Source organism: Phaethon aethereus, assembly GCF_964289735.1.
Source record: "Phaethon aethereus genome assembly, chromosome: 26".
Taxonomy (NCBI): Eukaryota; Metazoa; Chordata; class Aves; order Phaethontiformes; family Phaethontidae; genus Phaethon; species Phaethon aethereus.
This window is the reverse complement of record NC_138602.1, coordinates 3,943,196-4,053,211: the sequence shown is the minus strand read 5'-3', so window position 1 is coordinate 4,053,211 and position 110,016 is coordinate 3,943,196. Positions and strand designations below refer to the sequence as shown.

The 110,016-nt window shown below is 42.1% G+C and overlaps 4 protein-coding genes across 4 annotated transcripts; 2 read left to right on the top strand and 2 right to left on the bottom strand.

Moving 5' to 3' along the window:
- Positions 1-6,510: 6,510 nt before the first annotated feature.
- Positions 6,511-14,186, top strand: HAUS8 (HAUS augmin like complex subunit 8; the record flags this gene model as incomplete). The annotated part of the gene is made up of 11 exons (XM_082010946.1): positions 6,511-6,533; positions 6,616-6,686; positions 6,847-6,902; positions 7,212-7,308; positions 7,943-8,056; positions 8,576-8,658; positions 9,312-9,383; positions 9,902-10,060; positions 11,021-11,162; positions 12,223-12,364; positions 13,101-14,186. The coding sequence occupies 11 exons, from the start codon at positions 6,511-6,513 to the stop codon at positions 13,219-13,221; spliced, it is 1,080 nt and encodes a 359-aa protein (XP_081867072.1). The 3' UTR covers positions 13,222-14,186.
- An 8,948-nt stretch (positions 14,187-23,134) lies between these two features.
- On the top strand, positions 23,135-77,389 carry CPAMD8 (C3 and PZP like alpha-2-macroglobulin domain containing 8; the record flags this gene model as incomplete). Its single annotated transcript, XM_082011086.1, has 42 exons — positions 23,135-23,653; positions 25,894-26,045; positions 27,331-27,353; positions 29,864-30,029; positions 30,213-30,265; positions 30,748-30,765; positions 31,748-31,802; positions 31,937-32,050; positions 32,872-32,956; positions 33,257-33,365; positions 33,830-34,057; positions 34,226-34,396; positions 34,775-34,903; positions 37,174-37,363; positions 38,652-38,824; positions 38,925-39,074; positions 39,188-39,349; positions 40,757-40,899; positions 41,910-41,972; positions 45,296-45,527; positions 46,139-46,292; positions 46,902-47,044; positions 47,522-47,573; positions 48,263-48,561; positions 48,995-49,220; positions 49,767-49,943; positions 52,728-52,809; positions 54,357-54,513; positions 54,971-55,045; positions 57,083-57,248; positions 57,801-57,887; positions 58,780-58,916; positions 59,294-59,449; positions 59,853-59,915; positions 60,300-60,538; positions 63,783-63,870; positions 69,317-69,391; positions 70,097-70,202; positions 70,293-70,403; positions 71,086-71,298; positions 71,994-72,068; positions 77,220-77,389. The coding sequence occupies exons 1-42, from the start codon at positions 23,571-23,573 to the stop codon at positions 77,387-77,389; spliced, it is 5,550 nt and encodes a 1,849-aa protein (XP_081867212.1). The 5' UTR covers positions 23,135-23,570.
- A 5,335-nt stretch (positions 77,390-82,724) lies between these two features.
- Positions 82,725-84,601, bottom strand: F2RL3 (F2R like thrombin or trypsin receptor 3; the record flags this gene model as incomplete). The annotated part of the gene is made up of 2 exons (XM_082010848.1): positions 84,455-84,601; positions 82,725-83,800 (listed from the first exon to the last, which is right to left on the bottom strand). The coding sequence occupies exons 1-2, from the start codon at positions 84,543-84,545 to the stop codon at positions 82,725-82,727; spliced, it is 1,167 nt and encodes a 388-aa protein (XP_081866974.1). The 5' UTR covers positions 84,546-84,601.
- Positions 84,602-91,691: 7,090 nt separating this feature from the next.
- On the bottom strand, positions 91,692-103,675 carry SIN3B (SIN3 transcription regulator family member B; the record flags this gene model as incomplete). Its single annotated transcript, XM_082011020.1, has 19 exons — positions 91,692-91,922; positions 92,310-92,514; positions 92,966-93,060; positions 93,353-93,445; positions 93,728-93,901; positions 94,434-94,603; positions 95,101-95,695; positions 95,921-96,104; positions 96,367-96,605; positions 96,975-97,091; positions 97,810-98,017; positions 98,738-98,856; positions 99,298-99,387; positions 99,883-100,005; positions 100,255-100,398; positions 100,809-101,072; positions 102,068-102,221; positions 102,766-102,872; positions 103,583-103,675. The coding sequence occupies 19 exons, from the start codon at positions 103,673-103,675 to the stop codon at positions 91,692-91,694; spliced, it is 3,405 nt and encodes a 1,134-aa protein (XP_081867146.1).
- Between the last annotated feature and the right edge of the window lie 6,341 nt (positions 103,676-110,016).

Below are 110,016 nucleotides of genomic sequence, written 5' to 3'. Positions count from 1 at the left end.
CCGTGGCTGGAATTCAAAACTAGACAAACTCAGGCTAACAGAAGGCATAAATGTCACCAGAAGGCTACCCTACACTGCAAAAACTTAATTGACACTAACAATGAGGCCCGATTGCTAAAGTGCTTTTTAGAAAAATCAGCCAGTCCCCAGCTACAGATGTGCCAAAAATTAGAAAAGTTAATTAGGTACCACCCTCTCATTTATGTCAAGAGTGGTCTGAACAGATGATTACAGTGATTCCTTCTAATTTTATGATCTCTAATTATTTAGAAAAGTTGTAAGCGATTGAAATATTTATTTAATGTAATTTGGCTCATGAAGCAAGCACAAGCCTGAATTCAGGTGCAGAGAATACTGGAAGAAAAAGGAGAAATACAACAGTAGAAGGTAATAATGAAACCGTATCAGTCAGCATGCAAAACAGCAAACTCGGGAAAACAGCAGCCTAACCACCACTGTTGAGTTCTTTCTGTAGATGGAAATTCTGCAGTTACCTAATTTTCTTTCAATATTCTTTCTTATAAGAAGCTCCCTTCTAATGCATGGGAAAAAAACCAAAGCTGTGTGTTAGAGAATTTAATAAGTGGGAGGCAGAAGCTGGGACTAAGTGCCCATCAACTAATTTTAGACTTCACATTCAGACTCCTTCCTGTTTTCCTTAAAATGTTTTACTTTTCCACAAGTCTTCTGTAACACAAGTATACACCTTCACAGCACTTAAAATTTACTAAGTACAGTCATCAGCATCTACAAAACACAGCAAAGTGTTATTTTCCACCATACTCCTGTTTTACAGATGCAAACACAGAGTTAGTCAAGCCGGGCAAGACAAAAAAGCTAGACATTCAAAGCTTTTGATTCTAACCTTTCATTCAAAACATTAGACTGTATTAATTCTGTGGGCATGAGTGGGGCAACAGCTGCATGGGATTAGTGTGTTAAAGGATATAGTGACATATGATTTGCACACATATATATGATTTGTGACAGTGGTTTCATTGTGCCAGTATAACATATGCAATCTAATGGTACTTATGTCAAGTGACATTGAAGTCAATCTGAAATAGTTCTACACAAATTTAAGCATAAGGTACCAGTCACAGGCCACCGTTACTCAACTATCCTAGAAGGATAGAACAGGTCGAGAAAAATGGAAGCAAGACTAACCAGTCTAAAATATCTTCTCGGGATTTTGTTACTTTTCCTTACCCCATCCTTTGCAAGTTCTACGAATGTTTTTTTTGTTAATAGCACTAACATTACAACCTTATACGGCAACAGTCTAATGCCATATTTATTTTTATATTACCTATCTATTAGTACTTTCATGTGCTTATAAAAAAATAAAACCCCACTGGTCTTATCAAACAATAATTTAAGTGAACATGGGGCTGTACTATTTAGTCCATCCCTGGAGGATTGCTTATACTTGCCACTTTAATTGCTGAGTAGGGCAACAATACTTTGTAGAAGAAATGCAGTAGGCTACATAATTTATCCTCAATCTGTAATTTTACTTTTTGCTCAGACAATGTTAATAGAAATATAAAACCAAAAATTCCAATTTTATATGGCAATTTTGATGGTATTTTCAGGTCTTCATTAAGCCAATAAATTTTTTTAATATGCATTAAAGCAAACATTGTCCACTTAATAATGTAGTAAAATTCTAGAAAAGAACTTCACCCCAATGAGCGCAGGGTATCTGTTTAGTTTAAATAAGGCTATAATTTGAAGCCACATATTTAGTCAATGAATCAGAGTGAAGCTAAAAAGGGAAAGCTGGAAAGCTACCATTACAGCAAAATTGTTGGGGATGAACTTTATAATATTCTAGTTCTTCACATTTTCATGCACATTTCCAGTGCTGCATTCCTCAAACTGAAAAAGATTCAAGCTTTTCCCATTGTTCGTCAAGTAAATTTCAACACAAAAGTAGAAACATATCACAAGTACTTGACCTTTAATGTTCTTGACTATCAGAATTGCCGGTGACCATCTGTAAAAGAGACCCCTCCATCTGACCAAACTGAAAACATTTAGCAATTTTAAAACTATTCAGCTATTACTTATCCTTGATTTCCAAAGCAAGAAATTTCCAGCAAGACAACAGGCTACAGAGACACCCGAAAATTTCCACAATTAACCGTGCACCACAGGTCAGGCAAAGGCCTCAACCCTTGCCTTACTTCACGTCATACGAACATACAGTTGCTGTTATTTTTTCCAGTATTCCAGACATTTGTAGATTACCTGAAAATTGCTTAGCATCCTAGTAACACTTCAATATTTTTCTTAGTCATCAAAAATTCTGCTGGACTAAACAACTTTAGATCCCTAGTGTTTTCTAACTAAAAGCTTTAACTTGGCTTTTTCTACTCCAAAAGGAGTAGTTCTGACTTGAGCACGCATATTTACAACACATTGGCTACTACCTTTGTAATCAACCCTGCCAGAGAAGTTACTGTCACAGACTGCCTAACAAAGGAGAAGCTGGACGGCAATGCAAGTAACACAACGTAATACAGGAAAAAACCAAAGCAATTACCTTCGTTACTGGCAGTTCCTTCTCAGTTATCTTCTCTCTACTCCCTATGGCCCTCAAGACCCTCCCAATCAATGCCCTCCAACCATCAAAGATGCAGATAGCTACTTTCTTGTAATGACTCACATGCACAATTTAACCTCAAGACAAGGACACCTTATCAGGCTTACAGTGACATTAAAGGTCTGTAGCATGTTATCACCTTACAAAAAGTGTCATGTCAGAGTTACAGATGTATGCTTGCTTATGATTCAGAGGAAGTGAAAATATGGCCCTGTTGACAAAAAAAGGAATGAAGGCAAAAAACCCGAGAGTGTTAGTGGCAAAGAATGTAAGCCAGAAGAACCTTGGAAACTATTCTGTCACCTTTTGTAGTTTTCTTAATTTTATCCCTAATAGCATTACAGCTGTCAACAAAGGAATTAAAAATCTCACTGGTCTAATGATGCATTTACACTGGTAAGAAATTTTCTTAAGAAACATCAGGTTGAACTTTTGTGTTATTTAGAGAAAAAAAATGAAAAGGGGGGTTAATCAGCAGAACATACACCTATCAAAAATATCTTTAAAAACAATGTTATTGTTAAACATTGTCTTTAAAGGAAGAGCACATTTTTCTGGGATCTGCATTGAGTTTCGTTTGGTAATCAGATACAAACAACACAATAAAGCCTAGATAAAAGCAACTCTACAATGCACACTTAAGTCACTTGATACATCAAGAAAATATAATATACCAGAGACAAAACGTCTGAATTCTTGCTTTCCAAAATAAAGACACTCTTAGCCCTTTCAGAAGGCAGATCATCTATTAAAAACTTTTATGAGGAAAAAAATAAAAATCCTTATCAGCATCTCAGGCTTTACTTCTCCTTGATATTAAAAAAAAGTAGGTCTTGTCTCTTAGAAATGTGATCAAGAAACACTTGCGGCCTTCAAATTCACAAAAGTACTGAACCACAAACTTTCTGTTGAATCATAATTTTTCACTCTTTTCCTTGACTGTTGAGATAGCTAATACTGTTGCATCTTTTAGGAATGTTTCTTTTTTAAATGCGTAAGATATGCGAATAATGGTATTTGACCATCTAGCTAGGAAAGGCCATATTTAGCCCAAGTAACATTCAACTATGTGCATGTGAGTCAAACAATTATTCATACACAGGATTATTCAAGAGGTCTAATGTTTGAATCATTATTTGTCAGAAAACTCAGTCTGTACAAAGCATTACTTTCTAGGTGAACCTCATTTAAATTCTTCATCAGCTGCATTTACTCTTCCTAAATTATTCAGTTTTGTAAGTGTTTTAGGTTCCACAGAAAAAGCACAAACCTATGAGTCTTCCCAATCTGATTGGACTACCCATTTACAGAGACAGCTGCCCTGTCACTGCAGAAACTACAACATTCAACTACTGAAAAAGTTTTTTGTTGAGACTAATGTTCAAGCATGGTGACAAAAAAAAACCAAACCCACAACCCCCACCAAACTCCAAACAACCTGGAGACATCAAATGAAGAGCAGGTAAAGAATCTCATTGTTAGTTCAAAGGCAAATATAACCAAGATTAAATCTTTTTAGAAAAGAGCCCCAATGAATCTTGAAGCTAATATGAATATACATATGCACTGAAAGTTCTCCATAGTGCTTTCCCTACATTAGAGTTTGTTCCTGACAAGATTCCGAGTTAAAGACACCAAAGGCAAAACTTGACGGGTGTGACACCAATATACTAAACCGGAATGCAGGGTTACCTCACACTGTTACTTTAGGGCAAGTACTTCAGTCATGTATTCCAGCTAACAGACCTGAAATCAGAGAGCTTCTAATTACCCATGACGAACTCTTAGTTGCAAACAGCTAGGTAGACAAACCGATACCAATCCACCTCTAGGAGTAACGTGGGAGGATGCTGATGACATCTTTGAAAGGCTAATTGCATTTGCCAGAAGCCTGAGATCATCTCCAGCCCTTTGCTGCAGTGCCATCCATTTCCAGAAGGTGAAATCAAAGAATACTGAACTTATTTACATCCAAAGTACTTCTCACTTTTCACAAACAGGACTTGCAAATAAAGCTGGGTAAGAATTTTGCCAAAATACTTACGGAGTAATAGAAAACAAGGCTAAAAATTATACTGGGAAGTCACCTTACATTAGGATCACGTATACGTATATCAACTGTCACAACAGTCATAAATCAGCACATTACTTTGATACTTTTAGAATACAAGCATGTAACACAAAGATATTCCCAGCTTGCAGAAGTCTTACTTCCCAGACATCGCAAATCCAAACTTACGAAAAAGACACAGCACTACCAAGATACAAACAGCTAGAGGCATATATCAATTCGGCAATGATGGTTACCACGACAAAGCACGACCTCAGCAGAGCAGCAGCGCTGATATCGTCAAGAGTTGCCCAAAAAGAAAGAAACAAAAGAACGCACGGAGTTTTAACGACTTTTCTGAAAGATGCCGAGATATTTGTACTAAAGTTTACAGGCTGTTCATACCGAGTTACAGACATCACGTGAAAAAGCAGAACGCTGCGCGGTTGTAAGATCAGTAAGCAGATGGAAGTTAACACCGTGCCCCGACCAACGGCAAGACCTTCCCCCTGCATCTCGCCTGAAACAGGAGGTACAGCCAGGCAGCGAGGCATGTGCCTTCCCTTAGGGCACGTCCAGCTCCTTGGGCTCATCTGATACAAAGCAACTCAGCGGCAACGCATCTGCCATCCCGCCCGTTACAAGCCCACGCAACCGCCCAGAAGCCAGGCACACCCCAGCCTCAGCCTGCTCCTCATCCCGGCCCCGGGCAGCACATCACCCCAGTGCCCGCCGCCCCGAGGCCCGGCTCCCGGGCCCCCAGGCTGCTGAGGGAAGCGGCGGAGCCCCACGACTCCCGCCCGCCAAACCCCCCGCCACACACCCAACACAGAGCTGCCCCCTCTACACACAACACAACACAACACAACACACACAGAGAGCTGCCCGCCGTCCCGACTCGGTGTGAGACCCGGTCCCTCCAAGGCACCGCCACCACAGAATTCGGCCACTCGTAGAGGAGAAAAGGGAAAGAAGGAAGGCAGGCAGGCGCACATCGGAGACACAGGGTCGTTCTATCGCCGCCGTTTACCTCAGCCGGTGCGTGAAGCGCTGACGACCCGCAACGCCGCCCGCCACAGGCCCCGCTCGCCACTTCCGGGTAGGGGGAGGCAGGGCGGCGCCCATTCAGCGCCGCGCGCGCACGGCGCATGCGCTCCACCCCGCGGCGGGGCCGTGCGACGCGCCGGGGCGGGAGGCGCGAAGAGTTACCCGGGGTTGTGGCGGCCAGTGCTCGGTTCGGCCGCCTCGCCTACGCCTGCGGCTCCCTGCACAGTTCGGGAACGGGTGCTCGTCGGGAGCCAGGTGTTTTCTGAGGCAGGGCCCTGCGGCGAGAAGCGGGAGTGGGTGGATTCCTGTCAAAACCAAAGAACCTCAGTGCCGTCCTCGGCTGGGTGCCTTGCCTCCCGGCGCTGTGAGGGCTCCTGCTGCGGAGGCGGCGGTGTTGCTGGTGCTCACCGCCCTTTTCCAGCGATTTGTTAGAGCACTGGCGCAGCGCAGAAGGTCCCTAGCGTCGTGTTCTTAGGTTCACCGGCTGAAGCTGTAGAAAGTGGCTACCTCCCACCTCTTCCGCCTCGGGAAGGAACAACGCTTGTGGTCTATCATGCTGTAGGCGTTGTCAGGCCCTCATTTCTTGCTTTACCCTGGTGTTGCGGGGAGTGCGGCAGTCCTCCGCAGGCGCAGCCCGGCTGGGAGGCACTCCCCTTGGGGAGGGCCCCGCGTCCCTGCGGTGTCTGTCCCGAATAGGCCGGCGGTGACGGATCGTTTCGTCCCTCCGCGCCGCCAGGGGGCGCGCGGCCTCTTCTTCCCCTAGAGCGCGGGGGCGGTGCTGCGCCTGCGCGGCGGTTCGAACGGAATGGCGGCTGAGGCGACGGGCGGGTGAGAGAGGCGGGAGCGTCTCGCTGTCTGTTTTCTCACTCGCCGCCTGCTGCTGTTGACATCTCCCGCTCTCCCTTTGCAGGATGTCCACGCTGGCGAGCGACTCCAGTACTACGGTGGCGGGCGGAGAGGCGTCTAAGAATAAGCGGAAAGGTAGCTGTTGGGGTGAGGGGGTAGCCCGCTCCGGCTGAGGCGCGGCGGGTCGCTGAGGCGCGGCGGGTCGCTGAGGCGCGGCGGGTCGCTGAGGCGCGGCGGGTCGCTGAGGCGGGAAGCGCGGCGACGGGCCCGGTTGAGCTCTTTGCTCCTTTTTCAGGAGGAAGAATCGTGAAGTCTCGCTACCTGCAGTACGATAAGAAAGACACCAAGAAGGTACTTGGACGCCTCGCTGCCGAGATTAGGCGTCGCTCAGCAAAGGATAGAAATGGTGTGAGGGGCGGCTTGGACGTGTGGCAGCGAGACCGAAGCAGAAAATGACTCTGCTGGGGTTATGGAGTAGTCGAGATGTGTTACTAGATGCAGACTGGAACGGGAATTTGGCGCTGTACTCGGGTGACTTGCAAAGCACCGAGACGCCCTGAGATTGTAGTTGTTTATTGTCAGCATTCGGGTTGGAAGTGAGATATATTCCTGATCACAATTACTACTTATGTTCAGTCTTACCTGTTTCTTGATTGTCAGGATACTTCAGCACATTCCTCTTCAACGTCTGCTGCTAAACCATCTTCTGGAGCTAAGCCAAGATCAGTTCTTCCTCAGAAATGTAAAACTTCTGCTGGTAGGTTTTACCAGAATTTAGAAGCCATTCTTATGTGAATTTGTATTTCCAACCTGTGGAGCTCTTAACAACTCTAAAATGTCGTTAAGAGACGATGTTTTGTATTACTTGCATCACTGCCAGTTACTATCTGTGTACAAAGGGAATTAAGAAACTTGATGTGGGATTAAGAAGCGTAAACCCAAGTGCATTAAACTGTTGTCTGGATGTTCCGATAGAAAACTAATCTGGAACTGAGTAATTATCTTGCCTTCTGCATAAGTCTTTGAACTATTCTTACCATGCCCTCACCATTGCTCTGCCTTTTTAATTGAATCTTTAATAAACCCAGTGCAAATGACTGAAAACTCCTGTCTGCAAAACAGTCCATTTTTATTTCTTTTGCAAGAAAATCCTGAGGAAATAACGTTATTCCCTTTTCACATCTGAATGTTATTGTTGAACTCTGAAATGTTTAAGAGGATAACGTTCTGAACTACCTTATTTCTAGGTAAGTTAGGGAGTATACAAATGATGTGTATAAAGTAAATGTGTAAAAGTTTGCATGAAATTGCCACATATTAGTGAAAACATATTATTGTGAACTTGTGCAGAATCTGTTCGAATTTAGTTTGATAACAGCTTCTTTCTACAGGTGTTGTCCCTAGCTCATTAAATAAGAGTAGTTTTGAGAAAGGTGACTTGCAGTCCACATTATTAGATGAAGATAAAATTAGTCGACCAGACCTTGATCTTTCAGCTATTAATGGTAAGCTTCCATTTATACTCCATTTCTTATTTTATTATTTTTAATGTATGTGCTGTAACTTGATAAGTAATCGTTGTATTCTTCTATAGTCAGAAAAGGATTTTGTTAAATAAGATGAATGTTATTTCAACTGTCTTTAAGCAGAGGTATTAAGACATTCAGGCTTTAAATTAATGTCTTGATTTTTAGTATCTTTTGGGTGCTCTGTTCTTCTTGTTTAAGATCAAATATTAAAGAACAAAGTATTCTCAAGTCATTCTTCTTCTAACAGCTGGGTGTTACAATTTTCAGAAGGGCTGATAACCTACCACATCTATTTGTAACTGTCACTTAAAGCTAAATGCTCATGTGATCCACATCTCATGAGTCTCATCAGAGCCAGAAATAGAGCACAAGTCGCCTTCACTGGTACACATGATAATTTTGAAATTATCTTTGCCTTTGAAGAACCTGGTGGTATGTTGACCTACCCTACATACTTTGGTAGAAAACAACAATAACTTTTCTGTTATGATACAGATAAAACTGTCTGCAAGAAGACTCCTCGTTCAAAATCTGCTTGCAAAGGAGATACAGGGGCAAGTCAAAAAACAAAAGCAGCGGTGAGTCTCACTGCTTTCATTTGTTAAGCATATTTATTTTGAAACGTGTGAAATGAAGATTTTCTGTTTGTCTTTAATCTTGATAACAACTATAACAACTTTGGGGTCCTGGGATGATCGAAAGCCGTCTGAGAGAAGTCAGAGGATAAGTCTGTTCTACTGCTAGAGATGTTTGTTTTATTTATCAGATGTCTCAACACTGACCAAAGTTTTGCTTCTGTTTCTTGTGGTAAAGAATCTGCTGCAATTGTAACATCCCCTCAAGTCAATTCTTTTTGTATTCCTGTCCGTGCTTTTTAATTATGTCATGTTATCTTTAAATATTTTCTAACCTTTTTTTGTACGAAAACTAATACTGATTCAACCTAATTTGAAGTACCTTATTTAGGGATCTCATTCGATGTAGCACTGAAACTTCAAGTTCTCTACTGGTATAATGAAAATCTGCTGAAAATGTTATAAAATGTGGTGGAACAAAGAAGTATACTTAGTTAACATGTACTGTTTAAAAACCCAAACTTTTTTAATCGAGCTCACTGTTGTTGATGATGATGGTTATTCTGGGCACAAATTGGACTTTCAGTGATTTATTCAAATATTGAAAAAATAATTGTTTAAATACCAAAATTGATCTAGTATATTCTTTTCTGAAGGGAAAGGGTTCTGATGATTTGATCGAAGAGCTGGAGTCGCAAACACTGCTTTTAACTTACCTAAGAGTAAAGGTGAGAGTCAGTCCAGTATTTGGATATCAAGAACTTGATACTGAGGAGATTTTTAATTTCTTGATTCTGGTTTCTGATCTGTAAAAGTTAGATTTTTGTGATTTTTATATACTTATGGTTGTAAAACTGTGTGACTTGCTTTGAAAACTCTCTTAGAGTGAATTCAGTGCCAGTTGATTAAGCTGGTGCTGGTTCTTTGTGAAGTAGGGGTATACAGAAGTTTTGGGAAAACCATGAGTAGGAGTGTTTGGAGTTCAAGGCCGTAGCAGTGACTCTGTTCTTGGTTCACTCAGTGTTGTATATGTATATTTTTCCTTCACAAAAAATATTAGTGGGGATCAGGGACAAAGATGGAGGAGGGGGCCTTTAATTATAATGTACTGTGCTTATTGCATGAGGTCTCTGATTCATTAGTTGAAGCTCTTTGACCTTGTCTGAGGCTTGCATTTGTTTCTTCAGAATATGTTCATAAAGATGTAGCATTACTTTAGTTGTGAATATCTTTTTGGATGTAATAGGCAGGAAAAAATCTTGCTGAGCTGGAGAAAAAAGCAGAAGAAAACTTGTTAATGTTGTGTGAAGAAAAGGAGAGACAACAGGAGAAGCTCTGTGAGTTGAAGCGTGAAATCCTACTCAAAGAGATCGAGCAGAAACTTGATGATGCGTTAGACAAACAGGTAGGCTTTATTACAATTTACGCTTCTCCTATATTTAAAGAAGCTCACTTATGAAGTCGTCCTTTATCCAGAGAGGATTTCTCTGCTTCTGTGGCCTGCTGGGGTACAATTTATGCATCTTAAAATAAATATCTACTTCCTGTTGTGGCATGTGATGCTCTCTAGTAACCTAAGCAAATGCCTTTGTCACGCTTTTGGTTGTCCCTTGTGGATAGGCAGGAAGGAGAAGTTAGAGCTATTAGGCAAGGGGCAGCAACAATGCCCCGGTTGCCAGAGCAGTTTACAGCTGATGCACAGGAGATGCAAGTATCTTAAAACCACGGGAACATCCTGCAGTTACACAACTACAGCTATGGCTAGAGCTGAGATGCTCACCCTTAGATGAGAAGTGAACATCTGTTCTTCATTTGTCTTACTTTTATATGTTAGACAGCAATAGTTCTGGCCTGGTTGTAAGAAGGCAAGTTTCTAATGAAGTTCTTCGTAACAGACAATCTTAGAAGCTGAAACCTCCCCTCTTTTTCAGTATTTTGTTGATTCTGTTGTGTCAAATGAAAAGGTAGTACTTTCTGAATAATTGATTTTCAAAACTGAACCTATGTTTGCTTTTAACAAATATGCATTGCAAAAATTAAACAAGACTTTTGTCTTTTGGTGAAAACACTGTTAACTACAGTCAATGTATCATGTCTAAAACACTTTGTCTGCTGTGTTGCTAATATCTCTGAGCTACATTAACAAGGAAACTGGTATTGACCTAGGCGTTTTGGGGTGTTAGAGGAAAACTTATTAAATAGCACGATAGGAGTATCATACCACAAACTTCTTGAATTCCTGTCAACGAGCATTTCAGAGTGGTACCTGGGGGTTTTTATAACACATTTTTTTGTATTGAGGCAGGTCTGTCTGAAAAAATGGCTGCTTTTGAAGAAGTGTTGGTTCATCATGTGTCTTTTTCAGATGGAAGTACTTTCTCCCCTTGTTCCTGTTTGTGAACAGTTTAAAGACCAATATAAAAGCTTTGCAGTTTCCCTGGATGCCACTAGACATGAATTACCCATAAAGAATATTCACATAGAAGGAGATGTGCTAACGTACCTTGGTATGAAAATTGGATTAATGGAATTTATTTTCAAAAATAGTGTGTTTTGGTATGCTAAAATTCTTACTTTGTTACTTCTAGATCTATCTGTGGCCACTGGAGGAATTTTGTGTGCTTTCAGAGCTTGTATGGACACTGGGCTGCAACATTAGTCATGTGTTTTGCTATGAATAATTCTTGTCTCTGTTTAACCATTAAACTGCACTTGAACAAGTTTTTTATCTTGCAGCAGGAAAAAAATTAACTTCCTAAGCTAGGGCACTCTTCATACGCACTTTCTTTAGCAAGTTTCGGTGTCTTTTATCTGTATTCATGACATTCATCCTCCTTTCTCATTCCTAATTGGGTGAGCAAGTTGTAGAAATACACTGATCTCTTCTTGTTTCCGTGTTTGAGGGATAAAGTCGTGTGAGTAGACTTGCTCATGTTTCCTGTAGAACTAGAGATTAAATATATCGTGTGATGTCTTGAATCAGGAAATGTTTAACAAATTAGTACTTGTGTTTTGTATTGAAGTCTGGACAAAAAGTTACATTTTTAAACTGGTGGTCTGCAAGAAGTGAGGCTCTTAAATAATGTGCAATATTCTTGCTTACACTTTAGAATAAATGGAAAAGGTTTATTGAAGAACTTAAAATTCTTGCAAGTAATTTTGAAAGGAAAAGATACGCATTTTTGGTTTGTGAATGCCAAAGGAAAGGACTGGATAAATTTTGTTTTGGGGGTACAAGCCAATAGCAATATATGTAACTGGCCAGGGAATTTTTTATGTTTAAAACTTGTCTTTTCTCTTGCATTTCTGTCTTGTAAAGATCTTTGACATACTATAAATGAGAGCTTGATTAGCAATTTTAACAGCGTGTTGCTGATGTTAGTCACAATAGCTACAAAATAATTTGGCTTTCCCAGTTTTCTCATGCTATGTTTGTAAAAGCTGAACGTAGTTTTCCATCATCAAGTTCACCTGTGTTTGTGGTTACTGCAGCTATCAAGTAATCTTGTATTAACTGATGCCACTGCATGCATGTTTGAATAATATTTTTAACGTCTCGTATTGTAGATGAACTGCGAAAGCAGTTAACTATCACACAGGAACTTCTGACAGAAGTTATGCCAAGCTACTCAGAAGGAAGTGAAAAAGCATTTAGTGTACTGAAAGAGCTTAAAGAAGTGTCTCAGAAACTGGATAAAGAGCTTCAAAGGTATTTGCAACAATCAGGTGGAAAGACTTTTTGGCTAAATATTCAGAGGAAAATCTATAGATCTTGCCAGAATATATCCAGAATGTACATCGGGGGAGGATTAATTGAGGGATAGTAGCACTAAGTTTAATTCCATTTGTAGCCTACCCTACCTACAATCAAAGTGAAGATGCTTGGGGGTTTTTTGTTTGTGTATTCTAAGTGAAGTACTCCAATGTGCCATTCGCTGACACTTTAGCTGAGAATTTCAGTGAGCAAGAATAGCCCTGGTGAAGTGCAAATATGTAGGAGAGTTAGAGAACTCCAGGAGACAGAAAAGTGAACTGGAAGCACTATGTCTTAAATAATAACCATACAAATATATCATCCTTTAGGAGGTACGAGGAGCACAGAAAAGGGGTTTTTTTTGTCAGCAAATAAAAAGCACTGCTGAGAGGCTGAGGAAGAAATGAAAAATGATAAATTTCCTTTCCTTTCTTAATTTACCTGGAAGAGATTGTAGCTAAAATTTTTGAAGACTGATAGACAATGAAGCCATGCATCTCCTGATCCTGTAAACTGCCCTTCCTCTCCTCCTATTTCTAGCCTTTGGGAAGAAAACTTAGATTTTACAATTTTTTTCTGGTGGCTGCATGGTAGGAGAATGATACAAATGTCTAGGCACATAGCCTTTGAGGTTAGGCAGAAGTTATTATCCTCCAGAGTAACTGATTTTAGCTTGCTTCATTTGTTCCAGGAGCTTCACACAAGTGCAGAACCTGTCATTTGAAGTTAGCAAAGAAGTTTCTCTGCATAACCAAAGCGTATGCGAAGAGAATCATGGACTAGATGTTGTGAAACACTGGTACTTCAACTAAATTTGTGTATTGTTTTACTAATGGGTGGGTACTAAATCAATGCCAGCAGACTTGTTATCTTTTTACTACTCGTATGAACATATAAGTTGTCCAAATTTTCAGTTATACCAGAATATGAAACCAGCAGCATGTATGCTTACTAATACAAGAAACGAAGTTTTCTTCTGCATGCTTGTTTGTAAGAGGACATTTTTTTTTTTTTTTTTTTTAAAACATGAATTTCTGTGACACCTTTCTCATTGCTTTCTGCCTTGACAATACTGGAAGGTAAATAATAAGAAATTCTTAGCAAATATGACCTATGTATTCTTAAATGTCTTGGTTTACTTTCTTGGAACTGGCTTCAAGTGCACTGATTTGCGTCTTTTTCCCCAGTAAAGTTCCTTTGAGGGCAGCATATCGGAATATAGATGTGGTACTGTGCATTTCCTGATCTCATGAGGAGGATATGTAGGAATGTACAATGTGATCGTGGGTCACTCGGTGAACAGCTTCTGGATGAACTCTTAATTGTCCTGTATTTCTGGATTTGCTGAGTGGAAAAGCTACGTGGGTAGCAAATAAATGAGGCTGATTTATTGGAAGGAGCCTGGTCACTTGTAACAAGTGAAAAGTTTTGGTAACTTGTTGCCTAATTGTCTTGGAAACAAATTATTAAAGTTATAAATAGTTTTGTATTGAACTGACACCTTCTCTTTAAGGACTTTTTTTTTTTTTCTCCATAATAAAGACTATTTCCACTGCTATATCAATAAGAGCCTTCATGTTTGGATACCTTCACTGATCTCCTACAGAAGCTTTTTTTTCTGTCTGGGCTTACATAGGGCTAATAGTACGCAATACAGGCAGTGATGGACTTACAGGCACTAACCAGTCCCAGTGGCAAGCCATGACCTACTGACAGTCAAAGTGCTGAGGCCAGAAGATTGTGAATGTGGAGAGAAAACTCAAACCTAACTACTGAGTAAGTGCCTGAGAAAGAGTGTGCTCTGTTACGAATGTACATGCCAGATGGTACAGGTTTTTTCAACGTATTTTCCATTTTTATACACAGCATGCATTTCTCTCTGAAAGACATGCTGTATCCTGTATTTTTCACCTGTGGAACCTCTTTCTGTGATGGTTTTTCAAAATTTTTGCTTTGTATTGTCTGCGTAGTGGTTTCTGGCTTAAACTGTGTCTATAAAGCTTTTTGGCCTGCTCAAAAAATATTTGGAGCATTCTCCTTAAAGTGCTATTCAGGCTTTCTCCCTGGTATTACTAAGGGTCAAACTAGATTCTTTCCTCCTTTTATGAAAAAATAGGAGTAAATTTAAGCTATGGTAACTGGATCAGGAAGATGTGCAGTGCACTGGATGAGACTTCAATATATAACAAACTATTAAGACCATCCTTGCATATAATATCAGCGTCATTTTTTTCACAGCAACTTATCCATGAGCCAGTGGGAGGGCAACGTGTTATTTTAAGATATTCATCTGTTACTACTTCTTCCTCAAAGGTGTTAGATGAACTGCACCTAATAGTTCACCTGTGTGTGCTGCCATTCAGTCCATGAGCCACAGATGCTGCACACAGCAGGATCACGCTCTGGGCCAGGAACGTGAGGTGCACCTACGAAGTTGGCCACTGGATGGGGAACTTTGCTAAGCAGTCGTCACAGGTTAGCTGCAAATTAGTGGTCATTTTTGGTGGATGGAGATCTCGGTAGAAAGGCTCCTAGATGATGAAGCTGCTGGTCAAACAACCGTTTTTCCTAAGTTTGGGTAATTGCTAGGATGTGTGTCCTCATGCCTTTAACCTGCTTACTGTGAGTCGTTCTGAGACTTGGAAAGTTAAGAGAGGTCCTTTTAAATATGAGGGCGAGGGATGAAATGAAAATCAAGTCTACGGTGTCTTGATAATTCTGTCTCTGCACAGACACAAGTCAGAATATCTTTCCTAGCGTTTCTTTATGGTAGAACTCATTGCTGGTCTAAAAAAAAATTATTTTTTTTTAAGAGATACTCTTAAATGAAACCCATTTTCTTCAGTCAAGTGACTTTCTATCACTGAGATACTATTGTGTGTGTATATATATACACACCCAAATGTTACTTAAGCAACAGACAGCAATACAAATTTTCACTATAAAGTTGAAGTGGAATGCTATTAGTTTGTATTAGTTCTCTTCCCTGAAGAAGGGTGGTGGAAAAACGTTCTGCTTGCTGTGATCTCAGTTAAAGACTAAATCTTTTGGGAAAGTAGTTTGTCCTTGCTTCTGCAGGTGGCAGTCATTATCTGTACAACAAACCTAAAGCAAAGTGGGAGTCCTGGAGCTAAGGGCCAACTGCATGTACAAAACAAAGTGCTTGAGGATGTGCACTCATTGTTTTGGAAGAATCATAGGCATTGATTTGAGCATTCTGGCCATGCTTTTCCTTAAATTGAACACTTGTGTAAGTCTTTGTAGAAATGGCAGAACAAGTGTTAGATAAAGCAGCTCAGCCTGTCCAGGAGAAGGTTTTAAACTATTTTGAACTCAGACTTCTCCATCTTGATTTTCCTGAATATTCTTTCGAAGTGGTTCTGTTTTGGCTCTTTGGAGGAGCCTAAAACACTTCTGCACCTTGAAATAGCCATAGAATTGGATGCTGTCTTATTTAACACTGTACAAACAACAACAACAACAAAGAACTGCAAAATCACTGGAGCAGGAGCTAAACAGATGTGACACCACTTATTTTGTATTTTCCATTTATTTTCTGACAGTGTCACATGTTCTCAATCTGTTTGGAGTCCTAAACAACATAAGAGCTCTTTTTATTCAGGTTATCAATCTATTCTTCGGTTGTTTTGTTTTTGACCTAGAATTAATACTGTCTCCCTTCTGTAACTTGTATCAACATATATTTATGTTCTATCTGAACTTGTGCAGTACTTATTACGTATGTATTCATCTTTTAGGTCAGAAGTTCTCGACTAATTGTTAACATTCATGTGTCCTAAGGTGCTATTCGTGGGGGTGGGAAGGCTGCTTTTTTTCTTCTTCTGAAAAATGAAGGCAATTGTGAAGCAAGTCGGATAGGTCTGAGAGCCTGGGTGGGAAGGGGGGAAGCACAGAAATTTAGATGTTTGTCCTCTGCAAAATTCTCATTGTTGTCTAAAAAGCGATTGGCAAAGATTTTAAACCAGGTTTGCACTGCACAGATTGCCCTGCCTGTGTTCTGGTATTACTTGGGGAGCTCTGACCACATTATTTTCCGTTACACTGAGGTTCCCTAACTGTTTTGACCACCAACTCGGGAGGGCTGAATCAAAGCATTTTTTGCTGTAATTCCTGTGCTCTCTGCGATAGGGTCACCAGGGGTCAACGTAAGGGAGCATCCTTCTTGCCTATGGAGGGCTATAGTGGAGCTGCAGCCCAGGAGATAATCGAGGCCCGTTTGTCTCTTCACCTCTGCCCCCCAACCCTACAATTCTTTGTTCACACTAGCTTCAAATGGTGCTGATTCTTTGCTCATCAACAGCAAGTAAGCAGCTCATGACCCCAGCAGATGTTTCTGCATTTTAGACTAATGAGAACTTACTGGATTACTGCAGTCTTCCCTGCCTCGGAGTAAATACCACTTTGTTGGAGATCCGGAAACTCATACTGAATATGATAAACAAACTGCTGGCTGGACTGTGATTGCCAGGACATGAAAAGAGTTCCACAGCGGCAGAGGATCTAACAGCTCTGAAATGCACCACTGAGCCACACCAATTAAGAGCATTTCCAGTGATTATGTGAGCATTCCTGTTCAACTCACAGAAATGATTTTAGGTTGTTTCTTCTGCTGCATTTGTGTGGTCTGTAAAGCGAGCACAAGGATGGAGGACTAGGTTTGCAGAGTGGTCTCAACTGGCTCTGATCGGTTTCTTTTAAAGTATTTCTGTGATAACTCAATAGATCTTGCATATATATTTCCTGCTGTTTTAACTTCTTAGATTTCATATGTGAGGGAAGCAAACACAATTTGCCTTTTAAGACACAAATAATTTTTTGTTTATATTGATAATGTATTTGGAGATGGCCTGTAGGATATCAAAACTTTATTCCTTCTTTTAATATCTACTGCATGTGGGGGTGGGAAGTTAAACAGCTGATGGAACAGTAGAGTTTTCAGGACTACTACCCAAAAAGAGATTCTGTCTGTGGTACTTAATCCTGTCAGCAGTCACACTTTGTTGTGTATTTCTTCAGAAGTTTTTAGACAGTATTTTGGTAAGTGAAATGGTCAAGAAGTAACTATAGGAGTCCAGCACTGATCCCCAGCTAAACCAGGATGTAGCTTATTAGCTTGACTCTAGGGCAATGTTAGTATACTTGTACAACTTCAGCTTATTGTGGACAGGGTAAGTATAGTATCTGTACAGGCAGTACCCAAAGATGTTGAGAGCCCTTAACCTTTTATTAGGACTTTTTTTTGTCTTGAGAAATTTGTCTTCACCTAACTGGACAAAATCAAATTTCTTAATTTAGTATGGTTTATATGATAAAAGGACACCTCTACCCATTGCTACTTATAAAGTTGTCCAGCTGAATTTTGAATAACTTAACAGGTGTGGAGTCTTCACAACCTCTCCAGATCCATCCCTTATTTACATATAAAACTTCCACCAGACACTAGACTGTGCGCAAACTTCTCTTACATCACTCATATGTAGAGGCTGAGAAGAAAACTGGGAGGTAAGTTCTTACTAGATCTCTTAATGACAGCCACTTCTGATTAAGCACAGTGATCTATTCCTGTTTTAAATCAGCATCTGTCCATATTAGTGATTTCTTAGTACTATTTCAGTCATTTTGTCAGGAATTAAAATGTTATACTGCTGTGAAAGATCAGCCTCTCCTGTTCTGGAGATGATTAATAAGCATTTTTGACAGAACTATTTAATAATTATGTTCTCAGTATCATTATTCTGTTGTTATATGCTACTCAAATTACATTCTTATTTTGAACGTGCTCTTTAATTATCCTTTCCTTGTAATTTTGTTCTAGAGATGCTTGTATTCCTGGGAGGCAGGATCAGTCTTGTTTCTACCACTCTGTATCTGGACTGATGTAGTTTCTGTAAAAAGACTATCCTCATTGCTGGTAAGCTTGCATTAGTATGGAAAAGCTAGTGGACGCTTGTTTCACAGTTATCAGTTTCTACATTAGATATCTATGTTTGGCTAACAGAAAGGAGGCTGTTGCAGAAACGCAAAGGGAGAACAAAACTGGGAGTTAAAGAAATGGGTGTGGGTTTTCTTGCCATGAATGCAGTGCTGTAAAAATTAACTAAGACCTTATTCTTGTCTGGCGGTGTGTAATGACTGACATGAATGTTTTTCCATTGGGAAAGGAGGACAAATGATTCTGGCTTGCCTGAAGCTGATGACTTGTCTGTTGTTATTTATTTTTTCACCCACCTTTTACTGAAACATAGTGTGTACAGGACCTAATGCAAAACTAAATCATTAATAGCTTCGTGTTTTACTCCAGCATCTTTTCTTATGTGCACAATTTATGCATGTATTTTCAAAATCTTGAAATAAGTGAATTATTACCTCCTGTGTCTTTCGGTCTGGTCATCTCTATGACAAGGTAGTGATAACACTCATGCTGAAGCAGTTAAAAAGGGCAAATTATTAAGAGTGTGAACCTAACACTATTCTTGTGAGTAGTCTTGCTGATTTGAATTTTGCAATTGAGGGGGAAAAAAGCAGAAGGAAGCACAGCTGAGAGTAGCAGTATTCAAGAATTAATATTATTCAGAGCTTAGTATTAACTTTACTTTTTTTTTGTTTCATGAATACCTGTCTGATAATTTTAACATTGCACATAGTTTATTTAGTAGGTAGATGGGACTTAGGAGGGGGAATTCTTAATTCTGCAGAGTAATGATGAGAATGTACAAGCATTCAGGATATAAATTAGATCACAACCAATATAGATTTATTCACACCTTCTATAAACTGCAGTACCTCCCTCACCTTTCTGACACAGCAGTATTAGCCATACCAATCCCCCACACAATTTCAACTTGGACAAGTGCCTGAGATTCCTAAAATTTCATGAGGAGCAGAATTATGTTTTTTGTAAATGAAACAAAAATCCAAACTATGCACAGTGCAAGCGGTGGGTGAATATGGCCCATAGATTTGACTGATGAATAGTATTTATACATAAGCAGTGCTTACAGAACTTCCTTTAAACTCCTAACTATTACCAGATGTGGGTTGCAGGCAGCTGCTGGAATTCTAACACCTGTTGCATCACACTGAATAGGATTCATTTTGGCAGGCACAGAAAATTCCATTTCAGTAACTAAATAGTTTGAAATTATATCTAAAGCCTTCTTTTTTTTTTTTTTTCAGACCAAGCTGATTCTAGCCTTATTTACAGGATTGCACATACTTTCATAATTAGAAGATGGTTTGCAGCCTTTAGAGACTGTAATTGCCTGATATTTCTTCTAGTCAGTAAATATCAAATAGAAAATCTTCAATTTGGTAGAAATATCTCCTTTTTTTGAAAAGTTAACAATGATTTAAAAGGACTATACTCCACATAATGGTAATTTATAGCAGTGATTTCTGAAAAGCAGGATTAGTATTTTGTGTTCAAGGATGTTATAGCATTATGCTGAAGATGATGGAGCTCCATTAGAAGTGTGCTCTGCTGCCTTCATCAATTCATTGCTGAATCACATTGCTGCTTTGAAGTCCATACCCAGACCTTTTTCAAAGGTAAAATGTGGATGACTGCAGAATGGATGTTTAGTGGCACTTTGTGGGTTTTTTTGGTACGTACCTCATAGACCTCGGGCATGAGTCTGTGAGGATCTGGTCTATAAAGAGATATGGATTAAGTGTAGAGATAATTATTTTTTGGAAAGCATGGGGCTGTTTCACCCAAAACATACCTGATCTCTGCAGTACTGTTATCAAAATCTTTGTCTTGATTTATGTGAGGTATTGTACATCAGTTATAGGCTTCTGTACCATGAGAACAGCAGAGGTGCTTCATTTTTGTTTTGCCTCCTTATTGTCTTTAATCAAAGGATTCCAACACTATTAAGTGTTAGCCTTAGGAAGGAGGCTAACATTAGTTTTGCTGCTGTGTAGACGGGAAAATACTGAGACATACAGGGTTCTGTGGATGTATCTAAGAAAATGACAAAGCTGAAAAAGAATTTGAGATTACCAGATTTTGCTTTACCTTTGCATGTTTCAGTTTGTCTTAATAAAACAAACAAAACATTCCTAGATTAAGGTACTTTCTAATAAGCTGCTTCTCATAAAGCCTAGCTGGTTTGCTTGGAATGATCTGTATGGTTCTAGAGTCTGAATGAGTTTCAGTAAACTGAAAGAGAATGCAATAGTAAGGCAGGATCCACTCTTCTTAAATTTAGACAATCCAGGTATTTCCATTCTAGGTGAGTTTCAAAGGCCAAACTGTGTTATAAAACAGAGTTATTTTATTAAGAGTATCATAAACTGAAGTGTGACTTAGGTTTGACAGGGTTGGTGCAAGTAGATGTTGATTTCAACTGTGCCATAGCTGCATTTGGTAAGAGAAAGAGAAAACTAATGTTCTAGCAAAACATTTGTAGAAAAATACAGCTCTTAAAAAATCTGAGTGGGAGGCATTATATTTAATTCCATGTAAAACCAGTGTAATGTCAACTGAACTGACATCACCCCAAAGAATACTAGTGCAAGGCTTGTGGAGGGTGTTAATGTCTTTAATTAACATAATCTAACAAAATACATTACCTGTTCTTAGGATAGTGCCTCACTTGTATCCTCGACCATTGTAGCTAGTACAAGTTAGTACACAGCTAATACAACTCCTAGTACAAGAAGAATAGTACCATTTGAGTACAGTTATACACTTCTGAGGAATGGGAGATCAGAGGAAAAACCCTGTATGTACTTTAAAGATGGAGAGAAAAGATGTGTTAGGAGGGCCTCTTTTTGAGTTCATGCTTTCTTGCACGTGTCTTCAATTTTGGGCAAACAAAAGAGTCCCTTGGTAGCTCTCGTAGCATTGTTTTGTCATGTGAAGATACATGAGCGATGAAGTGAGCAAGAGAGGAGCAGTTGTGCTTAAATAGCACATGAGCAAGCAAAATGGACTCGGCTTACATAATATTAAAAGCTGAAAGCTGCTCCAAGAGGTTCTGCAACTCCTCCCACAGATGAGCTATAGCTAGAAAAATCCCATTAAAAATAAATAAAAATAACCTTTCCCAAGGTGGTGAACAATGTTTAAAAACTTGTTCAGTAGTGAGAGCATAATTCTGATGTTCTTACTGTATTGAATAAAATTCCTTCAAATCTCCACCCTGATCTTGACAATTAGGGCAAGTCTTAAAACAGGATCTGTAGACAAACGTTAGTCAAGGATTGTTGGTGTAATAAGAGTGGTTTAAATTGGTGATTTCTTTAAAACCTTCTAAACTTGCTTGGCTATGATTTTAACTGTTGTGTCCAATCCTAGAAACTGCAATGAGCCTTGCAAAATACCTAGTCCTTTTCATTTGAGACCGTTGTTTAAGTTGTCTAGTATAAAGAATTTTCAGCTGAGGCATACTTTTTAAAGCCCTAGCTTAGCTTTTCTTTTAGTTTTTCTTTAATTTGACAAGATCTGTTCCCTCCTTTTCTAGACTTCTTATGCCTCTCCACAAAACTAAGGCAATGCTGGTTTAAGATAGGTTTAAGTAGGAAAATGTAGCCACATCTAGCAGTTATCCATTACTGAAGATAATCTTATCAAAATAACTTATCAAAAAGCTACTCAATTATTATTTTTTAAGAGAAGTCATATTAAAATTAGTGTAAGTTTTAAACAAGATAAAAATTTAGGCACCATTTTGTTGCTCTCCCGGCGATGATCAGCCTCTGAAGTCCTATTGCTAAAGTCGTCAGGGAAACTTCACTACTTTTGATGATTTTGTGGTTTTAGGGAATGGACTGACTTGCAGGAAATGTGTTGGCTAATAATGATACTGCTAAAATATATGGTGACTGAAATAATTTTAAGAAGGAGAAAAGTAATTTTAAAAATTTAGCAGCTTTGACAACTTGTTTTGCTGTTTTTCTTGTCAGAAGGTAGAAGAAAGGACTTTTGGTAAACTATCAAGTTGAATTTTGGGTACAAGCCTGTATTTTTGCTGAATAAAATCCTGGGCTCTGTATCAGTGATCTTTAGAAGAAATTGAACTGAGGTTCAAATAATGGAGCTAACCTAGAAAATCTCCAGTATTTTATAATTTTTTTTCTGTTTTCCTACCGGTTTGCCTTAAACCAGGTGTGTAGCGTTGGGGGGGAAAAGTATGATTCAGAGTACCTATGTTGAGGGTTTTCATTTATTCCTGGAGGTGGAGTTCAGATCCAAAGCACATCTGGGATCCTGGGTTGTCTCCAGCGAGGACTGGAGAAATCATTCCTTGATAGCAACATGCAGTACTTAATCCATCACTGTGAGACATGGCATTTATTCTGTCGCCTTGAGTCCCTGCTGTTGCTTTGGATATGCTTTTCCCTGATTTCTGAGGCTGCCCTCTCTTCTTCGGGCTGGTGCAGTGAGAGCTCCCCCTCCTGTCTCAAGCCCCTGTAACCACGGGCGAGGAGAGCGGGATGGAGATGGATAGATTAGGGCCTAGGGATGGAGGAGGGCAGAGTCAGCATCAGTCCCGGCACTGGATTCGGAGTCGGGAAGCAGTTTTTTTGGCAGTGCTCAGTGGGGTGCCCCGGAGTACAAAGGCTCAGCTAATGGGACCAGGCCAGGCAGGGGCTGCTGTGCCCTGGTCCGGGTTGATGGGACCTTTAGGAATCTGAGCTTGAGCAGCTCTTGTGCCTGCACCTTCAGGGACCAGAGGGGCTCAGGCAGGTGGTGCCCCGGGGCTGGCCGGGCCCGGCAGAGAGGAGCCGGTGCCGTAGAAGCCCCTAGGGAAGAAAGCCGGCCGGCCTAGGCTGCCGGGGCTGCGGGGAGGAGCGCGGGCTGGCGCCGGGCGGGCAGCGCACCTGGGACCGGGCGGGGGCAGGCTGCGGCCCGGGGCCGAGAGGCGGTGGTGCGGGGCCCGGCCCCCTCCCCCGGTGCGTGCTGTCAGGAGCAGGCGGGGAGCCGCAGACAAAGAGCCGGGGCCGGAGCCGAGCGGGCACCGGGGCCAGGAGGGGGCGGCCCGGGGGCGGGGACGCGGCGGGGGCGGCGGCCAGAGGCACCGGGGAGCCGAGCCCGGGAGCGGGGCGGCGGGGAAGGTCGGGCTGCGCTCGCCGGGAACAAAAGGCTCCTCCTGCCCGCGGAGAACGCCGCGGCCCGGGGCTCCGGAGCACCATGCCCCGCAGGGAGCCCGGCTGCGCCTGGGGGGTCCTGCTGACCCTCTGCAGCCTGAGCGCAGCCCAGCCGCGAGAGAGGCAGTAAGTACCGGGAAGGGGACGGGGACCCTCGCCGGCCGGCGGGCAACCTCCCCGCAAAGGGCGGTGGTGGTGGGACACACACGCGAACCCCTCTGCTCTGCCAGCGGTTCCGGGGGTGGCTGCACCAGCCACTCAACAAAGCCTGTGCAAGTCCCCGGGAGGGGCTGGGGTCGGGGAGGCGAGCTGCGGCCGTTCCCGAGCCGAGCAGCACGTTTGTACTCGCCGGTGCAAAAGTGCATAGCACAGGGAAAGGGGGGCGGGGGGGAAGCCTCCTTAGAAATACCTGCCTCTAGCTCCTCCAGCGAGTGGCTGCAGAGCTTTTATCTGCAAACAATTATTTAAGGAATCCAGGGTGTTGCGCAGGGGCTGCTGTTGTGTTTGGGATGGTTGAAGGTAATGTTGGTTGCTCCCGAAGAGCATGTGAAGCATTCTTGTGGGGAAAATCATCTGGGGAGAAACATTTCACTGCGGGGAAAGTTCTCCGGCTTTTAGAAATTGAATCCACAGCTCGCTCCAGTGTGTTTAGGTTAACTTTGATTAAAGTTTGCTTTGTTCTTTATCCCTAGCTGCTTATAGCCCCTCAGCATCATGAATAGCTGCATTAACTGAGTGCCATGGAGAACTTATTTTTACTTGCTTACTAGAAAATATTTCACATCCTGCCAAGTTTTGGTGTAACCTGACAGAGCTGTTAGTCAAATGTGTTTAAAGGATCTGTCCAGTCAGTGTCAAGTTAACTGTTTAGTTGCCAGGTTAAATATTTAATATTCAGATGCCACTTCTTAGGTGATTTAAATAGCCGTATCAACGGACTGATACTTCAGAAAGAGTTGCGGCAATTTAGAACAATGTGAATACATGTGCTTCACATATGGCACTGTAGCGCTGTGCTTATGTGACAGTTTGAATCTAATCATTTCATACTGGATGCAGATGGTACTCTTTCGCCCTCTGCAACTAGATCAGCTATGTCTTTCTTACCAAGAATTTGCAGGCTAAGTAGTAACTTTTTATTGTTATTTATTAATATTCGGGTGACTTTTCAAACCTGGCAACCATAAGGTTTTGAATCTGTAAGTACCCCATGCAATTTAACTCAAATGCTACAGAGATCTGAACTTCCTTTGGGGGTAGTGGGATCTCCATGGCAATGAGGCCTGCTGAGAGAGAAACATGGGGTTGGAATTTGATAAAAGATGACTTGGGGGCTGTAAAACACCATCTTCCTCATCCCAAAGTGATAATTAATCATGAACTAAAGCAACCTGGCTCATAGAACTGTAAAAAGGCATGGGCTGAGAAATTGGGCTTAAAGAGTCAGATGAGGAATTGCCTCATTTTAAAAAATGCTTTTGGGTAGGAAAAAAAACCCAGAAAGGTGTGTCATGAAGAGAATATAAGTGTGTTGCTTACAGCCCAACGCATCAAAGAGCTCAGAGTCTGTAATGCTTTTAGTTGACAAGTTCATGGCGTGGTGCCATTCAGCACAGAGGAATAGTACAGATCCCATTCAGAAACACAAGGATTGTAGCATATATGGGAGGTCTTCGAGGGTGGCTTTAAACTGTGTGTGTGCCTGCTAAGATAATTCCTTTTTGCCGGGGTTTTTAAACTTGCAGGATATAATTCTTTGAACAAAAAAGCGGTAGCAGAACTGAGAATTTGAGCCCAGTCTTGTAACAGTAGTTTCTGGGCTGCTTCTGTATAAATTGGAAGTTCAGACCCAACGCATGTGTATGAGTCTGACATTTAGAAAGTGCTGAGTATCAGCACTGAGTGTCACTGCTTTTTCTGTGTATCAAGTTGAACTATGGGAGCCATGAAGAATGATTGAGGCAAAAATGTTAGAAGTATCTAAACTGTTTCAAAACAAAGCATTATCTACAAAACTCTACTGGAGGTTCAGGTACCTCCTTATTCTTTCATGAACTTCAGGTTTTTTATGATTAGTTAGTTGTATATTTAGTTTATATATAATATATAAATACATCTATGTTATATATGCAGTAAACATCAATATTACTGTCTGTCTTTAAATACTAAGAATTTGTAAGATGGTTAGGCTTGGTTTATTTCTGTGTGCATTCTGTGTTTATTTTATGCATATTAGATATAGGCCTAGACTGCTAGATGTTAGGGCAGCCTGTTCTTTTCCTTTTGTTATACATAAAGCGTCTTACAAATAAAGATCACACTCTTGTTGCTGTTCTTGACCATCCACTTCCAATTTTGCTCCTCAGGGGCTATTTGATTGCGGCACCTTCTGTTTTCCGATCTGGTGTTGAGGAAGCTATCAGCGTAACCATCTTTAACTCTGTCAAGGAGACAACAGTCCAGATTCAGTTAGTAGTCAAAGGAGAAACTGTGTCACGAGGCCATGGAACAGTTCTGGGTAAGTTCCTGTAAGTCTGAACTTGAAAACTAGTTTATAAGTTGTGGTGCTGTGGGAACACATCAATATCTCCTGGACAATTGCTTTAGGTGATAATGGAACTGGAACCAAACTAATAGTTAATTCATTGACTACTGCTAAATGTTCTCAGTTGATTGTGCTAATGTGGTTTTGATGTATGTGATCTCAAACATCCAAGGCCAATAATTTTGGAACACCAAGACGTACAGAGACCCTAGATAATTGATATTCAAGAGCTTTATAGTGAATATCTTTCCTTTTGAAACTGAAATGTTTGACACTGGGAAGCTGTATAAGGAACAAGGTAAGTTGACTTTAAAGAAAAATATAAGATCTATGTCATCATAATTTTCTATCCTTATTTTAAAATGAGTGCTGGAAATGCAATGTCCCCATCTTCAGGCCTGAATATTGCTGAGAGAGGTGGTAATATTTGTGCAGTTGGGTAGGTCTTTAAAATCCAAGAGAGATATCCCTCTGTCCTGTGTATGAAGACAAAAAGTATTTTGATTATGTCCAACTTAATACTGAATGAATTTACATTAGTGAAAATGAATCCCAGTAGCACCGTTCTACCACTGCTAGTAGTGGTGTAAGCTGTAATGTAAACAAGGCTCAGGCAATCATGTTCTTTAACCATCATGTTTTAACCCTTCTGTGTGTAAAAACTGAGAGTTATATAAAAGCCATTTCCTTTCTTGGAACAGATTGTCTCTGGTTTTATCCTCCCCTTGTCATCTTTGAAATTGGCTGACAATTGCTAAGTAATTCAAAGGGAGTGATGCTTACACATGTGGACAACATATGCTAAAGAGAAATCTTAGGTATGGCTGTATCCAGCAATCAAAATAGATTCTATGAGTGTTTGTTTTGAGAATTATTCAAGTCGAAAAGAGGCCAGGTCCTTTTTACAGCAAAATACTTCTGTAAGCATAGTATGCCCTGTGCTGAAATCTCAGCATTGGTGGTACTCTCTAACCGTAGAGCACTTTGCAGTTTACCTTTGGCAAAAATTGTAAATAAATGTGGACCAAGTTTATTTTGGAGAACTGCACTGGGTCTGACTTGCTCACCCTGCAGATTGTTTTACACGATGCAGGAAAATTACTTCAGGTGAAATTGTAATGAAGGGATATTGCAGTTAGCAGCTCTATGACATGGGGTCTCCTTTCACTCAACTGCAGATGTCTAAAATGTTAGTACCTTAGCTTGAGAAGAATAACTCTCTCTCTCTCTCTCTCTCTCTCTCTCTCTCTCATTTTAGATAAAGGAACAATTAAGCTGAAGGTGAGTGTCAATTATTTTAAGACGTTTTTGGTGAAAGCATGAGGGACTTGCCTTCTACCACATCAGACATAGCTCTCTGAGCAGCTGCGGCACAAATACAGGTCACATTTTGATGCACACACTAAGGTGGAAGCAACCTTTACAAGAGTAAGAATTCAGAGTGAAAAGAACAAAGCTTAATCCATCACAGCTCATCTGTCAGGCCCTTACACCACTGAAGAAAATCAGTGGCTGGATCTGTGGCTTATTCCTCAACATAAAGTTCTATGTTGTGATTATTTGATAAGAACAGTCGTACGTACTGCTATGTAAGTGATGTGGAGCGTTGGACAGACTACAGAAATCCATAGAAACGGCAGATTATTGAACATTGTCTCTCTGCGAGTTATTCTGGTACTACTGTGTTATTTTAAAAACATAAACTTTCGCCAGTTTTGTCTACATTTTAGCTTTTGACATTAGCAGTGTTTTTGCCATGAGCATTGTCCATAAAATGAAGCTTACCCATACGAAAGAGTTGGAGGTAATGAGAACATTTTATTTCCAAAGAGGGTTTGTAATGGAGTGAAATGATGATGAATTTAAATGCAATTCTGCAAGAGAGAAGAGTAACCAGTAGCCATTAAAAAAAATTACATATGCTTACCTTAGTAAATCACACTTTTTACAGCAATATCTGGCTTTATTTGAATCCCTAGGATATTGGAGATCTGGTGTGCAGTGAGAGGTAGTCATTCTTACAGCAGAAAGACATCCTGTGAAAGATCGATTTCTCCTGCTTTGCACCTTGTGTGAGTTATCCTTCCTCATGCCAAGGAGTGAGCTAAATGCTACCAGTTCAGAGTTCACTGTTCATTGAAAGAAGTAATTTAGTTTATGCTGTATGTAGGGCTAAGTTATACCATACAGAGAAAAGTTAAGCCATTTTCATGGCTTCTGTGAGATAATTTGGCTGTGCTTCCATGCTAGTATAGGACTTTTGTCCCCATCCTTCTTCCTAGATCTTTCAAAAGAGGGATGTAATTTGAAAGCAATGAGTTTTCAGTCTTGTTGTTGATTAAGCACCATCAAAATGTTTAGAACTGGAAGAGGTATGTTATGTATTATGTCTGGTGATTTGTGGTGGAAGTTTATTACTTCAAATGTAGGCAAAATGGATCTGAACTGAAAAACAAGTCTTGAAAGTGTTGGACCTCTTAATTTAGTCAGGACTTGCTTTGGAGTTGTCACCTCTGATGGGAGGTGAAGGGGGTGGGTGGAACAAATCATATAAATATTAAATTGTGATGTGCTTCTGGAATAGCACTAGCTAGTACCATGCAGAGCTGATACTAGGCTCTGGAAAGTATGCTAGGCTAATCACTGTGGCATATGACCCTGGGAAAAAAAGGAAAAAAACCTCCATATTGCATTGCTAGCTCTTGACTGAAGCCGGTCATACCTGAATGAGTCTTTTCTATGCAGTGCTGTAAGAAAATCGGTCTGTTTTATTTGCAGCGGATCCGGGTATTTGGGAACAGTTCTATTGTATTACTCTAGCACAGCATAGATACCTTCACTGCACCTACTGCATCAGCTACATTATCATTGGCCTATAAGTAAATTAAAGCGTTTGATTTACAGAAGTCTAACTAGCTTGGTGATGGTCTGTCATGACTGGTTGGATCTCCTCTGCCTTGGTGGCATACCCCAGAGCTTTCTTTGCCTTCTCTGTAATTATTATATGGCCGATGTTGATACTGCTCTGTCTTGCTGGTTAAACTGGGAATTAGGTTCTAGAAAGGGTTTGGATACTTCCCCACCCTTTACTGTGCTAATATACAAATACCTAAGTATCTATTCCTTTAGTTTCAAGAAGGTATAATATAGACCTATGTAATAGGAAACAGCAGCAGTTATACCAAATGCTATAGAATTCTTTATCCAAAGGCTGTAACTCACTGTTGAATAAAATCTGCAGTGTTATTGCTGATTTTAGTTTTACTTATTTTTTTCACTCTAAAATTGTGACCTATTATCATAATATTTCTGTATTATCAGATTTTTTTACGTTGTAATCTTTAATGTCATTTTAAAAGTCTTTTATTTCTCTGAGCAACTGGTTGAAAATGTGCAAGCATACATGTTTTGTTTTGAGTTTTTTGTGGTGGGGTGTTTGGTTTTTTCCCCTCTGTCGGTAGAGCTGTGTCTTCCACAGCGTCGTTGATTTCCCAATGTAACGCACCTTCTTTAGTGGAAGCTGCACATGTAGATCAAGTATCACTTTGCTTGAGTGATGAAGAAAGGGTAGAAGAGAATTTCCTGCCATGTTTTTAGCATGACTTTGCCTCCTTTGAAGTTTATACATTGTAAAAGATCTAGCATGTTCTTAATTTTCTTTTTATTACTAACACATAGTTACACTGAGATGCAGCAGGTGGCTGCTCTTTGCTCACTTCAGTGTCAATTATATTCCCCAGAAAGCTCAAAGGCTTTTCTGTCTCTTCCTCACCTCCTGATCTGTTTTCTAGGTGCCTTCAGGACTTCGTGGACAAGCACATCTAAAAGTCTGGGGCAACCGGCATCTAGCAGAGGAAGGCTACATTTTTCACAACTATACCACAGTAACCATTGATAGCAAAGGATCATCAGTGTTCATCCAGACTGATAAACCTGTCTATAAACCCAAGCAGAAAGGTAAAGTGACCTTGGAGAACTTTCCAATGCGAGGGCTGCTTTCAAGCATGTCCTGTTTCAGACAGGATAGAGTTGGTTTTCTTCACAGAGGCAAAACTTTTTTCCAAGGGTAGATTTTAGGATGAGATACTCTGTTCAGTGTCTGCTGTGATGACTAATGAATTTCTTCTTTTCCTTTTTTAGTGTTGATAAACCTCTTTATGGTGACTTCTGACTTGAGACCAGTCAATGACAGGGTAAAGAAAACTGTTTTCTTTCACACTGTAAAATATGGTGGAATACTTGGCAACCTGTATTTTATTCTAATGTACATTTATGCAGAAATAAATTTGGCATTTTGAACCTATTTAGGCATATTTTGTCATTGCCTGTTGTTATTTACAATTTAGTTTTTTTTCATTTGGCCACATTACTGTTGAAAGAGAAGACACACTTTTGCAGTGCTAGCAAATAGAATGTAACTACGCCAAAGCAGTAGAAGAATTTTTCAGTCTTGCATTCTATTTAGGTAATGCACAGATATGCAAAGTATTACTTTCCAGTTAGATGCGTGAATGAAATATATGTTTCTCAGACTACTGTTACCAAAGAGATGTTTAAACTTCGTCACTTTGTGCATCATACCTCGCTTTTGTTGACTCAGCAGTTCATCACAAGAAGCAAAAAAAGTAGATTTGTTTCATAAAGCCTTTTATTCTTTTTTTTTTTTTTCTTTCAGATTGAAGCTTATGTGGTGGTGAGTATCTGTCTGTGAATCATAGCATGTATCCTTGTAGAGGCACGAGATACTTGTAGCCTTAAGAGGAACAAGTCACACGTCTGTACCTTTTCAAGTCCATTATGGCCATTCCCAACTATAACCTATGCAATTATCTCTGTCCCTGTGTCTTTAACTGATCTTTGTGTCTTGCTTTTTTGTTATCACCAACAAATATACTTGTTTTCTACTTCAGTTTCAGAAATCCATTCCCATTTTTCAGCCTGAGAAGAATTGGCTAGATTCACTGGGGTTTATAAATGTAACAGTCCCACTCAATTTCTCCCTTCTTTTCAATGCAGACACACTCCTATCCTTCATCTGGCTGGGCTGATATAGCAGGGCCAATCTCATCTCTGCACCCAAACATTATGATAGTGGACAATAGAAATTCATGGCAAGGAAAGGGTGCTCCTGTCTTCTTCCTTATGAGGTGAATGAGAGGTTCCTTCTGTGTCTAGTCTTTTTTTCTTTTTTTTTTTTAAACCATGTGTTTTCTTTAGCTGTCAGCAAGCAGAATTCACTCTCTTCTCTTGTTTGCATTCAGTCACAGATTTAATGCTGACAAAACCAGCAGAATTAATTTCACCTGACTTTGTCATCTAAATATTGTCTTGCTAGTTGTACAGTTCCCTTTATGAATAGAAAGAAAGCGTCTTCAGAGGTCAGTTCATCCCATTCAAAATAGGTATCTTAAGATAGGTGGAGGATTTGCCACTTGACAGTGCTTACTTGTGTGCATTGGTTATAGAAGCAGTGTCCTTAAATGAGTACTGAATTTTAGAAAGCAAATACCCCTGGTAAAGTATCTTCAGAAAGCTTTTGACAGATGTTAGTTACATTGGAGCTGTTAGTGAAGTCTATGTATTACAAAATGAAGTTCTGTGTTGCAAACTGAGCTAAATGTATTAGTGATATTCATTTTCACCGTGATGTTTCTCATTCCTAAACCACTATGCAGGATCCTCGGGGGTCTCGTATGATAGAGTGGAGCAATTTGAAGCCGTTCTGTTGTGGTAAGTTTCAGATTATTTTTTCTCAATATATTGTTCTTTGTCTTTGCTTCTGCTTATACTGAGTTGTGTTCAGTAAGCCTTGACAAGGGCTGATGAGTGACACAGAGCTCACAGTATGTTGTTTCCTTTTTCAGGTATTGTAAATATGACCTTTCCTTTGTCTGATCAGCCAGTGTTTGGTGAATGGCTCATCTTTGCTGAAATGCAGGGGCACACATACAACAAATCGTTTGAAGTTCAGAAATATGGTGAGTTGTACCCAAATCAACTTTGACTATAACCCAAGTGCATTTGGAAGAAAAAAATATTATGAAATGTTTCTGCTTGAGATGAAACACCTCAGAAATAATGCATTTAAAAGCATGAGGAAAAATTCTTTAGAGGCTATGTACTTCAGGGATATAGACACTTGTAACTTAACGAAGGCCTTTGTTCCTGTCCTTCACACTTCATAAAGAACCTGAAATGATGTGTCATATTGCACGACCTAGTTATGTAACAAAGATTTAATTTTGCTTTGGAAAACTCATAAATGTGCGTTCAGTCTGTCAGTGCTTTCCTTCCTTTCCCAGAGCCCTTCTTGGAATTCTGAATTCTTTTCTTTGCTAGCCTTCTTTTCAGTCTCAAAGCCCCTCTGTTTGATGAAAGGTGGGCATCATTACACCCAGCACATCATCTATGACATCTGACCTGATCACGCAAGCATTTATAGACACTGACAACTGCTAATATCTCAGCTCTATTCCCGACACACTGTGGAGGAGTCAGTAGTGACTTGTCCTCTTTACCATGTATGTAGGAGAGAAAGCTTGGGCTCAAATCCTGGAACACAGATCCCTCTGAAAAGAAGTAGAAGTCTAAGGGTGTTTTGCTAAGGTCATCTTTCCAAGATGGTCTTGGCTTGCTACTTTTGTTGAGTCACTCTCTGCTGGGTGCTGTCCTGTCTGTTAGCTACGCTGCCCTCATCCAACCATAAGCAGTGATCTTCTCAGAGCTGTGTATGCTTTTGCTGTAATCTGGACAATAAGATCTCCTTGAAAAGATTCTGTTGTATTTCTTTTCATTGTAGTATTACCGAAGTTTGAGTTGCTGATTGACCCCCCTCCCTACATTCGTGACCTTTCACTGTGTGAAAAAGGAACTGTCCATGCCAGGTAGGAACATGTCCCAAATAAATTTCCAATACTATGGATCATAGTACAGTCACAGGATGGTGCAGTCACTGGAGGTTGGATCTCATCTGCTGCAGACTTTTCAGATGATTTCTGGTCATCATCAGAAACTTCCTATGTAAAAGCCTTCATAAAAACATCTTAACAATAACAAGCTGGAAAATCTGTGATTGCCCCCCCACCCCCTTTTTCTAGATGTGCAGGTCCCATGGTACTATTCTTGATATAATCAGGGAAACAGAAAACAGCTGGAAGTTATTCATGATCTTCTTTCCATTTCAGATATACATTTGGAAAACCAGTGACAGGAAAGTTAGTTGTCAATATGACTATAAATGGCGTAGGGTACTACAGGCATGAAGTAGGACACCCGGTCCTCAAGACCACCCAGGTGAGTCAGCCGCGATAAAATACCTGATCTGTACTGTTTGACATTAATACCACAGCTCTATTTTACGTTACTGATGTGAGATCAGAAAATAAATGACTAAATGTGATAATTGGGTCCGCCATAATAAAATATTACAGATTTTTACATGGTATGTTTATGATTTGGGGGAGATGAGAATTTGTTGGCATAGTATTAATCTGCTTTTAGAACATATGGGGTTGAGGGAGAACATGAGAATGAAGGACTGTGACACAGCTAGTCCACACTATGGGTAAGGAAGGAAAATAAAACTTACTTTCTTTCCTCCTTCCTTCACCTACTCCCCAGTTAATTCCCTCCACTCCACATCCTTTAAAAATACTGCTACAAACTCCTATCAAGCGTCTGTGCTTTAGGTTTGGCTTCTAGACCCTTTTTGAATGTGAATGCAAACTTATGTTTCCATTCCCCAACGCACTTCCTAGATTGATGGCTCTGCTGTTTTCGATGTGTGTGTGAAAGACATGATGCCAGCTGATGTTCCGGAACATTTTCGAGGCACGGTCAATATCTGGGCCACGGTGATCAGCTCTGATGGGAGCAAGCAGGTTACATTTGACGATTCAACACCTGTTCAAAAACAGCTGATTGATATCAAGTACTCCAAGGATACCAGAAAACAGTTCAAACCTGGATTGCCTTACAAAGGAAAGGTAAGATTAAATGTAGAGACACTGACATGTGGCTGATACAAGGTTATACTGACTTGATCCCAGGATGTTACACCATGTTCTGGTGTGGTTTTCCCACCTGCTGTTTCTGTCATTGACTGGAATTGCCTATAGTGTAAAACCTGTTGTTCTATAAATGAAACTGTGTAGGTTGAAGTCACTTACCCTGATGGAAGTCCAGCTGACAGAGTCACTATTCGAATCAAAGCTGAGCTCACACCAAAGGACAACGTTTATACAAGTGAACTGGTATCAAGAAATGGCCTGGTAGAGTTTGAAATCCCTTCCATCCCTACAGCTGCCCAATATGTCTGGCTGGAGGTGGGTGAAAGCTCTTTATAGGATTAGCGGGCTTTAATGTAACTAATCTTGTCAAACCTGCACTTCATAAATCAGTGCTACAAACAGGAAATCAGTGCCTTTTAGCTTCAACTTCTTGATTTAAATGCAGCAAACACTTGCTTTGTTTCTTCCTGCCAATAGAACTGATGTTGATAACTGTCATGATAAGGTGCTTCTCCAAATACAGCTTAATGTAGTAGTAAAGGTTCGATATTTGGAGAATACCGTTGCTATGTAAAGATGACAAGAGATGAACAGCTGGATAGCATAAAATGGGAGATGGGGATACGGTGGAAGCAGCGCATACAAATCGGGCTTTCTATGCATGCATAACATTCAAATGTAACTTTTGTTAAGACCAAAGTGACAGCGATTGATGGGAAACCATCTGGAGATCAATATCTGCCAAACTACTTGTCCATCAGTAGCTGGTACTCGCCCAGCAAGTGTCACATCCAGCTCCAGGCACCAAATAAACCTTTCCAGGTATGTTGGCTTCATATTTCATCATGGCAACAACTGCATTTCTTGGCTTAAAGTACTTTGTTCTAACTAAATATTTCTAGCCATTTCTGTTTCTGAGATCCTGGGCTATTATTGTTTCCACTACAAAGGTTGAAGTAGCTGCACTTCAGCCACCAAATAATTGTTCAACGTGGACTGCACATGGTTCTAAGCAAAGTGCCTTTGATGCTTTGCGCAGCATTTCATTCTCCTTTGTGTTATGGAGACAGGGGAGGGAGGGTGGGTATAGGCAGCGACAGCATTTAAGTTTTTCATATTTGAGTGTGTGTTCTGTGCACCTCCAGTAACACTCACATACGAGTTGTGTAGTGAAAATGACATGCTTTAGTTCAAGTCAACAAATGCTGAAAGATTGGAAGGGATGTTAGTGGGAGTAGCTTAATTACTAAAGATCCAAACTAGGGCTATGTAGTCTCACTAGAATTTCCAGTTTAAATCTCAGCTGGGTCTGTTTCGTCTTCCAGTTACCAAACTATGAACATAGTTATCTTGTTTTCTTGTGTAGTTTTTGTTGGAGCCTCTGAAAATGTAGTCAGTCCTTCCATATAAAAGTTGTCATGACCTCTTTCCTAAAGGAAAGATCTGATTTAACCATGGTTTCCGTTGCATATTGTTTTACTGAGAGTTGTTCAGGGTTTCTTTTCTACCTAAGAAGGTGCTCTGAGGGTCTGCCTATTGCTTTGTGGGGAAGAAAAAAAAGTAGGTCTTGGCAATATGCGCACTTAGATTTCTGTTATCAGCAGATCCGTCAGGTTGGTTTCAGACTCTTTGTATCCAAATAAGACCATTTTTTTATCATTGCATTTCATGGTAGTTTAATGGCTAATTAATCTTTTACAAGTTTCCTGAGGTATGGAAGGGGGATTATACACTGCTAATCTGAACACATTGTTCTTATTATAACCTGATTAGAACTAATTCTTCTGTGGGAAAGCTAGGAGTTGGATGACCAGCTGATGTGGGAACTGTTTCCCTGCTTTGCCAGCTCTTACTGGGTGTTCCAATTAGCTACATTCATTTTTTAATGAATTGTTTCATCATTTGCACTGGGGAATTCTTAATACTTCAAATATTTAATGTCACGAGGCATTTCTTGGACTCTGTGGCATTCTCACTGTATTTAGCCGTTAGCAACTCCTTGTATTCAAGCCCTTGCCTTTTTGGTTTGTACCATATGTACATTCTGGAAAGATAACAGTGTTAGTGCTGAAGAAAGAGGTATTTCAAAAGACTTCATTGGGATTTAACATTTCTATTCAGCCTTAATGGTCTTAGTTGGGCATTGCTATGCTTTAAATAGCAGGAGGATCAGGAGTGGAAGTTGCTGAAGAAATCTTACTTAACGCAAGTATTAGCTGCTCCTCATATCCCAGAAGCAAGAAGTTTGTGTTCCTAGGAAGGCCGGCTGCTCCACAGAAGGCTTATTACTCAGCCAGACGTGACCCAGTCCTAATCCTGTGACTGAGCACCGATGTCTATTCTGTGGAGATTGGTGGTATTTGGGGGATTTTGTTTCCAGGGGATTCAGTACTTTGCAAGTACCTCTGGGTATAGGACTTTGGTGCACAAAAAGTGCAGGAAGTCAGTGTGCTGCTCTGAAGCCTATTGCAGGCATCAGATGGGTTTAACCAGAAAAAAGAAGCTCTCTTCTCTTTATTTGTGTGTTTGACAGCTCCTTGAGTGCCAGACTTGCAAATTAATATCAAGGCTTGTGTAATTTGAAAGCTTTTTCCCTCAGATCTATTCCCAGTAATTTCATGTTTGAATTAGTATTTTCCATATGAAAGTAATCACCATGTATAATCTCAATTAAACTGCAAAGACTCTCAAACGCACATCTCTTCCCACCCCCAACCCATCTCTTTCTTTTTTGGGCTGGACTACTGAAGGGGTGTCTAAAATTCAACCAATTCTGACAGCTGCTCTGTGCCAAAAGGCTTAACTTTCAGGATTCCAGAGATTCCTTTATTGTTTTCATTAATGCATACAACCCCCCAGCCCATTCTCCTGGTAGATTTGCAGGGAATGAAGAGCTGAACACAGGCCCCTTTTTATTGTGAAGAAAGACCATGGAAACAGTGCTAATGTAGTGTACTTTTCAATGCATACATTTCTTAGGAGAGGGGTCACATCTCTTGTGGACTGAAACCCAAGTAGACTTCTGTGCTTTATAAATAAAAAGCATGCATTGTAACAGACCAGATCTTTTGCTTTTCTGTCTTTGGGTGCAGGTAGGAGAGGAGGCTTGGATTGCAGTGAAGTCCACATGTCCTTGCAACTTCACTCTACATTATGAAGTGGCATCGCGAGGCAACATTGTGCTTTCAGGACTGCAGTCCAGTAACATCACCCAGCAGAGGAGCAAAAGAGCCACCTTTCCCTTTGAGAAGAACACTGATGTCACACACTTCCCAGAAACAGGTAGCTAGCATCATAAATGCAAGCTTGCCTCTGTTTTCAGGGAAAAACTACCTTTCTGCAAACCTAAGTATCCTCTTTTTTGAATTTGATGCTCCTTAAAGGGCATAGAATAATTTTGTGCAAGAAAAATAGGAATATCCATTGCACACACAGTCATATAGAAAAAAGATAAATTTCTCCAAGACGGATCACTCTTGGAGACTTTTCTCTAGTCTTTCCGTAGTCTTTTGCTGTTAAGAAAACTCTAGTCTTTCTTAATATGCTTTGCTTGGGATCAGCTGAGTTGGTAGGGAAGCATATGATGGGGCTGAGGGAATTTACTAAGCTGGTTGAGCTTAAACTAGGAAGAGGACATTAGCCTGATCCATGCCATCAGTCCGTCTAAAGGAGAAGTTCATGCAGTTAGCACAGGGAAGGGAAATGAAGTGTGGACTCCTAGTTTGTACAAGGAATACCAGAAAGGTACAAATCCGATGAATTCAGGGAACAGGGGGATAAAGAATGGTATGCTTGGGAAGATGCGTACAACAGCTGCCAGAGGCAAAGTCTGTCTATCCTAGTAACATGTCTGCAATAGCAGCCGGTTCCAGATAGTTAGGAGAAAAGTAAAAGAAACTTCCCTAGATGTACCCACCCAGCCTCTGGTAATCAATGGTTTAAGAATTCATAGTAACTTTCTGCACTGAAGGTTGGTTCTGAGCTGTTGTATTTACAGGTTGCCCAGAGACATTGTGGTTGCTCCATCATTGGAAGTGTTCAAGGTCAGGTTGGATGGGGCTTTGAGCAACCTGAGCCAGTGAAAGGTGTCCCCTCCCCACAGCAGGGGAGTTGGAACTAGGTGATCCTTAAAGGTCCCTTCTAATCCAAACCATTCTATGATTCTATTTAACCGCTGCTAGCGAAACAATGCTCTATAAACTGCATAATCCTTTTTCAAACCTATTTATACTTTTTCTCTCAGCAGTGTTCTGCAGCAATAGAATAGCTCTTTTTTTTATTTTAAATGGCTTAACAACTTAATTGTATATTCCTTGATTTTATGTCAGGAAAAACACTGGGTAGTCACTCTCTATCCACCTTCTCTATACTGCTCGTTATGTTATGGGTGCTAATTGCCTATCAACTTACATAAGGAAAAGAAAGGAAGGGAAAAGATTCTGGGTTCAAGAAGAGTGTATGCAACAGGAACAAGGGAAGGATGCAAGTCCTGGGTGGAGAGTTCTGTGCCTCACAGCATTTGGATGTGATTTTGATAAATAACACTGTCCTTTTTACAATCTATTTTTAGCACCGACCAGTATCCCTGCAGCAGAGGTTGAAGTCTGCATGACATTCCTCCGGTTCACAGTAGTTCACAACATGGCTCCCTTGGGCCGTCTGCTGGTGTATTACGTCAGGGAGAATGGAGAAGGGGTCACAGACAGCTTGCAGTTCTCTGTGAAGTCCTCCTTTGAAAATCAGGTATTGGCAACGCAGCTAGCGGAGAAGAAGGGGTGGTGTCTCGTTATTCCTTGTAGTTTTGTCTGAGTCAAGATAAAGGGATTTAATGTTAAATGCCTAGGTTGCAGTGGCGCTCTCAGCAAATGACACCAAACCTGGTGATGTTGTGAACATCAAGGTCAGAGCTGCAAAATCAAGCTGCGTCTGCATTGCCACTGTGGATAAGAGCGTCTACTTGCTGAAGACAGGTTTTCAGCTGACAGCCAGTCAGGTAAAAGGACACTTAAGGCACTGATGTCTTTTTCTTAATACTACTATCTGCACTTTACCTTTAGTAAATAGCCTTTATACCTAAGGACATCCGTATCTCCCCTTTCCCTGCAGGTTTTTCAAGAGCTTGCAGAATATGATGTATCTGATGCTTTTGGAGCTCCGAAGGAAGAAGGGCACTTCTGGTGGCCAGGCATGTCCTCACGTAGACGCCGTAGATCATCTGTCTTTCCCTGGCACTGGGACATCACCAAGGATGCTCGCTTTGCGTTTACAGTAGGAAGAATCAGCCTCACTTCTCTGTGGAGTGTCTTGTTTACTTTCATGTTTGCAGGATAATATTCAGCTGCATAGGCCGTTTTTTTTTTTTTTCACGTCAGGGCTGTTTCTTCAGGGTGTAGACTGAAAAGTAATTTCTGAGAACAGATTGTGCACTGTTCCAGCAAAGATGTTGGAGAAACGTGCTTTGATTTTGGCCAGTCTTGATGAGAGGGGCAGATATCCTGTTGGGTGAAGGCATTCATGCTGATGCCCTGGAGGATCAGACAGGGGACCAGAAGGTCCCTCCAGGCATGGGTGAGCATGCAGATCTCTTCTGCAGTTACTTCGACAGGGAAGGAAGGTGCAACATGAGTCTTTTCTTATAGCCTTTTGCCTTTTAGACTATCCTTTGGAAATCCTTTAAACTTCTTTCCTGCCCCAGTTCTGCCAGCTTCTGTGGCCATCTGTGTGAAAGATCAGTAATATTTTCTTTGTATCCTTGATCAGGTTACCCTGATACTCTGTCTCTTCATTCTTTGCCCTTCCGCCATTTTAGCTAAATTGTTCTATTGTTTTTCTTAAACCCCGTAGACTTTCACATGTTCTCCCAGTGCCTCAATCTCTTCATCATAAACTCTAAATCCTCATTGCTATCCACTGCTGCAGGAGTCGCTGCTGCTTCTCTCCCTGCGATCTGTTGGGGTTTTTGTTCTGATGCTCTTTTTTTCTTACTGAGAGGCGTAAGCTCTCAGGAAAAGGTACATACGTTAATAGCTGGTATGTATGCGTTGCTGTATACCTGATTTGTAATAATTGGATGTGTATATACAGAGAACAAAGCTCATATTCCCTTTGGCGTCTGGGAACTGCTGTCTCTTATGAATAAGTGCATTTAGGGGACAGAGCTGGCAGACAGCTTTCTTATGAATTTTGTATTTTTACTGTGAAGCTGTGTGGACAGTTTCCATTTTGCTTGGCATTCCTGGTAGTGCAGAATCGGTGATGTCTGATGTGAGAGCTGCCTGCTAACTGCAGCAGAACACACTGGAAACTTTTAGGAAGGGTAAAAAGCTGTAATGTAATATTCTAGGGGAAAAATATGTGTAATAATTTTTCACCTGTAGCTGCCTGGCAGTTACACATGCCCAGTAATGTTAGATACTGGTTTAAATGTGTTTTCCAAGCAAACAAGAGCTTTCTTGTAAAAGCTCTGCCTATAAAGTGCCTACATATTTTCGCATTAACAGTAATTTTTAGGTTAAAGTTCTAAAAAATCCTCAAGTTTCAATTGACATTTACCCCATAAATGTTGGAATAGGATTTGGGGATTCTATTCAGAAAAGTTTTTATTGGTACATGTTTAATTCTCTTTTTGTTGTTGTTGCTGGTTTTTGTTTTGTGGTCTTCATTTTTATTGTCTAGGAAACTGGCTTGGTTGTAATGACTGATATAGTCAGCTTAAACCACAGACAGAATGGAGGCATGTACACGGATGAGGCTGTCCCAGCTTTTCAGCCGCATACTGGGACATTGGTGGCTACAATGCATTCTAAAATAGCACCAAGGTAACATTTTTGTTGTAATGCATATTGTCTGATACTCTTAGCTATTTATTTTTTTTTCCTATATTCTCGGCTGATTTCCACCTCCATGCTCATAGGAAATTGCTTGGTTTAGACAAGGTGGTAGTGAGGAAACACTCTTCCATTGTCTTGATAGACCTAGCAAAAATTATAACTGAGCCTACTTTAAATTAATTCTGGAAAAATGCAAAGTAAAATTCCTCAAAAGGATCATTTGCAGCACTTTGCATATCTCATTTTTTTGTGAATTAGTTGCTGCTGCTAGCCCTTGTTTTGCAGAGTTGCTCATTGCTCATTATTTTGACCATTCAGCTATTGGTCAAAATAAATAAAATGAAGGACTGCAGGAAGAAAAAGTCGTGAAGTGCTATCACTAATGCTGCAAGCTGAGGATGTGCCTTCCCTTTGTATTCTGAACCACTTGGTGGCCTCTCTTAGCAGAGTAAGTTTTGGAGGTTAGTTAAGAAAAAAATAGTGAAGCATCACAGGTGTAAAAAAAATGGAACAAATTCTGGAAGTATTAGAGATCAAGACAATTCCAAGAGAAGAAACAAAAGGGAATATAACGTAGTGATTGCCGTAACTGCTATTAGTAAGGCCCTGTCGTCATATCATGGGAAGTCACATGCTCTGTATTCTCCCTTTGATTTTGTTTGGTGAAACAATTTGGATCGTAAAATGGTTCTGAGGGTTTTTTTAGATTATATTTTTATGCTAGTTCTTAAGATTATCTTGTTTATACTTTTTATTTTTAGATTCTTCTTTATGTCTCCAGGCTGTTTGATGTGTGTGTGCACAGTGGGATCATTTGGAAAGATGATGTAATTTGTGTTCTGAATGATATACCCATTCACTTTTTAATGATTCTGTGCTAGCTAGTTTTGGTTGGTCATGTGAGCTGCATTCAGGTGATAACACTGATTTGTCAGTTACTGTTAAAACCGTCTTATTAAAAGAATTCATTGCCAAGGACTTGTTTCTTGTTCTAGCAGAGCAGAGAAGAGAAAAAGAACCTTCTTTCCCGAAACATGGATTTGGCACTGCCTCAATGTCAGGTATTAACAGGGAATTCCAGAGGGTTGTATCCTCTTCAGCTGCAGAAAACAAAGCTATTTAAAACCTCCTGGAGTTACGTTGGCATTCTCTGATATTTTTTTGTTGTTTTTGCTTTTCTTCATTACTGCTTTAATCAGTAATCTTTGTCTATATCATTTCATCTGATTTTGAAGTGTATTCACTTACTTCAGGTTGAACCTGTTGGTTGTGACTACATTGCAACCCATGTATAATTCACCGTGGTGTCACAAGCAGAGGAGTATCTTCAGGGAAGAAAAGGAGCAGTGGTTTGGTTGAACACATTTCTAGGTTTTACTCACTTATGGAAAGGGTGTATCAACAAGCTACTGAAGAGCAAGTGAGGATATAGGTTTGCAGTGATTAGCTACTGTGAAGAACTACCTGTTGCATAAACTTGCCTCATGATAAATAAAAGTCAGACTGCTCTTGCAATAAAAAGGACCTGTAAGATATAAAGTGATGATGCATGTCTAGCTCCTTTTTAATATCTTCATAGAAACCTGAATTCGATGTACCACTTAAGGAAGCAAAAAGTAATGGGAACTCTTGCTAGAGTTCAGTCGAGAGGCAAGACCAGCCCCTCAGAAGTGCCAGTTTCCCTTTACAGTGGGGAATGAGTTGGGTCTGGATTTGTGTTTGGACCCTGGGATAATCCAGAAATGTCAACTTCAGTGAGCGCTAGTGTTTTTATTCCTTCCCACCCCTATTCCAGCATCAGTTGCTGCGTATGCTTTAGTGGGAAAATGATCCCAGGGTAATATGTGTGAGGAGATGGAGGCAGAACAGCTTCTGTAAATGCTGGGATGGCCTAACCATGCACTGGTGAGTATGCTATGCTGATCGCTTTTTAAATTGCCCAGAGCCCTTCTTTCTCTTTCTTCTGATGCAAGAACGTCTCCCCCAAACCTTAATTTACTGCCCAATCAATCATGGTTTCCACCTGGTACAGCTGGAACTAAAGAAATTAATAAACAGATAACTAATCTCTCCCAGAAACAGCACATCTAAGATAATTTGAAGCAATTATTAACAGGCTTCTTCAGGTTTGCAAGTAAACTTAATTCTCAATAAATGATTATAAATTAAATTTGACAGGAACTTGCAGCAAGTGTATTCAAATCTGTTCAATTGAGCATGAAATATGCTTTGTAGAAATACACAAAGAATTCCAGAAGTGCCCGTTTGGGCCTCAGCAAGCTGGGGCAGTTAATTATAAGTGGGAGAGCGTGGAATAAAAAGTTGCAGATTGCATTTTCTCCACTTCATTTCATAGAAACAACTGAGTTGAGCATTCCTTGATTTCCACTCTCTTGAACAGGAAGATATTTTTTTTTTCCTACCATTTGTAATTATAATATACAATCCTCAAAAAAGAAACAAAAGCCTAATGTCAACTTCCCAAACCAATTCTAAAAATTCCTAGAGCCTGGACGGAGGGTCTAATGGCTGGAAATGTGTGTGTACTTTGGCCCCCCGCCCAGAAGAGTAAGTGCCCTCATGTGTGAAAATAATGTTAATGCTGGTTATGGGCTGAAATCCCAGTGGAAAGAACATCAGCTGCAACAAATTGTCCGGTTAAGCAGACTGGAATACTGCCAGTTCTGGAGCTAGGACACCCTTCTGCTTACTCTTCAGAGCTCAAGTTTATTGCAGGTACCAGCTACTTAAATCCAGTTAGGATGAAGACCTAAATATTAAGGAACTAGTGTGCTTAAAAGAAGTTAAAATGACTTGATGCTGTGGTGCTTTCAAGCCAAGTGCATTTCCCAGGCTCCGCACTCTGTAGTTTGAGTGGGGGAACCATATTCCTTGGCCAGAGTGCTTGGAGACTGGCTGAACCCAGCATGCCTATTCAAAGGCATAGTGATCAATAGGGTTTTTTATCAAACTGGGATTGTTTGGTTTAATCCTTTTCCTACTGTAATATAAATACACAGACCGGTACATGACATGCTGCCTAGTTACTGAGAGTTAGAAGAGCTTGGGCTCATTGAAAATTGCCAACAGTTGATTTACACGTTGAATGTAAAGGTACTTCATTGGTGCCTAAAATGTAAATAACCTTCAGCTGAAAAGCAGTGAAAGCGCAATTCTTCAGTTCGTCCTGGATATGAATCAGGCGGTATTGCAGCATTGAAAGACAGTGTGTTATGCTGTAGACTCGCAGAGCTTATTCTGAAGACCTTGCTGTCTCGTTTTCTATGCCAACTAAGATGCACGTTGCTCTCAAAAGATTACAGAGCTAGCAGCATGTGTATCAAGCTCTGGGGAATAAATAAGAGCTTGAGAGAAAACAACCTTAGGGTGTACTCATAACTGCACCAATCATCCTGCCAGTTGAGCCATGAAATAGCTTTTGTTCTTGCTTTAGAGGAAATGTTTTCTGTTCCAGGCAAGGCCAAAGCTTCTTTGCAGGAGGGAAATAGCAAAGTCTGCAGAACAAAATTGAATTTCTATTATTATAAAGCATGGAAGAGGATACCAGGTTTATGATACCCTGTTGTGGTATGCACAGTAAAGCCAAATACTCAGAACAGAAATTTAATTTTTAATAATTAGTTTCAATCTTCATTGGAAGAAAATTATGTTTTTGGAAATTTTCTGAGTTGGGCATTCCAAAAGCCAACCAACCAAAATGTTTCTGAATCAAAATATGCTCCCCTGGACAAGAAGTTGCTGAACTTGGTGTCTGGAAAATTTCTCATTTGCCCTTACATTCAAGCAGAGTCTGCAGTGTGGCAATGTATACAAGGACAATGGGTTCCAAGAAAAATTATTTTTGTTTCACTAGCTGTTTAATAAATTATTGCTGAACTATTTTTATCCAGGATCTCAGCCTAGGGTTCTTTTCTTTTTCCTTCCTTCCTTCCTTTTACCTTCCTTCCTTCCTTCCTTTTACCTTCCTTCCTTCCTTCCTTTTACCTTCCTTCCTTCCTTCCTTTTACCTTCCTTCCTTCCTTTTACTTTGTGCAAATGTTTGCCTCTAAGAAAAGTGACTTTATAATGAGTCTGCAAATGCCTGTAAAGCTTTTACTCCAGTAAGAACTTGTATGTTAGACTGTGTTTTGCAGAAGCAACTGCTTGCTGTTCTGCTCCTTATAAATGTGCCTAGGTCTCAAAAAACCTGATAGAAAACATGGAGCCCTTTATAAGCTCCTGTTCAAAGCCGACACTGATGCTATGTTGTAAGTTTGAATCTGGAGGGAATTCCCCAAAATGTTTGGCTCTGTGTGCTTTAGCTTCTTTCAAGAGCATTTCACTGGTCTGATCAACCCAAGTTATTCCCTGTTCTCTTTGGTAGTAATATATCAGGAGAAGCACAGCTGCATGTGGAAGTGCCAGACTCCATCACTACCTGGATAACTGAAGCTGTGGGTCTGTCTGAAGAGAAGGGGTTGGGCATTGCCAGTCAAACAGAACTGAAGACATTTAAACCTTTCTTCATTGATTTCACCTTGCCATACCACGTCATCCGGGGAGAACAGACCAAAATCCCATTGACTGTCTACAATTACTTAGCTGTCTGTGTAGAGGTAATGGCCCTCTTTATTCCCGTTACTAAGTCACTAAATTATGTTTTATCATCAAAACGTGAGCTACAAGTTACGGTAGATGAGGTATAGTGGTAATGTAGCGATAAGGTCAGCATAAATGCTTTGAACAAGATAACAATTTTGCTCTTCAGTATGAATAAATGTCACTGCTTTATTTACTTTTAGCTTGAAACAGCTGTAGTTGTCTGAAGTGTCTTGGAACACTTCAGAAATACAAATATTGAAAAATGCAGGGAAGGCAATTAGGAAGCTTATGCTGAACCACAGAGAGAATTTCCTTCATAATCCAAAAGCTACTGAAGGTAGTTTATTTTGAAAGAACTTTTTTTTTTTAAGAAATCCCATCTCACTAGATGTTTACATAAATTAATTATCTGTCTAGCTCCTGCAGTATCATTCTGAACTACTTGTAGAATTGCTGAGCTGAAAGTAATGCTGTCAGTCAAATACATTACTAGAAGGTTTGAAGAATGAATAATCTGTGCATGCTATGATTATATTAAGCATTTTGTGGTTTTCAGATTTCTCATATGTATCGGTTGGTTTTGCAGCTGAAACTTGCAATAAATGGCATTCAAAAATTTTGACAGGTCCATGTGAAGATTTCTGTTCCAAAAGGCATAAAGTTTGTTGGGCATCCTGGGAAGCACCATCTGACAAGAAAGAAGTGCGTTGCCCCTGGGGAAGCTAAACCCACCTCTATCGTTTTGTCCTTCAATGAGCTTGGACTGAGCAACATCACTGGTAGTATAGAAATAAAAATAGCTTGCTGCTTGAAGGATTTTTTACAAGTGTTTCCTTTTTATTCCTCTTTCAGAAGAAAATTCTTATTTCCCTAGTACGCCAAAGTGGAATCATTCGTTCCACTTTCTGCCAACTTAGCTTTTCAACCTCACCTGTTTCTCAGAAACAGGTTCTATAGCTGTAATGCACTGAAGAGTCTGTATGAACAAAGTTCAGGAGCTTCCCTAGCCATCAGTCTTCCTGTTGTGTGATACGTGGTCATGTAAGGTTTGGACCTGTTACATCTTCCTGAAGAGATCTGTGGAAATTTTTAAATAGGAGAATAACAACAAATTCTGTACATCTTTCAAGCAAATAATCACAGTAAAAATTGTGTAACGCTGGAAACTAGGAAAGAGTTTCTCTGTTGCCCTGTGACTGTCCAAATACTGTCCGATTTTAGATGTGACTGTTCAAATACGTGTGGAATAAAGGTAATATGAGAGCTGTAATTACAAAACACTTGATGTATTGGTAATGAACTGTATCTAATTAGTTTAGATCTTCACTTGAACTCCTGAAGATCTTCCTATCACAAAATCTCTGCATCTTTTCCCTTCTGTTTCTTAGCAAAAGCTTTTGCTTATGGTGGAACTAATTGCTGTCAGGAAGGGATGCAGACCTTAAAGAATGGCAAGCACTCAGAGGACAATTACATGGACAAAAGGACCCCAGTGGGAGTGGATTATGTTCGCAGTAGTGTTATTATTGAGGTAAGAAAATATGAATTTGTAATACTTGAGGAAAAAAAATTATAACTGGTTGGGCAAATCTTGAAAGTTTTTAGGTAGTTAATGAAACTTCAGTAGCTTTATAAGAATCTTCAGGTTGATTTATTGTATGTTTACGTGACTGGAAATAATCCATTTTTTGTGGTACGTGTAGAGAAAGGGCCCATTTGGTTCTGAGTTCATACAGGTGAATCTTCAGTGCTGTTCAGAAAAAAAAGGGATAGAAATTTTATCAGATAATCTTGCTCTGTTCATCTAAGAAATACGCTGTGATGTCAGGTTCACTGGTAGTGATTAGTATATCTCTAGCTAACAGAATACAGTGTAATAACTTTTCTATAAAGGATATAAGACACTGTACAGCAGCAGAATATTATTTATGTATTTTGTAAGTAAAACTGAGTGTTACTGCTAATCCAAGCACTGTATTTTTCTGTATGAATTTCTGTCTTTATATAGCCAGAGGGACTGTCCAGAGAATACACCTATAGTGTGTTCTTCTGCCCAAATGGTAAGTTCATTATTTGAATGAGATAAATTAAGTTTGTTTGATTTAGTTATAAATAGAAACATGTGGCTTCATCTCATGAAAAAAAAATTTTTAGAAAAAAAATCTTTGTTTCCATTTCTCTATGATTAATGAGTTATGGTGTGTAGGAGGAACTTTTGAATAAAGAGTCTTTCTTACCTGGCTGGCTAATTATGAATTTGCTCTAACTGCCCAAGTGATTTCTGGAAATGGCAATTAAATTCCTTTACTTTATGAAACAGTTTAGGTATTCAGCACTGTGGACAGTAACTGTGACTGTACTATATTTTCAGCTTGTGTTTTAAAATTCAGTTCTGGAATCAGTATGTCCTTTCTGCCTGAGATTTGGATAGCTCAAAGTTGGCTCCAGTCGCTAAACAGAGATGCTTTTGACTACTAGATTAGAACTGAAAAATCACTTACAGGCTTCATAAGAAATCCAGCTGAGCAGTTTGAATTGAAGGATCTTTTATATTGGAAGGGGGTATAAATAGAAGATGGGAAGAAACATCCACATATACTTTTATAGTTTGTTTAAGAGAAGCTGGAAAAAAGAACATGTACTTAAGAAAGGTCTGTTTGTTTAAATTTTAGTAGTTAACTATGGGGTATATTTGAAGTATGTGAGCTAAGCTCTAATTCTTACAACGTTCCATTATTTTTCTGATTAGAGAAAATACACATTTCTACACCTAACAAATATGAGTACCAATACATGCAGAAACCTGCCCAGATGACACACTTTGACATTGCTGTGAAAGCACACAATGATGCTCACCTGGCCTTGTCCTCTGGTCCACATGACATGGCAGAGATGACTGAGATTGTTATTGGTGGACATCAAAATACTAAAACATGGATTTCCGTAAGCAAAATGGGTGAGCCGGTGGTCAGCAGGGACACAGCTGGTATCCTCTCCTGGGATGAATTCCGCAGCTTCTGGATCAGCTGGAAAAATAGAATTATCCAGGTAGTGAATTTATCTACGTAATGATCTGGAAGTCTCTTGCTTTCTTAAATAGAGTTTGAGCACATATACGGCAGATTTTCATTAGGCTTGTTGTAGAAGAAGATACGTTCTGAAAGCTTCATTCCTGTTGCTTTTTCTGTATTAATTCTTGATCAGGCTGTTTTAATCAGAACATACCTTCTTGCCACTTCACGTTCTCAGGACCTCAGTCTTTGATGTTTTTAGTGCTAAGTGTGCTGAAAACCTTGGAGTTCAAGCCTGTGGAATTCTCATTAAACTTCCTTGGATTGTTTGGTGGGTGGGAAAGAGAAAGGTAGTGGTCCATCTACAGTGTTCTCTGATGCACACATAAGTTACTGGGTCTCAGGACACGTGGCAGTCTGACTTCCTATGTGTGGGTTCTTGGAACTGCATGGTGTTTTGTTTCTTTCAGGTTGGCCATGGTACTCGGGTGCTAAATGAGTCTATTATTGTGGAGTGGACAGTCCCCAAACAGCTTGAGGTGAAGTACATTGGCTTTTCCACAGGCTGGGGGTCAATGGGAGAGTTTAAAATTTGGAGAAAAGAAGAGACTGATGAAAATCACAATGAAGCATTTACTCTTGGAGTTCCCCACAACATAATTCCAGGATCAGAAAGAGCTACGGCTTCAATAATAGGTATCAATTATGAGGAGGTATCACTAGGTACCAGTTATCAAATATGAAGAGATATACTCCAGCTGTTACTTGCTTCTGACCAGTGTTTGAGTAATAAAGACCAGATAAGATAGGCATTTACAAAGGTATATGCTGCTTAGTTCTGGGACAAATAAATATTTTTTTGGTCACTTGTTTGAACCCTGCTTGAGTTGACAGTGACTTAAAGTTGATACCATCTGAGGGCTTTGCAGAGGCACTGTCTGCTAGAATTCATAGTATTCCTTTCATATTCATCATAATCACAAATTGTGCTGTGTTCTAAACTAGTAATCTAAATTGGGGAGTCATGGATAATCAAACTCTGAAACGTGAAATTTCTTCTATTTCAGCAAGAGCTTGAAGGCCTAAGACTTAACATCTGAAGGACTTCCAATTTATAATACAGTTTGTTTAAGTTGACTATGTGTAGCTAGTAGAAACTAGTGGTCAAGTGGGTTTTAATCATAAGATATTAAAAGGAAGTGTAATTCCTTGATACAAACATATCGCCTCATTTTCAAACAGGAGATGTAATGGGTCCTACATTGAACAACTTGGACAATCTTTTGCGATTACCCTTCGGATGTGGGGAGCAGAACATGATCCATTTTGCTCCTAATGTTTTTGTCCTGAAATATCTGCAGAAAACCAAACAACTCAGTCACGAGGTGGAGAGCGAAGCTACTGATTACCTTGTTCAAGGTAACTTACTACACTTAAAATTTATAGAAGGAGAAAGACTTGTAATTTAGAAGAGAGTTTTACTGGTATCACGTTGTACTTTCTAATTAGAGAGAGTATCCCAAGTGATGAGGATTCATCATTTCTTGTAGAATAATCTCACAGGTTAACAGATTTGGATGGCAAGATGTTTTGCCTTCATATGTAGCCTGTGTTTCCCCTCAATAACTCCTAGTCAACATGCTTATTGATTCCCCCCCCCCGCCTTAGGCAGCTTATTTCTATGTTAAAACATTTCAGAAAGTCAAGGAAAATCAAATTTAGTAAAAATCTGTAGATGTAGGGTTTTTTGCCTTAATCATAAGTTGTCTTTTCAGTCCTTTAGTCGCAACATGGCTCTTCTCTGAACTTTCTCTTTTTTAACAGTATTTTCTTAGTAACAGTATACCCAAAATCAAAAGTTAATATCCAAAGTATTTAACCTAGAGCCGTATAATGAAGGCTTTTACCTGTCATTTCAGTGTCCTGTCCTATCTCACTAAACAGCTCAAAGCAATCTATCATTTTATGCACTGTTTTTCTCAGCATATATTTGGGAAGAGCCATGTGCAAAATAGTTTATAATTAAATGCAATTCTCAGGACAAGTAAGAAATTGGAGATCATTAAAAACAAGAATGACCTAAAGGGACAAAGCTGTCTTGTGCATGAGTCAGACAATAGTCATGTCATGAAATCAGAGGTGACAGGATTAGGTGGTTCTCCTCTGAAAATGTAAATATAAAAATATAATATGTGATATATTTCTTGTACTCGGCAGCAAAAGCTCAGTGCTTCTTCCTTTGCCTGGTTATAGTTGTTTCACTTGTAATTTTTTGTGCATGCTGATAGCAGAATTTTTTAATAGTACAGGTCAGTGTTTCCTTTGCACTATCATTTGCTTTTGTTTCTTTTTATGAATCTGCAAACCTTCCAGGTTTTTGGCTCCAAACTCTGCCTGCTAATTAACCCTTACAGAAGAAATCCTCAAGAGTTTTAAAGTTTTCTGTGTTTATTGGAGCCCTGCCAACTATAAGGTTTAGATGGGAAAGTCTGTTTGCTCACTCTAGAAGGCTTTTGTGACTTACCAAGCCAGAAAACTTTTTCATCACTTAGCACTTTCTATGACGGATGACTGATACCCAACAATTCCCGTATATTCCCTGATCTTAAAAGTGGCCTGAGCTAAACCAGTCAGTAATCTCTCTACTTTCCCACAATGCAGTTCTACAAAAGCAGGTGAACAGGTGAAAAGTAGAAAGGTGAACCTCTCCAGTGAGTCCAAGCATCTAGAGGAGTGTTTAGAAAACAGAAGATTTCAGAGGAGCAAGCAAGACATAAAATCTGTGCCACTATCAACCTAGCAAGCAAAGAAGAATAAATGTAAGAGAAATGAAGCATAAGTCAACTCAAAATGAACATTTGAATAAAAGAACAGAGAAAATGATAAGACTGATATGAAAATACAAGTACTTAATTTGTCCACCTAACACGCTGGAAATTAATGCTGAGGAACAATTTAAGGAGGAAGTGCTCAGTAGTAAATCGTGTCTGAGGCCTATGTAGAAGAAAAGCAATCTAATTTAATGTAACACCTATTGTTTGGAGGAAGAAAAAAATAGTTACTTATGCTGTCTGCCATGTACCTGTATATATCCCACAACCCCCAGGCAAAGGTGTTTTAACTATAAGAGCATTATTAATCTCTAGGGCTTTGTTCCTCCCATGTTTCAAACCATTCAATCTGCGTTCCCTATGAGCATCAGAAGGCTGTAGAGCAACAGGAAAAAGTACAGGAGTCATGGGCAGACGTGGCGTGGGGATTGTGGAGCTGCCTGTATCTGGAGAGGTCAACAAAGAAACTTTGCCTCCGGAAATGAAAAAGTAATCCATTCCCATAAACATGTCATGCAGTGTGGAATAAAATGTCTATTCATGTGTCAGAGAATTGAGCAGGTACTCAATGTCTTTGACACGGTCTTCTTGCAGATTTGACATATCTCCATGTCAGAAATACCCTTTCTGAAGGGTTTGATTCCAATGGGCGTTTAAGAGCTTTACCAAAGCATGTGTTCTCCGTTCCTCAATATAGAGGCTTCAAGTGCTTTATTAGCGTGGGCAGTTGACGGTTATGACCAACAGGTTTGACAAGCAAATTCTTTTCCTAATAGGAAGAGCATTTTGACTATCTTTATTTTCAATCTCCAAAGACATTCCGGTAGAGAGTTCTTATCTTCAGCATTCAACTTCCTAATAACTGCTGTCTAAAATAAACCTTATAAGCCAGCCCTAGTAGCTAGGAAGTGTTCATATACATTAAGATCACAGCTGTTATTGTCAGGTTACGTTAAGTTGACCCAAGCAACAGCTTTGGAGAAAAGTCTGAATCCAGTTATATCATTGAAGGAAAAAAATTTTTCATCTGCATGGTGCTTTCAGTAAAATGGAAGGAGAATGGCTGTATACTTAAGTAAAATTCTTTCTTTTAATACTGCATCTTTTCAGAGGGGTATCAAATTTTTAACATTTCCGCTGGCCAAAATGCAGGAGTTGTAGCCTTACAGATGTTAGGCTGCATGGATTTCTGAATAAGCTACAGCATACGTACACAGAGCTGGCTTTATCACTCACAGCAAAATAAGAGGTTGCCTCGGGCAGCAGAATCCCTTACACTAGTGCCAGATGGCCTGAGTCTTCATTCACTTTAAATTCTTGTTTTTCTCTGTGTGAGGATTTTGGACTCCCCCAATTCTTTTGTGACTTCCAGGCTACCAGCGCCAGCTGACCTACAAGAGACAAGATGGTTCATACAGTGCTTTTGGCGAGAGGGATTCCTCAGGGAGTATGTGGTGAGTTGCTATTTAAAAAAGAGTTAGAAAATTCAGTGTTTGCTAAATGGGAAAAATACACAATTGGCAAGGAAAGAAGAGTAATTTTCCAGCTTCCATCGTGGTATCGCACACAGTGGAGAACAGAAATAATACTCGATGACTATATACTTACTGTTTCAATGCTGCTGAGTGTTCATACTACACTAGTAGGTGTATTATAGTCGTTTCAAGACTCAGGGGCAGTTAAGGTAGTCACATCTACTAATATGTCCAGGCTTTATGCACAGAAGCTATAGGTAAGGATCATATTTGGTCTACTGGAATTGGAGTAACAATGTATGGGGCATTTAAGCACCTAATTCCACTAAGGAATGGAGCTTCACCTGAGGCGTGTACAGAGACACTTGCTGTCCCTAGAAGTGCCAGAGGCTTCTACTAGGGTACAAAACCAAACACCAAAACTAACCCAAAAAACCCCGAAGAAGTCTTTCTCCCAAGTACTTTATATGCCCTTATGGATGAAATGGAATGGTGTGGATTTATGCCCTGAGAATTGAAGTGCAGTACCTTTCAGTGTCAAACACTATGAGCCAGAAATCATAAAACTGAGAAATCAGCTCATCTCACGAGTGTCCCCCTTAGGAAACCATGGCTTTTAAGGTTGTACGTTACATCACATTAGCTTGTTAGTTGCCTATAATGTCTCAGATGTAGTAGATTCTTGTTTTCATTCATTTCCTTGCGCTGCCATTTGGCTTTTCCATCTGCTCTGTATTTTGCTTTAAACTCATTTTCTTCATGAACTCATCTGAAGGGAAGTACCACTTCTATGATGCTGCTGCCTCACTGTTTCTAAGATAGTAAACTTTTATCTTGTATCTGGCATCTCCCAGTCCCTAGATGTAAAATATGGTGACACAGAATTACTTAACACTTGAAAAATCCCCTGCCAGGCATCATGCTTTCTACCCTCCCATTCCTCAGAGCCTTGTAAATGAATGATTCAATCTCCCAAAGCTGGCCAGAGTTCACACTTGTTGTATGTCAGAGGTTTAGAATTCCAAAAACACTTCTGTTGCTTTCTTAGTCTTAATTCTCTGTAAAGTATAACACAGCCTCAGACTTTATCAATGGGTCTGGATTATTTATTTTTTTTAGTTAAGACAGTAATAAAGTTGAAAAATTGACTCCTCTCTATTCTTTGCAAATAATTCCATATTTATAAGGATATTGATTCTTAATTTAAAAGCTTTTGTTATATTTAAAATAATTTGGGTAGTAGATGAGCACTTGTAAAAGAGAACTGAATTTCAGAGTGTGTCATAACTAAACCAAATATATCTTCCAGTTATGCTTGTCAATTTAATTTGTTGATCCTTAATCCTGCTCTTATCCAGAAGTTTGGACAATGTTCAGGTGTTTTTATGTACTTTTTTTTTTTTAATATTTACTGTTTCCCCAACAAGATCTTTAACATTCGTGCTTTCTAAGAATGTTGTTTTCCCCTTACTGATACGTTATTCTGAATTTGTTTTCTCAGTAAAGATGATAAATTTTATTTATAGGCTAACAGCTTTTGTCCTCAAGTCCTTTGCGCAGTCTCGTGGGTTTATTTTCATTGACCCAAAAGAACTGACAGCTGCCAAAGACTGGATCATCCAGCATCAGAAAGAAGACGGTTCCTTTCCTGCTATGGGCAGGATACTAAATAAGGACATTCAGGTAAAAACTACACAGACTCAAAATCATGCAATAAGTGCATTTTTTAAGTTATTATCAAAGCATGAAATGATGCAGTTTCCCTAAGCCTAATATGAATACTGCACTTACAAGGCTAGAATAGTATAGGATGAACTAGGAGAAATTCAGGTAAAAAAAGTCTATCAGAACGTATCTGTGTGCTGTCCCATGAGAATGGCAAGCGAGACGTCACTTCAGAATCGTGTCCCGGAGTATAAAGTTATGTGCATTGAGTGTGTTCTCAAGCTATTGCTGGGGAAGGAAGCTACAATGTTGGCTTGGGTTCCTAAATTTCATACTCCTTATGTGCAAAGGAAAAGAAGTTCTGTGATACCATGGCTTCTCTTATAACATATTCTTTGTCTTGCTTCAAGAGTCTTTTTATCCGGTGTCCTTTTCTTGAGATTTCATCCAGTGGTTTCTGTTTGTTGCCCTCCAGGGTGGAATCCATGGTAAGATCTCCCTGACAGCCTATGTGGTTGCATCTCTTCTGGAAACAGGTGTAACTTCTGAGGTAACAAAACTTAGTTAAAATAGCTCTCATGTTCTACATATTCTAAAAATTCTTTTTTTTTTTTTTTTTTTTTTTTTAAACTTGATTCTACTGCTGTTCTGTGCTCACTAGGATGGTAGCATCCAGGTAACAGAGGCTGTTGGAAAGCCTTGAGATTATCCTAAAGTTAAGGAATCTGTTCTGAAGTTATTCAGGGTAATCTCCCATCCTTCAACCATCACCTCAAGGATTATTCTACCAAAGCAAAGCTCTTCCCTGCAACCCCATTCTCCAACCTCTCACAGAAATGCCTGCAAAAAATGTTTTCTGCCTTGTAATTTCAAGGTGTGATTGCAACCTATGCAGATACTGGTAGCTTGCCTATATATACTGAAAAAAAACTTTAACTAGCTATCTTAGTGCTAACAGCAGTTTAACTAGGGCCACATAGGCTTCGGGGATCCAGAAAACTTTTGTGGTCTGCCTTTGCTACAGTGGCCAAAATGCTACTGCTATTAGATTACAGTATCTTTGGAGAGCTGTACTCCTATGATCTGCTGGATTGAGGACTCTGGAGAAAAATGTTTCTCCTCTTTGTACTGAGACAGAACAGGAATACTACAGAAAAAAGAATAGTTACTTAGGAACATGCAATTCCACTGCATAATTCTTGAAGTAGAAAAAAAGAAATCACTTCCAGTATGACTGGCATTTTAGAGATTCCTTCTTAAAAGTCACCGTAAAAACAGTGCTCCTCTCCTCTGTTGTATTTTTGCTGGCATGCAATTTCACTAGAATGGAGATGCTTGGATAACATCATAGTTAAACATTCTCACTAACTGGCAGCTGAACATTCCCACAATGACTGGAAGAATGTCCACTTGCAGGTGCGCCGAGCAAGTCATGAATACAGTTCTTCACTTGCCCTTCAACAGCCAAGGGAAAGTGGTGGGGGTGAGTAGGTCTGTACATGTAGAACTGGAAGATTAAAACAGGAGGTGTAGTGAATGTTGCAGCATGTCTTGGTGATCCGTACTCAGGCAAAAGAATTGCCCGTTCAGGCAAAACCCAGTGAGTTTGTGGAGACTTTGAAACAGCCAGTGCAAACAGCAGTATCTGTTCAGAAACTTTGGGATAATCTCAGCACTTCTGGTGGCATCTCTGGAGAGCTTGAAGAGTGAGACTATGCTGCCGCTGCAAGCAGATACCCCTTAACCTCCAGTTCCTGTTGGAGCAGGCGGCCTTCAACCTTATTAAAAATTAAAAAACAAAACAAAAAACCAAAACCCAACATCCTCCAGTGCTCATAGAGTAACTTTCTGCCTCCCTGTCAGCAGTGTCTCCCCTCTGAGGAGTGATGTGATGCTCCCTCTGGGCTGCTGTGTGTCAAGACAGCCTTAGCATTTTTATTTGCTGGAAGTGCAGTTTATGTGGATCTAATGGTTTTCCTAGAGGAGATTTGCAAGTGTTACTAATGATGTTAGCTAGGAAATGAGGAAGGGGAAGGTTAGTGCCACAGGGAAATCAAAGGAAACCAAATTACATCAAGTCCAATTAAATTGTTTCTATAAATTATCAGAGCCACGTTCCTACATGGTGAGGTCATTGAGGGAGTTAATAAAACATTTTTGTTGGCTGCAGGGACCCCTGGGAACCTTGGCCTTTATTATCCTCTGGCGTCTGCTAGACGCTCCGGAGTGTCAGGAACACAATCAAACATACAGTAGAGAGCTTGCTTCTGCTCTGTTCATCTACTGCCTTGAAGGCCCATGAAATTTCTTCAGCTTTAGGGGGGATAAATGTGTCTCAGTGTTAGACTAGATCATTTTTGCTATGCTATTTGCTCCTTTTTTTTTTTTTTAATTTGTGTTGCATGGCTTTTCTTAAGGAAAGGAAAGTGTTAGTGTCATTCTGCAGAGAGCAAACGGTATCTTTCCTAGTTCTGTTTTTTGTTTTTTTTTTTTTTTTAATGGACACAAAGTGATGAGAAATAAAGTGATTCTAACTTCTGAGATATAGAGGCTGGTAATATGTCTGGGCTTTTTCCCCTAAACATAGGAAGAACAAACAGCTGTTGACAAAGCAAAACACTTCTTAGAGTCCAACTTGTATTCAGCAGAAGACCCCTACACTACTGCCTTGATTGCATATGCCCTGACACTGCTACACAGTCCCTCCGCTGCTGTGGCGCTGCGGAAAATGAACAGCATGGCTATTACACAAGGTACTGTGCTCCTGGGTCCAATCTGGCAAGTCCCTGAACTGGCGATTCTCTTATGGGAACAAGCAAACAGCCCTTGCAACTTGAATGATATATTTGAGTTACTGGAGAGGATAGAGCCTGTGAGATGAGGTCTTCCTCGTGGCACAGTCTGAATTCGTAAGGCAAGAGTTTTCTTGATTCTCTGCAGGGAGGGCTGAGTACCTTAGTTCCACATCTGCAGCTAATGCTGGAAGAAGGCGAGTGTACCAGAGGCTCTGCAGTGCCCTTCCTGTCGATATGACAAAGAGTTTGCCTTGTAACAGATCACATTCCCTGATGATGTATTTTAATCCAAAATCCAGGAATTACCTAATTTGTCACATTGAGCCATCTTTGTAATTGCAAAAGGGAGCCTCTTGCCCAGGGGATGCTTGTCTAAAAGGAGGAGGGACAGTGCAGTTCGGGGCATGAATTTGTTCTTTGAGTCAATGCAAAATTAGGATTTCATTCTTCCCATGTACAGGGGCTTAGCTGCAGTCCTGCAGTAGATATTCTACTGTTCTGTTTTTCTAGATGGCTTTACACACTGGAGCTTGACGGGAACTCTTGTTGCTGATGAAGATACCTTCATGGGATTTAATGATGGTCTCTCTCAATCAGGTACTTGTACTGCAAAGACAGAGATAAGAGAATGGGCTGCAACAGCAGGCTACTGACTGCATGTATTCTAGTGAATTGTTTATACAATAGAAGGTATTCTGAAAATAGCAGTCAGTCAGGGTCCAGATGAAATGAGAGCTCATAAAAGGCAAGTAATGCTGTGCTGAAAGAGCTGCTTAAGAGCAAATGAGAGACAGCTAGGTGTGGTCAAGACAGGACTGTCTTTTGAGCCCCAGCTATCTTACCGTTTTTTACTCCAGTTTTATAAAGACAGTGAGTGATACAGAAGAGTGAAAGCCATAAGGGATTCCAGCAGGGAGGAATCAGTTGAAATGGAAATCTGAGACAAGTCAAATGCATTTAATTTTAGAGCTGTTTAGCTTTCTATTTTCAAATGGTTCTAGGGTTTGTACAGCCAGCTTTTATTGGCAGTCACTGACATTTCAGCTGATTTCCTAGACTTTAACTATCAAAGCCACAACAGTGAATGATGCTATAATTTTCAAGTCACTTAAAGCCATTGACTTTTCTAATAGGATGTAGGTGCACCCATGTTCAGGAGGGATCTATGAAAATCTCTAGGAGAGGAATACAGTAGGGGCAGCAGCAAAGTAGAGCTGGAGTGGGACACAATCAAGTAGAAAGAAGGTTATCTATTGTGTGAAGGAAAGAGCTTATGTTGGAAGCAGAGATATCTTTGGAAGATGACGCATCTTGGGTGCAGACATCTTTTAACTCCATTTTTCTCTTCCTGTGTTTACTTCTACAGAATCTTTTTTTTTTTTCAGTTAATGAATATCCGTGCAACTATCTTGAGACCTGCCCAGATTCTCACTTATAGATGGTATTTGATTTTTTTTTTTTTTATTTTCCACTTCCTCCTCTCTTTTAGTTGTTTCAGCAGAAGTGGAAATGACATCTTATGCCCTTTTGACGTACACACTCCTAGGAGACGTGGCTTCTGCACTCCCAGTAGTAAAATGGCTTTCACAGCAAAGGAATGCACTTGGAGGATTCTCATCTACTCAGGTGGGCTGTCTGAAAAAAGTAGCTTCAATGCATGCATAATCAATTGTGGAAATCAATTGATTCAGGCATGGTCAATGGAGAGTTTCTAGCTAGAGTCTGAACAGAAACTGTCTGTGTTCTGGTAAGAAAAAAAAAATTTCCAGTGCTCTTTACTGCTTCCCTCTTGGACTGATAATTTGAAAGGAACCTAGACTTTGTCCTTACAGATGGCTTTGACAGCAAAAGTGAACGAAACCTGATATTTCTTTTGCTATCCGAATTAATAGGGAAGATTCTGCTACCAGAAGCTGATGACTGTACAGCACAGTGCTTGTTTGTAAGTTTACTATGCTCCTGTATTCTTCACTATTCTGATCTTTACCTCTTCTGATCCCTAGGACACATGTGTAGCCCTGCAGGCTCTGGCTGAATATGCTATCCTGTCCTATGTTGGAGGAGTCAACCTTACCATTTCCTTGGCTTCTACTAATCTAGACTACCAGGAGACATTTGAGCTTAACAAGATGAATAAAAAAGTCCTCCAGACTGCAGTGGTAGGTGGTTTTGTATTTATGTAGCCAAGTTTTTAAAGCGATCCCTGTGAGCTGGGTTCTGAATGACAACTCAGGTAAGTTCAGTAATGGTAAAAGCACAAGCTAAGCACTGAGGTCTTAGGACTTTATGGTGTTTTATGGCTGGGTCCTGGTGTGAAGGAGGCAGGACTCAAAGTTAAAGGCATTTTTTGCCCTAACTAATGCTTGGTGCTTATTTTGGGCTGCTGCTTGTTTCTACCATTGTTAAATGCAGGTGGCTAAAAAGAATAAGCTTCATCACTTCACTTCTGCGGTCTCCTTTATAACCAGAAAGATATTTTGTGCAGAATAAAGCTAAAATTGATATTCGTTTCCATTCTGAGTGCCATGTCTTGCCTGTGTCTTAACTGTGGATTCTCCCCAGATCCCCAGTATTCCAACGGGGCTGTTTGTGAGTGCCAAAGGTGAAGGCTGCTGTCTGATGCAGGTAAGGTTTCCATGGGACTGGAGAAAGTACATGAGCAGGTGATCTCTAAACTCACAGTCTGTTTGCTACCTGTTTAATCCCAGTTTGCTATGAGGGAGGAGTTACACTTTGAATTTTTCTCAAAGTAGTTGTATAGCATGGTATTGCTTTCATTCATAGAAGTGTGGTTGTACTAGGGTGAATTTGCTCTGGTATACCTTTATCTATATATAACTGTGTTGCAAAGCCTCTGTTGCCTCTATGCCTGCCGATTGCCTCTCTCTGAAGAAATCTGGTGTTTATGCTGGTCTTTGGGCAACGTTTGTAGATGCAATGAAACACTGGGATCTAATAAGCTGCCCTGACTCTTTTTTTGTTTCATTTTTACCTGCCTTTCTGCTGCAGATTGATGTCACTTACAACGTTCCTGATCCGATTGCCAAACCAGCTTTCCAGCTCCTGGTTAACCTCAAGGAGCCAAAGTCAGAGCAGCATCTTCAAACTCCAAATCTCCTGCGGTCTGTCTCTCCAGATGAGAATCGCTCTGAAGCCCTGCACAGAGAGAGGACACTGGTGGATGATGATGACCCAGCTTCAGATCAGGACCATCGGGAATACAAAGTCATACTGGAGACGTGCACTAGGTAGGAAATGCCAATCTGCATCATGCCCTGCCTGTATCTCAGAGACCATCTAGTTTGCTGATCAGCACATCTATACTGATACATTCATTGATACAGGAAAGGTACCAAATTCTTTCTTGCTGCACTGTCTGTATCTCAGTGTAAAATAGAACACCACACATGGAGAATGCAGAATTTCAACCATAATTATGGGTTGTAGGACAGAGTTACTGCATAGATATTCACGAGCATTGTCTGCTGGCATTAATTTTAGTGCTAAGTGTATGTCAAAGGTAGAGAAACAAGAACAAAATTTGCTAAGAGGGCAACACCTTGGGTTTTTATCATCAAGTTTCATTACTGCATTCCAAACCCTGAAGATGACAAATTGAATGTCATTTGCTTGTATCATGAGGAAAAGAAGTAGTTCTGGATTATTTTCTAGGTCTTAAGTAACAGGCTTTCCTTAAAAGCCTGAAAGAGCTAGGTAATTTCAGCCAGTTAACTAATATCTTAAATGTGTCGATAGTTTTATAAATATTATTGACTTCAATGTTTGAGTTGCTTATTCTTCAGTTTTGGATACCAAAGACCTAAGAGAAGATGCTTGTTGCCATGGCATGAATTTGGTATCTATGGTAAAGGCATGATATAGGCCAATATTTGTTAGTAAGCTCTCTAAAGCTCGTAGCTTATCTCCTTGTTCCATATAAAGAAATTCAAAATAATTTTTAAAGTTGGCATGATACTAAATCTCCAGAAGTTTCATTCCTAGCTCTCAAAGCACTTTGCAAAGACACTAGCAGTTCCGTCTCATTTTATAGATTGGGAAACTCAAGATATTAAGAGAAAACAGCTTGCCTATAGACAAGCAGCAGCAAGAATAGTTTCTGACCTGTGTTCAATCCACTTACATGTTTTGCTTAAACATGTTAATACTGCTGCAGTTATCAGGAGTTGCTGATATCTTCACAAAATGTTTTGATTTTTAAGGAGGTTGCTTGAAAGTTGGCCCAAGCAAGGGAAAGCCACAACTAAAGTAAATAAGGAGGGCTTACAGCGTCCTGCTGTAAAATAGAAGAAACTGTTCCCAAGAAATTCATAACTAATCTGCATATTTGTGACCAGGAGTATGGCAGGTGATGGGGCTACAGCTTCACTGAACTCGAACAGCAGAAGTAAAGTGAACGGCTCAGATGCAATTCATGGAAATGGAAAACTTTCACTCCCCTACCAGGTTCCTGCAGAGGCAGCACCATACAGTGACTACAGTCCTGAAAACAGTTCCAGTGACTCCAGGCAGAGATGAGATCTTATTATCTCTCTCAACACACTTGCCCCTTGCTCACGTGGCCACGTTGCTGGCAGATGCATTACTGATTGCCACAAGCCTGTGAAATCCTGGGCCAGGCATTTTTTGGCCTAGTTGAATTCTTCCTCCCTCCAGTAACAGCAGCCTGTGATGAGCAACTCAAACTCACCATCCAAAAGAGTGCTAGAGTCAGTCTGGCTGTATATAACACAATATCACTTTCTCAACCCCTTCTCCTCCTGCCTAAGCACTGCAGCTTGTATTGGGGAGGTAGGTTTATAAAGTCTTGTCAGTCCCTTGAAGATGCCTGTAACTAAGGAGGCTGCCCTGCATCAACACAACCTTTCTGTTGTTATTTCTGAAACTTCTGCCCTGGGAATTGTTGGAGCAAAGACAGAAATTTGAGAGGAAGCCCAGTCCAAGAAGATTGATTGCTTGGAAAGAAAACAAAAGCAAATGGAATCTTCCCTTTCCTCCCCTCTTCCTGTAATGATGCTCTTTTAACTCCTTCATCATCGTATTTAGGCAATGTGAGTAGAGGAGTGCATCCAAGGATGACAAGTGAAGTATTTCGAGCTGGGGATGTTCTTCAGAATGTAATTGTTTTAGGTGTTGTCATGCTCAGTGAAGTCCTTGGGGCACTTTTGAGGAGTTAGGGAGAAAACAGTATGGGAAATAGAGGGCTGTGATATATGACAGAGAATGAGAAAAATGCAGGTAAAGGGATACTGTAGGATTTTTTTAGGGAGCATGGTGCATGGAGTTAGATCAGGATTAACAAGGCTTAATGTCTCTGGAAGACTGAACTGTCTCACACAGAGCCAACTGGATCTGTCCACAGACCGTCTCATGCTACTGTGGGCGTATGAGCTTGGGTGTGGCATTACATCCAGGGTGGCTCTCTGCAGAGCTTTGGCAAACTCACCCACCCACCCTAAGCTGCAGAGGTCTCCAAGTAGCCCTGCAGGAGACGGTTCAGATCTGGCAAATTCGTTCCTGGAAGCTGCGTACTATGTTTTCTCAGTGCTGGGCATGAACTAATAAGCCCTCCTGGGTCCAAGCTCATTTTCTTTGTGGTGCAACTAAACAGCAAACAGGTAAGCTGCCAAGGAGGGATAGTTTAGAGCTGACTATATGTGAATGCAGAGAAAAGAGAACATTGTTCTGGAATTAGCAGGTGCTGCTTTGTTACAGTGTCAACTCTTCTGCCATGCTGCAAGAAATTTAAATCTTTTGCAATGGCCCAAATGAAGTTTCTCTCCACCCCTCTCTGTGTGTTTTTTTTTTTTAATGCACACTCCACCAGTAACAACTCTGAATTTCAGTGGTTTTTTGGAGTCTCCATTGATATTATAGAGGACAATATAGGCAGTGAATTCTTTAACACTAGTTACTAGAGAGTGAGCTTGCTGACTCATTAGCAAAGACACTTTTCTCAGTGTCAATTAGATGCTGGAGGGAAATGGCGATTTATGAAACCCCAGGGTTGAACAACTCGGCCTGGTGTGTTGGGAAGTAACATTCCTCTTACACCACAATCCATTTACAGCCCTCCACTTAGGAAAGAACAGAAGTTTCTTCTACTCCAAGGGGTTATTCCTTTTTACCAAGTGCATTTTGTCAGTGACTAATTGAAAAATGAGGCAAGCAGCCCCACAGGAGACTACAGTCTTCCTTCTGCTTTTCTGCCTCCACTTGTCTGGACATCTCCTACATCTCTGCCCTCTAAGTTGTGCGTAATTTTTGTTGGATCAAAGCAGAAAAGAGGATTTTGTAAAGCCAAGTAGACTGTGGCTTTCAACAAGTCCTTCAAAGAGTAGTAGATCCTTTTATTTTGTTTTTCCTCTGAAGTTTGTTTCAATTGTTCTCCATCCTGAGTTGTCCATGTACCATTTGTTATCCTGGATCCTGAGTTTGTTTTCATTCTTTCTCTCTTTTTGTTCTCATGGGTAGATGGCTGCACTCTGGATCTTCTAACATGGCTGTCTTGGAAGTGCCGTTGTTCTCAGGGTTTCGTGCAGATATTGAGAGCCTAGAGCAGGTAAGATGCTATAATGAGAGTGGCAAGGCATGATCTTGGGCCAGGACCTGGCGCTCTAATTAGCAGGGATTCCCTTTGGGGAGCAATAGGAAGCAAATGGCATTGGATGTTACATCACTGTCCAAGAAGACACAATTAAAAGGGCGGGTGGGGGGACAAGGAGATTTCACTTGTCAAAAAATATTTATCTGAAATGAGTAAACAGATGTTCTGAGCAAGAAAAACAAATTTACCCAACATGGCCAAATGAAGGTTTATTACTGAGCACAGTGCACAGTAATTAAATGAGACCCATTTGGAAATGCTGAAGTGAAAATGTGCTCTAACAGGAGCTGTTTATGGCTTCTTAGTGGGCTGTGTTATCTCCAACATCTGGATTCCATTTCTTTGGAGGCTCTCTGTCTTGGAATTTTTTGCCTTCCCCCCCCCCCCCCCACTTCTGGGAGAACATCATGTTTATTGCAAGCCAAACTGAGGTGGACAGAATGTGCCTCTTACCCAGCCAGCCCTCTAGGGGAGATGAACTGTAATCTTTAGCTTTCCTTTCTATTTTATGGAAGCATTACAGTGTATCCACTGGTGTTTTTTACGCTGCAAATAGAGGTTTTTAAGGACTATGTAACTAAAGAGGTGTAAAATCCTTGCATCCTTGAGAACTGGTAAAGAGCTTGAAAGTGTTTTGCTTCCAAAAGATTTCTTCTGTTAATAGCTTTATCATCATTATCCTAGGGGGAGGAGGGGTTCGGGGAAAGAATTTTAAAGCAGAATCGTAGTGAAGACCAGGCAGTTTAATTTGACATCCTAATTCAAGGAAAAGTGCACATTGCTTTGTCTTCTCTAGGATTTCACTTGATTTGGCTAATTTATAATATAAACACCATTGCATTTTCTTGGAGCAAATGAGACCAATATGTTCAGAGGCTTACAATCCATGTCAAAATCTGCTGTCAGATAGTCTCCTGGGCTGTCATTGAAGCCAGAGAAACTTGTGTATTAGTCCCTGAGAAGAGAATTGCATCCTTCCAGTATTAGGGAGCTGTGCTGGAATACTTTTGTACAGAGATGTGTGTTGATAAGATATGAAATTACTCGTGTAAAAAGAAATATCAAAGTTATTTTATATCTGTTCACTAGCGGCATGTTAAGAATTCTGTTTTCAAATGCATGCATGAAAAATGCATCAATTCTTATTTGCCTGTTGACCTTGGAGTGTGATATTCTCTGTCACATGCAACAAATGGTGCAACAAACAACTATGGCTATTCAGATGAGGCAAGACTAGCAGCAGGAGGTCTCCAGTATCCCTGTGGTAAGAGAAGGGAGGAAAATTAGGTGAGGGGGCCTGTAGTGGGTTTGGATACTATTTTATCTCCTCCTGCTGAAGGTTGCTAGAGTGACAGTCGTTTGTACTGCTTTCAAGTAAGTTCTCTTTCACAGTAATTTATGTAAATAATGGCAGAAAAAATATGGATGGAAACCTGGCTTAGGACCAGAGAACTCAAAACGAGATAGGAGGAGAACAACAGGATATCTTTATGGTGTTAAACCCATGGAATGTTTTATCAGCAGAGGAAAAGGAGGACTAAAGGGAGGGAAAGGGTTGAAACAAAGAGTGCAAAGGGTTTTCATTACAGAAGAACAGAAAATTGGTTAAGTAACAAAGCCTTGTACTCCTTATTTTTCCTGAAACAAGCTAAGCAGAAATTACAGAAATAGGAGCTCCCAATGTCCAGGCTGTACTGAGCGAACATCTCCTTTGCCGGTTTCAGCAGGGGACAGAATTAAGAGTTTCTAGGCTGAGAGTCATGAGAAAGTCCCATAAGCTCGTGTGTTTCAAGGGACTGCAATAGGTTCTGTCACTTCAGTCCCTGAACTCTTTTTCCTTTTTGCCAAGACTGTGCTCTGGCTTGATGCTTGTTTTCATGGCTGGGCCAGGCAAGTGTCCCAGATAAAGACCTGTAAACCAAAGATGCTTCTTCTGTATTTAGTTACTACTAAACGGCTGCTACATGCAGCAATCTGCTCTTGTGCTGTGCTGACAGTTTACACTAACCTGTGCTCAGGGCATGTTGTACATTTTCAAAGTAGAGGAAACACTTAAGACAACTGTGAATATATGATTAACATTAGGATATACACTCTGCAAGGAAACTCTGATTCTGGCTCCCCGATGAACTAGCTGTAAAACATTTCAAAACACTTTTGTTTGCAGTGCCTCTTATTCTCTCTCATTTTCTAGTGTGTTGCCATAATCCTTGAGCTCTGTGACACCTGCCTGCCTCTGATGTTTGATTTCTCATGGCTTCAGAAGATCTTCTGTCACATTCAGTGCTGTCTCGCTGGGGCCTCAAGTACTGCTAGCTCCTTGACCAGGTGCTGGTCAGCACTCTTAAATCAGAAACAAACACTGGCATGTGGAAACTAGAGCAGAGAAACAGGGGGATTTACCCACACTGCCTGTGTCAGATGCCTCAGTGTCTGAGAAGCGTCATGTATCAGCTTCGTACCCTTCCTCTGTTCTGTCGTATCCCCCATACCTGGCCTGGATGGAAGCAGTCAGAGGGTAAAAGCAAGCTGCTCTGCTACCTACAAGTTATTTTTTCAGTGCTGAATGAGCTCGCCAGCACATGAGGCTTTCTCTAGCACTAAGCAAATGAAGTGGTTGTGCTTTCCCTTGTGCCATCTTCCCATTTGTCTGAATTTCATGTTCCTACGTCTAAGGGTAGAGAAGCAACAGAGTCCCAGTGTAGCCCCGTCTGTTGGGGTCTCTGGGCATAGAATAGCAGATGATTTGTTTTCTTTTCTCCTTAATAGGAAAAGGAGCTGATTCTCTTTCTTAACTGGGAAGGCTGAGCTCTCAGATCAGCGCAGAGCTGATCTGAGTTAAGTCCTTGCAAATCTCAGAAGATGTGAGGTACTTCATGCAGTGCATAATTCTTCAGTGCTTGTCAGATACGAAAGAGCTCGTTCAAAACCCACCGTTTTGAAAGTTCTTTGGGCAAAACACTGTATAGTTGGATGCCTCGATTTGGAGAGAAGGGTACTGCACTTGGGATTTAGTACTGGGCAGTCCATTTCCATAACCAGAATAGAATTACTTCTGTTGTGCAGTAGGGCATTTTGCTAAATTGGGAAGGGTATTGTATCTTCGAGGGGAAATGTTCCCCTTGAAGAGCTGAATTCAATCTTTCTTATTGCAGAAACCCTTTGCATCTGTAAAAATGAATTGTGGGGACAAAACTCAAGCGCATATATATATATATATAGGTAGGCTGTGAAGATGCAGATACAACCCCTTTGACTTATTCAGGGCTATCAAATACATATCCAAATCATGCTGACAAAAATGAAGTTCTACCGCTGAAGACCCAGTACTAGTTTTGTCTTGTATTTTGGACACCACCTTCGGCAGAGCCCCGTCATTCCCACTGCTGCATTTCTTGTTACCCCAGCCGTTTCCCTCTCCTGCCGCTGAGGAGGGGCAGGGCTGTAAATCAGATTTCCTTGGTTGCTGCTTGCCCTCACAAGGGAGCAGTGTGCGCAGCTCCGGGGCAGCGATGGTTAATGAATGCTCTGTTGCACGTTGAGGGCAGCCCCCCTGGCTGCGCAGCCACAAATCCTTCTAATAATGCTGGGTGTCGACAAGGTCGGGAGGTCACCACAGGCTGGTATATGTCAAGCTTTACCAGAAAAATGCAACTTTAGCTGAGCTGAGCATTTCCCGGTGGCGCCAGCCTCTCCAAGCCCTCATAAAAGGACTGTCTGCAGCCATCTACTGCTGAGTAATAACAGCCGCCATCAGGACCCTAAAATTATAAGGACAAATTAAATTGGCCCTTTCCATATTGTGTGGGACTTAAACACATGTTCCTTTGCTTGTTACTGTAATAGCAGGAAGCTGTGTGCAAGGTTTTACAACTAGAAGCACCATGCTGAAGAAATTCAGTTAAAGCTGTTGGTAGCAGGTTTGGGCAAATTTCAGTAGAAACGCTTTTTGCTTCATGTCATTGCTAATGCATAATAATAATGCTTTGTTCTCCTTTCCACAGAGTTTTCATTCTAAGATCTCAAAATAACTTAGGAACATGGAGGGGGGAAAAAAAAAAAGCCAAGGAAATTTTATCCCTATGTCACAAAAGGGATTGTCTAACGGAGAGGTTAAAGTAATAGGACAGTTTAGAGAATGGAATTAAAGTATCTGCTCTGGCCCTTATTCCACTCCCCAAACTGGGATTAAAACACGAGTCCTCTTCCACAGACCATCATTCTCCCCAGCTTCTGGATTAAATGGTTTTTTTACGATAGATGTGTTCTGAATACAATTTCTCAAAACAGTAATGACCAATCAACTGATCAAATCTGTGGAACATGACAGTCGTTATAATACTGAGAAGTTAGTATTCCAAATATGGAAATCATAGGACTAACTCCTTTTGAAATTTTAAAATAAAACTGTATAGAATTATATCGGATTGAAGGCATTTCTGTTTTGGCTGCGATTCATTAGCGTTCCGTACCAGGGAGATAGTTACTGGTTTCTTTGAGGTGGTGCAGTAATTCCATAAACAAGGGCTCTTGCACTTTCCTCTGAAGACCATCATCATCATCATCATACAGACCTGCAGTCAGCACGAGGAGATGAGCTAGAGCTTTTTTACAAAGGGCTGGGGTAGATTAGGGGCAGTACCACCCCAGACGTGGGAATTACTCTTAGATCGTGTTTTGATACTCCTCAGATATGCAGATCATCCCAATAAATAAAAAGCATCAGAAGAGGTAGTCTGTGGGCCTGACTGGTACAATGCAAATTACAAATCCCTGGGCCTCAGAGGGAGGGAAGATGAGTAGCAGAGGCCTGGCCTGACCCCATTTGTCAAACGGGAGGATGCCTCGGGCTCTTTCAAATAGCTGCTCTTTTCAAATGTAAGGATTAATTTTCCTGGCAGAAGAATGTTTTGGATTTTTCAGCTGGTGGGAGAAGGGGACCTTTAATACGCGGTGCGATCCAGCAGCGTAATTCCCTGGTGGTCTGAAGGAGTGTAAATAAGAGACTATCGAGTGTTTCGGGGTCTCTGAGGTCTTGCTTGAGCCTTGGTACTGAAAACAATCAGGGAGCCATTCAGTTAGGTTATGGGTGATACGTCAGGCATAGTCTGAAGGAGATAAATGTACCAGGGACCAGGAGGAACCCTCAGCATTACGCACCTTACAAGCATTCCTCATCAGGCCACAGAAAAAAAGACCGATGGCCTTTTCCTCAGTTGTATGACAGCAACTGCAATCCTCTTTGCATTTCCCCTCTCTGATACATATTTTTCCAGAAGAAATCCCCGGGGTTTAGTGTCCGATCAGTTTTCTAAGCAGTCTAAAATCTCTCTTATTCTCTAATTTCAACCTGTTTTCTATAAAATGAGAGGAAACTAAGCATGTTCATTTTTTTCCCCAGTTATTGATGAACAAGCAAATTGGATTAAAAAGATATGAAGTGGATGGAAGAAAAGTCCTTTTTTATTTTGATGAGGTAATGACTTTGTTTCTTATAATTATGTTGCTTTTCAATGACGGGCAAATGACCAGTGGATCCTATGCCGTAGGTACAGTGTATTGATGTGATGGTCCCTCACAGATGAGGAGTACCATGCAGCTTTAACTGGCCAGTTCCTGAGCCTCTTTTGAGGCAGGTAGGTGTTGTGGTTTTGGTTGGAAACCAAAGCGTAATAGAGGCAGGTGAATAGTTTCAGCTCATATAGAATTTCTGGGCAGGTATCGCTTAGTTTTTGCCTTAAAATAACCTCTCTTTTGGGTACAATTAGAATTGCTAAAAGGATGGAGTAAAAATGCAGTCCAACTTAGATCTCGCAGCACGTACGTGGGAGTGGAAGATGAGATCTCTGTTGGCTTGGTCATCAGCAGTAAATTGTTAGCTAGTTGCATTAGCAAGCTGACTGGTGACGGGAGTGGTGTTAGGTAGGCCAGGGAAAACAGCTTGCGTTTCAGGTTTGCCATTGTTGTATGGCAAGTATGAGCTTTAAAGGCCAGCGAAGTATCATGTTTTAATTCATCCTGTTTGGCTTTCCTTAATTGTCTTTGTCTCTATACCTAATATCAGAGGCATCTTCATTCTCCCCGAGTGTCCAGTGCAGCATGTTACATTAGGGGCATTATTTGTCTCTATCTTCACTTAAAGCAGCTTTTGTTATAATGAGTCTTTCATCATTTCATACAGATTCCTAGCCAATGCATGACCTGTGTAAAGTTTCAAGCTTTCAGAGAGCATATAGTTGGGAAAACAGCTCCTGTTCCTATCAAAGTGTATGATTACTATGAGCCAGGTATGTGCCTGTTTTTCTTTGATTTTTTGCCAGCATTAGAGCTCTAGGCATAAGGCTCACTTGTGATTTCTCATTCTTGCTGGCCTGCAGCTTTTGAAGCAACTCGTTTCTACAACGTGAGTGAAAACAGTCCCTTGGCTCGGGAGCTCTGTGATGGGCCAACATGCAATGAGGTGGAAAGCTCAGCTAGCCAATGGGTTGGTAAGTTACACCAAAGCCAAGCAGATTTTTTGGAAAATGGAGACCACAGACATACTGTCCAGGAGTTCAGAACTCAAAATTATATTTAGAAAAATGCTCTATTTCACTACCTGTGTTAGTAAAAGTTTTACAAAGGTTTGTGGGGTAGCAGTATTAAACTTGTGTCAGCCAAACAGACCAATGTAGTCTGCTCTTTGGTCACTAAAGTGACTATTATTTGCTTCAGAGACAAGATAAGATGTATCATTCTGGAAGAACCTGCACAATGTGAGATATGTTAATAAACGTAAAGGTAAAAACTCTTTAAAATGCAGTTTGATTTTCTTTTTCTAAAACATCTTGCTATAGAGTTCCACAATTAACTGTAGAAGATTGAATAATTTCATGCATCAGGGAAAGGAATAACTTTCCCCAGAAACTATATGTTCCTTTCTCTCTTCTATGTCATACAAAATAGTTGCATTATCCTACGTCTGGAATCTGCTGCAATATGGTTCTTTCAGAAAGACGACTTTATTCCCAGAGCTTTTTATTCTACCAAGTTTGTGAATTCCTATGAGAAGTCTTAGGGACTTCAACATGAAAACTCACATCAGAAAAACAGAAGAAAATTGCCACCTGATCTTTCCCTTCCCCATGCTGTGCAAAAATATTGCTTTGGATGTTTTTGTTTACTTTTCAGGCTTTGTTCACTCTGGACCATGCAATAACATTTTTGGCTGCTTGGAGGATGAGTATTTTGAGCAGTGCCTGTGTTCACGAGACTGTGGCTATGACGGGGAACCTGTATGTGGATCAGATGGACAAATTTACCCGAACCATTGCCAGATGGAAGTAGCATCGTGCAGGAATAATACAAGGATAGAACAGATGCCCATGTCTCAATGTTCTGCCTGTAAGTTTCATTCAGTTCCCTTTTCTGTTCTGATCTAGTTGCAGAACACTACAAATCCTCGTCTACGGAAATGATAATTATATCAATAATTTCCTCAAGTTGCGCCAGGGGAGGTTTAGATTGGATATTACGAAAAATTTCTTCACTGAGAGAGTGGTCAGGCATTGGCACAGGCTGCCCAGGGAGGTGGTGGAGTTGCCATCTCTGGAAGTGTTCAAAAAATGTGTGGATGTGGCGCTTCAGGACATGGTTTAGGGGACATGGTGGCGCTGGATTAACGGTTGGACTTGATGATCTTGAAGGTCCTTTCCAACCTAGTGATTCTGTGATTCTGTGATATGTGTGGTAGGGAAAAGAGGAGAATTCAAAACCTCCTATGTATTATTTTGCTGTAAGAGCAGCTACCTTCCTGCTTAGCTCAGAATAACTGGTTTTCTGTTCTCGTTAATATGTTTTACCAATCAGAATGTACTTCAGAGAAAATCAGTGATACTGTTTTATGTGAAGTGAATAATCCTAGATAAAAATGACATCCATGAAATGTAACTTTCTTTGGAGATTCTGCCTGGGCTTTCAAGATGTGCGGTGTAGTAGCTCAGTGAACCGAGTATGCCATCTCTGGAAATGCAAACATTTTCTAGAGCTTCATTAACAAATCTTATGACCAATGCATTTATTTTTCTATTTATTTACAGCCAAGAATTTGCCAGAAGAAAGGGAGACACACTCCCACACAGTTGAGCAACCCAGTGTTCAACAAACTCCAGCAGGTAATATCATACCTTTGCATTTATCCGAGGCATTTTTCTTTAGCAAGGTTAAAGCTTATCCTATCACTGTATAAAAGTATATATGGCTCTTAAGCACATTTAAGTAAAGGTGCTGAATTTCTTCATCTTTTAGAAAAGACAGAACGTTCAAAAATGAGAAAAAATGAAGAGGTCAAGGAAACTTAGGATGATAACTATTCAGCAACAGACTACCTCTTCTAGTCCTTTTCTTTCAGGAAATCTTGCATCATACCTGCTTTGTTCAGTGCACATGCAAGATTTATGTAATTGTTCATAGGAGTGGGCAAGTGACCCCCCTGTTTTCTCAGCCTTGGTATGTTTGAATAACACACACTCTGTCATCTTTTCTTCAGTATTAAGCTGGAAAGATCACATTTTAAACAAGGCTGATGTAATGTGTGTCAACGAACACGCGAACAGGACATGACAACAGACCAAACCATTGCAAGAACTAGAATTCAGGTGGATTAACTTTGTCTCTAGCAGTTCTGTGCAAAAATTGAGCTGGCAGTCTTGATTCTTTCAGAGCTGCTGTTTGGAATAAAGAGCCTAAGTGAGCAAAAATGTTAAGGTCAGTAGATGGAGTAGCCAGGAATTTGGCTGCTCATTTTATTTGGTGCATATATTCGTATACTTTTTTTCAAGACTCATGTTGAACTTGCTCATGGCTCACAATAAATCTCACCAAGAAGCAGTGGAGGGAGCAATAGAATAGTTTGTTTCATGCTGTTTCTAGTAAATAAACTGGACTAGATTTTTCCTGGCTGCTTTCCACTCATTAATTTTCCCCTGGCCTCTAACTCTCCTAACAAATCGGTAAAACAAGTTAATTCTTTAAGAGAAGACTCTGTGCCTCGTCATGTCCTTCTTGTGCACCAGAGTTCAGACTAGCATGTGTCCAACATGAGACACCATCCTGTTCTTTGCCCTTCCTCTGCTCTACAGAAGTTGATGGACAGTGTTCTTATTAAGGTGTAAAAGCATGGTGAATATTCCGTTATGACTATTTCTATACGTCATTCAGTCTTAGTGTTTAATGTCACTCCTGTTTTCCCTCCGTTTGTTTTGGGACTTAGTGTGAATCTTAGTGTGAAGAAAAAAAAAAAATATATATATATATAAAAAAAAAAGATTGCTGTCTGTTAGAGTAACCGAGATGGATGCTTGTTGCTTTTTATTCTGTGCAAATGCTATGTACTCAGCATGGAAACTCTGTTTGCCATCTGAGCCCTTTAAAGCAGCATTCCCAAACTGCTCTGTAGGGCACTGCTGGTATGCAAGGCCATACTAAGTGTTTTGCTGCTGGTCTACAAAATGGGACTGCAATTACATTATTTTCAAATAAAAACTTGATAGTAAAAATATGGTTACCTAGGGAAAAAAATTGTGTAACTTGATGGTAGTCCACAATCAAAAAATTTTCAGAACAGTGTTTCTGAAATAATCTGTATTAAATTATCTGTCTAAGAAAAATAACCCTCTGGTTTCTGTTCTAAACAGACAAAAGCAATGTTATCTCAGTAGGCTATCGGTAAGAGCAAAAGTGGAAATTCTGATTTATTTTTTTTGTGCGTGTGGCATTTCTATACAGATTTTAGATTAACAAACCTGTATCCCGTAAGGAGATGTTTGTCAAAGCACAAGCACTTAGAGCTGGCTTTGTTCTAGGATCTGTGAGCGTTCAAGTTGAGAGTCTCCTGGAAGGCAGATACTCTTCTGAACTGAGCTGTCTGAGCAGCCATGGCAGAGTGAGCATTCAGAAATAAAACTGACTAAATCCTGCATCAGGAAAAGCACCCAGCATGTGATTTTCATTAATCCTCTGGGCTCCTCTCAGGTCAACCACACGGTACATGAATCAAAGTTTAACAAATGAATGAATCCCTCCTTATACACGGGTCTCATTTGGACTCACTGGTTTGTTACCATTGAAGCATGTGATTGGTTTAAGTCGGCTCAGGTGCTCTGGGTTTCTAGTGAAAGTTTTGACGATCCATGTCTAAATCTGCGATTTCCTAAAAGGAGGCAAAACTCCAGGAGCCAAATCAAGCTTAGGGCAGGTTGGTGAAACTGCCTCGGTGTGTTAATCTTCAGGAAATACCATTTTCTCGGAGAACCTCGTGGTGTTTATATTGTCTGAAATCCTTCTGTATTTGCCATATGACTTGTGCAGGCTCAGCTTGGTTTCATTGATGCTTTCATTGTTAGCACTTGTCTACGTTACCCCAGCAATGGAAACAATGGGAGCCAGCTTCCTTCCAGCAAACAGTGGGGAACTTCATAATGTGTTCGGGCTCACTCTGGCAAACACAGACGTGCAGTGTAGTTCCATATACACCAGTGAGTTTGCTAGAATGAACAACGGCTTTTGAGTTATGCCGTTCAAGGTAAGCTATGGTAGATAGATGGTCCTGAAAAACATCTGAAAAGCAAAAAAAAGATGCAGTGCTTCTTGCAGCACCTAGTTATTGTCAAAGCATTTGAAAATGCCTTTCAAAAGTCTGCAGCAGATGTTGCAGTGAGGGAGGCAGAATAGCTGAGGTTTGATCTTAAAACTGTAGCCTTTTTTTGTACAGATGGGTAGATCGTCTTCACATCTTTAGAAATATTCTCTTGATTGAGAGGGAAGTGTGCAGGATGACAGGACTCAAATGAAACAACGCATGTCTGCATCCCCTTCCTCAGCTGTTCTTTTTCACAGGCAAGTTACTGAGACTCAGAGGGACGGAACAGGTTTTTGTTGAGTAGCGTGGACCCACCTCTGCCTCTGAGCATTGAAGCTCTGCTAGTATGCTTTCACAGCCTGTTCCAGTCATATTTGCTTGTACTGAAAGCTCCTGGAGCAGGACTTTGGTTGCCAACTGGAGTATCAGTATCTCGAGTGCCTCTCTGGCTTTCCTAAGATCGTTATCACACTAGCCTACAAAAATATGGGTGGATTTCAGAGCCTCAGGGATCCTCAGTAGCTCTGATATCATCTCTTTGATGAAGTGGTGCTTTGATTGCTTCCATAGATCTTCTGAAATTGCTTAAATCTTCTCTGCTGAAAGAGCTAAATGTGTAGCTGACTCTGTTGGAAGACAGTATGTTGATATGATGGTAATGTCGTGATTCTACATGTATTTGATGGAAAAGCAATGTCAAAGTGTGGCGCAGAGGTACTCAGTGGTACCAGTGCTGCTGTGGGGTTGCACTCTGTGCGGCTCTGAGCAAGCAGCCCACCCACCTTCGTGCTGTCTGACCCCCCAGCCTTCTCCCCACAGCTGGAGCCATGTCATTTGTACAGTTCTGCTCTGGCAGTTAGAAGGGCCAGTAGCTGGAAGAAAATTCTAGGTGGAACTATGTTTCTTTTATTTGGTGATGTTGTTACTATTTTTTAAAAAATTAAATGCCGTGACCCATCACTAGCTCCTAACAGGAACATCAGAGTGAACTCTGCTTCCAGGTGGGGTCATCTTGCAACGCTCCCTGGCAGCGGTATTATTCAGAGGACCGCTGTTCTTTTAGGATTGATTGAACTGGCAATGGGCCGCTTTTCCTTTCACCCCATCGGTGTTCAGCAAACATTGGCTTAGGCACAAACATTTGGAGATGGGGGAGTGGTTTGTATGCAACAGGAAATGTCGGCCTTTCATCTTTGCTTTGACTCCAGTGCTGCATTCCTGGGAAGAGTGAGGTCTGTGATGTTAATTCTGTCCCCGGTGGACAGCAATCATCCATTCATAGAACAAGCTCATGATCTGGCAGGTTCTCACAAGGAGAAGGCCAAGAAGAAGTGAACACAGAGACTGACTCCGCTTTCAGGCAAGCGTTCCCTTGCCTAGGGCTGAGCCTGGTGCTGGGAGGATGTGGGAGGCAACAAGGAAGAGCCTTCAGATATTTTATTTCTAGAGAACAAACATTTTCAAAGGCTTTGATGAGTGTTCTCCTTAAATAAAGCCAACTTTGCGGCGGGGGGCGAGGAGGGGGACTTTTCCTTCTTGTAACAACTATGTTTCAGTGATTGCTTTAGTCTGGATTAGAGCAGTGTATACAGAAAGCAAATGGGAAAGATGGACAGCTGAGCTGGCTCGAGGAACAGTTTGGAAAACGGGTACCAATTGATATTCCTAAAAGTTTTATTTTGCAGTCTTACCCTCCGGACAGTGAGCAATCACCCACCACAGAGGGTGGGTGCAGCCTCTTTTGAGTGGGATGTGTACTGTGTGAGTGACCTGCCAGTGTCTTAGTATGAACTGCAGGGAATGCGGGGAGGATAAGTACCTGTTTCTGCCTGTGATGTGTCCGTTCCTACCTGAAAAGATGGAAGTTTCTCAGTGGTATATGACTGTGCTGAAGCAGATGTCTCTCAGCTACTGCTAGTTCAGGCTGAGGGAGAAGCGAACGGCTTTGTTCTAGACTCCTGGCCTGTGGTGCCAAAATCTTCATTCCAGTTGGGCTGAAAAGAAATCTAGCTGCTTAAAATGATCTTTTTCATGACATGCACCAAGTAAACTGCTCTAACACAGTCTGCCCTTTAGCTTTGTAACTGACTTTTATAAAACGGTGCGTAAAAGAATGCACACACTACGCATCTTCGTATGGATTGGTATCTCCTTAACTGAGGTACTTGGCTTGGACCTAGTCAAAGGAGAGAGATGTATTTTCAGGGTGCAGTGTAACTCATCTGCGACATCTGGTGTTCCCAAAGATATCTCTTACTCTTATCTTACTGTATAGAGGTCTTGGTGTGAACTGGTTCCTAACTTAAGCACCTTAGTTAATGCTTACAATTAGATACTTTAAAATGAAACTTGGAGATTTTTTTCAAATTACATGGCTGCTTTTTTCCCCCGCTACGATTTCTTTCATTTTTTCCAGTGCCCAAGTCTCAGGCTGGGAATTTGAAAATTCTGCTTTACGGCAGCTTTTCTCCTGGCATGTGAATCCAAGCATGCATGTGCAGGTCTATTGACATGCGTAGCCTCCTTTACTCATATAAGGCACTCATTTGGCCCCTGATTTGCCTCCCTGATTAACATTCCTTTCCTTTTCTGTCATTCTCCTTCTCTGTGATGCAATATACGATGCTGAAATGCAGTTTCTTTGGCTAAAGCACAACCTGAGACTCTGTGGTTTCCTTTCCAGCAGAGGAAGGCCCTCCGCTACAGACAGATCTGTCATACTACTCCTATGAATATGACCCAGACCCCTACGCGTCGGAAGCTGACGTTTTTGAGAGTGTGGCAGAACTGACAACAGCAAGCACGTTAAAAGAAGTGGACAAGATTCAGGAAGTAGTGACCACAGTAGAATGGTGAGCCGGAGAGCGGGGGATCATAAATCTAGTTTGAGTCTCAACATATAATGTACTAATTCATGTGTTGGGTCAAATGTACTCAATTCCTCAAAAGGGGCATTCTTACAACTGACTTGCTAACCTCTTTTGCAAGGAATCGCCAGGAACAAGATCTTGTGTAGTGTATAAAAGTCTTTGTGACCTGAACGTCTCCATCCCTTGCAGAATAAAAAGTGAATAAAAAGGCCTTTTAAGCTTTTCTCTGCCCACCCCAGTGACGTTTCGCAAATATATGTAATAGGAAAGTGACTTTTCTTCATTATGTTCTCTTTTCAACAGAAATATATAATTTAAATAAAGAGAAGAGGCTCAGAATCAACTCCTGTACGAGTTTGTTCCTACAGACGACCTGCTGCAGAACAGAAACCGAACGATGACTACTTCCTGATGCACTCAGAACTGTAGGCTTTGCTGCCCCGTGGGGGGGATCTGGAGCGCTAAGGGAGACACTCAGCGTTATTTTTCTGTCAATTTTCCTGCCTTTTGTGCATCCTCTTTGGATTACTTCCAAGGATAGGAGACCAATATACTGTGCCCTCTAGGTGAGAAAAATAGGGGCTGGAATTCAAACCTATAGACCATTTCAGAGTGTTTTCTTTAACTGTCAGGATACTGCAAATGCCATTTCCTAGCTACATTTAGAAGCTAAGTCCAGGCCTTGTGCTTAGCTGAACTGCTGTTTGAGGAAAGATGGCTGAGAAGTTTTCTCTCAAATTATAATAATAAAAATCAGTGTGTTTTGCTAATTATGACATAGCAAGAGGCTAATCATCTTCCCCGGCCCATAAGTCTACTGCACCCATAACAATGTCCCGCAAGAGAAAAACTTCCCTAGTGGCTCCACGTTCAGGAGAGTTGTCGGGAGGTACATTTTACAAGAGAAAACAGAAATCCAGCGTCAGGGCTGAAAGGCTTGGCTGTCCACCATGTGGCTGCAGGTGGGGAGTTTGCCAGCCATTGCAGTGACAAGGACTAGGTGGGTGAGCCCTCTTCACGTTGCACTATGTACTGATAAGGGTTGCTTGCAGCCTTCTCAGCCACTTTCCTCCCTGTAACCCTGGCATGAAAATAAAGCTGACCCAAGGCGCAGTCCTTTTAAACGCTTGCTTGACTTCACCAATCGCTTGTATTCTGCTCCCACTAGGATCCCCATACAATGGCTGTTCTGGATATGGCAATCTACGCGTAGGCCTTGGGTCTGCTGGCCAGTAGAAATCACTGGTGTCACAGAGGCTGGAATCCCTTAGACTGACCTGCCCCAAGCAATGTGGTAAAACTAAAAACAAAAGCTTTGTGTTTCCAAAAGTGCAGGAGCCAAGATTGTTTGGTTTCCTTTCCTGCCTGGAGCAGCATTGTTCTCTTTGGAGGAGTTACATGCAATTGCCTGTTGCAAAATAGTGTTAATATTTTATCTTCCCACTTCTATTGTTACCAGGACCCAGAGTGGGGTGGAAACCCCTTTTGAGGGTATTTATTGGTGAATGGAAACAGGAAAAAGCCCCGCTCCATTCATTTTTAGGGCTTGTTTACACAGGAACCATGACAAGAATATATCCCAGTATAGACATTCCATTCCAGAATAAAGGCAATTTTATTCCAGAAAAGTGTCCACATGGGGACAAAACAGGAGGTATCCCAGAAGTTGGGCACACGTCGTTTCCAATCCTTTTTGTCTGGGGCCAGATATTTGCAGAATGTAGCTGTCATGAAGGTCTGGGTCTTGATGTTCCCAGAAATTTCAGAACTGCTTTGTTGGCAAGCTTCCAAGCCTTCCTTCGTGGCTGCTCTGAGCTCTCCTCACAGGATCTTGACGTGGCTGCTGCCCATATGTACCCACTGCTTCTCAGCAGAGGTTTTTGCCACGTCTCTTCAGTGTGCATGAACAGACCGTGTCCTCACTGTGTCCGCACAGCACAGCGGAAGCGCTGGCGGCTGCATTCCTGTCTGGCAGGTAAATAAATGCCTTTAAACTAAATTCCATCTCCTGTAAGCAACTGGCCTGGCAGACGCTGGCTATTGTGTACACACACAGGACTGAGTCAATATTTATCCCCTGGGTAAATAACAGACCTAGCTGCAATGAGAGTTGTTTTTTTTTTTTCTTCTTTTCTAAATATCAAAGCTGCACAATACAAACCCTGCTGTTCGCTGGTTCCAGCCTCAGCTGTTTAATGCTTTGAGTCTGGGAGAATGAGACATTTAGTCACCCTGATAATGTCTGTGTGACTAGCTTCCCACAAAAGATGAGACCTATGTTCTGAGTTCTTCAGCCTCCTGTCCTCTGTCCCTCTCTGGCTTTAGTTTCCTTGCCTTGCCCATTGTATGCTTCTGGATAGATATTTGAAGTCATTTTGTATTGCTTGGTCCTCTCATAGATCCTTGGGCAGTCAGACAGCATCACCACTGGGGACAAGGAGATATGAAGGTAGGGAATTTCAGCCAAGTATTAAACATGACTTTCTTCACTTTCCTCAGGCTTTGGTACATGTAACATACTAATTCAAGATGCAGACATCTCCCCTTTGCTGCCAGCTAAATAATTCCTCCTGATGGTGCCAGCCCATCAATCATGGCCTTGTTCTGTGGGGTGTCTGTGTGCCAGCGCACTCACCTGTTTGAGGCAGAGGAGTCTTACTTCTCTTTTATGACTAGGAGAAAAGCCAGAGAGACCTGGACCCTCACAAGGCAAAGGCAGAGCAGCCTTAGCGTCCTTAAGCAGAGGTAGTTAGAACAGGTCGGTGTGTGTGAGGGAACGTGCCAGGGTTTGTGGATCCTGGTGCCTGACTTCACCTTGAGTGCTTCTTCACAGCTTTGGCACTGTCAGGGAAATCACTAGTCCATCTGCTCTTGGCAGCCTCCACCTCCCCCCAAGTCTTGCCACACCGAACTAGCTACTTTCTATAGTTAAAAAAAGGTCATTTTATATAAGGAATTGAATAAAGGAACCTGCAATTACACAGTTGTGGTTGTCTTTTCTCCCCTATCACAGGAGTAAAGGAGCAGGTCTCTGCGCTCTTCTCCACCTTAGCTGATGGTCCCTCTGTCCATAGCTTTCCCCTGTCCCAGATCTGTTGTTCGTGCTTCTTGTAATTAATTCTTATCTAGGAAAAAAAATTTCCTAGATTATTTTTCCTCCATACTTCAAAATCCTACTTGGAATACAGAAACTCTAGGACTAGGTCCATGAGAACCACTGGACACAGCATATTCCATATGTTATTCCTAGGCTTTGGCCCAGTTCTGACTCTGAAGCTTATCAGTCACACTCCCATCCCTGAGAACACAAGGACATCTCAGCACTGAAAACTCAGGCTCCAACTTTGTGAAGACCAGCCAGTTGTAGTTTGGGGAGAAGCGATTGATTTTTTTTTTTTTTTTTTTTTTCTTTTTCCCCACCAAGGAAGAGACCAGCTTGGTGGTGGAAAGCCAGCAAGGACAGCAGACCTGCTGCTGCCTTGGGCTTTGAAGTGTTTCTGGCTTAGAAATGTTTGCCTCCCTCTGTCAGAGATGCTTCTCCTTTCCTTTTTCTCATGGTTCCTCATTGCAAAAGGAGAGAAGTGCCAGTGGGTTTGTAAGACACAGAGATTCCTACTTACATCAAGTTATGTTACTGAATAGCTGCAGCAGTGCTAGTTATCAGTGATTTTTGCTTGCGATCCTTTCAATGAAATTAATATTTATATATTTGTAACTGTACATTATGCAGAGTAATCATTACCATGGTATTTATTTTAAAGCAATAGTTCCTTGTTCTTTCTTGTCCAAGTGTTTTGGTCTTGCCTCTTTCTTTCCTTCCTTCCTTAATCAGCCTCAGTAGAAAACAAATATCAGAAGAAATGTTCAGCTTGCTTGAAGAACATCATTGAAGCAACAGCACTTGCTTTACTGGCATTGACTATTGACATTTAATGCACAATAACCTGGTTTTCATTTCTGTGAATAGATCATCTGTTTAGATAACCTCAGCTCACTTTGGGTTTTGGGGTTTTTTTGGTACTTGCTATTTCTGACTGAGTGGCAATAGCCCTGGCTGCACCAGGTCTCCTGCACATCCTCTGCACGTGCAGTACTGCACCCATAGGAGATATAGGCTCTAGTTTTTCACCTGCATTTCACCCCCGCACATACATGTACATGCAAACAGTTCTGTGACCATTTTTGTTTTGTTCACACAAATCTTAGCAAGTCTGAGTCCAGAAAAAGGTTTGTTTTAGATTCTGATAAATATTTTATTAAAAACTGATTTTAAGACACTCTTGTCTGCCTCTTCTTATTCATGTTGTAGGCTGTAAGGCTTGTTTGATCACAGGTTATGCTGAGGACGGAAGTCATGTCTGTCCCAGTAAAACTAAAGAATTCAGTAACTCTAAGGAGGTTTATTGCACTTTTTCTACCTTGCTGATTACTGGGATATGCCCTAGTTTTGTCTGAGATGAGCTGGCTGCATTTTGTCAATTTTGCAACAGGTTCCAATAAGCAAAAAGCTTGGTCACCTGTTTCATAGAGACAGTTCTTGACTGTGTGTGACGTTACACAAAAGAAGTGTGGAGTTCTAGAGTGAGGGTTTTCTCAATTTCTTCTTTAATATTTCCCTTCAAGAGACATAATAATTTCTTATAAAAATACATTAATACAATCGTTGCCCCAAAGAAATTATGGGTGTCGAAGGTCATTTGCAAAAATAGGGATTAGCGAATGGGATTTTTACACTTGTTACCAAGAACGGACTGACATTACTATGGTGTTGCTTACTAATCAAGCCAAGAACGTATTTGCTGGAAAAGCCAGCGCTCCACATTCTCTCGACAGAATATTTTAGTTCAGGAGAGTACCTTTCACATAGGTGCCTCCTAGTACTTTGGAAATGTTTAGAAATTTGGTTTTGCAAGTGCCTGTTCTTTTTCAGTTTTAGGTGAAGGGAGTAGGCGTTCAAGGACAGCAAGCAAGTCAGTAGCAGAAAAAGAAATAGCAGTTTGTCTGCAAGATGCATTAGAAAAACCAGACCTAGCTATATTGGCAAGAGCATCCCTGGCAATATGTGACCCGATGAGAAGTTGCATGCAGTATCCCAGTGACAGATCTATACATGTTCAGCACTCCACACCTTGTCTGGACTCCACACCTCTCGAGGAATCCTGTGGCCCAGGTTTATTCCAGTGCGGACAGGAGAAGGGACTTGTCTCCTGGGAAATACTGCTCGCTGCTCTGGATGAAACTTGTGGAATCACAGCATTATCTTCATCTCATCCCTGCTGTATGTTGTGAGTGACTTGCGGGCAGGGAGCTGGGATGGAGGCTTATACCAGTGAATCTTTGGAACTTTTTTGAGGGATTGTTTCCTTGGAGGTTTTTAGGGATGTGGTGTTTTGTTTTCTGTGACTGAAGAATCTCCTCCTCACCTTGTCCCGAAAGTCTTCAGAAACGTAGTAGTAGACAAAGGGATCAGCACAGCTGTTAAAGGTACTGATGGCCAGGCTTACCATGTAGCTGAGGTACAGGTTGCCATACAGCTTGGAGTCGTAGCTGGAGTAATGAACAAGGAGGAGAACGTTGCTGGGTGTGTAGAAGGCCACAAGTGTGAACAGCACGAGAGCTGTGAGCTTCATAGAGTAGGAGTACCGCTTCCCACTGTCCAGGAGGGCTCGCAATACGGAGCAGTAGCTGAACAGCATCACCACCAGAGGAGCGAGAAAAGCACAGGCAATCAGGCAGACGAAGTAATAGAAATAATACCTGTCATCCTCATGCCTGGGGAGCACGTCGTGGCAGATGGTGACGTCTGCTCCGTGCAGGGGATACGACTGCTGCTGCAGAGTCAGCGGCAGGGTGAGGACGGCAGCGCAGAGCCAGATGGCCGTGCAGGTGCAGGCAGCAAAGGCAGGGGTGCGGAAAGAGCGTGAAAAGAAAGGATGCACCACAGCCAGATACCGGTCGACGCTGATGCATGTGAGCAGCAGCACTGAGCAGTACATGTTCCCATAGAAGAAAGCTGTGGTCAGCCGGCACAGGCCTTCCCCAAAGGGCCAGTTGTTCCCCAGGAAATAGTAGAGAATCTTGAAGGGCAGCACCAATGTGAGGAGCAGATCTGCTGCAGCCAAGTTCATCAGAAAGACAGTGGATGTCAGCTTCTCAGCCCTGCTGGCCAGGACCCACAGGGCTAGCCCGTTTGAGGGCAGCCCCACCAGGAAGACGAGGGTGTAGAGGCAGGGGATGAGCCGCACCGTGACCGCGCTGCCCAGCTGGGAGCGCGTGGCCTCGTGTATCAACAGGTAGGTGATGTTGTTTATGGTTGCCTTTTCCCCGGGGATGGCTCGAGGACACGGTGTGATCTCTGGGGTCGTTACCTGCTCGTTGGTGCTGTTCTGCGAGTAATCTGTCAGATAAACGCAGTCTGTTACTTGCTGTTTGTGCAGTTACCCTTGTACTTTGCGGAGCAGGCTCCATACATAACGCCTGCCCCAAAGGCTACGGTTTTGCATTTTACGTTGGGCTTCCTAAAGGTGAGAGTATTCTGTAAAACGCTGTTGTGTGATGGGTAGAAAAAGCTGGCTAACAGAGTAAGGCATGCAGGAGTAATCATCAGTAGTCTTACTGACAATTTACACAATTCCTCTGTCGTGTGGTTTCCCACAGCTTGCAAATGATTGCTATGTTGTACAACTACCAGCAGGCCTGGGGAACCAGAGAGCAATTCTTCTACCTGGCTTTCAAAAGAGTCCCAAGATCTGGGGCCACTCCAGAGCAAAGCCGTGGCTGTGGGAGTCTAACTTTCAGCTAAAGATTTTGGTTTCAAGTGCTATTTTACTTTTCCTCTAATTTTTCGTTCTCCTTCTAGTTTTTTCCACCCCAGTTTCTTCTGTATCACCTTCTATGACCTCCTGCTTCAATTAGAGCATGGACAAATCTCAATTAGAGTGTGCTCCCATGTGATAGCTTTAAAAAAATGAGTTTTCAGGGCTCTTATAAAGGTACCAAGTATCCAATATTTTAAGAAGCAGCAATTTTTCACCCAAAGATACGCACTCACCATCGTAGTCTGGAGAGGCCAGGCAGAGTCCCCAAAAGGCACAGCACAGCACAAGCCTGTGTGACAGTCGTCCGTTCCCGAGGGTCTCCATTCTGGCGCAGGATCCAACAGTGCACTGCTGTGCTCAGAGCCGTGTGGGAAAGGCAGTATTAGTGACCCTGCCCACGCATTTCCTTCTCTTAGTCCTTAACTCACGGAAGCAACAGGCTTATCCCGTGAAGGATGAGGCGTATGGGGGCTGTCACGACATGCACGAGTACGTGTTGCCCAAGCAGAGACTTAGCTCCAGTGTCAGACGCAGGACTGGGAGGGGTTTACGTATCCAGGTCCACAGTATATTGGGGCCGTACTTCATCGTCAGAGCTAGCCGATGGCTCGAGTGACTCATTTGGGCCTCCTTCCTGCTCGAGAATATTTCTGGAAATAACAAATGTGGTCAGATTTGATGCAGTTTGAATTTGGTTTAGAGTGTAAACTGAACTTCTGACCTCCTGTGTCAAGCATCCTTCCACCCAAGAGAGACCCAAGTGGCTCTGTGTGAGATTCAAGGTCTTTCCCCACACCCTGATTCAAAATGCTTTCTGGCTGTGCAAGCTGAGAAGATATCGTCCCCTCACAGAAACAGGAATTGCAGGAGAGCTGCGGATCCAGAGAAACCTCCCCAGCTCCCAGGGATCACACACGGCTCCTGCAGCCTCTTGTTGCAGCCATTAAGGGTTTTTAGTGTCTGTCTTGCAATCCCCAGGTCAGGCTGGGCCTTTCAGACTTCTCGTTTCTTTAACCAGGGAGCAAGAGCAGAAATAAACAGGGGACAGAGCTCCTGCACCTTCCTTCTTGATCTCAGGTTGATTAAAAGTCCTGTGGGTTGGAGCTATTTGCATCTGAATCAGCACTAGCCCCCGCCTGGAGTGCCATAACGTACAAACGATAAGTGGCAAAGTCTCACGGCTCGAAGGAGACCCTGCTTCCGCTGATAAACTACCAGGAACGGGGAGCGCAGCTCCATCCAGCAGGAAAGGGGCCTGCCACGGGTGCACAGGAAGACTCTGCTGTTGGGCAGATAATGGGGAATTTCAGTCGCTCTTGCCCAAGAAGAGCCGTGTTTTTCTGGTCTCCACCCAGCAAACGCCCAGGAGGGTCGGGCGCGCTGCGTTAGCTAACAGCTTGGAGCAGCGGCATGCTGCTGCCATGTACCTGCTGCTTGTATGGAGAAGACAGCTCGCATCATGTTGTAAGAGGGACTGGCAGATGTTACCTCAACCTATAAGATCCTTTGCTGCGTGGTCCCCCTCCCTCTAACTCCTTGGGAGTGTAAGTCCCTTCCATGCTCTGCCTTGCGCAGCATTGCTGGGAAAGTCCCAAATCGCATCTCATCACCTGTGTAAGAGCCCGAGCATGACCAGTGGTCATCAGGCGGGTGGGCCAGTGGGGCAGAAGGTCAGAGCTTGAGACGTTGCTGGTTTTTAGGCTTTTGCTTTCCAGTCCCCTGCCTGGCTCTGCTGCAAGGGAGTAAAGACAGAAGCCAGAGGCCGGGCAGTAGGAACTGTAAATTTGGTTTGGCAACCTGAGGAGTAGTTCAGTTCTTTCTCCTCAGCTTATGAATGGCCTCTTCTGTGAAGGTTGCAAATCTGAGCCTGGCTGCTGTTTGATGAGATTCTTCTATTCCAAGGAGAAAATGATCCTATTTCCTTTGCTTTCACCATATTCCCACATCCTTGTGCCGAGCGTGTCGAGAGGTGGAGTTCCGCTGGCAGGGACAGGGAAGATGCAATGTTAGATGTTTTGCTTTTGTGATTCTCTCAGGATTTATGAACCATTACAGAATGACTCATGTGGCCACATATTTTCCATGCCTCAACCAGGATCCTTTCCATGCTTTGTATGCAAAAAATTAGACATAATCAGGTTCAGATAGTGTACAAATCACAGCCCTGCTTCCTATGTCCAGGTCTCTGGAGCGGAGCAGAGAGAGGTTACTCATTGCTGTATCCTTCATTTCTCAGATGCTGTGTGATCTTTAGTGACTGCTTTAGATGCAGAACAGCTTGCTTGAAAATTCTAATGCCAGAGGTTTGTCACGGCTTGTTAACATCTCTTTAAGTCGTGTGATCCCTGCCCTGTGGGGTAACAATTTCGTTTTAAAAAGTAATTCATTGTGCAATAGATCATCTCCTGGGAGAAGGCGCTCTTTTATTCCATGGCTCTGAATCCAAAAGATGTAATGCTGGAAAACAGGCTAGGGATTTTAAAGCTCAGAGGGAGGGTACGAACACCACCTGGCCTGTCCCATACATCGCTAAGGCTTGGAAGAGCAAACTTTGGTAGGTGAATAATGGGGCTTGCTATTTCTGCTCTGTCCCAGCGGCTCCGGAGAGTTCTTCAGCTGCAAGTCAGCAGGTGTGAAGACCCAAATCTTAGTGCAGCTGATACCTGCCCCAGGCTGAGCTCGCATTTGTGATGCAGACACGAGAGGCAGCTGACCACGGAGCACGAAGCATTTCCTCCAGTGTCAGCACAACCTCACATTTTCCATGAATGCAATGCTGGCCCTGCCTTTCCCAGCCGCCGGGTGTGCAAGCATCTGAGCCTTCTCAGAACCACAAGGCACAGAAAACTTCCACTGACTGTTGAAATAGCAACGATGGTCCTTTGAACCAGGATCCCCCCACCCCAGACGTGTCTTTGCAGGCCCCGGCATGTACAAGACGACTGCGTGCCATCACGCCAGCTCCCCTTCCTCTCACTTCATCAGGTCTCCTACCATCACCCCAAAACTCTCCACAGCTCCAGGGAATCTCCCTGCCTCTCTTCTCTTCTGCTTGTTCCACCGTTCTCCTGTTCCACTGGGATACCACCCAATCTTTTCCCTTGGTTGTGCCACACCTTTTGTGCTCACATTCTCCTCACCGCTTGTAAGCCTTATGCTGGTGTAATACTTTTGGGGAGACAGGTTTTTTTCAGAGCTACTCCTCTACTTGCTTGTAGTTTTCACTTCAGAGTGTATGAAGTCCACATGAAGCCATTTTTCAGGCACATTTGAAGTTTATTAGCATCACTAGTCATTCTGGAACAGCTTCTTTTGGGGCTACCTTACCTGATACAGACAACATCATCCCTTTTCAGCACTGGGTCTCAGACGATTCTTTTTAGATTCATCCTTTAGCAGGTATGGTTTAGAATTGCTAGACTTTAATTTAGTCTTTAATTCTAATGAGTGGAAGGTAGAGTGTACCTCTAGTTTCATCAAGGTTGAGTTAGTTCTAATCCAGAGGAGTGGCTAAAGGAGGAAGAAAAACTCATGTTTACACGCATACTTATAGATGACCTTTCACTGGTTTGTGGCCCCGTCTTTCTCTCTCTGCATCACTGTGATAGGGAAACACGTAAAAAACCACAGTCCTGAAATATTAAATTCATAGTCATTTCAATGTATTTCAAAATAATACATTCAAAATTAAAAAAAAACTTTTTTTTTTCCCAGGTACTCCCTTTAGCAATCCTTAATTTAATTTAGAAAGCTATTAATTCTTATTCCATCCTGCAAACCTGAAAGATATTTTTAAGCTGTCTTTGTCACTGCCAAAGCTGTCCACTTGCTGAGATCTCCAACTGCTCTTGGGTGATGTCACATCTGGCTGTCCCTCCCCTTGAGCACAGCGAATGTCCTCTTGTGAGAAATCCAAGATCTCTGCGAGAAGGCTGGTGTGAAGTGGACTGTGTCCTCTGAGACACCACTACCATCACTTGAATCAAATCATTCCATGCAATTTATGCATTGGAGGATTGTTATTAGGAGAACAACAGTTTGTTTCCCTGTGAGCGAGGAATACGCTGCACAGAAAGCAGAGTTGCCTTTTGTTATGGCAACGGAAGTGTTGAGAATGATGTAAAGGAAACTCCTATCAGATCTGGGTCACATCACTACAGCTTAATTTGCAAAATCTACACATTCATTTGTTGCGCAGAGCTCACAGGGAACACAGTTAAACGTGTTATTACACAGGAATTTGGGGAGGTTGAGGGAAAGGCGGGCGGAGGGTTATTTTCATGGTTGCAGTTGTATTGTCTTAACCTGTAGCAGATGTGCTTATAGATTTCGGAACTGGAATCAGTCACTTTAATGTCCGTTGTATTTAGCGTGCAAATACTTGAGAGCCAGGCCTGGACCGTATTTTTGTGCCACACCTCTCATGGCAAAGGTGCTGCTCGAAATAAACCAATCTGCAAAAAGATACGCTTCGCTGGCACTCCACAAGGCTCGCTTTTGAAACCTGTCTCTGCACGGAGCGACTGTGCCACCCCATGGCCTCCCGTGCTCTCGGCCAGGCGTGGGCCTTTGCTCCAGGAGAGGTCTTGGCAGCACGCACGTAAGTACAGAGCCGCAGGCGCTCTCTTCCTGCACGGCCTCTCCTGCTGCACGCTACTTGCGGGAAGCGTGGTTCCCTTTTATGTTAGCTAGCGCGTACATAACGCTTACTCTGCGCTAACTTCTCTGTGGGGGCAAGGTTAAAGATTTGCTGCCTGCTGGCCCACTGGAAGGGAGTTGACACACGTCTAAGTCATTACATCTTGCAGCCTGTCTTGCAACTGCTTGAAGCAAAGTTCATCCACCTTTTCAATTGCATTTTTCTACCACTTAAGATTCACTTTCAGGTGCAAGACAATCAATTCTAGGGATTGCCAGAAAGTTTAATTTAATTTAAAACAGTGAGAGCCGCAGACCTTTAAAATCAATATTTTATTTTACTTGAATGTGCAAATAAATATAAAAAAAAACTACATTCAAAGAGCTGCAAAGCAATTACAAGCCCAAAAGCAGAGATCCTTCAAAAAAATGGAAGAACAAACTCGTGAATCAAGGTCGCACTAGCAGATACACAGCGGTCGAGCTTAAACTCTCAGACATCAGCAAGCCACTCTCAAACCTGCACTGCCTGCTTATTCCGTTCACATCATTTGCTACTATCATTTTTGAGACAATAGCACTATAAAGGGCAAAAGTCTTACTTAATCCGTTCAGATTATAAATTAAGGTTTACAAAATAAGGATGCTTAAAAATACCTGAAGTACACTTAAAAATGGGGAGATGGAACAGGACGGTGCACGGGTGCGTTACCCTCCTACACCCTGGTACACTTGGGATCAAATGCATTTTAAGCCACAAGTTGCAACCTCTTTTCTAGTAAACGTTTTTCTGCATCGTAAAACCATAAAATTTGGCACAGTTGTCATCTCCACTGGAAGACAGCAGAGAGGTGAACAGGACTGAGGTGTATTTTGTTGAGCTGTCTGGAAGCAAAAGGGGGATACAGTGCTTTGCACTGGGCTTGTCCCCCCGCTCCTCCACCCAGCCCTGACATAGCTACGTAGTCAGTGTCTTTTATCACTTACTGCAACACGAGCAGGGGAAGAACCTTCAGATCATTTCAGTAACCAAAATTTAAGAGACCCAGACAACGAGAACATGAGTTCTTGATGAAAAGTCCTCTGCTGGCAGTGGTTGTGCAAGTGGCCACGAATGCCAGAGACTGGCCTCCCTCCTTCCCTCCTACAGATTATTTTGCAAAAAAGACAAAGAGTCAGTTTTCTATTAAACATACCCCAAAGGCCAATTTTTCTACTGTCAAGTGAGACAATTGCAAAACCAAATGTTGTACAGTGGAAATAATGCAGGACAAATCCTACAGGCTGCTACTTAGGTCTGGCAGAAATTACAACCTAAAAAATCAAAGCCACAAAAAAATATCGGGGTGGGGGGGAGGCTATTCCCCCAAAAGCCAGGAAAACGTTGGAAGCAGAGCTGAAAGGAGGCTGGACCTGCCTCAAGACATTATATTTGTAATACACTCCACGGACAGTGTGCTTGCCCTTGGCCCCTGAAAAACAAGAGTGAAGTCACAGTGGGGTTGCAGGACAGACACAACTAAGTTTTCTTGATTTTTCAATAAAGTTAGACAATTGACGTAGTGTTCTGCGTGGTTCAGGGTAGGGTTTTTTGTTAGGTTTCATTGCAAAAAAGCTTAGATAGAAGTACAGATGGTTCAGTGGAAAAGCTTGTCTACGATGGTGGTGGCTGGATCTAATACTGCCCTTCACAGATTCCCATGTGTCACTGCAAACACAGCATCTGTGCTGACCCAGCAGAACCAGGAAAGTACCTGGGACGACCCTCAGATCCAGTGCAAACACCGTGCTGCAAGAGCTCCATCTACTGATGTTATTTAAGTGGTACAGTCCAGCAGAACCACGGAGTCCAGGCATGCACAAGGAAAGCGAAGCGCCTGAGAACGCCGTCTCCAGAGGCTGCCAATCAACATGCAAAATACAAAAAATAAAATAAAATAGGCCAGACCTCGCAATGGATAGTTCCTCCCCACGCACACGCTCCAAGCAGCTCCAAATCTGAGAAGGCAGAGTCTGCAGCAAGTCGTAAGTTCACAAAGCGACAACATGGGATCCGGCGCGCATCTGCAGAGGGGTAGCTGATGGCCCTAGGCTGTCTTGTGCCGCAAAACGCTCTCTTGCCTGGCACTGCAGCTTGGAGTTTTTTCCCCTTAGTTCATGCTCCAAAATACTTAGTTGATCAGCGAGAGTTAGAGTGTTTAGTACACTGTTCACCCTTCTCTCATTTTTGGCATTTTTCTCACCAGAGCACCAGTAACAAATACTGTATTCATTGCCTTATTAGTACACATAGATAATGAAGCAGCCCATAGCGGGGCTAGCGATCTGTGCCAGGTGCTCTCAGCCCCACTGGCACTCGGAGGTTACACTGAAGAGTTCTGCAGGCTCCAAGACGGCATAAATTCAGAAAGATAGGGAACATTAAACCCTTCAAAGTGGAAGCAGCTGCCAGCATCTGCTCAAACACCAGCCCAGCTCCATATCTCCAACAAAGCCACTAGTGGTAGTTCGCCCAGAGCCTGACCCCCTCACTCAGCCCTCCAGTATTGGCTGGTCAGCAGTGGCCTAAAGCTAGGAAACTACTAAAAAGTGTGTGGCAATGCCAAGAGCCCTCTTCCCATAAAGCTTTTAAAAGTCTCTTCATGATGGCTGGAGGATTACACTGCAAGGAGACAAGTCTATGCCATATGGAAAATACATCATAATCCAAAGTAAAATGCTGTTTGGATAAATATCATTGATACATACATTGCATTCCCACCACTATTCTCAGAGTAAATGTGTTTCACCAGCAACGCTCCTACTTGTCTTGTCCCAGGAACAAGTCTCTGCTCACGGTGAAGCTGGACGGCGACTGTACTGAACTCTGTATCTGTTCACTGGGACCCCATGGACATTCACCGTCTCACAAGTTGTTTTACAGGGCACCATCTCCTCATCTTCGTCTCCCATGAGCCAGTCTTGAACTACATCAACTGCCTCCATGGTCACGTTGTCTTCTAGCCACCTATTGTGCCACTCTTCAAACTGTTGGTGATGCTTTAGCAGCACCATTGGCTGTACCTGAAAGCAGGACAGTAAAGATCACCAAAAGGTTTCTGGGGGAGAAGCCAAAACCTTCACCTCTTCGTATGTCTGAGATGTGCATGCTTTCCAACACAACACAAACAGTAAAACACAAAACCGCATACCTGCATTTAAAGATCTCTATTTCTTAATGTTTGCCACTCCCCCTTAAAATTTGCATGGTAAGGAAAAGGCTGCTAAACTAAACCAAAGGACAGAGCATTTACCAGCTGTCCTCCATGTTTCATCCAACACAGAGTAGTAACTTCGGGGTGTAGTTTGCAGGAATTCAGCCACAAGACTTCTTATCGGTACCTATCTTTTGGCTCACATCCTCAACCTCTGCTACTGCCTGAGCTGCAGAGAGAGTAATAGGAGATGCACCTGCTTGGCTCGGCAGAGAGCTCCCCGCCTGTACATGTAATCCTCCGAGTTCATGATGAACATCATTTTGTGGGTGTTGAGTTTGAACCGGCAGTCCACGTTGCAGGCACTTTCCACCCCGATCAGCCTCTTCCAGGAGCTCTTCACTTCACTACGCAGGGCTCTCACTTGCTTACATTGCCACTTGCGAAACTTTTTTAGGTTTCTAAAACAAAACAAAACAAGGATTACGAAGCACGTGTCACACTTGGTTATTGATTCACGTAAGCTAGCAGAGCTGACAGCACAAGTATGAAATTTATATTTCCATGTTTAGTTTTCAGACTTTCTCTGGGACCTTCCTCCATACACTCTGACAAATATTTAGTGGAATGGGAACAAATTAGACCCCAAATTCCTCCCAGAAGACACTGCTTAGACAGTCTCACTCCATTCTAAACAGTTTCATGAACAAATCTCAATGCAGCGGTCATAAATTTTTTCTTCAGCATTCTTACGCAGTGCACTGGACTACAGCAGCCTCTTTGGACCTGAGAAATGAGTGCATTTCCCTAGAGTTGCTTGTATGGCACATCACCTAAAATCACTGCCACATATGCAGAGAGGAAGCAGTACCAGCTGTTGCAGGTGTGACTCAGGAGAGGGAGCGCACTCACCTTTGCAGAAAGACCGGTTTCAATAAGAAGCCGTCATTCTGGTTATTCGAAGCTCCTTCCACCCCAACATACTGCTCCATGTAGTTAGCCAGGTGCTACACAAGAGAGACCAATTTCAAGTCAGACTTTGCTCTCATCAAGACAAACATCACTGCAAAGAACGAGTTTATTTCCAAGCTGCTTTTTATGAAGCTGATTTATGTTGAAACTCTTGCTAACATACCCATTTCTGTCAATGGCCACAGCACCACATGTAATCTTCCTACCTCCCAGGTAAACTTATCTTCCTGGCAAAGTCTCACATTTTGGAACAAGAAAGCAGGAAACCACTCTTAGACATCTGCTTTGTCTGTGGTACAGCAGACTCCATGGTCACTGTGATATTACCTGAACCTCCACAGGATCTTCTGTCTGGGTTTCTTCTGTATCCAGAAGCTCAATGGTCATGATCACCTGTCCCTTCCGCTGAAGAAACATTACCTGTAATAAAGTTACAGGCACAAGATATTGGCCACATGGGTTCACAATAAAATGCTGTATATTCACAAGAAGTCATTTGGACAACACATATGAGCTAGGAGAGAGCAAGCAGCAGGGCTTTTCAGTGAGTCAGTATGCCATTTTACTGTCTATGCTCTGGTTTTGGTACCTTCTCTCCATATTGCTCTCTCTCACCATTGTGGCTTTGGAGCTTCCAAACCCTTTTCTCCCAGGTAGAGTGCCACAATCACTTTATGAAGTGCCCTGGCAGCAAGTTCTTACCTTGAAACAGTTCTCATCCGCCATGCAACGTTCAGCCTTCCACTGATAGCTGGTCTCTTTTGCTGCCCGGACACACCTAGAGGATAAGTTACCTCCAGCAGCACCTCGCTTCCTTTCGTTCAAGTAGAGCTCAACAACCTTCAAGCAGATGTCATCACTCACTAGATGGTGAAGCTTCCATGAAAAAAGGGGGAATTCAGTCAGCAAGTCTGGGCCAAAGGTTTACTCTAGCGTGTTATGAAAGGAGCACAAAACTCAGCACAGCATCACACCTCAGATGAAGTTCCAAGGCTTTAACTCCACCAACTTCACACATTTCACTCTCTTTTTCATTACTTTGCAATAAAGGGAACATAGAAGAGTGAGGGGCTGATGTGCCTTAACTGTAACACAGCTACAATTAGAAGACAGATTTGAGTTTTGCCTTAGCTGTATTTTGGGAATGGTAGAATTTTGAAAAGACTGGAACTTTAAAAATGTTGGAAAAGGCCACGAAGAGTAAAACCCCTAAGGTGGCCCCTGTACTGAAGCTGAACTATCTCACTGAACTCCTGTTAGAGTGCTTCCCCTACATATATAACTTTTCCGTGAATCTGCTTTAAGTTTAGTAAGTCCTTCGCTACAGGGTACTGTGAGAAACCTATCTGTCTACAGAAGGGAGATGTGCAGCCCCTCAAACACGCAGCACAGCCATCAAATTAGTTACCTGGCGTACAATATTCTGCACCAATTTGTCCATAGTAAAGCCAATATAGGCATGGATAGTGAACATCTCCCTCAGAGTGTCCTCGTACTGCGTTGGATCGATATTCCCATCCAGCAGACTCCTCACCATATCCAGGAACGCGGGGTAGTATTCCTCCAGTTCCACCTCACCTGGGTGGGGGAAAAGTGCAGTCACTTAATGCATGTAAGAGGCACAGCAAAGTCACAAGACACAAGGGACAGCACTTCTCAAGAACCATGAGAACACGCTTACAGACAGGCAGTTTTCTGTAAGGAGTGCTGACAGACTGTAACAATTTCATCTCGTGCAATTCCATGACTGCCTTGTGCAGTTAACTATTCTGTTGTGGAGCCATTTACATTTTAAATTAAAGTAACAGATTAATATAATGAGACACTTCAGAACATCTGACAACAGTGGCCTTGCATGAAGTCCCTATGAACTACACATGAGAGCCCTCAGAAGATAAAATTACAAACTAGCTATCCTGTTAGATTAGCTGTATCCACGAGTCACAAATATAGAGGAGGTTTGTACCTCTACATTCCTTACAGAATTGCCTGCTGGTCTCAGTCACTCAGGTATATACAATCGAGCACTAGCAACCACAGCATTAAGAATGGACTATGTCCTGGATTATTCTTACTTGGTTGCTTCAGTCTTAGTTCCATGGCTGGATCATTGGTTTTTTCTTTTCTTCCCTCACAAAGGAGTTTCTCCCTCTCTTTTTCAGTCCGATATTCTAGAAGCTGCTTCTGAGCCTGACGATAAATCTTTAGGAGCCTTGAGCACAGAGTCTGGTGAAGGCGGAGGAAGAAATACCAATTATTATTGACAAAGAATAGACTGTAAACATCATCCAGAGTGTTGTGGGGCTCAGCAGCTGTAACATCACAGAAGGTTGCTTTTGCCTCCAAAGGACTGCTTGGAGGCCCAGGCACATGTTTTTTCCGTAGCTCAGGAGTATCGAGGTTCTGCCCCTGATGGTTTTCTCTGTCCTCATCTGTTGACTCTTCAGAAATACTGTGCTCAGGGGGCTGAGAGAAAAACAGCTCAGGTATGAAGTGATGCACTATCTGCCGGATGGTTGCTTGATCCTCCTTTTGGATAGTAGGCTGCCTTTTTACATAATAGCTGATAAGAGACGCTGCATCTTCCAAAATCTGCTTATCTTCATAGATAAAGATAAGATGAGGCTCGTTTGTGGATGAACTTCTCCCCTCTGAATGCTGCTCCTGATGCTGTAATCAAGAGACAAATAGATAAAGATCCTTCCAATCCATGCTCAAGAGCCATTCCTGCCAGAAGAAATAAGTCAGTATTAACGCTATGCTTGGGACAGTCATTTTTGACTGAGAACTCTTCAGAGCACCACCACTTCAACAAGGTCCCAGGTGCTATGTAAACATCTAGGTAATACTATAAATGAAGGACATACAGGATGAATTATTTACTGACATACGCACCTCATCATAGACACTCTCAATTTCATTCAGCAAGCTCTTGGAGCGCAAAGCTTTGGTGTCATTTTGTTTGAAGTTCACGGCCTGGTGGTCAAGGGACTTCAAATAGGCTTTCTCATACTGCTCCCGCCAAATTTTGTTGAAGCCCTGCTGGGCCTCCCGCCATTCCTCCTCTTTTGCTTTCAATCTGCATAAATGTATAATCTCCTTCAGTTCAAAAAGACAACCACAGAAATACACACAAAGCATTTTTAATGTAGCCAGCTGTGATGCACCAAAAACTTTTTAGTATTCCTGGAAGTGATAAATTAATTTTAAAAAAGCACCACCACTGAAGATGAGTTATCCTTTGAAACAACAGCTACAGAAAACAGTTGTTTAAAAATGCTGTAAAAATTTTGTATCACTTTCTTAAAGAACACAGGTGAACACAGGAGAATGGGCATTACCTCTTAAGAACAACAGGAACTGCAGTAACCGGGTTTTTCTTAAGACTTTCAATGATCTCTGGTGCTTTATCACCATAGATGCGATAGATGGCCCTGCGCTGGATCACTTCTGATGTTCCTCCCAAGCAATCATCCAGTCGAAATTTCTCCTGATCCTCTTGAGTCAGTCGAGACAGTTTTTTCTGCACACTCTCCAGCACACGTATTGTGGCTAAATTGGTCTCCAAGACAACGTCCAACTGTTAAAGAGTTCACAAAAGACACAGTCTAAGAACAGGCACAGCCGGAAAATGGAGACCAGCGGTGCTCAGGTTTGTGGCATGCATTCCAGCCCCACTGGGTGGAGCTAAGAAACATGAGCAAAGTTTCTTACTGGAAAATATACCTCCACCAGTTCTCCCAAAGGTAACATGTTTTTTTAGAACTGGACTCATGCCTAGAAAGAACTATTAGACTCCAAGCAAGTCGAAAACACCAAACCCTAGCTCAAACCAACGAACACTAATAGAACTTTCAGTAATTGGCCACCAATTAATTCAGTCAAAATCTTCATAGTTAGAAATTTTGCTTTCTGAGGAGGCAGACAGGCAGAAAGGAAGCAGAGGTACCTCAAACCGCTCATCTTCACAGCGGTGCAACTGCTCCTCATAAGGAGTCTTCTTGGAGCTGACAAAAGTGGAGTCTTCAGACCAGGACGGAAATGAAACCCAGGTATCATTTAACACCTGCAACAGCGCAAAGATATGACATTGAGCAGAGCCTTATGAGGCCAGAGCTGTTCTCATGGGGTCTGATACTTCTCTGTTTTATTTTTGCACAGATTTTCCCTGAATTCCTGTTGGAAGTTTCAGACCTAGTTCACAAGTCACTGTCATGACTGCTCCTCAGAAGATTAGAGGTCTGTGTGGAACTGTGCCAGGGCCCTGCTCAGAAAGCTCAAAAGTACCTTCACTATCATATCATAAACCACAGAGATCACTCTGAAGTAATCAGCAACTCTAAGTAAAGGAGAGTTGCCAAAAACAGCGAGAAGTGGGAGCACCTATGCTGCAGATGTCTGTTCTCAGCGCCTAACACACTGGCTCACAGTGCTCTTTCAGAAGAAAAACTGTTTCTAGAGGCCATCTTGGTCCACTGCTAGAAAATTACTTTCAGGCTATTTAATATTCTTTTCTGTCTATCGGGATAAATTTGTGTATGCACACAGACTCAAAAGACATTAAAGTGAAAGACGCAATTTGAGATGGGTTTAGATAAAATTAGTAAAATGCACGTGGATACTCTTACTTCAATAAATTGGATGAATAACTGATGTGAGATTAAATCGGGCTAATCAGCATTAAAGAGGGGAATCCACAGGCAGAAGCTGTAGCAGTAACGACCCCATTTCAAGGTTAAAGTGCAATGTGTGTTCAGGGATTGAACAGATTGATCCCAGAGTACCTCCTTGCAAATGGCTGTTCTTCCACTGCACTTTGGCTGCTGATAGGTTTTGGGGAGAGCCCGGTAACTTGATCCTATGCGTTTGCAGGAAGCATAATCAATTTCCCGACTCATTCCATCCCCAGATCGGTCGCTCAGTGGAGAAGCGAATGAAAGCTCTTTCACACCAAGGAAGGACTTGAACTGTGCAAAGAGTTCTGGGAATTTCCTTCAAAAACACAAGTAAGTGTACTTTGTTATTTCACTCTGACAGTTTTAGGGTTGCTAATGCGTGTCATAAAAGTGAGGGAGAAAATCTAAACAAACTTAGCACTGCAGTGAGAAATCCTTCACCAATGTTTTACCTATGTTATCATTCTCTCTGAAGTGCTTTACGTTCTTTTTGACTTAAGGCAGGACAAGGAGCTCCCTTCACAAATTCACGAATACTCCCCTTAACTGACTGAGGAGGGACTTTGCCATGTGCCTCTCCCCCTTCTGTTGGAAGCCAAACAGAACGAGAGGCTCACATCAGAGCTAGAACTATTTATCCTTTTCACAGCTCAGTTTACACCTGTATTATAGTTTGAGAGATTAGAACAGGGAGTATGAACAGAGACCACCCTCCTAGAATTCATGAGGTTCTCTGCCCCCAATGATTTAATATAACATCAGGTAGTCTGCTGCTTGTGAGGCTTTCAACTGGATGCACAGACACAGGAAAATATCCTTCTCAAAATGCTCCTTAAGAGCTGTGTAGATATGTTAAAAGATTCAGATTTTAGTACTCCTCTTTTTGGATTAGCCTTCAATTTCTTGCCTGCTACCTAGGAGATATTTCTAAAGTTAAATCCAAAACTTCAGTAACAAAGTTCACAATGTCTACCAAAAAATAACAGACCAAGGCCTAGAAAGTACAACACAGCAGAGAAGGTAGTCAGTGACTTACCCTAAAAATGGCGTAACTAGCTGGAGCAACTCAGAGCCAGAGACCAACTCTTGGTTGAAGAGAGCAATGCAACGGAGAAAATTTTCGTAGACTTCCTGACTCTTTAGCACTCTACGCACCTAAAGCACAGTTTGGAGAGAAATGATCAGATCGCTTGAACACCTGAACACCACTTTTATTTAGTTCATATTCTAAGTAGTCTAAACCATGAGTATAGTGACAAACCTCTGTCTTCATAGCAACATAAAAGGAGAATATGCACAAAAATGCTCAAACAATAATCTAGTAACTACAGATGGTACCATGAGGAAACATCACGGAAACATAGAGTAAAACATGTTTGTAAGAGACAAGCATTCAGGAAAAGGTTAATATCGGTTTCCATTAATCTTCCAAAGCCATCTATTTTCTTTTTACTTGGTCCGTCTCTCTCTACCACTTGAAAAGTCAGGCAATTGCTAAGTGCTGACACACAGATTCTATAGAAGACCAACCAATTAATAACCACATACGTGGCTGAAAATAAGTCCACAGCATGTGAGAACAGGCCAAATACTGACCTTGTCGAAGAAGGAAAACTCTTGCAGTGTTCCATATTTTCCCACTGTCGCTACTGACAGATCTTTGGTACCTCGCAGTTTCATCTTCTTCTGTTAAAAGAACAAGCAGTTATCCTTAAAATGTTGTGACTCAAATGCTATCAAAATCCATTTCGCTGACATACAACAACTCTCTGCAAAGGCTGAAACAGCATTTCCCAAATAGTGATCTAGCATTGCTGTGTCAAGTCCTCCACAACAAGCGCTATCAAATGACTCCCAGCTAAGAAGAAGAAACAACGAGAAAAAGCATCACTTCAGAAAGAATTCCAAAGAAAGATTTCTTTGTAGAAGCAATTAATTTTCCCTTTCCAGGGCCAATACTTAATTGAATATTCAACATGTTACCACACACACTTAAGCATACTTTAAGAATTCCCTTTTTCTACAGTAATTATTATTTTAAAAAGAACTTTTAAGTCTTGTTTCTTGCACCTAACACCTACATACCTCACAGATGCTACACATTACAACTTTATCTATGCAATTATCTAAACACAAGGAGTAACACCAGGTTGTTCTAAGTTTTTACTTGCTAAAACATACCTTCGCTGGGCCAGAAACGGGACGCAGCAGCAGTGGTCTGGATCGTTTTTTGCTGTGTTCCAGATTCTTCTCATGCTCAGTTTTTTGGACACTGTTTACTTCACATGGTCCATTTCCTGTGAACTGAAGTAAATAAATAATAACTTCAATGTTTTCTTCTTGGCTGATGCAAATAAAGAATCCTATATATCAGCAAGACAGAGAGCGTATAGTTAAGTCACCTGTTCTGCAAAATTCCAAACAATGATGAGGAGCAAAGTTCATCTACTGGCTCTATGTTTTTCCATAATGTTTTGCATTCCTAAAGCTTCTTTATGTATTCTAATTACAGAGAGTATTCAATATTCTGCCTTGTTCTAAGCATACACGTACCAAAGACCTTTTAGCCTCCGGGAGGAACTGTCCAAACTCAGAAAGCAGATCTTCCTGTCCCCTGAACAGATTTGCTACTTCAGTAAACACTTCTTCCTCAGACATGCCTCGAAAGGGTCGGCCTTTAGTGTTCAGCTGTTCTTTCTGAAAAGATACGCACAGATGTTAAACAGAGTTAAAAACATACCTCACTCTACAAGAAAACTTGTCAACTCCGTAACAGCCAAAAGCCCTATGCTACACAAACTTGAAATAACTATCAGATAGCCCAAGGTTCTTACACTGCATCCTTTCACACAGAATATCACTAAATTGACTGAAGGTTAGTAAAGACAGATCTAGATACGACCCCTTTACACCCCAGAGCCTGGAAATTTCTACAATTTTCACACTTTTGGCATTTCATGTGAATTGTTGGACAATTGTTGGACAATTGTTGGACAAAGGCTAGTGCTTGGGAACTGTCTAAGTCTGTTCAATAGGCAGACATTTTATTTGACAACAACTACTCAAACAGTGCAAACCCACAATCTCTTACATGGAAGACTTTTTACCTGGTAAGTATGAAGAATTTCTAAAAAGGATCTGTAAATTTCTGGATGGTCAAGAAAACGTGTTTTGATCTTATTCACGTAACTGATAGCATTATTGAACTCTACAGAATCAGACTCCAAAGGAATTTGGGATTTATCTTCTTTGTATGGAAGCTGTTGCCTAAACTCCTCGGAACAGTCACTGTGATTGTGTGAATTCTCCTGGGAGTAATGCAACAACAGCCCGCTGCCAGGGAGAGCGCTGGGCACAGGCTCTGAGGGCACCTAGTGGCGTAAGACACATAAGACAGTGACTCATACAGAAACATAGGTGCAAGTTCAACAACAATCTAGCATCAGGATTTTCAAGCTGTTTAGCTAAAAAAGACTACCACACGAAGAAGAAAGAAAAAAGATTTAATTAGCTAATAAATTTCCCTACCTATTTTATTAACACCATCAGTTGAAAAGATCACGTGAATTCATATCTGGCTTATGAACCATCTGACTCATTACCACTTTTGACTGTCACCGGATTATCCACTACACTTGAGAGGGTGTACCAAACAATGCACCCTGCAGTTTCTGTTACGTTTGGTTTATTCAAAGGAACTGTCAGTTTTAAGAAACATATTAAAATCTGAGGCTCTTCAAGATGCTACATTTCTAAGCAACAGAGAGATCTAAGGGAGATATCTAAATATCTTAAAGATATTTACTGCTAGTAATTAGAGTTAAACCACAAGTTTATCAGTAGAATTCAGCTAATAGCTCTGTTTCAGCCTCCACAACCACATAACAACAACAACAAAAAAGAAGCAGAGGCCAATATGCATCCATCTATATTACAGCAGACATTTTTCATTGCAGGATGTTAGCAATTGCGTGGCAATACCCGATGTATTTTTTGCTTATTGCCTAAACACATGTCCCGGAAATGCGATTCTTCCAGGATCTCTTTTTGAAATTTGTCACTACACACACCATGTATTGAGAATCTACAAAAATACGTCAAGCCAGTTTTCAAATCTGACTGAAGTATTTGGAGTTGAAGTGGCGCTTCCTGCAGGAATATCATTCTTGTGTAAGCTAAACTAACAACTGGTTTGAAACTAAATATTTAAATTTATATTATACCCATTATCACAGACTTTGAAAACCATGTAAAAACTTCAGCAACATGCAATACACATAAATCTACATAGCCTAAACTGTGCAAGAGAGGCATATAGCAACACAGTAACAGAACTTATTGAGAGAGTATGAGCTCTATAACCTACCTGACTATTCAAAGGTGACTGTATACTTAACTTCCCATTCTTTGGAATTTCTATCCTGTAGCCCAGAGGGAGGAAAGCATTGAATCCTACAATGAGGTCAGGATGCTCATGGAAAAGCTGTGAAACACGTCGGATTACTCCAGGTGTGTCAATGCTAAAATTGAGAAGAGTTTGTTACTTGTATCCAAATCAGAAATACAAGTTAAGCCTAGCAAATTACAGAGGTAGGTGAAGCCTTAGCTTGGCTTCTCAGAGATCCAATTTCCTAACAAGCAAGTCTGGGAACCTCAGACCTAGAAATTAGCCCAAGCAGAGGGAATGACCACCATCCACTGCAGCCTCATACTGGGAGTGCTATTCACAGAGGGGAGGTAAGAGTGTGCAGGTTACCCAAAATAGGCAAGACAGTCATCACCTCTAGGGCTGACAGGCGACAGAGAGGGTCTGCACTCAAGCTTCTTCACTTATTTTCAAGGTCTGCATTTCAGAGCTGGAAGTAAAAATAGATTTGCCTTTTCCTGTGGATTTGGGCTCTGGAGAACTGCACTACTGGGGGACAGGCCAGCAGGGTGGCCCATGTGGCTGCCAAGGTGGAAGGATGATGTGAAGGCTGAGGGACCCTGCAAAGGCAGGAAGACCCCCCGCAAAGGCTGAGGAGCTCCCTGGAGGAGCCCTGGGGCACAGGGCCTGGGCCTTACCTCTGGCTCTTGAACTCTTTCATGATCTCCAGGAAGCCGTTGTAGGTGGCGGGGTCGCTGCCAAAGCGGATCTTCACCTGGTCCAGGTAGGAGAGCGCATCCTCCACCTGCAGGGTGAGAACATGGGTGAGGCCCAGAACAGGGGAACAGGCCCCGGGGCACCCCACGGTCCCAGAATAGGGGAAGGGGCACCCCACGGCACTGAGTGGGGTGGGAACAGGCCCCATCGGGGGGAGCCCCACAGCACCGGGGAAGGGGTAGCCACCTGGGGAGGGGGACACGGTACCAGATGAAGAGGCCCTGAGGAAGGCAGGCCCCGGTGAGGCATCACGGTACAGGGGAGGGTGGGCCTCACGGTGCTGGAGAAGGACGGCAAGGTGCAGAGGGGGGCACGGTACCGGGGAGAGGGGAACAGGCCCCCGGGGAGGGTGACCACGATACTAAAGAACAGCCGGGGTAGCGAAGGGAGGCACGGTATCGGGGAAGGGGGAATGGGCCTCGGGGGGACCTCACCGTACCGGAGAAGGAGGGCGAAGGCCCCAGGGGACCCCACGGTACCGGGGGAGGAGGGGGGTGTGCCCCATGGCAGCGGGGGGAGAAGGCCCCGGGACACCGCACCGTACCAGGCGGGGGACAGGCGCCGGGGGCGGGCTCGGCGCCGCGGACGGGGCGGGGCAGGTCACGGCGGGGCGGGCAGGGCCATCCCGGGGGGTCGAGGGTGGCGGGGAGCGGCCCTTCGCGGGGGTGGGGGGGAGGGGGGAAAAAGGAAGGGGGAAATCACGGCGGTCCCGGCCGCCAAGGCGGTCGCCGCACTCACATGCACCGGCAGCTTCTCCTGCGCCGTGGCCCGGCCGCCGCCGCCCCAGCGCGGGGCGCTGCCCCCCCGGCCGCCGCCGCCCCCCGCCGCCATGTTGGGAGTCGGGCAGCAGCGCGCCCCCCGTCAGCGCGTGCGGAGCGCCTGCGTCAGCGCGCACGGCGCCGCGGCCCGGCCCGGCCCGGAGCGGAACCTTTGCGGCCGCCGTCGGCGCCGCCCGGGAGCGCGCGCTGCTTCCGGCCGTTCAATCGCCATGGCGGGAGCCGCGCCTCAGGCCGCTGCAGGAGGGGGAGTGGTGTGGCGTGGCCCCCCGGCCCCGGTGAGCGGCCTGAAGAAGGGGAAGGGATCACTCTGGCGCCGGTGGGGTGAGCGCGCTCTGGGCTGCCGGGACGGTACCGGGGCTGGCGGTACCGGGGCTGGCGGTACCGGGGCTGGCGGTACCGGGGCTGGCGGTACCGGGGCTGGCGGTACCGGGGCTGGCGCCGAATTTCTAAGGGGGCAGCGGCGGCCCAAGTCCCCGGTGCCTCTGTGCCGGGAACCGCTGGCCCTGGCGGGAAGGGGAGAGCCGAGGTGGGGCGCGGGAAGGCCGCAGTGCCGAGATCGCTGTAATGCCTGGTCTGGCGTAGCTGGACAAAATGTGGGTTTGAGTTGGGGTTTTGTGCGTTTTTTGTGTTTGGTTTTTTCCCCCCTTATTTACGCTTCTTACGTGGTTATTCCTATGGTACGTGACAACAGTAGTGTTGTGCCAAGGTATTAATCGGCTCTAAATAACCGCAGCGAGGGAGTTTTCAGTAATGTTTAATGTTGTAATTCTGAGGCACTAAGGCAAAAGGATGGACAGAGAAACCCGCAAGCTCAGCCCTGGGTCTTTATGCTGGTTTATCCTATTCAGCTTTGCTTTTTACACCACTGAACAGACTTGAGAGAGCTTGCTGGTATGAATCAGGCTTCCAGAAGAATTTCCTTGGTCATACCGTTGTTTGCTTGAGTTTTCCCCATATTTCCTTCTGGATTTTACTGTGCACGTTGCCACGATGTTCTGTAGTGGGTTATACCGAGGAGGGGTGGTCTTAGGACAGTGAAACTTCTCACGGATTATATAAGCAACTTTTGTTATTGCAACAAATCCATCTGCAGTTGGTACAATTCTGCTAGCAGTTGTGTATACAGACTGTACGGCCAGCAAGGCACCTGCGGAAACCAAGCCCAGAATAAAGTATTTACTGTGTAGTAGGATTGGACTTAAAATATGCCACTTTCCTCAAATGGTTCCTTGTCACCAGACAACTTGAACTCAGTAAAACTGGGTCACGTGCAGAGCAAGGAGGAGAGGGGGAAAAAGTAAGCCAATGCTGCTTGTCTCTCCTTAGACCATTATAGATGACTTGCTGTCATGGTTTAGCCCCAGCCGGCAACTAAGCACCATGCAGCTGCTCGCTCACACCCCCCGGTGCGGGGGAGAGAATCGGAAGAGTAAAAGTGAGGAAACTCATGGTTTGAGATAAAGACAGTTTAATAAGTAAAGCAAAAGCCACACACGCAAGCAGAGCAAAACAAGGAATCCATTCACTACTCCCCATGGGCAGGCAGGTGTTCAGCCACCTCCAGGGAAGCAGAGCTCCATCACGCGTAATGGTTACTTGGCAAGACAGACGCCGTAACTCCAAACATCCCTCTCTTCCTTCTTCTTCCCCCCAGCTTTGTATACTGAGCATGATGTCGTATGGTATGGAATATCCCTTTGGCCAGCCTGGGTCAGCTGTCCCAGCTGTGTCCCCTCCAGCTTCCCCTGCACCCCCAGCCTCCTCGCTGGCAGGCCAGCATGAGAAGCTGTACTGTCCTTGACTACAACTCAAAACATCATCACATTATCAAAATTTTCTTATCCCAAATCCAAAACATAGCCTCACACTAGCTTCTATGAAGAAAATTATCCTGGCTGAAACTGGGACATTTGCATACTGAAACTTAGAGGGACCTTTCTTACTTTGCCCTTAAAGTTGCTGCTTATATTTGAACCCAGAATGTTTTTCTCTCCTATGTGCTGGAATTCTCCAACTGTAGTGTAGCAGCCTCCAGTCACAATGGTAATGCGCTGCCTCTGGATTCAGTGTTCTAGCCTCTGTTCTGATACTTGCATGAACTGTTGCTGTATGGCCCGTTTCCCTTTTTACAATATGAAGCATGCTACAAGCCTATTTCATACAGGAAGGAGTACAGACTTTCTCCTGGTTGCTAGCATTTCACTACTACTCACCACTTGCAACATCCCAGACTATAATGGACTGATCCAGTGATCCAGTGTACAAGTACTTACCATCTTTTGAGAAGCAAGCACAGCAAATGCCTTTCAGGAGAGATGTGAGCTGAAAATGGATGGTTAGGGTTAGATTGTTATGCTTGTAAATACAGGTTGAGGTGAAGATGCCGTAGAGTATTCAGTGGTTATTCAATGCTTAAGAAGAGAGATAATAAATAAAGATTTTTACAAGAGTGATCCTGGAAGGAGGGTGGGAGGTATCACAAATAAAGCCCCTAGCTTGTGAAGCACTCTATAGCTGTGCAGGAAAGAGAGCCTAGTATGACTGTACAGAAGCCCATTATTCCACCTGTGGAAAGGAGTAGTTCAGACATGTCTGTGGTGTATTGCCAGCTGAAAGAGTAATAGCATTGATCCAGCCTCCTTGTCACGTTTTCCCCCCCCCCATCTCTATTCTCCTGAGCTGGCCCAATTTAGCCCTTCTGTTGCTCTTGTTAACTTGTGAAGTCTCATTCTCTTCACTGATTTGTGTCATCTAGCTTACACCAGCTAAATGAGCAGCAATAAGCTGTAGATAAGGAACTCCTATGACTTATGTCAGAGTGGTGGTAACAGCACTCATTCACTTAGCACTGACACCTTGAGAGTGTATCTAGTTGTGAGGATGCTTTAAAATCAGACCTAGGTGCTGAGAATAGCTTGCTGCCTGTCAATGTGAACAGCTACGTGCAGGATTTGGGTATTCTTTTTTGAGAACTTGGAATCCTGTCAGTTGGATCTTCCCTGACAGCTCAGGGCAGTAATTGACTATTGACACTGTCTTACCACTGTAGTACCTTCAAATAGCACATGTAATGTTCCTGCTGACAGAACGCCGAGTCCCAGAGGCACTGCAGGGATCCACTGAGTGCCCACTGCTCTCCATGGCTGCTTTCCAAACAGGAGATCTGGCTTCTGTGACCTTACAAAGGAAACACTTGGGCCCGAGGGCAGTCGTGAAGGAACAGGTCACCGCTAGCCATGCTGTAGAGGACACTGTAATCTGCAAGGACAGCCACTCTGGAAATCAGAGCACCAGGGATCTGAGTTTTAAAAGTGTAGGTGGGCCTGTTGATCACTGGGCATGGATCTGCAGGGATAATATCCAGCACAAGGACTAAATCATCATATGCTATGGCAAGATGCTTTTTCTGCTTGTTGATTGCTGTGTTGTTGCCTGGTTTCTGTGACTCTGGAGGTGGGATGCAGGCCACATCCTGCCTGGAGTTCAGTGGAAAGACAAGGACTGTTCCAGATACAAGGCCTGTGAAAAGGAGCTGGTTTTGCTCAGCTATTTCCAGGCATCTCACTCGGGCAGAGGTGTCCAGTGTGTCACACACCTCACCTGTAAAACAGATGGAAATCAGCTAGAGAGTTCTTACTGCAACTGCATGGGAATGTCTTTCTTCAGATGGGCCTCATGATTGGCTTCTTTATTTGTGAAATAATTTGCATATTATTCATCTTTCCAATTTTCCCATGTCATAATAATAAGCTATTCTAGATAAAAACTTTGGAGAGGAGATTAAAAAGCTCTCCAGCCCTGAAACAAATTTTCCTAAATCTCATGCTTAGAAAAAGCAGAAAGGAGCAACTATGCTTGTCATATGCTCAGAAAGCTAACCCTACCATTGCTGCCTCTGTGAGTTGTTTTGTTTCTATCCTACCCCATATGCAGGCTTAACTTAATGCAGTGTTTCGGAGATGCAGTTCACTTTCCATGGCATTCCAGATGATGACTTTATGTGTGTCTTCAGGTTGGATAAAATAGACATAGTTCCCACCACGGGACAGTGCAGCGCAGCCCGTGTTTGGGACAGGTGCCAAGGCTTTCTGCTGATGATTGTAAATGAGGTTCCACGCTCCTAGATACGGCGCGCTGTGGGAGACAGAAACCAAAGTGCAGTTGCACAGGGCTAAGAGTGTTACTGGTGCTCCCATGCCACCCAGAGTGTCAGTCAGCAACCCCTGGTCTGATAAACCACACCTGGGAAAAGTTGCAGGGGAAGAAGTCATCAGTGGCTGAGCTACTTTTTCCTTAGTCCTATTTAAGAGGTAAAACAACATACCTTAACTAACTTGTACAGAAACATAAGTAAAATCAAAGAATAACATCCTAATACTAGAAGGCAAAACATTGCGCTCTTACTTTAAAACAAATGTTTGAAGCACCTGGAGCCATTCAGCCCACTTGGTTCCTTTGCTCTGGAAGATCTTTAATTAGGTCCTGCACATTTTGGACTGTACTGGCTGTTTATCTCTCTTTTTGGCAAGAGATGGTGCTCTAGATGTTGTGTATTCCATCTAGCTCCTGCTCACAGATGGGTAACAAAGCAGCTTTTAGGAGTTAAAATTTAAAACATTTCTGAAATGAAATTGTCTTTGAGGCCTCAGGCATACACTGGCTTGAGGCTGGTCCTCTGAATCGATACAGTGTCAAAAAGAAAAGGACAACAGGAAGGCTGGAAGGAATAAAGAGAAGGATCAACAGTCATCTCCTTTTTAGAAGTGTGACAGTACTAGAAACATTCAGAACTGCAAATCCAACTTCCGAACAGGTTGCTGGGGATCAAGACGACCTTCTTCTTGGATTCTATAAACTGGATTTGTAAGAGATGCTTCTAACTGGGAAGCTGTCCAGCCTTCCTTCCTAGCTGGATAGATACAGCCTGAGAACCAGTAACAATAATGCTGTTGCCAGCAGAGATAACAGCCGTATGAACCACTCCTTCATGTTCCAAATCTGCTGCTAGGAACCTGTGGAATCCCTTTGGGTCTGCCAGGTACACTCGCACATACTCCTCAAAGCCTAAAACAATAAAATGTTAGTTTCTGATTTATTGAGCTGAGGAAGTCTCTAATCCCCTTCAATACCATGTCCTTATGCATATGGTTTAATTCCTATGTTTCTTTAAAGGTAACCCCAAAGGGTAGCTTAGAAACCCTAAAAAGTAATCATGCCAGCTTAAGTCCTTTTCACTACTTACATCTCACTTATTCCCTTGAGAAAGTGAGAAGGGGCTCCTGGTACACAGGCACTGTTCTGACTCCGCAAAGAGAACAATCTTGGTTACCCTCTTAAGCACAATAGTTCAAGGCCAGGCTAATGGAAAATTCCACATGCTGGGCCCTCGTAAAGGACACTTGGCATGAGAGCGCAGTTATTACTAACACTTTCCTAAGGAATGGGTGCTATTGAACCTGCAGCAAGAATGAACTCATCTTCTGATGCCACCACAAAGCAAACCGTTCCAGGAAGCTTCTCTAGCAGACTGTTTCCATCTGAAGAGGTCTGCAAAAAAATAAGGCAGGAGTAAGACATGAAGCTAGGATAGGTGAGCTGCCTCTCTCATGAAGGAAAGAGGATAGACTGGCAGTGAAATTTAATTTGGCCGCATGGTATTGGACAGAGCTGTAAGGTGCAGAAGGATAGGAAGTGTTATGCTTGTCCATTTGGGAACTACGATATGGAATTCTGAGGAGGATGCTCTATTCAGAATGGAGGAGTGCCCAGATCTGTTGTCTGGCTCAGTAAACCTCTGGATATTATAAGAAAATACAAGAAAAACTGTAAGAAAGTTGAACAGATAAATGTGTTTTATTTATTTATCCATTTAACCATGAATACAGTTCCCTGCTAAATCCCACTATCATTTTCCCTTGCTTCTGGATCAGAACACTGGACGTTGGCATTTCTTCCTGTAGCCCTGAGAGCTGACATTTGGATCTCAACTTGCCAGTGATGCTGTTCCACAGACTCAGCATTCCTCGTTCAGACAGAGTCATAATCACCAGCCTTGGGCTGAATACTGCAGAACACATCCATGCATCTGACGCCTCTCCAGAAATCTGGAAGATGAGTTCTGCTGTCTCCAGGTGCCAAGCATTGACCTAGTAAAGAGGTGGCAAAAGAGATAGGTGTAGGGAGGGCTGAGGTAGCTTTTCCATCTACAACCTTCATGATCGTGGCTGTAACTTCTGCAGTTCATGTTAATTCATCATGCTTTAAGTTAAAGACTGGCCATACCTCTGTATCTGAGGAAGAATATACAATCATGTGCCCCTCATCCACCTGAAGGTGTTGTGAGGGCTGTTCTTCGATATGCTTGTCCTGGATAATAAACCTTGCTCTGCCAGA